The following is a 125,530-nucleotide window of genomic DNA, read 5'->3' as shown; positions in this document are numbered from 1 at the left end:
TAGCATACAGTTGCAAAAAAAAATGATTTAAAAGAAACTATAATAGCAAATTATATATTTGACAGCACAAGTGTTGCCAACTTGAAGTGCTGTACTTTTTGTGTACAGTATATATAAAAATGTAGGTAATTGGTCAGAAGTATACACACATTTACAATTATTGTAATTTTATGTTACAATATTTTGTATTGTATTATATATTCATTTATATATATTAATCCTGTTGTGCATTTTATGATTAATGCATATATGGGAGCGTTTTCATTCTACAACCCTGCATGTTAATTGAGTATATATAGTATGTTGAATCCGTTTTTGAACATTTAACTCATGAAACTTACTGAATATATATTATTATATTTACATTCAAACTTATGGAACCTTATACCCTGTAGTAACCCTTAGTATATTTTTATACGGAAGTAATATAGATTTTGTGCGAAAATTGCACATATTGCTGCATATATGCCGAGTTAAGTAAAGTAGTCTAAACATCATATAAGATCATTAAATATTCATTACTTTTAGCAAAATTAACTTTGATTAATACGTAATATATATATAAAATACAGCAGTCTGATTAGACAAGTATACTTAATTTATTAAATGTGTAATTAATTAGAGTTTGAATTATGCTTATGTCGTTATTTTGATTATTAATATTAAGTTACATTAAATATCTTTGGTCTGTATCTAGATTTAATAATTAAAAAAAGTTGTTTGTTTTCCAAAAGAGTCATAATGCATTAATAATAAATGTATATAAGTGGAAATATATATAGTCCTTCGATTCACATTTTTGCTTCAGTCCCACAAGCACCTCCTATTCCTGCTGACATGGTGATTCGTAACCAATAAATGTTATGGATTCTCACCTGAAATAGTGCCATAAGTTATAGGTAGAATTGCTTCCGAAAATTTTCAATAAAATTGTTTGATTTGTATTGGTTTTTAATGGGCTATGGTTTGTTTTTAAATATAAATAATATCGCACTATACATAACAATGTATTAAATAGACAGATTGATAAATGGAATATTAGTCATTATTTATAAATATCAACATTATCATCGAATATCATATTATATCAGTAGATTTAGACCGTTCCATTTAAGATTTGTTACATTTTCTTTATGTATTTGTATAGTATTGTAGTTATTTCGACTAAAATGCGATTAAAATACCTTGTGAGCAAACTTTTTCTACCATATGGTGTAACCGGGATTTAGCCAAAGGATGAATATACTAGAAAATATATTTCTAGCGATGCTTTTACAGTTCACTCATTTAATTATATGTAGATTAAAAATATTGTCAAATATTATAAGATTAATATTATTTTACTATACCTACTATATCTTGTATTATCAAGAACCCCTAATCGCCACTACATACATCACAATCAGTTCTTATTTACCATATTCTGGTTCGAGCTATTGCAGTCAGAAGCTACATACATAACATGAAATATGATTATGCCTTACTTGACAAGCGTCTTAAAAAGTGGATCCTATAATTTTGGATAGATTTTTCATTTAAATATTTTAAGTAGATCTTCGTTAAAATCTTTCATCGCCTATGTTTTCGTATATATGTCAATTCGTATGTGTTTGTGTATAAATATTTTGTATAATCAATCCTACCATTAAGTGATTGATATGTATAATCTGAAGACAATCAGAAATGATAGTTGATGACTTTCAACTAGAATTGCTTTAATATAATTTCAACAAAAAATGTTTATATTTCAAGAATTTATGGTATATTAAAACTTTTTCCTTTTTGACCATATTAAGTTCATATTAAGAAAACCAAAAAAAATCAAAAGAAAACTTAAACAAAAAAAAATAAAAATTTAACATAATTTTATTGTAAACAAATGTAATGAGATAATTAATTTAGTTAAACGTTATAATTTATATATTTAATTCCGATCTTATCATGACTAATAAAATATATCTTCATAACTTTTGATGCGGCTAACTCAAAGAGCTTAATCTTTACCAACTTCAAATAGTTGTGTTAAATTTTTTAAATAAAACGCTAATATCATCTTATGAGAGTTATTATAATCTTAATGTACTTATATATCGCACTTTTTTGAAGGTTCCTAATAAATTTGAAGTCTTCAAATTTTTTGTTTTGAGATAAATGTGAGAAACCTTTGCATAAAAGTTACTTTAATCGTTTTTTAAGATATAATAGCTGCAATAAATATTATCGAAAAAAATTGCACAGTTAAACAAATTTAGTTAAAGAATTAGTTTAAATTTACTTTTAAAATAATATAACAAAGATACTATTCATCAAAAAAGTGAAAGTGAATTACAGATTATTGTTTGCTTACAAAAATGGATGTAATGTTGAGATAAATCCCATTAAAATATCAATTAGAAGTTAAAATTTGCAGTAATTTACAATGTAATTTATTTATTAATATTTATTCATTTATATTAATATTTATTTAGTTTCTGAATTTTTTGTAATTGAATCTAATGCAAAGCAAACAGGATATTAACATTGGATATATTGCAGTTGCATTCGCAAAGAAAATTAAGCCATAAATTAGTTGAACTTATACCTACTTATACCTCGTATATATTGGCCATAATTTTTTCTTTCAGAGTTGTGAAAAAACAGCATTAAGTCTGGTTGAATCAAATTGGCATCACTTTTAAAATATGTTTAATGTTTTTTTTATATATATATTTTTTATTGTATGATTAGGTTGAGGCAAGTAGAGTCAGTGCACTTGAGCACTTTTACTCCCTATTAACTGCGAGGTTTCTCTCGCGTAGATCCTCTCTCTACGTCTTGACTGGATTATTGTTTATTACTTCATGAGATTAAGCAATAACTGACCTCAGATCTGCATACCTCCTCGAGATCAGTATTTTTTTCTTATATATTTAAACTAATTTATTTATTTATGTGTTTGAATGTATAAGTCAATGAAATGCTCAATTCATTTAAACAGATGACTGGAACTTTGCAATATATTTCCAGTTGACATTCACAATAGACTGATTTTTGATTTATTAGGGAAGGTAGGTGAACGTGTCAGCACATCTTGTATATGATTATCTCCTTGGATACTCACTTGGACACTTAAGAATTAGGACCATTGTTTTAACCAGTTTACATTAGTACATATATATACACATGAACATTGTGACTGTCCAGCTTTAATAACGCACAGAAGAAACCTGTTTCATAAGGAATTTCTGTCACCAGAACAGATTAAGAACTCTTCTCTAGATTTAGTTCTAGACTTTATTCACAAAGCTTTAAGGGGCTTTGTTTAATCAATAGTGAAACTGGTACAATAGGTCTCTTCTGGCCGCAGTACCGGCTGTTGGGCAATTTTCACGAATACCTTTTATTATTATTATTACACATGAACATATATACATATAAATATATAAAATTATATTATTTTATATATTTATATGTATATATGTTCATGTGTATATGTTCATGTGTATAGCACCCTAAACCCTTTACTACATGAACTAGACTTTTCTAGAAACCGCTTTATTACTTTAGTGAAACAGGCAACGTATTTAATACCTACACAAATGTCTCAATGATCCGAAGCCCATTTCTGGTTAACCATTGAATGCTTTGATACCTTCATATATTTCATAAAAGATATATGACATTCTTGTCGGAGCTATCATTGTAAGAAGTTTACTACTATAAAACCTAATATCTCGACAATTAAGCTATATCGACATATAGCTAAATATAAAATAGTGTTTAATTTAAAATTTTAGAAAATCCATTCTTGAATTATAATTGTGGTAAATTTCAGTAAGGGGTGGCATTGACGCAATAAAAAACTATATTATAAAATCGATGTTTAATATAATGGTTTTGCAGACTAATTGATTATCATTATAGTCATAGTTTCATCATGAAATAAAAATAATTGTAAAATTAATTGTTGTTTATAAATATAAATATATAAAGTAATATAAAAGAATATAAATATAACTAAAATTCAAAAAGTTTATAAATTGAATATAAAAAAAATATAAATAGAATATAAATGGAATATAAATAGAATATAAATAGAATATGAATAGAATATGAATAGAGTATGAATAAAATATAAATAAAATAAAAATAGTATATCAGTAGAATATAAATAGAATATAAATAGAATGTAAATAGATCATAAATAAAACGTTTTATCAAATATAATATAAAATAACATAGATAATACCAATATTATTGTATTGCAAACATGTGAGAAAACTATGTCAAAAACTAAAACATTTAAAATTACAATATCGAGAAGAAGTTTTAAGAAGAATTTTTATGTTAAGTTTTTAATTTTGTGTTGAATATATATATATTATTAAATATAAAAATAAATATATATGAATAATATATAAAAAAATTGTAAATAGAATATAAACATAATATAAATGGAATACAATTGAAATAAAAATGGAATATAAATGGAATATAAATTGAATATAAATGGAATATAAACGGAATATAAAAGGAACATAAATAGTATATGAATAGAATATAAATAGAATAAATATAAATAGAATATAAATGGAACACAAAAAGAACATAAATTGTGTATTAATAGAACATAAATAGAATATAATTAGAATATAAATGAAATATAAATAGAATATTAATAGAATATGAATAGAACACAAATATTTATATTATTTATAATTTTTTTTTTATTGCTCTATTTACAGCTTACAATATATTGAAAGTACTAAAGCTAAAACAAGTGTAAGACTAATTATCTTCATAAAACATTTAATAGGAAAACCAAAATTATAGACTGTTGTCAAAATGTTAAAACTCAAAAGAATAAAAATGTGTCACAATGCTCAACAAACTATGAATTATAATGAAAATGAGTGCGAATATAATAAAAACCATAAATCAAATGACATTGAATATAATTTAGTGAAAAGTACATTTGAAAGTGCAAAGAAAACGAGAACATTACCGAATTGGTCAATAGGAACAAATTCCAATAAACTAAATAAGTGCAGAGTTAATACATATAATCGCGGCAGTCGAAACAAACGAGATCAGTTCAGTAAAACAAATAAATCAGCAACGAAATCCCACTTTTCTCCTGCACACAAGATGAGTGAAATGCGAAAATGGCTAACCATACTAGCCATTTTCATGTCAACGACGAATGCGTTTGCTGTTGCATTCGCGAAAACGGATGAAATGCACATAAGCACCATACCATCGAAACCATCGAATATAAAAGCTGATGAACAAATATCTACAACGACAATCAAGTATCTACATGAAAAGTTACCAATAACAAATGCAACAGCAGATATAGATACTGACAGCTTAAAACTTATGTTGCAAAACAGCACTACAAATTATTTCAAGAGCAAACCACTAAAACCACTTAAACCAGTGCACACAGACGGAACTGGTGGTGATTCCATTTTCATGAACATTGCGAAACGCTTTTCCACTGGCAACGAGCTGTGGGATGGCATTATTCGTGACTGCTACCACAAACCAACGTTTTCCTGCTTTCAGAAAAACGTTTATGGTTTTCTGAATGAAGCCCTGGATGTGCAGGACCTGAATGTAACGCAGCGTCTTAAATTCTTCAAAAATAGTGTTGATTACGTGGAGCAGAGTGCCGAGCACAGTGCGGAGCAACAGGCACCAACAGAAGCAGCTGCCGCCAAGGACGCAGTAAATCCAGATGAAATCAACGATGCAAATGAACATTTAAACTATAATGAAATACCACAAACTGGCAGAGCAGGTGAGTGCATTAGATTTCAAAGAAAATATTTGAAATCCACAAAATTATAACTAAAACGAGATAATATAGAAAAATAATGAATTCACTTTCGATTTCGGTTTCGATTTTTATTGTTTTTCACTCTTCTCGTTTCTATTGATTTTCTTAGTTGACCTTACAAATTCACTTTCAGTGATTTTTTATCTGTTAGATAAATTAGCAGACTCGGGCGTTGCATATAAATTCTCGATTATGAAAGTTTTGACTCATTCGTGTTCGATTTGTAGTCTCTTTCGTCTCTCGTTGCCCACATGTGTTGTCGATGTTGAATAACAAATTCTGTTACATTTGGAACTTCTTTCTCCACTGAGCTGTGCGCGCCTCAGTTTCTACTTAAAATTTCAACTTTCACTAATCTTGGCTCACAGACAGACAAAAGTACTAAAACAGTTCGTATCTACACTCATGTGCGTGTAAAAAGTGATAAATTTTTTTCTGCTTAAAAACGCCTTTCAGTGATTTTTATTGTTTTTGCTTTTATTCAGAAAGATTCGACAGATACGAGTATTAATATCTCAAACAAAATTAGCGGCTGCCGCGAAGTCGAGTTTAGGGTTTCCTGACTTGGGCGTGTGTTAGAAGTTATTTCTATGGAAGTCTTGTTTCGAGAAAGCATTTCTTTAGACATTTTCCTTAGTGTTTGTAAATTCAATTAGCCAAACGTGCAAATATTTTTTCTTAATTTATTGTTCAAATAAAAAGTTCGACAAATAAGTAAACATTTTAACGCCGTTCAAGGCAAAATTCATTTTTATGCAAATATTTATTATTAAAACCAATTGCATTCCAGTGAACATAAAATAGAAATTCCGTTAATAGTATAAGTCAAAAAAGAAATTTTACTACTAAATAACTAAATTACTTACTACAATAGACTATTAGAAAATGCAAGAAGAAGTATGTTTGACAACAAATAACCAAAGTAAATATAACATAAAAAATATTTTTTAATGGTTAGTCATAAATTTTTTTCATATATTTGTGGATAATTATCTGTAAATATATATAAATTGAATAAGTATATATATTTGTATTAGTTTTTTTTTAAATATTTATAAATACCAACATCGCTACCTTATAACCATTACTCCTGTTATGGTAGAAAGCATATCTCACACTCCAATAAAGAACAAATTTTAATAAGTTTTTACAAAATTTAAAAATTGTTAACCGATATAAAATAAATAAAGATAAACCGATATAAAAATAGACAATCAATTAATTTAAATACTATTTAAGATAATATCTAAATATCTTTGGAAGATAAATTTGATTTGCTTAAAGAACAAAAATCATCAATCAATTAATTTAAATATTATCCAAGATAATATTCAAATACCATTAGAACACAAATTTAATTCAGTAAATTTATTTTAACAAAAAAACAAAAAACAGACTTAAACCCATTACGGTAGACATTAAGAATACTCATATAAATAAGAATCCAAGAATCATCTGAATGACATATACCTCACTCAAGCTTTAATTCATAAAACACAACATAATATTATTTATAATAAAATAAGTATATATCATTTATAGTTTTTTCTTAATTAATTGAGATGTTTTCGAACAGAAGTGAATCAACAAAAATTTATTTTTTAAATTATTTTAATTAATTGGATTTTTGGCTGACCATACAGCTGTTTCGAGTATTGCCAAATACCCACCATCAGTGGTCTTGGAAATAATTCTTATATTTAATTATTCGTAAATAATTATTTTTGAGACTGCAAGTACCAGGAATCGAACTCGGGTCCTGCCAAATATGAAGCTCAGAATCAGCGCACCTTAACCAACTGATCCAAAGCCGTACTTGACTGTTTATGTTCGCATATTTTTGCTGGAGTTTTGTTACTTTTGCTATGAAAGTTTTTAATTAATTAATTAAAAATATGGAATTTAAAGTAAAATGAAAACAACGGAACATGAATGAAAATATGTCTATTATTCATGGAACTACATTGTTACCCATTCCCATAACAAAGTTCGATTTTAATTGATTACTCCATGCCATACCTCAAGGAACAGAACCACATCCAAATTGTTGCATTGTTGACATTTTCACTTCATTTTTATTAGAAAATAAAAAAAATTAAGACAGACCTATATTATCATTTACTACAATGAGGACCCATTTCAATATTTTTCTTCTTAGACTTTCTAAAACAACGACACATTCTAAGGGTTATAAAGCATTTAGTTAAACTTAAAAAATCTTAACAATCTAACATTTTAACAGTTTTTATAACACACCTATTATTCATCAGCATTTAAACAAAAACTAAGCTGTTCTGGATTCTAGATGAAATCACTTATAAACCTTACTCGATATGCTTACTATAAAAACTATGACTGCAGCATCTTCATGGAAATTTCCAGGTTCAGAACAAATATTTAATACATATCCACATCAATCATTTCTGCCCTCATTCTGTCGACTTCTTTATTTCTTGGACTAAAATATATTTAATTCACATACCAAAAACTATAGCCTGAGTTTCATAAATCACAATATTATGGAAAGGTGCTTTACTATAAATTATTAATTATTTAAATATCATTATTTCTTAAAATTCTTATTGTTGTTTAAAATATTGTTCAGATTTTCCTACTCGTGAGCTTGTAGAGTAGCATTTATATAGCTTCTTTGTAAAATTGCACCCAAGAAAGGCACATATGGTACATATAGTAAGTAAACAATATGCATATCAGATATCTCTACATAAGAATAGCTTTGAAATATAAATAGGCAACCTCAAGAGTTAACTTTCAATTCGTTTAACTTGCGTTTCCAAATAAAGCTGTGGTTTATAAGCTCGTTCTAACTCAAAAGTAAGGCAAGTCCCTTGGTTAGTGTTACTTAAAAAATAAAAAAAACCTGCAACTTGAGCATTGAAAGTTTTTGCAACCTTGGCTACTTTTAGAAAAATATGATTAGTCATCGCTTCTAATTTGACAGGTATGAGTTCTAAGTCTGGCACTTGCAGTCCAACAAATTATATACGGACTATAAACTAATTAAACAAAAATTCGAATGTTTCTTAAGATCACTGATAAGTACATGACAAAACAGCGTTGTTTGGTCAGCCAAATTTCAATAAATTAACTAAAATGTACGTTGTTGTTTCTTTATGACTGTTCGTATTCTTCTAACTTATAAATAGTTTCTTTTCATCATAAGGTGCGTAACACTCGACTAAAAAAAGTTAAGATTAAAAAAAAATCATTACTTTAAACTTTATCACTAAAGGAAATAACTTAACTTTATCTTAAAATCTGAATTGTATTTAAAATCAATCATTTATAATCAAAATTTTAAATATGTTTCGTTCCATACTCAACCAAATACTCAGCAAAATAAATTAGGAATAATGTGAAATCTTAACTGATGCTATTAACCAGAACACTGTAAAAAACTGACTCTTTCCCTTATCATTAAAAATACAGTCAACTTTGTCGTTTTATCTTAAATCTTTAATTAAACCCACAAAGGAAGAAGCTATAAACAAAAAAGTTTATGTTTCCATCCCTCGAAATCTCATAGTAAAAGGTTTTTCTTTTAAGCTTCCTCGCTGGTATTTAAATTAATGAAACCCTTTCGATACCACAAATCTATTTTTTAAATGAAATCGATTTTTAAACTGAAACTTTTAAAAACTTTTGCTAGTAATTTAGTTGCTTTCATTAAGAGAAATACTTTAAAACCGCAAAAGTGAGAAATACAAAACAGCCTCTGGCATAAATTACTTTCGTCTCTCAACCGCAAAGGTCTTACTCGTATTTGTGTTTCTGTATTTTAGGATTATTCATTGGGTCACAATATGGTATTTACAAATAAGTATTAAGTCAATTAAGCAAATAAATAGGCAACGAGCTAAATAGCAATTTATAAATAGATTGTAATTGATATTTGCATAAATAACACTTATTAAAATCTGATTCATGTATCTCATATCCCGCAGCTGCTGAAACTCCAATCGAAGAGGTTACGAATGCCTTATATGGCAAGAGTATCAAGTTCGCATTGACACACAATATGGAGCTAAAACTGCCTGAGACACTTTTCGATGGAGCCACTTTTCGCATTTCCCCACGTTCGTTCGAGGGAAATGGCATGATAGCAAAATTGGAGTTTATACCCAAGCAAGAGGTGGAGGCTCGTTTGGCCGGAAAAATTCTCATGAAAAAAATACGTAAGTAAAAGTTTATTGAGTGAAATATTTAAGTAATTTTAAAATTGTTATTTTATAGTCGGAATGTTATATTAAAAAAAAAAACGAAAAGCCAACACTGAAAGTGTTGCAAAAATAATAACATATGAGTACATAATCGGTACAGTATATATGACTTACATATATGACTGGGTATATGTATAAATTCATATATTTATATGTATTCAATAATATGTATATATTTACATTTATTTGCGCTTTTATCTTTGCAATATTACGGCTATCATAAATTTCATATTTATTTATATATTTGATATATTGTACAAAACATATATTTTGCAGTACTTACATGCTTTCATGACAGATATTTGTGTGTTCAGTATGTGGGTCCTGCTATCGAGCCACAGCGCATCCATTAAAACTTTGCTGAGAAAGCTTGTTTAAATTTAAAATTTTTAAAAATCCTCAACTTTTTTGTCCTTTACTTATTGTGCAACATGTTGACAACTCATGTAAGCAGAAGTCCTTTAGGGCTAATGTGTATAAAATTACTTCCACAACGATTTATAAGTTCAACATTACACAATTTTTATATTAATGCTACATTTATCAACGATATCTTAAAGATACTGTGGACAGTAATAAATTTAATGTATATTTTTTAAATCTCTTTAAATAAAAGCATTAAAAACATTTGAACAAAACAAATAAAGTTTGAATTCCATTGAATGGAATGTTTGCGATAAATATTTATCTTTTCAATATTAAAGTTCTTTTGAAAAAAACGAATTTTTCTATTTGTACAATTTTTATATTTTCCAACGAGACTTAAGAGGAATATAGAACAATGAAATATTGTTGTACTCAAGAGATATCAATGACTCAAAAATACTACGAAACTTATGATTTTAGCTATTGATAATATTTCTTTTAAAAATCTAACAGATAAGAGCTACAACAAGTAACTTACATATTAAATACATATATAATTTCAATAGCTTTAACTATATATATATGGTGGGACGTTGGGACAGCGCACTGTCCAACAAGTGGCCCCACTGAAGTGAAGGATTAGTCGAAGTAGACCACGAAACGACTTGGGTCCTTTTTCGTCCTTCGATTCTCGGATGTTGTTATTGAGTTAAAGCTGGAGTGGCTTCCGTTCGCATAACTACATCTTTTGTTAATGCTAGCATCTCATTTAGCTTGAGGTTTTCTGCCAAGTCGTCACCAACCCAATGGTGTCCCAAGACAGTCTTCCTCCTACTTGCCAGTGCTGGACATTGGCACAATATATGCACCGCTGTCTCCTTTTCTTCTAGATATAGTCTGCAAGTGTCTTCCTCAGCAAGAGTTATCTTTTTGAGGTGATACTTGAATTTGCCATGTCCAGTAATTAGTGAGGTCAGCCAGCTTAGAGTGCTCCGCGAATAGCTAGCTTTAACTATAGTACAGGGTTATCCATTTTGTGATTCCAAATGTTGGATTTAAGAAAACACATTTGCGATTAAAATTTCTTTCAAATTCTTGTATTGTTGGGAACTCACCATAAGGTTTAGAATCCGACAAATGTTTTGAATTCAAATATTCTTCAATGGACATCTTACAGTCTTGGATACTTTTAAAATAAACTCAGCTGACTTATCAGCACATAACTGGCAACAGATTAACCATAACTTGATGTATGATAGAATAGAGATTTTGAACTTTTTTCGTATAAATCACATTAATTCCTCTAGCGACAGATCGTATAATTTTATAGTCCAATTCACAATACCATATGGTGTCAACGAGTTCAAAAGATTCCTCACACAACAAAACGAAGACATTGACCACAACCCTAAATACGCCACTGCCTTCTAAGACATCATTAAGGCTAATTAATTTGTAAGACCCTACATAAATTATTTCGAAGTCCTAGGCTGCCAAAACTTATGAACTCAGCGTGTTTTTTATTTCTGGAGAAACTTTAACAATGTATTCTCTCTGCCAATGAGCGTGACAAATGCTCATAAATCACAAGAAATAAGAGGTCATGGATTTAGTTACTTTAAACCAAAACAACAACATCATCTTTCTTCAATGTTTATTTTAAAGAGTCTTCATTTCTTATTTGTTTTGATTTTTTTATATATTATATTATTAATTTATGAGTGATCTTTAATATAAACAATAATACATATATTGGGTGTGATTAAGTATTGTGTTTTATGGTATTATAAATAAAGTGAATATATATTATATTAAAAACAATGCTACTTATAATGCAGTTACTTAAAGTTTACCTAAACTATTATTATCAAAATGTTTCGTTATAAAACCGTTATGACATCCCGAAGTTCCCGTAAGAAAATAAAGAAATGTTGTTTAATACATCAGCATACTACATCGTTAACCGCCAGCATATTTGCCCCGTTTTCTTTGACTTCCTAATAAAAGAGAAAATTAAGAGAAGCTTAACTTAAAGTGATGCTTACTACATCAATATCCTACGAGTATATTCTTAACCACCAGAACTTTTTAAAGCATTAGCACTTAAATCATATACTGGTGGTTCATATGCTTGTGGAGGTCGTCTTGTTGTATAAGTTCGTAAGGGTGGAGTAGGGCGAGAGGTTGTTGTTGTAGTACTGAAGTGTTGTTGAGTATCCTTTAACTGCTTGTAGATATAGCGAACAAGAAATCCATTTTTATCCGCAGTGTATGTCCAGTTCGCCATTGCATTTGTATCCACAAAATTTATTCTAATAAATCCAGTAACAGATAGATCTTCTTTTGAACCTTCAGATGCTTGTAATTTTGCAATTTCATTTCGAAAGCTTTCATCTGGCAACTTTATACTGAAAGAGGATAATAGCATTTATTATATCAAAAAAAATAAATTCATTACTTACTTCAATTCATATAAATTTTTATCGGTTTTAAGTTGAGCTTCAGATGCCACAGCGTTCTGTGGGTGCTGTCTGCTAAACTTTACTACAACTGCGAAAACTGCAACTCGTAAAATCTTTCAAATAGAAGTAAATAACTATGGATATTAGCTAATAGAAACAAGTTAGCCTTACACAAGCACACCAAGTAAATTTTAGACTCATGATTTTGAAATATCTTCACTACGCGGTAGTTGCAAAGCTACTAGACATTTAAGAAGATCGTTTATTCTTATAAAACAAAAATTTTAAATAAAAATGTTTTAAATATAAACTCATGTAATTACAAAATAAATTTTAATACAAAAGAATTCCCACCTACAAACTGGTACCACTGGTTTGAGTACACGAAACTTATTACTATCTACTATAGTTGTGTTTGCGTTTTGGAAAATTATTTTCCAAATGGCAATCCAAAGAGCGGAAAATACGATTGCCACCATCGAAACTATGATCAAAATATGCACTCCATATCATCAGTCTTAGTGAACATTTCGTAATATTTACATACTTTTATAATCTCAAAGAACCAGCAAATGTTGTATATACTGCGTGATATTGCCCAACACTGGCAATTATAGCATGCATTTATTGTGGCAAACTTTTATTAAATTGACAAGAATTTATAAATAATATGAACGACATTACTTAACACAAGTTCTTGTCATAATCCCTAATTGATAGCTAAAAATATTTCATAAAGTCTGTTAACTATATAAAGATAATTCATAGTCTATTTACATTCTAAGCCTCCTCTGAATCAGATTTATATTTTTTGCAAATAAGAGTCACCATTTAGCTGATTTTAAATACTTGTCGATGACAAGTGGTTCCAAGATGTGGTCTGGCTGATCTTGAAATCAAATCTACATTAAGTTATTTATTTACTAGAATTCATAATAAATTATAATTTACAAAATTATAATTTCACATAAATCATATAATTATAAAAATTATAAATTTATTTATAATTTAATTCCCTATTTTTATTATTTTAATGTTGATCAATTTTAGTAAATTTTATTATGTTAATTTTTTTTGCCGAAAGTGACACATCTTATGACGAAAATAAACTATTTAAAAGTTAGAAGGGTGGGAATAGAGATTAAAAGACAGCAACAGATATTTTAATTAATTTATTGAAATTGAGCAATAATTTTATTTTTTTTTAATTATAAATTTTCAATATTTTCTAAACATATTTAGATTTGTAGACAACTGAATAAAAGTTGTAATTAATGCTATTTTTATTAAGATAACTATTATATATTAATTTTCATTCATATTAAGATATTATATGAATAATAGTACCAAGCTGCTGGAATCATATATTTTTCATATCCAGATTTTCTGTATTTAATAAAAAAATCGATGTTCATATGGATGTAGCGATTAAAATTTATTCATTATGTCAAACCATCATCTTTTTTAGAAATGGCAAGTCTCTCCTACCCCCAGAAAAAACCCTGACTGTTTGTAGATGCACTGGTTTTTTGACAGTTACTTGGAGATGACCAGATGCAACAATTTTGTTTGTTGATGTATCCATATAGCAAAAAATATTCATCATATACATCACTAACTAAAATTCGATTTACTCATCATCATTCAATCCTTTTTATTCAAGTGTCTAATATACATGTGTTTTACACATCGGCTCGTGTTTTTATATTAACTGAATTTTGTAAGAATGGAGATACAAATCTAAATGTAGTATACGTTATAATGGGCTTAAGATACTGTGCTCGGTGTGTAATGGACGAGCACATTACAATAACAACAACAATTTAATCACCCGACTAATAATTTTTTTCGGTGAAGACTAGGCTTGAGCATGTTTACTTCCGATCCATTTATTCACAATTTTATCTATGCAGTAAACGATTATATGGTCACTTTAGTATCAGCAGTATTGTAGTATGCTTTTAAAAATTTAACATATATAAAGGTTATTAAACAATATATTTAGTAATATAGCTAATTTTGAACTATATTCTCAATACCATGAATAATAATTCTGCTGTAATACTGAATAAGTGCTGTCAAATACTATTACTTATGTAAATTCTTGGCGTCTTTGTGGGGCATAAAGCCTTAAGTGCTGTCTTTATTAGTGCTGTCTGATCAAGTCATTATAAATCGGGTAATACTATGTTCAGACACACCTTAATAACGCAAAAATCTTACTTTCCTCTTCGTTTCAGCGAAATTAAGTTAATTTTTCCATACAACATTTAAGAAAATTAAGGAAAATGGAATATAAAAATTTATTGACAGTTGATTTTAATACAACCGGAATATATTTTGAAAGTAGTGCAAATTTTTAGATTTGAATATAGAGAATTGTTATAACTGTTCTTTATAAAAAATATAGTGAAAAATAATACCTGAAACCCACTAAAGCTAATAAAACTACTGAATGAATCTTTTATAGTTACAATAATCTACTTTTAAGATTTCCCAGATATAAATAGTGTTTGGAGCATGTAACCCTAACATTCGATTTATAAACAAAAAACATATGATTTTATTAATTTGGGGCAGTATGAACAGTTTCGAAATTAACTTAATTTCATTTTTACGAAATTAAGGAAATTTGGCTGTCTGAACAGAGTATAACTTAAATTATATTTCTAATTCTTAATGAATTGAATTGATATTACTCAATGAACTACTAATTTATGAATTCATTTAATATTTCATTTAAATAAAACTATGTATTATTATTTTTCAGAGAAATTTTTCAAAAGTAAATTGATGCTATCATTCCTCGCTTTGTTATTAATCGTCAAAATCATAAAAATAAAAATATTCTGGCTGTTACCTTTGGTGATCGGCGTTAGCGCTGCTAAGAAATTGCTACTGAAATTTTTACTATTCCTGTTTCCGGCGCTATCACATCTCTTCAAGCTTTGCTCATATTATCAACAGACATATCATACAACGAAATATCATCACCATCATCATTTAATCAATCATCATCATACGGTGAGTACTACACTACACTGCAATTTATGGTAAATTAAAAGAAAATTGCTTAGTTAATTGAAGTGTTTAAGAGCGAGACATTATAGTTAAGCTACTTAAGTGGCAGATGAAAGAGTTTCATTCGTATGAGTAATTTTCCAAAAGTGAATAAAACCTTAATGACGTCAACGAATAAAATAAAAAATGAAAGTTTTTGAAAAAAATACGAGTACATATCTTGTGATATTAATTTTAAACCAAATTCAAAACACAAAACAAATATGAAAAGAGTCGAAACGTAATGAAAATTAAAATAAATTAAATCAAAATAAAGTTCACTTCCCACGTTATTTACCCATTAAACTTAATTTCTATTAGATGTAAACGACAAAATGTCATATGAAAACAACGGTGTTATAAATTTAGAAACACACTTTTACGTGCTTTCTTAGTTTCAGCAACTTAGATTTCACACATTTTATCAAATTCAAATATATGAGACTAACATAAATAAATATATCTGTAAGTAGCATAATTTTCACACTTTTACTTGTGTATTATTTTATGTGCATCTATAAAAGTGTAAATAATCAAAAATAAACAGAATTCATTACACACTTGTTAAGGCCTGAAGAAATTAATTTACTATGTATTACCATATATGAACAAAAACAGTTCATACTATTCGTGCTATTCAGTCAATAAACTGAGATAGGAAACTAACACTCAATACTCGCATGAATTATTTAATATATATTCAAAGGCTTTCAAAACTATAAATAAATGCTGTATTCGATTAATAAATCTGGTGTAGCTTTTCTAATCGAGATTTATTTTTAGTTCAATTTTTACTCTTGATTGGTAAGTCTCGAGCGAAATATATAACACTCGCGATTAATTAATACCACCATAAATTAATCTCGAGAGTAGCAAGGTTACCCTAAAATTTATTGATAGGTGTTATATCACCTATCAAATAAATTGTGATTTGATTCCATATATGTATTTATCAAAAATATGAATATAAACCAATACTAGTACAAAAATGCTACATTACTCTAAAATTATTTGATTGATAAAGATAATATAATAAATCCAGAGTAAATCTAGATTGGATCCAGATTTACCAATCGAACACACCAAAAGTGTTAAAGTACTAAGACTTATGAAGTCCACTATATTATTCATATAATAGTAGATATTGAAACTGAATGAACTGCTTTATTGTATATCAAAAATACCCTGTTTCATTTTCGCACCAATAAAGAAATACACTTTTTCAATAAGTCAAAACAAAACAATTGATTTCTTACGGCACAACTAATTCATTCTAAAACAAATTCTGTTTCAATAGAAACGAAATGCAATAGCCAAAGCGAAAATATAGGATCAACATTTTTTGTTTTATGTGGAAATGTTGATGAGGTAGACTTTATATATATTTTATATAAAAAAGTGATAACCAGCATCAACATGTGAATAGATTCTTCCATATTTTGTTAGCATAGAGTCACTAGCAGCCATCTGTTAATTCTACCAGAAAGATTATCTAAACTGGTGATACAGAGATGAAACTCTAGCCTTACTAAAGTTCTTGCAAGCGACAAGCAAGTAAATAAACATGATTTCTTTTATAATTCTAAATTTATTTTTAAATCTTGCACCCAGCAATATCCATTCGGATGCAAATATATACTTAAAGAATGTTCTGATTTTTTGCTTTGCTGACTATCATTGCTACAGAAATTAATACTAAGCAAAGCTAAATTGACTATAAATTATTATATCAAAATGGCAAATTGACTGTATAAATCATAGAACATCACACGTTAATATGACTTCTACGTCAGGTTTCTCATATTTCAATTGTCTTAACCTTTAAATATTTCGGAGTAAACCTTAGCAATACACGTAGTCATTTTATTTTTATTATATATTATGATAGATTTTACGCTGCTCACAAGAAGTGTATCTAAAACAAAATTTTCGGTTCTTCCAGACTGACCATTAAATTCCTCGGAGTAAACCTTAACAATACACTAAGTCATTTTATTTTTATTATATTTTATTATAGATTTTACGCTGCTCACAAGATGTGTATCTGAAACAAAATTTTCGGTTCTTCCAGACTGGCCATCAAAAGTAGTGCTTATTTTATGTTGTTCTTTTGCTATATGCTTACAAAAGAAAAGGCCTAATATAATCGGTAGACGTCACTAAAAATTATAGTGATTAAAAATATGCAAAATCTACATATATTTTTTTTAAGTTCGACGCTTTTGTTAAAGCATCTTAATTACAAATTTCGGATATATTTTATACATGAGCTATATAGTTCTCATATTTAACGATATAGATGACTTTTAAAAGATATCATACAGTTTTTTTCAAATTTTCCAAGCTGCGACATTAAATTACAAATGTCGGATATACAGAAACGATGGAAATAACTTTTGAAAGAAACTGATTAAATGTTCTTTTTCTACACTTTCTTTCCAGATGGATTTCCGGAACTGTTCAAATAAATGCACTTACTTTGTTGAGTGTTCTTTAAAGTACTTACTTACTTACTGCTGTCTTTCTCTCCTACTGCAGCATAGGGCCTCATAGATACTTTACAGTACTTTCTGTTTACTGGATCTTCTTTCTTGTTAGTTTCAAATATTTTTTATCATTTTTATCAGTACAATAATAATTTTTTATTATTTTTTAAGCATTAAAATGATTCACTTTCTTTAATAATAAAGTTTATACTCATTGTTCCGTAATAATTCTTTATTTAGTTACATTTTAACTCATTTCTTAAATTTCCTGAATTGAAAATGCTTTAAGTAAATTCTTCCTGTGTATTTTTCCTTTTTTCTCGAGTTAAAAAATATAACATTCCTTTGCATCCTTTACGCATTTCGGAATCTCATCCATGTTTTGTGTTCATACGAGTACAGACAGCGTTGCTGTCAAACATACTCGACACTTGTGAACGTAATTGAAATCCATTTATCTGTGATATTAAAATCTGAATGAAATACACACGCTCATCTCACAGGTCAAGTAATTTAATTTATATCTGAGTGTGGAAAATAAAAATAATAAGAAGTTATTTTCATACTACAGATAAATTTCAGACTGTTGAATATAAATAAACTAATAAGAATAAGGATAATAGTAATTGGATATTTTTCAGAAGAATATTACAAAATTTATGTATTTCTTGAATGCATATAATGGTTGTTATATACTAATAAGCTAAAAAAAATCAATAATAGTTTAAATAAATAGAAATAAAGAAAAAGCTATTTAAATCTTATTTTTAGGACAATTTAAAAGTCATTCAACTTTAAGAAGGTCAACATGCTTTGGCCCATAAATACCACTTAGAATGCACAGCAAGATAAGTAGCAAAAATGTCTCAATACTTTCATCTTAAAATATTTCTTTTGTAAAATATCCAAATCCTATCAATCCAGTTGCTTTGACAAACAATCGAAAGAAGTGTAAAAGTCCCGTCGTGCGTACGTTGAGAGACTGCAAAATTTAAATAAAAGATATTTAAATTCTAAGAAGGACATATACTGCTCATTTTGCAAAAACAGAGTATTTTGTATTTAGAATTTTAATAGTCTGCAAAAGATAAATAGATAAATAAAAGCTCAAGATGAAATTCGCACAACTGAGTTAAAAATACACACTCGGGAACAAAAAACAGAAACCCTTCTGATACTTCTTCCCTGTTCGAGTACAGGGAATAGGGATGTCATGTGTAATCATGTCGATTTGAAACTCAAACAAACCAAAAAACTGCGCAATTCCATATAAAATTGCATTACATTTAGAGAATGAAAATCAGTGAAGGAAAACAATGAAAAGTTTCCCAAAGTAATTGAAGTAAGGAAAATATGTTCAAAACAGTCGAAGGAAAATACAGTTATTATAATACGAGTATAATTTTCTTTTCTCTATTTTAAAATGATAATTTACCTAAAGTAGATATCATAAAAGTGTTTTTAGTGATAAGAACCACAACAATTACGAGATATTGTAGAGGAAAAGTTTTAATTAAATTTTGTTGATACAAAGGATGTTAAACTGAATTCAAGAAAATTATTCTATAATTAAAATAATTATTTTCATTACACTTGTTAATGTGCTTTAAAGATTATTAATTAAAAGATATTAATTGTTTACTTAAAGAATTCTATCATATTTTAAACTTTTCTATTTTACTGCAGGTTGTTCCTTCTTGGCATAATGCAGAAACTAGTCCTATACCAGAAATAATATACAGTCATCCACCTAAAGGGCACATATCAACTTATTTGCATGGCGCACCCATACATGAAACATATGGAGTACCACATTCGCATGAGCACTTTGAAAACTGGGAAAGTTCTGGTCCGGGACTAGGTTCAGAGTAAGTCAAAAACACATTATAATTATACGGAATATGAGAAGTAGACTTGAAGCACTGGTATTAAATTTAATATCTAACAATAATACTACTATTCAATACTACTATACTACTATTAACAATATTAACAATAAACTGATGTCTGCGACAGCTAAAATTATATAAATTTAATATGTAACCATTTAATATTATTAATATTAATATTATTATAATAATATATTATTACTATTAACAATTATATCCCATATTAACAGTGAACAGATGTTTGCGATGGCTAAATTGGTAATAAATTTACTATGTAACAATAGCATTACTATTTAATATAAACAATTATTAACAATTATAAATAATTATTAACAATTATTACCAATAAATTGATGTCTGCAAAAACTAAATTGATAATAAACTGTATATGTAACAATAATATAACTATTCAATATTAACAATTAATTTGACACAACAAATAGAAATGAATAATTTACGACAAATTGTTATTAATCAAACATAAACCTTAGATGTCTCTGAAAATGTTTCAATAATTGCAGATACATAAGTGATATTAATCGAGTAGCACAAGTCGATAGTGATGGCAACTATTTCAAGCCACAGGAAAAAGACGCTAATGAACTATATAATTGGGGTTTAGGTACAACACAACAAACACAACAATTCCAACAACAAATTCAACAACAACAACAACTAGCACAACAACAGCAACAACAGCAATTACAAAGGAAACCACGCCCACCACCAGCAACACAACAACAAAGACCACCAGCACTACAAAAACAACAAAAATATCAGTCACAAGTACAAAATTATCAACCAGTACACGCCACTAGTCACAGTACAAACCCTTTCATTAGTCCAGAACAACAAAGGTAGAACAATAAAAACAACAACAAAAACAATATAACATAACAAAAATATACTAATACAAAACCCATATATCAACATTAATTACTGTAATTTAAATCACAAAACCAATATTAAAGTATCTAGAGATAAATTAGTCCTGTAAGGTCGAAATCATAAATTTTTATGATAATTTCACGAAATGAACAAAATTTCTGCATTGCTTGCAACATTTGTATAAAACATTTTCAACATTAATAATAAAAACTAAAACTTTTTTATTAAATTTCATATTTCAGTATATTTGGTCCGAAATTGAAAACGCCATTAGCGGCACAATCAGCGCCGCGCCCAGTGTATACACCACCTCCACGTAATGGCGGACCATTACCACCACCACCACCTAATGCAGTTGGGAGTAATGGCGCCATTGCAGCGCAAATTGCAGCGAAATACAACCCTGTGCGCAATAATCCTCATCAGCAACAGCAACCGCAGTTGTCGGTAAGTGAAATGTTGTACAGTTACGGATTCATATGATTTCATAAGTGAATTATGGGTTACGTTTATGGGTTTAAGCTCAGAGCTACTTATCACATCGGTAAGTAGCTCTAAAAAAATGGCAATGAAATCTCATAGTGGCATGGAAACAATAGATAAGGCTCTCGCAGTTTCCAATGAATTTCTGTTATATGACCTCAATTTAATGAAAATAAAAAATGGAATATGTGTGTTTGCAACAGACGGTCAGTTTAAAGTCCGTTTAAAATTGGTGTTGGGATATATTTCATTATTTCACATTACTCACTGGAAAATAAAAGTAATAAATTTATAAAGCTTAAACAAATTTGATTTAATCAGATTTTTTTTAAGTTTTCATGTAAAGAATATAGGATTCTCTACTTCGTTCTATTTGGAATTGCACGTAAGTTAACATAATAACATAAATAATGTTCTTAATTCGTTAGTATAGAAAGTATAGATTAATATAATATACTAGTAAAAGATGTTCTAATTATAAACCAAGCTTTCAACCAAAGACTTAACTCACTTCCTTATGCTGAAATTATTTTTATGACTGCGATAATTATCTCCAACTATTTTCTTCACTTATTTACTTAGTTGGCTATAATAGACATTGAGTTGACTTTGGTCACTACCGGTTGTCCCCTCCAGCGAGCCCTATCAGTGGCTTACCCTTTCCATCTTTGAAAATGGAATTGGATTACGCATCCTATCCGACGACCTTCCACGATAAGCCTTAAAGTGGAACCCACAACCCAGCAGACACTTTGGTGCACCGGTTTTAACTTGTAGGACAATTGAAAGATGCGGCATATATGGCACTACACATGGGCCGATATATGCAAAAAAGCATCTAGCAGAGTACGATTTAAGAAAATCGTTGCATGCCTATGCCCCACTAGCAGAAACGGACACTAACAAGAAGAAGTAGAATCATTAATTGTTACGGTAGAGTTCATACAGCATATCGTTCTATCTAATTCGATACTCGTTGACAGGAATATAGGAGCATAGATCTTTGAAAAAAATTCTTCTTGAACGCCTTATCATCATTCTTGGTTATTGACCAAGCTTCTCCACCATACAACAGAACAATCATAATCATTGTCCTGATACTTCTATTAACTTTTAACATTTGTTGGCAAAAATGATTCTTCATTGAATCTCTAAACTGACGTCATTTTTGGAGTTTACACTAGTTTCCAAATAATCAAAATGTTTCGCCTATTTCTTTTATTAAATAATGCCTTTAATCCAAAAAGTTTATACCTACAGTGATGTTAAGAATTTTCTTCATAACGAACGAAAAATTCTGATGAGTGGAATTGTCTGATACATATTATGTAGCTTTGACATTGACTATACAAGTTTGCTATATCTCTGTATTAGAGATACTTACAGTACCCGAAATATGTATATTGTATGTCTTCACCGATTTTTGTAAAATTTTGTATAATAGAATTTAGTAGTTTGATATATACAATGTAACTTGGGCATTACTTCTTACCAGTACTAAGACTTCTTATTAAGACTGTATAGCAAATATTAAACATCAATGAGAGTTGGGTCAAGGTAACCCTTATATTTCCCGTATATTGAACGAGTTGAAATTGATTTGCTTTAATATGAATTTTTCGTAATAATTTTAATATACATGTAAAGATTAGGATTAATTTTTAATATTTTATTAAGTAAAAATAAACAATTATATTAAAAAGTTAATGTGAGAACAAAACTACTGGCACAACGTGATGACTTAACTTGACAACTTTTTCGACGACTTATCTGCTTAACGTCACCAACTTAACTGACTGTTCTTCTATCACCACGGTTGCCATGTGAGTCCTTCTTACATACATATAAAGTTATATTGCAAAATCACTTTATGGAACTGCAGTATTATTGAGAATAACTTAGCGATAGCTGAACGAATAAACGTAACTTATCAGATTTTTTCCATTTTCGTTTGCCCTCCAATTTAACAATCACTCACCGATTAAGCTTACTTACATATATGTAATATATGCATATATACAAAAATTAAGATGCTTCTACTAAAGCTTTACAGATGAATACTACTGCTGTATAATCTATGAATCTTATATCCAACTTTATATCCAACTTTTATTTTCACTTAATGCAGCCATGTCCACATCTCATATAAAATACCATACTAGACCTAGCACGCTTATTGCAAACCGGCTGATAAAAATAGATTTTATAGACAAAGTATTTGATACTTAGCTCCGATGTTGTGAATAAAATCAGTGATTTCTAAATTCGTTAGCTCAAAATGTATTGTGCCAGAAATAGTTTTTGCATTTTCTAGATAACATGGCAATACTGAACAAAAACTTGCTGTGTATTGAGAAGAGGAGCAAAGCAACAATACCTTTACTTAAATTCATCCATTGTTATATTAAATACTCAATGATAATGTAAAAGCAATATTAAAATCTAAATTGCATCTAATCACACTTTTAATTGTATAGAATTGTTGAAATCTTTTTCGTTGAATTATTTAATTAATATGCATTGCAAGTCATATGCAAGTCATATGCAAGTCAAGTCAGTTAGTAGTTGTCCTTTTACTTAATATTCAAAAATAAATTGAATTAAATTCATTCAACAACTGTTCAAAAAATAAAATAAACTTTATTAAAGTATATTTAATAAAATTTTTCTTTCAATTTGATATACTTTGTGACATACTTCATAAACAATTGTTATCATATAAACTTAATAAAGGTAACTTAATCAAATAAACTATACGGAGCAAAATTAAAAATTTTGCTAATAAATAAATAACAGAGACAAATTTAATAAAATTTCAATGACAACTCAAATGGAGAGTCAAAGACTCTTTATTATTTTTCCTAAAAATATTATTAAATTTTAATTTAACGTTGTAAGAACATTTTACTCAACAAAGACGTCAACTAACTTCAACAAGCAATAAATTAAAGTCTCTCATACGCCATGCCTGCCCAATACAATGTAGAACTAATTAAAATAGTGAATTCAACTTTAAAGTCTTACTGGGTCATTGATTCCATGCATAACAGCAAAATAAAATAAAGGCATTTCGAGAAATTTTGAACTGTTAATTAAATAAATAAAAGCAATAAATATTTTGCAGCCACTAAAAACAAACAATTAAGATTGTTGAGGCTTTCAACAAAGTGAAAATATTTACTAACCTTCATTGCTGCTGTTGGTACAAGCCATTAGCAGCCCACAAAATTGGACGAAAAAATTTAAATGAAAAATTACACTGAACAAAATAAAAAGTATGAACTGCAGAACTTAGGCAAATAGACTAGCAGACTTGCCCGATGAGACAGCAATTTTCGTTCTTTTACACTCGTAGCTGGAAAATGAAAAGAAAGTGTCAATAATAATTTGCACTGTAAATGGAAAGTCTCGTAATGTCAGTCAAGTTAGTCGCCGACATATGTCCCCTCAAGCGCAGTACTAAGTGATAATGAGTATCTCAAACCTCTGCGACTAGCCCGAGCTCGAACACTTAATCGTTAATGTAATCTGCGTAATAATGTTTGAAGTACCGAGTAAATAGAAAATTTTCAATAAAAGAAATTATAATGACAAGTAGAAAAAATTTTTACTAAAATGAAATGAAAAATAAGTAATTTTGTTTATTGTAATTGTATTTTTTAGAAAATTAGCACGAAATTTTTCTCACTTTATGGAATTTAATTTAATTATAAACTTAATATCATTCAATGAATTAAATTAAGCCCCAATTAAGCATATAATTAAGTTTCTATTTATTTTTTTATTAGTACTTGAACAGTAAAATATCTTTTTTAATGTAAATTTATATAAATATAAGAAAATGCATTTCACATTAATTGGAAAATGTTGTGATTTTCAACATTATTGCCTAACTTGGGCAGAAGCCTCCACCACATTTTCTTTCACAATTTTTCTAGTACTGTTTTTCATTTTAAATGTTGTACTTTCATTCGTATCGTCTTCAATAAAATTAATTCAACACATTCTCGGACATCATCTGATACACCTACTCAAATTTCTATAGATCAATTTTTAGCGGTGATATATCAACTGCTATACGTAGTACATATCTGCTATCCTAGTCTATAGAAACTATCTCGTGCACATCACAGACTTAAACTCATCGTTATATGGACCCCGACAGCTATCAACAGCTATAGATTTAGCACCTTTTGTTTTGTTGCTTTATGAGTTCAAATTTCTCATGGAATGATTTTTGTTGTAAACATCTCATAAGACATCAATAAGTTCATCTCAACATTATAACGATACCGATAGCTATCATCATATGTATTAGATATTTCAAGTATTTTACGCTTTACCTTTTTTTTGAATAGGTTCTTCTTCTTTGTTCTGTTATTTTAAAAGTTTGAACTTCTTACACTAATATTAGGAATATTAGAAATTCTCCTGATAAAGACAGAAGCGAATTTGCTGAAACTCGTATAGAAATATACATACAATTAACGCTAATATTATTAAAAAAAACAATACCGACTCTTATCCTGAGTTTTTAATTTCATGGTACATCAATGAATAAATCTCAACATTATATTGACACAGATAGCTGTCATCATCTATAGTTTAGGTATCTTCCACATTAATTTTCTGTCTTTCGTTCTATTCCCTAACAAGTTTGAACTTGTCCTGCATAGGCTTTAAAAACCAACTCATGATACAACAATTACTGGATCTAATCTATTTATTAGCACAGATAGTTATCTTCGTCTATACTAAATAATCCAAGCATTTTGCACATTAAATATCTTTTAAATGAGTTCCCCTTTCTTAAAAGTGCTTACTTCTCATACATAGTCTTTGGTAAAAATCTCATGGCACATCTTAATAACACACATCTTTTGTACTTTAAAAAAGAACCATTCATATTTGAATCAATTCCTTTATCCTGTTTGTCTTATTCAAGATATATAGATTTCAGTTTACTTAAATTAACTCCTGAAAATAAGTCTGAAGATAAGTATGCTGATGATATAATCAGTATAGATACATGTTTCAGTAGATCCCGATGAAATAACCCCTTCTAGTTCACTTTTTCTAACTGCGTGACGATACAAGATTGAAAGCAATCAATCAGATTACCAGATGAATGTGCTTTGAATATAAAATCATGATATAGTTTTAAGGTAATTATATTGATAGCCGCAACAGTTAAGGTGATTTAACTTTATCGAACTATAGATGCAATAACGGTTGATTTCTGTGGTTCTCGGCTAAGTGCGGCATAAAATAGCATAAAATATGAAGAAGCGTTTCTTTCCTTGACTCTTGAATCAATAATGAACGATTCTAATATATTGCCTCGAACCATTATGAAACGAAACTGTACTATATACAGCGTATTCCGATCTTACTCATACCACATTAATAAGTTTTAAGGTATTAAAATCCATTAAAATCCATTTAAATTCATTAAATTTCCATTAAAATTAAAAGTTATTAAAATCTTTAAAAATAATTAGTAATTATTAAAATGGGAGAATTATTACTGACGAAATAAAATTTTTTATTTATTAATAATCGATGTCTCTTAAGCGTCATTCTTAAAAATAATTATTAAAAATAAAAGGGCGACAAAAAAAATAAAATTAAATTAAAATTCATATTTAAATTCAAGAAAAAATAAAAATTAAAATAAAATAAGTGCATTTTAAAATAATTAGAAATTTTTAATATGAAAAATGAAATTATATTTTTTTAATTTCATATTTAAAACGGAAGTTTAAAAATTTATTTTTATTCCAAGAAGAAATATTTAAAATAATGAATTTAATGAGTTCATTAAAGAATTATGCAAACAAATGTTTTTATTTTAGTTAAGTATACAAAATTCTAAAATATTTACAAAATTTGTTGTAATTAGTAGCTTTTTTAAGATTTATTACATTTAAGGGCATTCATTTTCGGTTGCTCATTATGCCATCATTGTTCCTTTACAGTCTTCGGCTTAATTGTATTTCCTTAAATTTTGATATTTCAAAGAAAAACCCAAACTTCGCTCTCAGCCCCAGTAGGTTTAAATTCGAATTTAAATATTTTTGTTTCACTGCAGTTCATATGAGTTTTAATTTTCTTATACCAGAATCGAATTTTCTATATATACGTATATATACATATATAGAGTATACATTTCCATCAACCTACAGGCAAATAAGATGTTTACGCTTTCGCGGAACATTTGCAGGATTGAGTGCTTGTATGTATACAAGTTTAAGGAAATTAAAGAAAATATTAAGGAATCAAAATTAATTGATTTAAATTAAATTTTATTTTATTTTTAGAACACATTATTTACTTACTGTGTCAGAGCTAAAGAGCAAATTTTAATTAAAAGCCTTGAAGTGTAATGCTTGACACATTAATATAAAATAAAGTCTATTTACATGTCTTCTTATGGATAAATTAATTTAAAATTGTTTTATAATTTGAAAAGGAATATATTTAAATGAATTTCTTTTAAAGTCATTCGTAAGAGAAAGTTAAATCTGATTTTGACTACTTATACTTTAAAAAAATATCTCAATATTTGAGTTAATCTGTTTAACACGAAAACGTAGCCATTTATTTAACTCCTATTAGCACCATGGTTATGGACTGCTTTCTTTTCTGAGGTAGTTTGATTTAGTGGATAAACACTTGAAGTTATTGTTCGATCTTAAAACAATATAATCTAGCCATCACCTTCAGTTCAGAATTTACCAATCCAATTATTCGGTTCCAGATTTGTTTTAATTACAAATAAAATATCGAGGTTTCGTTTGCTGTCTTGATTCGCATGGCTTAAGTTGTATTAAGTTCATAAGTTGTGGTATTTGACCCGATTCAGGTTCAGAAAAAGATTTATTGTTTGATTTTCATATTTCTGTTGCGCCTTGTTATTCAACTCCAAATTAGTCTTATAATACATATTTTCAAATAATGATCAGTTCATAGATTTACTGGAAAATTTAAGATGCAATATTCCATCAATAGATATAGTGTCACGAATAGTAGTGTTCGTGCTTACCAAATACTTTAACTGGAAAACTAATGCCATACTGCACTATAACACCAGTTGTTATGCGTTAGCAGACTATATAGGAATTGCCGCGATGAGAAGATAGTGAAATCTACAATGCACTTTCTATGTTTCTGCCCTGATATACACAAAAAGTGGCTTTAATGTATATGAGGCCATCTATTTGATGATTACGCAAAAAATAAACATATCGAAATTCTTTAACTTTATCTAAAAATCTAAATTATCAAGAATTCTTCTTCTAATTCAAGAATAAGAATCAGCTGAGAGTTAGTATTTCTCTCAGCAAAAATCTATAATAATATATAATATATAATATATATTTTATTAATACTACAATATTATAATAATATATATTTTTCTATTAATATTATATTATATTATTTCTTTTATTATATTATTTCTTTCTTTGCTATTCGAAAAACCCTCTAAATTTTAAATAAACCTTCTTTGTCACCATATAAAGAACGCGTAGCTTTTTAGCAACACTAGTACTTTATTAATTATTATATTATATACATCAGCTGTTATATAAACGGAGATTTTTGATTACGGGATTTTAATTAATTAGATAATACATTTCAAAATTTTATTTCTAAGCAAAAATCAGGTTTTGGCTGTTACATCCAAGATGTTTATAAACGTAACTAGTCTCTAGTATTTTTTTATGACAAAATTTTTTTTCATATAACTTAAATCTTTCAAATACAAAAGTATTGTTTTTAAAAAAGAAAAGGAGATCTTATAATCATTTAAGAACTAAATATTAGCTTCATATAGTCGACTCAGAAAGTAAAGCTATCTACATACATTGATCTCTTTCTAGAGATCACCTCTCATACAAAATTTTCGTCTCTTAGGAAAAATCGTACCTATCAACATACATATATTTTAAGTCTTTAGGATTATTTAAAAATTTTACTAAATAAAAGCTTACTATAGCTAAAATCTAAACTGTTTTTTTCAAAGCAATGAAAATACTTGAAATATTTGTTAATATTCACAATAACTTTAATTTTCATAAGAAACCTAATTTCTATGTTAAAGACTGTCTGTATATAGAGCGTTATTATATTGACACAACTTGAATATCGCATGTTGTATTCATAAATATAATATATTGTATAAACAATAGTATTAATCACGCAAAATTAAACCATTATAAGATTACAACAATTATAAACTCCACAAAGTACTTTAATCTATTTTACTCATATCAAGTGTGTGAACTTTTCCCACAAACAAATGTAGCTTTTCCTAAACATAATTGACAGAAAAATGAAAAGGAATTCAATACTTAAGCTATATTATCAGAGTCCAAGTAAAATGTAACTGCAAATATAATGCAACGTTGTCTTTTTATTAAACAAGTATAGCATAATACTTTCACCTCTTCTGTCAAGCACATTATCTTGTCTTCAAATTTAGTCGCAGTAATATAATTTAATAATAAATAAATATAGTAATAAATGAACTTACCATAAACGATACATTTTTTTTATAAATGGTCTTGTCACAAATAAGTACCATACAATATTTTTTAATTACTAACAAACAATATACTAAACCTAGTCGTTAGCTACAATTTAAGTCAATCAAACCCACTTGAAGTTAAGCTTTGAATAAAATCAGTTACCCTCAAGCCTGAACAATAATATTATAGCTCAAAGGTGAAGCATTAAAATGTGTTTGCTTTAATTAAATTATCACTTCAACTGCGACATGCAACGAAATTCAAAGCAAACAGCAACAGCATAAATGCAACACTGTTGTCTTAACTCGAACAAGTTGCAGCGAAAGTATGTCAACGACAACAAACTACTAACCGGCAAAAGTCTACAGACATGTGCAGCAGGTTCGAGCAGCGCTGAAAACAGAAAATTATTATACAGCAGCTCAGCGATAATTTCATTACAAGCTGTTAAACGATAAAGTGGAATGCCTTCATACTTGACTGAACACACACACACAAGCTTAGTTGCTGGCTGGGTGTGAATTGCTTCAGCTGTGTTTGCAACGCATACACCTCCCACACCTGAAAATGTTAGTTTGTTTATGTGAAAAGTTTTCTTCCGTTTTTGTTGATAGTTTATGACATGTGTTATGTGCACACTTTCAGGAATTTAATTTACAAAGACAACAATGACTTAAAATGATGTGATATTCTAGCATGTTTCAGAAGGAAGAAGAAAACAGAAGAAGCGCACACATACATAATTAATTTTAACAGAATTCTGTTAAAAAGTTATAAAGAAGTTTTTAATTTGTTTTCAACACACAAGTTTTTTAATTATGTACCTCGTTCACATACAACTTCATTTAATACAAATTTTCCTCAACCTTCATAAATACTACTACAAATATGAATTTTTTTTCTTCTGTACAAAAAATAAATTGTGAAAAAATAAATGAAATCAAATGACATAATTTATTTCAAATGCAGATTCGAAAAAAAATTAAGCCAAATTTGAATGCAACTCTATGAGAGAAAAATTTCTTGAAAAGAAGTTGAAGTTGGTTTTTAAAAATAAAAGAAATTAATGAAACTGGAAAAATATTTAAAAATTACAAGCCAAAGTTCGTTTTTCATTAAAGTTTTTTGAAGCAGAAGCTGCGAAAAAACTTTTCAGAACTTCATTGTTCGACAAAATATGTTCATAATAAACTTATCAGTGATAAGTTATCACACAGTCAGAAAAACGAAGCTTGTTTAACAGTTTACCGCCACAAAACATGGTCGACTTTTTAGGTATATTTGCGGTTGAAATACTGTATGTGTTGTATGTTGTTATACTTTTTTATATAGAATATAAACTAAAAAAAAGATCAAATGCATATGGGATCATGTTATACAGACAATTATTTGACAAATAGTCACAGTAAAGCGATATCACAATTACAAATTTTCTTTTTTTACTATTATTTAAGAAAGTATTAACACGCCTACATTTAAAAAATAACAGGAGCAAATTCTGATTACTGAGCAACACTGTAACGAAGAACATTACTGTAAAACAACAACGAAGAACAATAAGCCTCGTCACCGTAACAAAATTTAAATCAAAATTCTCTCTTTCTCTCATTTTGAATTTCTAAATTTGCATTAGAAACAACAATTTCAAATTTAGCGTGACCATGACTGTCTATAAGACAAGGACCACAGAAATGGATGAATACAACCTATTCCTTGTGAAACTATTCCGTTTTCATTTTAAAGAAAAAGCAAATAAGGAAAAAGCTAATGATTGGCTGTATAAATATCAGTATCAGTATAAATATCAGTTTTCAAATAATATTTATTATTATCGTTTATCTTTTAGTAGATGTTGTTATTCCATCTGATGGGAACAATCTTCATACTGATCTTATTATGATGAGCCACCCAGGATTTTAAGACTAAGACATATTCAATACATAAATATTATATTGAAAATAATGTGAATATATTAGGAATGACATTTATTTAAAAGTTTTTAATATAAAGATTGAAATTATCAACTTTATTTCCACAATTTTATATACACTTTACTTACTACACTTTTTTATTCCTGTGTAAACCTGGCGTGTTAAGTGCTCTCTAAATATAAATTACTATACCACAACTTCCTTAAAGGTTTTTGGTTCGATAACTGGTGTACACACATTCTTCATTGTAGAATAGCATTTTACCTCCACGACAAAACCAAACTGGCGAAAGTTTTGGATGTTAAATCACCAAATATTAACAATACTCGCACCTTAATAAAGTTCATACAGTTTGTACTCTTCAGGTACTTACAGAGGAGCACGTCTCTTATAAAAAACTTTTCTCAATCCCCGAAATGTATCATTATTCTGTTAATATCTATGCTTATACGCCATATAGAAGGATAGAAAGAATAAATGACAATAATAGGTACTTTTTATTGACAAAGAGACAGTACTCCGCATTATAATTTTGTACTTAGCATATATGCAAGGACAGATGGAATAAATGACAATAATGCTTAGGTTTCATTGTCCTAGAGAGAGTACTATGCATATTAATTTTGTACTTAGCATTCTTAGAGCATATAGGTCATGGATTCATTTCAACTATACTTCACGATATAGTCTTTTATTTTACAGATGTTGCTAAAATAAATATTAATATAAAAAAATAATACATTAATAATACACTTTACACATCAAATAAAATATTTTCAAAAGTACAATCATCAATAACCAGTTGATTACTCGAATAATACAAATATCGACCAGTAGGCAATAATTGATTTGCTCTGTCTATATTATTAATATTATTATTAATATTACTAAGTATTAAATGAATTAAATGTTAATATTTTCCAGAAAAATATGCGAAAAAAAAAGTAAAAAGTCAAGTACGGCTTTGGGTCAGTTGGTTAAGGTGCGCTGACTCTGAGCTTCAAATTTGGCAGGACATGAGTTCGATTCCTGCTACTTGCAGTCTCAAAAAATTATTTACGAATAATTAAATACAAGAATTATTTCCAAGACCACTGATGGTGGGTATTTGGCAATACTCGAAACAGCTATATTTTCAGCTATAAATTTAATTAATTAATATAATATAAAATGAATTTTTGTTGTTGTAGTTGTTCACTACTGTTCGAAAAACCTCTTTATTAATATTTTCTAAAAATAAAACTAAATAAAATTAAATTGTTTTTATATTAAATTAGAGATATAAAAATACCAACTAATATTATTATTATGAAATTAAAGGAATCCATGCAAATATGTATTTAACTTAATATAAAAGCTATGTTAACAAATAATTCTATAATATTATTCGATAAGTTATCTAAAGGATTTTAAACAGAAATCAATTATCAATAGTTCAAATGCCAAAACTAATGGAATGAAATTACAAATTCCATGGAAATTGCAGAATTATCTGTTAATATATAAATATCTTTTACACGTTCATAGGCAATGCTTTTAATGGTAATTTGTGTCGGATTTCATATGAAATCAATTTAATTTGTAATTGTATAATGCGAGAATGGCCGTCATATATGATAGGCAACCGAATTATCTGTAAATTGAATTAAACCGAATTTCATAATGAGATACAATTATGTTGGGTAAAAAGCTTCCACAGAACAGCACATACAGAACAGAATTATAATTTTATTACTTCATAAATTTATTAAATAAAATGATATAAAAATTTTTATATACAAATAAAAATCATTCTTCATTTAATATTATTAATTAATATCAATCAATTTACAATTGTGGTTTGCAATTTTAATCCACCTGAAGCCCTAAGGATTAAATGTAATAATTTTATTAATACATTTTTTAATTTAAATAAGAAAGGAAATTATTTAATAACAAAACTTTTTTTTTATTAAAAAACAAAGTGTTAAAGGTTTAAATTTTTAATATCTTTTTAAGGACATGCAGACAAATTTCACAAAATTTTATTGTAGTTTATTTTGCTTATTTAATGTATTTCATCTGCTTCTTTTAATGAAAATTCTTTGTAACATTTGCATTCACTTCAAAAGAGATAGAATTGTATTTATGTTATTTTTCCTCCTGTCATTTTAGCCGGAACTTACTGCACAAGTGAAAGAAGCACTGCGGATACAGGCGGAACAACGTATTATAGCTCAACAACAGAAGATATTGGAGAATCAACCTTTTGTGCAGGACGGTCAGGTTTGTGTTGTAGTCTTATTATAAAAAATTTAATTTTATTTCCCTAAAAAGGCAGTAGCATAGAAATTAATCTAATTTTATTTAATTCTACCCTGCAACTCTAAATAGCCTTTGATGCCGAAGAATTATGACCCCTTTTACAGTCCGATTTTGTTGAAAATCGACAAAATAGTTGAACAGCTTGGAGTGACCGATGACCTGTGCAAGGAACGTTTAGTTTGCAGCATGTACAAGGATCCGGATCGTTACAGTCCGCACAGTAATTTCGTTTCAGCAGAACTGAGTCGGTAAGTAGTCAAAGAAAAAAGCTCATTAAAATCTTTAATGCTATGCATACTGCCATATGTGACCTATGTATGCTCTAACATCATTGCAATATACAAAGGTTTAAGGCAAGGCATGCAATTAGGTTTAGATTACAAGGACTTGTTGAATTATTTTCAATTGCAATTTCGATTGTATGCCCTCAAGTTGAGTTTGTTTGGAAAGTAAGATTACGAAACTAATTATTCACAAAAGTACAATTTCTGCAAATTAATGCCATTACCAATATTAACTCTTTGTATGAAATTTCGTATGAAAATTAATCAATTTGCTGAAATGCGTAGAAAAGTGTTTTATTTATTTTACTGTACATGGTTAATTCGATTATTTAGTTAATTTTTAATATGATATTAAAGACTTACCTTCTATAAGATATTAATCAACCGCAAGGCCTCCATGTATTATATTTACTTTCATTAAAGACTAAAAAATGATTTTAAATGCGATAAGATTGTAACGACAATACAATGGTCTACCATGCCTAAAATAATCTCTAGAATCATGGTGATAATGATTTTTTGAGCAATTTGAAAACTGGTTAATTTAATACAATTTTAAATTCCTCTTATGAGTGTAAATATACATTATTACAAATATAGAATATAAAATTAATTTATATTCGAATAATAATCATATTTTTATTTTTTGAATGGAACAAATCTTGCAACTGATTTATTCCTGATTTAATTCCTGATTGCTTGGTTTTAGTAGTAGCAAAACTTATTCTTCTGTTCAACTAAAGACTAAACGCAACCGGCCTTTTTTCCTTTAATCATCAGTACTAGGCATCTTTCATTCACAGATTTTACAGATTCACAGAATTCGTCCGCGGTTAGGATTGCCAGTCGTAAGAGGCGACTTAAATTCCCTGGTGTCAGTCCGGCACTTGTGTTAGAAATGTACATGGTAGTAAGTAGTCCGCCCCACTTGCGCCAACTGACCAGAGTTGCATGTTATCTGGTACTACGGGAGTCAGTGGCCTACATTTTCGGCTAAACTGACCATTTGGAGTTGGATTCATGGTGGCAGTTTTGTTAATACCCAAACTTACACGGGAAGAATGTTCAGTTTTGGTTCACATTCGGCGTGGAGTTGCGTATTCACCACCGGGTGCTATAGCCCAAAATTGTAACAGAGACAATAGACCTCGCATTTCACCAAAATGGAATATATGACTTACACAAAGTACCGGCGGTATTACTAAGGTAATTCCAATGGGGCGTTTATCGGCGGATTATCTTGATACGTTGTGTTTCGAACACCGTAATGTTAAGCCTCCACGGCGCTTACTTCCTCTTCATCTTTACAATATCTGCAAGTCGATTCAAAATACTCACACTTTGTACTTTGTTCAATCTATCAATGTGTTGATAGAGTTCCTATTCCCTCAAATACGACAACTAGAATATTCGAATAACCAAGTTGTTTTTCGTTAAATTTAAATAATTATTTTATTGATTTTAATTATAGGTCTCTATCCGCTATTTGGTATCAGATAAGGCAAATAGGTTGTCTCAAAACTCATCTTGTTCATTTCAGATTACCACTGGGACAACTAAGTACTTTTCTATTACATTTTCTTCTTTTTTCAATCTAAAAAATAAGATAATATTATGATATTCTCTTTAATTTCTCTGGTATTTTTCGTTGTTAACCGTTGAGACTTGATTGCATTAATAACTATTGGTCCATATTACTCTTTTTCAATCACGAAAATTTCGGCTAAATGGTCGCATTTTCAATTAGAGATTTCAAGTCTGAGTCCAAATTCTTCTATCCCTACCCCATTCTTAACTAATCGAGCTGTTCGTGATTGATATTTTCATATGTTGGTTTATTTCATAAGATAAGGTTATACCTGAACTATAGTATAAAAGTGTACTTATATTTTTTAGGATAGTTATATAAAATATAAGGAAAAATTAAAGAAATTTAAAACCTAATAATAATTAATCGTATTAATTCAAAATATAAAACTATTGTAACTTACCACAATATAAAACTTAATATAAACCGCAAAACTATTGTTTTGTTTTATTGAGATTTTCATGGTGTTCAAACATCATAATTATAAATTTTCGTGAATATTTTAAATTTCATATAAACAAAAGAATTAAAAATCTCTAGTAATTTATTTTTTATTATTTAATATAAATTTTTATGAAACCAAACAATTACGCATTTCATATTTCATATTTCTGTCAACTATTAACCGTTGCATTCTTAGTAATAACAACATTGTATACTTGCTCCAGTAACTTTTTCAGTAAAAAATATTATTTATAAAGTTTTTATGTTTTACTCCATGCTCTCTACAAATTAACATTGGTTCTTCGTAATTACACCTGAAATTCCTAACGCCAGCTGTTTAGAAAACTTTCTTCACAGTCTTGAAGTTTGCGATATTAGCCAAGAAACTTGCTCTAATTATGTCAGCGCATTTTTTTGACAGACCAAAGCATACGACACTTTTTGGAGTACAAATGCACTAACGAAGTGAGTTTTCCTGTTACTCCAGTTGCACTTCTTATTGCACTTGACTAAACGCATTGCACCAAAGCAAAAAATCGTACTGAAGTGCAATTTACTTGCTTTGTGTCATGATGAACTTTTGAAAAAAGGCTTTCAAAATTAATTTCGCAAATTTACGCTTTTTAATTTTTAGTACTGAAAATTATATTAAATATGACATATGCATTAAGCGTAAATGAAAGAATTGCACCTTTACCTTTGCAAAATGCAAAACTGTTTATAAATATTAAAAATTAAATTAATGGAAGTATCAAATAAATTATTATATTCATGCTCCCAGATTTACACAAAGACATGTTAACAACCTGTGAGATTGTGTAGTGATGAAATGCGATAAAAGTAAGACCTTTATGAGCCATGACAATGACAACATTTTCAGTTTTTAACTCTGCAATCGAGACGAAATCGATAAAGCAATTCAGCGAAGCATTACAAATGCCTAACACAATGTTTGCGCTCAACAAAGCATTCGCGGCTTTTGGAAAATGGAAAATGGAAAATTTAATACAATAATGAAATGAGTTTTCTTCATTGAATACCTTCAACTTTACCTTTTATAGTCCCACAATTTGTGCTTGATATGCTTCAATACCTTAAACAATGACGGCTCTCAGCACACTTTGAGACGTCATCAAGCGTAAATGAAATGCTACATGATGTTTAACAAAATATTTTTAATTTCTCTATGATGTCTTACAGCGGGAATGACACCTTTCAGTAAGTCTTATATTGAAAAATATCAAAAAAAAAATCGAATGACTAAGTGAGAAAAATAATAAATAAATGATTATTGCCAATTTGAACAAACAATATTTATTTATTAAATAGAGAAATACAAATACAAGAAACGAAAGTTGAATGATATGCAGATATCTGTAAACAAGTTGACCGCTCTTAAAAGGGCACTCATTGAGATGCCTTGTAGATATGTGTGTCATAAAATTGGTTTACTGACAGGTCATTACCGTAAAAAAACAGGCAAAGGAACTACTTTTGACTCCCCAGTGCAAATGATGGGAAAAACATTGAAACGCTTACAGATGAATACTGAATATGCTGATGACTTACTTTTCACAAGATATTAGTCAAGCACAAGACCTCAGGTTATTATTTTTACTTTCATTGAAGACTAAACAACGATTTTAAATGCGCTAAGATTGTAACGACAATACAATGGTCCACCCTGCCTAAAATAATCTCTAGAATCATGGTGACAATTTAATCAAATCTATCCTGAACTAGACAGATGCCATGTCGATTACGTTTATATACTCAAATGCATTCTTCAACACTCATCGAAAAGATGATGTACAATTATATTTAGCGATAAAGTTCTTTGATATCCACATATTTTTAGATTATATATAAATTAATATGAAAAATATATCTTAATTCCGAAATTATAAATGAAGAGTGGCTACTGGTGTGATACCTGTAGTAATATTTTCTCTTCTACTAAAGAAGAACGTCATTTCTTATTAAAAAAAGTTGACGTACCTGAAATGATCTCTTTTACTAAAAATGGCGTAATTTCTTATTAAAAAGAGTTGACCTCATTTGATGCTTCCTCTTTAACTAAAAATGGCGTCACTTCTTATTAAAAACAAAACTAATGTTATTGGTTTTGTCTTCTCTGTTATCAGCTGATAACATTTCTTATCACATTCTCTTTAAATCATCGACTTTGAACTGTGTCAAAAAAGGATTTCTGTTCCGGGACTTCTATTTTTGTCTAATTTTAAGATTGTCTCAACAACTCACAGTTTTTTTTTAAAGATCAAAGTATCTTGTGTTCAGTTGGGTTCAACAGCGCAAAAAATCTGCAACAGTTGCAGCAATTCGGTCTGTTGAAAGCCAGTACCCCATTCATATTCTATACTAAATCCACCGCTTGCAACAAATTCTTTCGAATTGTATACTCATTCACATTTTTTTCAATATATAAACTTATATGAAGTAACAAGGGTTCAAGTATTTCTGCCCCCAGTAGCGATTATAATTGTAACATCCGTGGTAGATTACATTAATATACCGTTTTCTGTTGATTCTCCTCATTCTGAAGACCTCATTCTGAAGACTTGATGTTATATGAAAAATTCAGTGAATATTGTATTATATTATATGGTTGCACTTACTATTCTTTCTTAAATTTTTTTTTCTATTGTAGTTAAATTTAATGAATAAAATATGTGTAAAATCGATTATAAAAAATTACAACCCATTTTATAAAATTCTTAACATATTTCTGTTTTGTCACCTAATTCTATAATGGCTGTTGTTATATTAGCAATCACAATTTGCTTAATTTCTCTACAATAGAAGAATTACCATTCCCTCTATTTGCATTTACCATTCGTTTAATTTTTCTATGTTTTCATTACTGATACGCGTTTGGACCTCACGTCTTATTTCATTATATACTAACATATACCTTCCTGAACACGTTTGGGCGCTTTGAACTCACGTCATATTTATTGTATTCTCAACTTTCTTGAAAGCATTTGTACCATTCCTAAACTCATATATGTGAAATATTATATTCACATATATGAATGATTATGTGATATATATTTATGTGTTATATTATTTTTTAATATTTTTTTATATTTCAAATGATTCGCTGCACAAACTCTCAAATTCGTCGTTTTCCTTAAATTGCATTGTAATTTGTTAATTACAAAAGAAAATATTTCATCATTTTAACATTTCCTTTACAATTTCTTAACAAAAAAATCCATCCTGTCATCAACATACCCCACATCCACTTAATGTAATTTTCATTTTCATAATATATACAGAATATAATATGCAGTATACTCGTATCAGATATTCGTGTTAATGTTGGTATTGATTTATTATCGAAAACATATGAACTTTAATGAAACACTTAAGGCTATTTTTGGCATTTTGTATTTGCTACAACGAACTTGAATGTACCTGGATGTGTACATAATCCTTGAACGGAACTCAAGAAAAAATTGAACTTGAAAAGCACAGATGAAAAATTAATTAACAAATTAACCAAAACATCTTTAGGTGGCTTTCTACCCTCGAGCATCGCACGCGCGCACAGAACTAATTAAACGCTGCCAAACCAAACCAAACCAAACCAAACCGGAGCAATTTAATCAATTTTGAAATTAATTTAAATGCTTACTTTTATACAAGAATTTCCTCTTAATTAACTTACGAATTCACTAAATGTTATCCTTTTTCTTTCATGTCTCAATTACAACAAACCAGCGATTCTAATGAATTGGAGCCAGTGACTAAGACAAACGAGGCAGTGATCCGCTTCTATCGGCTAATACAAGCTGCACGCGATGGTCAGGATCAAAGAGATTGTCTACGCCTATATCCGCAATGTAACATAAATACGAAGTGAAAAAGGATGTTTCCATTATAAATGAATTAAGCAGTAAAAGCCAAATTAACGAACTGAGCAATCAAATCATCTGCAGAAAGTCAGAAAGTCAAAAAGTTAAGCGAAACAAAATTTTGCTTTAATCTATGAAAATTTCTGGTAAAATCAGTGTAAATTTTTTTTTACCAGAAATCGAAGTCATTTTATTATTTCGACACGAAATATTAAATTATTTAATTATAATATATATATAATGTTTTATGACTGTTAGTATTGTAAATATTTTATTGTTAAGAGATTTACTTTCCTATAAACTAAATTATTTTTAGTCTTAGCTTCTTTGATTACATTGTGGAATCAATTAAATAAATATTTATTTAATAAACAAAAATATTTTAGTAAATTTAAATATTTTTTACAAGCTTTTGGATCAAGAATCTTAAAAAAATTGAGTTATATTTAGTATATTCTTTAAAATTATTTATTTATTTAGTCCAATATTTCAATCATCTTCCATGTTCATTCTCAGAAAACTGAGAAATTCATTAAAAATCTTATTTAGGTAATTCATTTATTTATTTATTATTAATTAATAATTTAAATAATTACAATAAATGTTGGTTTAAAGATATTAAAAAATTTTAAATATCTTTTCAAGAGTTGCTTTTTATTAAAAAAAAAAATACATAAGATAATAGATATAATTGGCAAATTAATCCATGTACAAAACATATAAATATATTCTAAAATATAATTTTTATATTTATTTTTATTTAAATTTTTATTTAAAGTTTATATAATTTGTAAATTTATTATATATATTAATTTTAATCGGCTTGTCACACAATTATTTATTTATTTTTACACAATAAAAATGCTGATTTTGTTAGTTTTTATAAATTTTTTGTTACAAAAAATTATTTTGAAATATATAATGAAATCAATTTTTTTATTAAATGTACGAATTATTTCGATAAGTACTATATACTTATATACCTATGTACTATATATGTATATATATATGTACATACATACATATATACATGTATATATATATATACTTCATATTAAATGTCTTTAAAAATTGTTGTTCAAAAACAAAATAAGTCATAGTAGTTTAAATTTTATTGTTTATAAAAAAAATGTTTTGATGTACTATTAAATATTACAATCTTTATTTATTATAAATGCGTATATATAAAAAAATACTTATATATAAATTATTTAATTAAATATATCCTATTTATTATGAGTTTAATAAATAAAATAAATACATAATTACATATTGCTAAATTCTTATTTCCATAATCTTTTTTCTACAGATTTTATAAATTTTATTTATAACATTTATTTTTAATAATTAATTTATGTTTAATAATGCAATTAAAGGTGTCATTTATATATTGAAGATTCCAGCTACTTTAACTTAAAACATATGTTCAATGTTCAAAACTTCTCTATTAGCCTTCTTCTATTTGAAATAGATATTATTTGTCTTAGGGAGAAAATAGATTTTAACGTTAAAAAAAAACAAAACAAAAAATTTTAAAAGTATATAGAAAGTTATAGTTTTTTCAATCTGACAAGACAAATTTTTTGAATCATTTATAACTTCGTTTTTTTTAAGACTACATATGTTTAACATATTTCTCCATTGAGTCTTTTTTAAAAGATCCCCTCAACATTGACAAATTACATATAATTTATTAAATATGTAATAAAATTTTTTAAATTATAATTTATAAAAAATTGCAATTTATTAAAAATATATAAAAAATTGCAATTAATTAAAAATTAAATTAAATTAAAAATTACAATTTTTTTTTAAAAAATTTAAGTACATAATTTATTCGATTAATATATTCCACTGCAAATAATCAACAATAAATTACAATTAAAGTTATTTGGAACAAAATATTAAGTCTCAAATGTATTACTTTATATATAAATACATACCTATTAATATTTTAAGAAATTTTCAGTAACTAACAAATATTGCTAAGTTGATAAACTACTATTATAGTTAATTACACGTAACTATGGTTTATGCATTTTTCTCATATAAATTGCAAGTAAATTTGTAGCTAAAAAAATAATCTGGTAACACATTAAATTAGAATAAGACAAATCAAGTATGGCGTTGGTTGAGATATCTAAAACTTTATAGATATAAAATAACATTGAAAATATATTTTTAAAAAGTACTGATGATGGGTATTTAGCAACTGAATGATTAGTCCAGAAATTCTTAATTCTTAATTAGCAATTGTTTTTGTCAGACGCAGCACACCTTTGCAGGCATGCCAGCCTCGTAGTCATCGTCTCCAATCTTATAAAAGAAGTACGCGTATTGCTAGATAAGCTTGATCACTCCATCGAAAACATGGTCTACCTTAACGTCTTCTTTAGCCAACTACAGCTTCAAACACCTTTTTCCAGCAAAGCAGGTGAAGTTAAGTCGCTCAATGATTTTGAAAAAAAAATTCTAATACGAGTATATGTATATACGAGTGTAGTATATACATTCACAGAATATAAATAATATAATATAAATAATATAAATAAATAAAAACATAATATAAATATAATTGAATATATTCGTATATTAATATTATGAATATATGCATATAATGTTATTAATTATACATAAACATTATAATACATAATGTTAAAATTAACTAACATAACTGTTAATTACTTAAAATGTTCAATGTTCAAAAAATATACCAGCCAAATATAAAATAAATTTAAAAGACACATTATTACATGCTTTAGGATTTTAGATTTAGGAATAAAACAGTTCTCTGTGGGAAAGGTGCCATAATCGCTGTCTTAAATTAAGCATTTCTACGACAATATTAGGATATTTAACTAATATCTTACGAAAACATGGATTTGGCACTACGCTTCGGAATTCAAAAATATTCTAAATAGTGGAATGATGAATTATCGAAGAAAGCGAAGACTATGTTATCAGTTAAAAGTATCACAGTTACCATATTTTGATAGTTCAATAACTGCATTTCTATATAAAAACCAATAATTCATATTACTTTTAATAACTAAAAATATTCAGTCTCAATCTTAAAATGCAGTATGCGGTTTTGTATTATGAAATAAGTAAATATAGATAATAATAATAATGTTTGATCATTATATTCTTTATAATTATTACTAGAATGATTAGTAGTATTTTTATAATTACTCTCAGTTCTATAAAAATGTATCAAGATCAAGAAGAAGAAATATCATCAAGAAGAAATATTATGAAAATAATAAAAATATTTATGGCAGATATAATAAAAGATAAGTTATAGGATAACTGATAAAACATATATGTAAATTTAGTCACAATTAAGCTCTTTTTTAAAGTTTATTTTTTAACAGATAAAACTTTAAATTAAATAGTTTTCTCTCAGCCGTAATATGTAACATAATTTAAATCAAATATAAATTAAATTATTATAGAAAAATTTAGAGCATACATTTTTATTTCGGACTTATAAATGGAATTCACAACTACATGATTCAGACTATAAAAAGAAAAAGTTAAGTATGTTTAAAGGTTTTTAATAATATCTAAGAGGATGTCTAATATAAAAATAAGTTATAGATTTAAGCAACCTTAAATTAGTTTTAAAGCGTGGAAAAATTCAGCAATCATTAAGCAATTCGACTTAAATTTATTGAAGGAAATTATAATAAATCTGAGCGACTTAATTCAAGGCAAAGATAGTTAAATTATCTGCAACTAGACACAATTGCTTAAATATATACATTTTCTAAATTTTTTTCAAAAAATTGATTAAATATTTTTTATTTATTTTTAAACTATATTTTGTTAAGTAAAAAAATTAAAAATATTTATTAATTTTTATTATTTTATTTTTATTATCTATTCATTTACTAAAAATGAAGTCATTGAAAATCTAAACTAGACATATAGATCCTAACAATTACAATTTAATTTAATGCTGTAATATATGGAAAATCAAAGGTTATAGAAGTAAAAATTATATACTGTATTCATAATCATAATATATGTCTAATAAAAAATATATTGTCATAATTTAAGAAAAAATACTGTAATATTCTAATCAAGTCTTAGATTTTAGTACTTTCCAACGTAGCTTAACACTAGTAGTAGATGCTTTAAATATATAAGGTAGTAAGAATTTTTCAGATAAAATATGAAAATGAAAAGTATTCACTAATTAAGAATTTATATATAATCAAACTAAATGATTTCAAACAGTTATAAATTTGTAATTACCATAGTAACCTAAATAGAGACCAGAAATTCTTATATTAGTCTTTTGTTGTTATTATTATAATAATTCGGCGACCACAATTCGGTGTCCCAGAAAATGAGTGCCCTTTTCGCATGGACTAAACCCTTGCCAATTATTCCTAGAAACATTTTTTTACCCCGGAACTACTTTAGAATTACTTTAAGGTAGGGTCCCTATTAGTAATTTATGATTTCCATAGTGCGTGCACGCCCTGCTGCTGCTTCTGTTGTCAACCCTTGCACTTCGTCTTTGTGTAATATATCTGCTTGCTCCAACTACCTTTTGTTGTGATCTACTTTTTCCAACCTTAGGATGTTTTCATCAACATTCCTATGCAATCCCTGTTTTGTTTCTTTTTTTTCAGCACATTTTCTGTCACCCTCCTTAAATAAAAAACTCTAACTTGCGTTGCTAGCACTTCTCTTAGCCACTTATTACACATAAAGAATCTGTGCTCTGCGGTATTAACTCAGCATTATTTGCAGTTTAGAGAATCAATTTTGCGGATTCGGTAACACATGCACATGCGGTTGGAATATCTAAAACCAAATAGGAAGTGAGTGATCTGTTGTTGTTATAATAAATTGCAAATGTTATAAAATAATATATACAGGCTCCTCGGGGAGGTATGCAGATCTGAGGTCAATTATTGCTTAGTCTGATGAAATGATAAACAATAATCTAGTCAAGGTGTAGGGAGGGGTTTTGAAGAAACCTTGAGTTAAAAAAGCGTATGAGTGCTTAAATGCACTAGCTCGAAAAAGCTTCAACATAATAATAAAAAGTGTGCTGTTCTGGCTATACATTTTTTACTTCATAGCCATACTTACTACCTAAAAACATTTGTTTTTTCTAATTTATTTTTAACTTTCTCCTACAAAACTGTCATTAACTATAAAGTTGGAATAAGCTTTACCCTCACTTCAACATATTTGCATATATCAAATTTATAAATATATTTTCATTTTTCTTCTTATCGTTCTAAAACCACAATATTTTTAAATCACAAAAGTTACTTTCCCTTTTGAAATGTCTTATTAAGTAGTACTAATACAGCAGTGCAAGCGGAAATATAATCTGACATCCTTGACTCTAATGGCATCGGAACAACCGTAAATAAATAGCCAAAAATGATGAAAATGGCTTTAAACCGCAATGTCAACTGCCAACCAAAATTGAAAGTCAATAAAAATAAAAAGAGAAATAAAAATAAAAATACAAATAAAAATAAAAATAAAGAAATGACAAACGACTTAAACGTTTAAATATGTTTATAAATAAAAAAATTAATACCAATCTTCTCCATTTCCACACTTCATCATGACTTCTTCATTAAGCCATTTGTAGGGTTCCTTATAGTCGATAGAAATTTCTACATTGGCTTGTCCATTAACGTTGCCAGGCACGTTCTGCTTTTAACAACCTGATTTCCCTTCTTAGATTCGGATTGGTGCATTGGACGAAAATAAATTTTTATGTGGAGTGTGCCATAAATACCAAATTTAAAAGTGACATTTCAAATAAACAAAATTGGCTCGAATTGCAGAACTTGTTGAAGAGAGGAGTTGAAATTGGTAAAGTAAATAAGTGAGTTGTGCGATTAGCCATTGGCGTTGGCCAACTAAAAAAGTGTCAATTTTTATCAATGAACTTAAATTTTCATTTCATTTTTATGCAAAGCGTCCATTAGATTCACACATTTTTGTTTTGAGAGAATTTTTTGTTAGTTACGATGAAATGTTACCATTTGGAATGGGTACCGGTCACAGGGGATCGAAGTAGTCGATTGGTTAAATTAAAGTGTACATACATTGTTCCATTTTGAGAAGGATTTACGTGACTTCGAAATGCGGGAACTCAATACTTTTACCATAAAATGTTGAATATTTTGGGGTTCATGAATTATTTTTATAATACGAAAAGGGACAAATTTACAAATGTTTCCCCAATAAATCAACTCTTTGGTACAATTGGATTTATTTTTCTGCTATTTTACTACTTTTATTTATTTATTTTTTTTTTTGCTGCTTGGTTTTTTTTTTGTAAAGGAAAAACCAATATTAAAAATAAAACTTATTACGCAAATACGTTTCTTTTTTATACCTTCAATACAGATTTACTCGCCATCAAAATAAAGAATTTATTTATTTTTACTTATATTTTTTACTTTTATAATAATAACAACTTAAGTATTCTACACCTAAGAAATCGAATTTATCTTCTCAACTTTAAGAATATTTTTATTAAGGCTTTTCAGATAAATTTTTCGTGCCACTTCTTATTTATTTTTTTAGCGCAGTTAGCGGGCACTATTTTGTCTTATTTATTAAAACTGTTAGCTGATACTATGACTATTGTTTATCTTACACTTTTTTTCTTCGCTTTTTAATGTCTTTAGTTGACACCATAGCTAGAGCAAACATATATATTTGAGCTAAGTTGAGTACTAAACTTAATAGGTTCACACTGTATTTCATTTAAACATAAAAATATCAAAACTTTGAGATGAATTGTAAAGTCTGACTCTCTAAGTCGTAGTGCAAGCTTCACAAACATTAAAGTACTTGTTACTTTGAGAACGACCTACTTTAAATTAAACCTTCAGGTAAAAGTTTTGTATTAAGATAAGAAAAAATGTTTGATGTTGACTTTACAGAAGTTCAATAAAAACTCTATACACAAAAAAAATGGGACTAAAAAAATTACTACTTACTATTTTGATTGCCACACGAAAAATGCAACAAAACTTTAACCCATCTCACTCAAGTCATATAGTCATTCACTCATTGAATCCACTTAGCAACGTGAATAACATACGTAAAGATATGATAACGAATCCGTATGAGTGTATATGTAACTACCAACTGGAGATAGAGATTCAATTTATGGGATTACTGAAGTTAAAGTATCTACACACTCAGGACAGGTGTCCATACACAAACAGGTGTCTAATTTAAAATCAATGGTTTAATATACAAATGCGTTCTGAAGCTCCTTCTAGCTGTATGTTTAAACCTAAAACACATTATCTGATACATAATCCTTAAGCCAAATACAACAAAATTAAATAATAATAAACATTGACTTTCAAGAAATTTTGTGTAACGAAGTTAAGTATTCGGTAATACAAATCAACATTATATAGTCTTATTTCTTAATGTAACTTACTAAATTATTCTCTATTAATTTAAACTCAAAAATTTGTGGAAGTAATCAAAATTTTTTGAATCCATTCAGTCTAGCTCGATGTGGCCACCTTTTGCTTCGACTATGGCCTTTACACTGTTAAAAAATGAGTTGCATGCTTCACGAAAGCGATCTTCTGGTATTTTGGCCCATTCCTGAAAAATGGCTTTCTTCAGCACATCCATACTGGCATATTTTTTAGTTTTCACATTGCTCTTTAAAATGGCCTAGATGGAGTAGTTTATCGTATTTGTATCTGGCGAATTCGAATTTCATTATATTGACGAAATGAAGTACGGAATATGATTTTTTAAACATTCTTGGTTTATACGAGCTTTATGAGACGGTGCCGAGTATTATTGGAACGTCCATGGTCTACGACTGAAATCTTTGCGTGCCCACGGGTCTAAAGCAACTTCCCTAAACAATTTCCCGACAACAAATGGCATTGACTTTGACACCAGGCTCAATGAAAATAATTGGAGAGCAGCCATCGGCTATTACAGCTGTCCATAACATTACTGCCCATATATAAAACTATATATATATATATATTGTCTTGGCTTGAGAGTTAAGTATATACCGTATAACTTTATATCGTATAACTTTATATAGGGGCATTATCGAAACTAATGTTTGTCACAAAGATCAAACTCAGTTAATTATTTTTGAAAACTTTAAATACTACATATTTTAATGGTTATCGAGTACTAATAATTAAAAAAAAATTCTTAACATGTATGAAGCTCACTTTAAATATTTAAATTTTTTTTCTAGATAATAGGTTACCATTTAATAATAAAAAAAACTGAACTTTTTGAAGTGCGCATGAAAAATGTAAAGAATTTAATAATTTTTGAATTAAGAAAAAAAGTCAAATGGCATTTGTTGTCAGTGAAAACATTTGATATTCCAAAAAACAGTACGCAGCTGACCAACAGCCAAAACAAAACATTGAGCGACCAATGAATTAAAGCTACGAAGAGAACGAAGAAAAACAATCCATCAAGTCGAGCGAACAACAATCGCAATTAAATTAATAAAGTACCGTCATATAAAAACGGCGTACAACTCACCGGGCATTTGCATATCCACTTGGATTGTCTGCGGGCAAGCACGCGCGAGAAATATAAACTAAGACACAATTCGATTGAAGCGAGTAGGAAGACAACCAAGTGAGGACATCACACGCGTTCAGGATGAACAAATTTGGCCTTGTATTTGTGGTAGCACTCGCTGCCTTGAGCAGCACCACTGCGCAATCGCCACGTTCCGCAACTGATTTAGCTTTCGATATGTACAACGGGTGCCTCAAGGATTTCAGCACATCTTGTGTGAAGCCGAAGGCAATGCAGTGGTTTAATCAAGCCATCAATCAAGATGAGATATTTGTCACAGATAAATTATCGATTGTACGCACAGGCCAAATAGAACCAGTTGAGCAACGTGCCATCAACGATGAAGAAACAATGTTCGACGACATTGACAATTTCTTAGCGACGCATGCATTGCGTATCAAAGCACCGGAATACTTCAAAAGTGCAGAGGCACGTTCATACGTGCCCGATTTCTTATTAAATAATGCCTTAACCAAAGGCGCTGTAGTGCCACTAGCTGAAAGGAACTCCAATCAAGGTGAGTTCGGGTATATATTTATGTTTGGATTGCACAGCAAATTAAGATATCTATTTATTTCTTGCTTCTTTAATTAAGGACGTGGTATGGTACGCAAGGTTCTTTTGCCTTTCTTATTGGGTCTTAAACTTAAAACTACTGTACTAGTGCCATTAGCTCTTGCCTTGATCGCATTGAAAACATGGAAGGCCATGACTTTGGGTTTACTTTCCTTGGTGTTATCTGGCGCTTTAGTTATTTTCAAAATAGCCAAACCTAAGGTGAGCTTTTTTACTTTCTTTGAAATATTTATTTTATTAATACTAATATTGTTTATTTTTTTTAAAGATTGTTAACTATGAAGTTGTGCATTATCCACATCATGTCGATCATATTGAACATATTCCTCATCATGTCGAGCATATTGTTCCACATCATATTGAACACATCGTACCACACCATTTGGATCATCATATTGATCATCACCTAGAAGTACCTCATCATATTGAACACGTTGAACATTTGGATCACACTGCACCAGCATGGGATCCTCATGCATGGGCGCGTTCATCACAGGAGCCCAAAGACGCACAGGATATGGCATACGCTGGACAAAACAGACGTTAACTGACGAAATTATGAAATGATATGAATTTGCTGAAATCGATTTGATTGAAAAAAAGAATTATTTATTTTTCCTTAGGTTTAGTAACACAAATTTCCAAAGATTTGTTCACATATTTTTCTATATGAAAATATCTATGCGTACTTGTACAAAATTCTTATTTATTGCGAAATGTATTTTAGTTTTTAAATAAATCTGTAAATATTTATTTAAATTAAAGAATATTATGAAAATAATAAAAATCTTGAATATAATAATTTATTAAGACATTTAACTGAAATCTTAGCAAAGAAGAAGTAAGAAACGAGGTATTAATTTTTATACGGTCAAGAATTTTAAATGTGATTGAAGTCGAATTTGAATAATTTATTTATAATTTAATAAAAAATAAATTGTCGTGTTAAGGCGATCACATGATCTTCCCTCAACGGTTTTGTTGTGGCTTCCAATGGTTCAGATTTTTTAACATATATTGAAAACAAAAACAAATGTAGTGATCACCGATCGTTTGATCACCTGCTAAACAAAGAAATTGCTCCTTATACCATAAATATGTCCAATATCCACGAATAATGAATTAATCAAAAATATTTTGACTGTTCCTTGAATTACTTATTAACTTCAGAAATGTGCAGACAGATATATTACTTTTTTTTCTTAAAGCCGATAAATGATTGACCGCTTTTGCCATTGAAGATTTAGAAATCAGTACCACGTGAAACGATATTGGATGGCAATAGCTTACATTAAAATAGATAATATATTGAATTGAAACAGATTTAAACTCTCAAAGAGTCAAGGTATATCTGAGACAGATACTTTGACAGCTGTTAAACTCTGAATACGAGCATAATTCAACATGTCTCTTCTTTAGGTTTCCGATGGAAACGATATTTAATAAATTAGCCAGAGAGTGTAGTCTAGAACCATATTCAGCACATCTAAAATATCTGAGTGTATGGCTAGCATAATGCAAAAAATTAAACAATTAAATTCAAAAAATGCTAATAATCTATAATATAACATCTGTAACTATATAAATTGATCGTTTTTAAATAGAAAAAACTATAGCAATATCAATGATATAGCTCGTAAAGTAATATATTTTATGATTCAATTGCTGCAGAAAAACCATATTAAGTCATAACTTAATATTCCCTTGAATCACAATTGCTGCAGTTATAAAGCAAACGAAAATGGTACTTTGTCATCATTTAACATAAATTAAACTTTATTTTCTTGAGGACATTAAAGAAATGAAATAATCAATTTTCGGCAATATAATATACACACTGCTGTAATTTAACTAATTTAAATATATTTTACTTAATTTTTCATTTATTTTATTGATATAATTTGAGAATCTAAATCGTTCTATTTACTAATCATCAAGACATCTCATGTAATTTAGGACTTGTGCGAGTTAGGTTAAGTTGCGTTCTAAATAATGGAAATTCTAAGTTGTGCCGATAATGTAGTGATGTGTCAATACGTGTTGATAAATGGTTAAATGTGTGCAGTGCAAAAAATCCCAAAAAATCTCAAATTTGGTTTAGCATCAACTTAGCCTAACTCGCACACGTCCTTACTATTTATTATAATTTCTCTCCCAGCAACACAAGTACTGCTTCACCTATTTAATATTCCTATGAAACCAAAAAATAAAGCATCGGCATTTTTAAGTCAAGATTAAATAAATCTGGTTAAACCCAGAACAGCTTTTAAATGAATTATATAAACTCAGAGAAACAACCGTTGAAGATAAGATGGAATAAGCTTTGTTTTGATTTCTTAGTCTATCATCTTTCAAGCACCACTTATCTCTCAGTACCAGCATGAGTGAAATTAAAACTACAGTTACCTACTTATGATGTATTACCAAATAATTATAACTACATAAGAACTAACTTTTTAAATGTCTATTATGTACTTGTGATTACTTAATAATATTAACAAAATGTACGCAAATACTTTGTGACCATTTTTACAAAACTTAAAATATTACTAAAATTTATCACCCCATGAAAATACCTAACTATAATGAACCATGTTTTGTCTACTGTTTACTTAAATCGAATTAAGATTACAAATAATTTAACAGATATAGAGTAATAAAAATTATCCTTTGAAAACGTTAAATAGTCTGAAATTGATTTTTTAAAGAATTTTGTCTAAAGTTCACAAAATAAACACCCTATTTCTTGTTACGATATTCTGTCTTAATATGTAATTATTATTTAGAATATATTATAAATAAATTCACTACTTCATTGAATTTGTCAAAGCACTGATAACACCATATTCCTACAAAAACATTCTTAAATTCTCAAAACCTTAAATTGCTAACGCGTTTCAGTAAGGTAATGACCCTAACTGGTAAACATAAAATATCATCTATATAAACTTTGATTACCTGTTAAATCGAAATGCTGATTATGCCTCGAAGATGTGGAAGGAACTATGCATATTCTTTGTGATTATCCAGCTTAAACAACGCACAGAAGAAACTTATTCCATATGAAATATCTGTCACCAGAACAGATTAAGAGCTCTTCTACAGATTTAGTTCTGGACTTTATTCACAAAGCTTTAAAGGGTTTTGTGTAATTAAAAGGTTAATTTGGTACAATAGGAGTCTCTTGGTCGCATAACGGCTTGTGGTCAATTTCATGACAGTAATTTAAATAAATAATAATAACTACTGAATGCTGAATATTTTAACTATACCTACATTACTGGTCATATTTGAAGCAGCCCTTATAGCATGTTTCGAGTCCCACTATTGTCTGACCTAATCACACGCTATATTAAAATTTTAGATAAATGTTTCTTGGCCTAAACTTAATAATGGTATGACTTAACTTGTCAAAAATTGCGTTAAGAAAGAATATATAGAGATTTAACTTTATCTGATAGCGCTAGTGACCAATAGGTGTATGTATGGCTTAGGCCAGCCAGATTGAGCTAATCGAACATATAAATCATGACTACAGGTGGGTCTAAAACTATCTACATTAAAAATTGTTCTTTATATCTTTCTATTATCGCGTAGGATTTTTTGTTCTTTTTTATTGAATATTTTTTTTTTTGCTGAATTAATTATATATATTATAAAGTTAAATACTTGACGCATATGTTCCCATTGAGTTTTCATTTTTCAATTAATTATTAGTTACTTATATTACTTCACCATTAATGATTAATATTAATGTATTTATCAACAACAGTAAAAACGTACTTGATATTCGTGATGACAATAATAACTTTAGTGTATTTAATTCTAAAACCAGCTAACATATATATATTTGGACACTGCTTACGAGTACTATATATAATATATAAGGTAATAATTTAGGTGAAAGCTGCTTAAGCACATTTTAGCCAAAACAGAAGCAATTATTTAAATGTAAATACCAATTTGACCCTTATTATTTTATAATGGCTCTTATATACTATTAAATATATATATGTAAATATTATAACGAAAAGTATAAAAATTGCATATAATAATTCAAATGCCTTTTGCATCTTAAACAGGACTCTGCTATTTTCCAGAAAAGAATTTTTAATTTCCATTTTATAAAGAAAATATTTGCATGGGCCCGGGCATGAAAAGTTGCGTTATTTCTATTACGCACCTTTTTACGGTATCTAATAGACATTAAAAAAATAAAAACAATTGTCACCTGAAGTTTTGGGAGGTAGGGAAATGTTACTCAATTGGAACCGTGTAGTTTTGTATCTTAGCACGATTCAAATAGAAATGCGTTCGGAATTCTTAATAAGTTTCGAATTTCTTGAAGCCATGGCATTCGCATTTGGAAAGGTGAAATTTTCATTAAACGCATTCCAATTTGCATTTTATTCAGTTTTATTTCATTTCTGCCAGCGGTAGCTTTAAAATAATTTTATATCAATATTTTTAATGGTTTTATTGGATTAATTTTAATACAAAAAGAGTCACGCTCATTTTATGCAAAACTGTATTGACTTCAACCACAGTTTCACTTTCAGTTTCGACTTCAATTATTTATTTTAGCTTCGAAATTTGGGAATTACTTTCTATTTCATTGACGTGGATAGGACTTCTTTATATCAGCGACATTTGCATAACTTTAATTTTTACTACATATTTACATAAAAATACAACTCAATTTTAATTATTTATATCTGAAAACTACTACGAGTTCGAATTATGTAATAGCAGAGGGAGATGAATTTATAAACACTAAAATAACTAAAGGAATTGGAAGATCAGAAGATTAGGTTAAAATTACAAACCATTTGCATATCAATTATATTTTGCTCAATTTCATTTCATATCTGTTAATTTTCGTTTTCATACTTATATACTTATAATAAGCCGTATATATATACAATCCTTTTAACATGGTCACCAATAGATGAATCTGTCATAGCGATATTTACTATAGTAATCCGCCAGAAAGTTCTTGAAGTTATTTCTTTAACAGGGGAAATAACCTAACCATTCAGAACTTATAGGAGCTTATATGAATATAGTTAATCTTTTCTAAATCAAATTTAAACATTAAAAACAAAGCAGCGTAAACCATTTTTTTTGCTAGCACCCAAGGGTATAGAGCTCTTTCATGAGTTTTGCAAAATAAACTTCTACATTCTATCTTTCCTAATTAATTAGTTTGCAGTCTTCAAAAATACCACTATATTCAAAAAATTAAAGAATGACGATTTAAAAGTTTTTGTAACACATAATAGTTGTAATTATGAACTAAAAAATGTCTAAGCTCATCAACTTGAGAACCTCAATAATGCTTAATGAACTAATAGTCTAATAAAATTGATAAGAATACCATGTTTACCAATATATAAATATTCGCAGATATCTGCGAACCCAAAAAAAACAGAAAGGAAGTTTTATAAATACATCTTTCTTATAAATAAAGTATTATTAACTTAAAGAATTCCATGTTTATCAATATTTGTGACTCTGGGTATTTTATTTGCTATAAAAAAGAACCACTACTAATTCCTTATCCATATCGTAACACCTTTGTTAGATAAGAGTCATCTTGACGAAATAAATTTTTTTGTAAGATCGTCAAATATTGTAAAATATTAATAATATTGCCTATTACTCCACTATTATTTATTTCCTCATTTTAGGTTCATAAAGACATACCTTAATATCCTCGTCATTTAAGTATATTCATATAATATGTTGATTTTTCATATTATCTACACAACATTTTATTTTTATTCAAAGTAAAATGTTGATGTGATAAAGAAGACTTTTTTACAATTTCTACATAGTTTTTAATCGAAGTGTAATGGAGACAGCCAACTACAAGCATAAGGACAAGCAAGACTAGTATATATAAAATTAAATTTTATTTATTACTTCGCAGTATGAGAATGACCCAACAATTTCAGCAAAGAAAGGAAAGTTTCAGTCTACATTTCCTGTGCAACTCCCATAACGATCTCTTTATTACACTGAACCATTAACATTTGTAGTATCTTTCTATCATCCTGTGTCATCCTGAATTTCAAACTCCAACCTACGTTTCACCACTGAGTTGAAAAATCCCAGTCATAGCATCTACTCCTTGCTTTAAACTATATTTTCTCCAAACGTCTATCATTTTTTTTCTTTTTTATACCATTTATCATACTTTGCTCTTTTTCATACCTATTCATCATACTCTTAGGCTTAGAAAGTCAGCAGCTGAATATCCAACCTATCTCGTCAGCCGTGAATTATTAAAAAACATATCGGTCACTAGTACGTAGATTGAAATAACTGGAAAGACGAGTTTTGAGTGGGTCATGTGGGTCATGTGGGTCATGTTAACTTTTGATGGCTTCGACTTACATATTTAAAAAAAATGTTGAAGTCTCTATATTTCATCTATCATCTTTAAACTGAGTTTAATTATAATACAATTATCTATGAGAATACAGGTGCCCTTTATATTTATGTAATTTATCATGCAGAAGTTGTGGTCCAATTAATGTTACAGAATATATCATCAACTATTGATACATAATTATTTTTTATTACTTTTTGGAATATGCTTTATATTATAATTAATATCCCTATATAATTTTTCTTACATATATTTACTATTTAAACAATTTGATATATTTTAATATATAATGTATATATGCTCAACTGTTAGTCAAAATGGTCAGCCAAAAATTCAATTAATTAAAATAATATAAAATGATTTTTTGTTGTTGTAGTTCATTATTTTTCGAAAAAACTTCTTTATACATATAAAGATATATATTATATACAAATATATATATTTATACATATATATTTGTGTCATAAAAGTGATGTATTATTATTATTATTAAAAGTTTAAAATGTGTAATCGCCCAACAGCCGGTACTGGGGCCAGAAGAGTCCTCCTATTGTACCAATTTCAATTTTGATTACACAAAGCCCCTTAAAGCTTTGTGAACAAAATCCAGAACTAACTCTGGAGAAGAGCTCTAAATTTGTTCTGGTGACAGAAATTCCATATGAAGCAAGTTTCTTCTATGATGTATAGTATAAAGCAAAAAAAAATGTCCATTTATGACTTTATAAAAAGTATACAATTTTACTTAAAAAATCTATTTAAAAATTTGAAGATATAAAGAATGATTATATCATAAAAAACTTGATTTTTTTAATGAGATACTTCTATTAAAATAAAAATATCTGTTTTGTATATTTATAATATATTCATTTTAGTATTTTATTTTTTTATTTTTATTTTTTTTGCATTTTTTGTTTTTCTAATTAAAACTTGGCAATGAATTGTAGCTATGGACTTCAAATAAAACATTACTTGCCAGACCCTTCAGTTTTACTTAAATATTTTAATGAACTCATTAAGCATCCTAATTAAGAGAAAACAAAAAATGTTTTGTATGAAGTAGCAAACTGTCAATAACAAATAGAAAAAAAAATATTATCAGCAAATTGTTATCACAGCAAAAACTCTCCTAGCAAATATTCAAACAATTTATGCCGAGAATTTTGACTGACAACTGCAAATTTTTTATTTCAAATGCAACTTCACATGCTAATCATTGATATCGACTGTTGACTGCTGACTACTGATTGCTGAACGTTCAACGTTGAAAATCAATCGCTGCCAAAATAAATTTGTACGCATCTAAACAAACGTGCACGAAATCCCAAGCAAAGGCAAGCCATGAATGAAATTCAAATAAAATCAAAAAATAATGTTACGCATACGCCATGTATATGTGCCTTTGCTGGTTAATAAGCATAAAGCATAAACACATACAGCAGCACCGCGCACTACAAACAAAGTTGCTGACACTCTGCCAAGCAACATAGAAAAACAAAAAACACAAAAAATCAAAAAAACACAGAAATCAGAAACAATACAACCAACACATAATTGCACTCATTAAACACATCAAAGGCAGACAACAGACAACGGACGACATACGACAGACTGCTGCCATGCAATTGAGAGCAGCTCAACGTTTGTTTTTGTTTTGTCAGGCTTTGTACAGGGTTACGTCTGTCTTTTGGTTTTGCTTTTATGTCTTCTTCCGCCATTTTTCTCTTGCTGTGTTTCTTTGAGTTGTGGCTGCTCTTGGCCACTGTTTTGTGGGAAGTGCGTAGTTGAACTTAAAACTCTACTATGCAGTATAAAAATCGTGGACAATAGAAAAACCATTATTATTCGCAACTGTTTCTTCACTGAGGCGAGTGGTCAAGCGAGTGGCAAAGCAGCACAGGAAATCGTTATTTTTTTTCGTAAAGATTTTACGTGAAACTTTATTTACAAGGCGGATAAGATAAAAGTACAAGATGGCAGCAACGAAGTATTGCGTCCTCGTAGCAATTTTGGGTTTTGCAGCAGTTGGCAATGCTGCCACCGCCGTCAAGGCAACCAATATGCAGAGCATGATTAATGAGGAAACTTTAAAATGCGAAAGCGGTGAAGATTCAATGGCGTGCATTAAGGTTCGAGCAATGAGATTTCTGGATACCGTTATCAACAAAGATACATTCAAGGTGAGTTCAGAGATTTTATAAGATTTTTTAAGATTTATTTTTATACGGTGCAAATCCCTACGGATTTAAAAAAGTAAAAAATATTTTTTCTGTGAATGATAAGCACTTTTGTTTTTGTTTGGAATTAAGTTTTTTAAATTTATTTAAAGATTTGAAATTTATCATTGATTTTTTTTTTTATTGTTATACATATGTGTATGGATAAGCTTAATTTTTTGCATAGCAAAAAAATAAAACAATAAACTTCACTTCTTCAAATAAATATTTATAACAATAAAAATTAAAAAACATGTTAATTTTAAATTTTAATATTAGTATTAATATTATTTGTATTATTAAAATTAAAATATTAATTATCACGACACCAAAATATTCTAAAGTATTTTAATTTATTGAAAATAATAATAAGTTAGTTAAAAAATTTTTTTTAAAAATGTAATTTAGATTTTATTTAAAAATAAAATAATAAATTAAAAATTTATTACTTTCAAAGGACAGATCATCAACTCATAACAATTACTAACATATATTAATAATTTATCTTTAACAGTATAATATAGAATTTCATATAATCCCTTATAAATATTTTTAACTATATTTTTAAATTATATATCTATTGCATTAGATTATATATATGTATATATATATTATTATTATTATATTGTGATATTATCTCTGATAAACATTACTATCGATTTTATATTGATAAATAATCTGAGAATGTTTAGTACCTCAAGCACTAATTCAATAAATTTCTAATAATAATTATTTTGTGAAAATGTGCCACATTTGATAATATTTAATAATATTAAATTCAATATTATATCTGTTAAAAAAATATATTGAATATATAAATTTAGATATATATTGCTAATGTGAAAATTTCTTTTTTCATTCTATTTTTATTTTTGAAATAACGCTAAAATCATTGAATTTTATTTTGAACCACAAAATAAACCATACTTTCAGCTTCCCTATTAATATCAAATATAATTACTTCCACTATAGGTTTGAAATACATATACAAACTAATTTTTTTTTTTCAATTTTTCTAAATAAGTTAATAAATGTTTGAAGTTTCTGTTTATTTTATTTGATACATTGAATTACTTCGATATATTTCTAATTTTTTTTTTAAAGTTAGCCTTCATATAACGTTACATTTCTTTAATCTTGCTAAGTGATCCTAGTTAACTACTTCAAGCTGATAGCCTTTTGCATCGTATAAACCACGAAGAATTTAAAATCATTAAAACTGATTTTAAATCCTTTAACAAAACTTAAGATGCTCTTTACTGGGAGCTTCAATAGTTGATCAAAATCTTTAAGAAAATAAAGCTCTAGCATGTTTAACCAATAACAAATTAAATTGCATGAAAGTATTTAATAGATTTCTTCCACAACAATTCTTCTTAATTTTTGTTTAAAGTTCTTTAATTTAACTCAGGACATGTTTTTAAAGTAATGCCAAAAATTATTTCTTAGCAAAAAGCAGAAAATTTTGTTTTTATCCTTTAACTTATCAGCTTAACAGCTTCAAGAGACTTTAAAGGTGTAGTAACTATATTTTCTACTTTAGAAATGAAAGTCACTTTTAATTAGAAAAATTAATCTCTAGACTACCTGTCAACACTTTGCATTTGCTTGTTCTCCAATAAGAGAAAAACTCACTCTATATCTAAATTTACATAGATATAAAGATATACCCGCACTTATATATATATCATTTTCGCACACCTGCAGTTTTTGCACTCATTTGACTTCATTAACATAATTTTCAGGACATTTTAAAATACCTTCACATTTTCTTTGAAATCTACACTTTCATAATTTCCATAAAATTTTTCTTGTTATTAAAATTACAACTTTTATTTACCTTAAAGCAATTTATAATTTTTAAAAAAATAAAAAAGTAAATTAAATTCTAGTGAAAAAATTTACTCACTTCATTTCATTCCATTTCAGTTTTCGGATGTTGAGGTAAAAAGCAATGGTTTCAAGGCCTCCACTGAAAGCAAGGCTCGTTCCAGCAGTGATAACTTTTTCGATGCCATTGAAAATTATATACAAGGTCACGATGTAACCATGGACTTGCCTATTGCTGACGCTAAGGTCACAGTCTCCTCACGCAGTTTGGACAATGATGAGTTAAGCCTGAATGTTAAATTTGCCAATAATGACGTTGTTGAAGGCAAGGGTAAGAAGGGAAACATCTTCAAGAAGGGTGTGTTTTGCATGTTATAAACCATATGCCAGTGGAATACTTAAAAGTTACATGAAAATATTTTTTTATTGTATACTTTCAGGCAAAAAGCATCGTCTACGTAAAATGATTACACCAATTATGGTTCTGATTTTATTGAAGGCAATGACTGTGATTCCAATGGCAATTGGCATATTGAAAATTAAGGCTTTCAATGCGTTAGCCTTAGGCTTCTTCTCATTCATAGTATCGGTTGGTTTGGCCATTTTCCAATTGTGCAAGAAGGTAAGCTAATTATTTTTTTTGTATAATTTTAGGCTGTCGTGGGCTGTTAAATAAATTGGAATACAAAAGAATTTACTTAAAAATGCTTATAAAATAAAGAACAAAATAATGTAAAAACAAAAAAATTTAGAAAACCAAAACTAAAAATGCTAAAAGAATTTTCCTTGTGGGTAAGTTTTTCAATCCCTTAATTAAAATCCAAAGCATAAAGACAAAATCCAAACTACGAAAAAAAAACCAACCCTTCATAATAATTAACATATTTTCTGTTCTAATTTTTTGTCAAATTCCTTTATCCGTACTTAATTTGGGTTATAATATGGTTACGAAATAGAAGGAAAAAAACATTTTTGAATAATTATTTTTATTGCCCACAACCTTTTAAATTTCCTATAAATTTATTTGTCACAAAATAATAAAGCCATAATTATGTAGAAAAATATTATAACTAAAAGGAAATATTTCGGAAATATTCAATATTTCTCAATATATCCTTTTTTTGCATAGGTATTTTAATAAAGTTCAAAGGTGCTGGTTGGCCCTTCCACCAACTGATCAACCCTATTAGCTGAATTCTATGAAATTCTTGACAATTTAACACGCTCGAACAATATAGAAATTACTTATTTGGTGTTTTTTGTATACAAATTACAGCTTGTTTTCCTTACTTCAATTTTTTTTTTATTTTTTATTTAATTTTTACACAATTTTTATTTGTCTTTTATTATTTCCTGTTATTTCCTAGCTTGCCGCCGAACACCATTCCGCCCATATTACCGCTCACGGACCTTGGGATGGACGTTCAGTCAGTTCTGTCATCGAAGCATACCAACCAATTGAAGATGCACAAAATTTAGCCTACAATGCCTATGCCTAAACCATTTCCTACATTTCCTACGTTTCCTAAGTTTAGTACAATAGTCAACGAACCTTAAGTCCCTAAAAATATGCTAAGCACGTGAAGCACATTCCGAGCGGAACGGCGTAACATTTCCAGTTCGCTAGTTATTTTCAATATTATTGCACAGAAACACTTTAAGAGGACCTAAATTATATGTTAATAGTTTAAAATAAAAAAAAAATATTTTTTATTTTACTTCTCTGTGCCATCAGGCAAATATACTACGGAACCGGAAACTTCAGTTACAACTCAAAGGATATTCCAAAGAAATGAAGCAAACAAAAATACCGCATTTTATTTATAAAATGATATTTTCTACTTAAGCTGCTTATATTCTTAGTTTTACTATTTATTGTAAATTATTTATTTTATTTTTTAGTTTTGTGAAATATATGAAAAAATGAAAAATTATTTTTTTCGAAAATTATTTTAATTAAAATTTGGAAAGTAGATCGTACTGTGGTATTATGCATTGTACGATTGTAACAGATTCTCGAGTGGTTTTCCAAGAACGTTACTGGAATTATCTGAAATCAAAATGATTCTTTTGTGTTAATTTAAAATTAAATAATTAAAGAAATAAGTAAATAATTAAGTAATCCACTCAAACTTCAAATCGAAAATATAGAAGAGTTTGGTTGAACTGTAAAGCGATGGGAGGTAAATTCAATCGTGTTCGTAAAATAAAAACTTAAATTCTAACCCGCGATTAAAGAAAAAATTTTTATATTTATATAAAATTTTATATTTATTTCATTTATATTTATAGTATTTTTTTTTGTTACTAAATTTTCTTAAAAATCACCTTTAAGAAAAATAAATAAAAAATTTAAAGAATCACCTTTAAGAAAAAAAAAGAATTTGTTGGTATTGGATAGCAACTTCTTTAAATGACTTTAAAAGTTATTTATTTCAATCACATAAAAGCACTATTTTTATTACTCTAATATTAACATTTATTTTTTTTTATCAAAAATATTTTGGAAACTATATAACGTCTTTAGAAGAATTATTCCTTTATATTCCCTTATACGGCCATGAACGTAGACTATCGGTGAAACTACTGATGAAGTGATAAACAATAATCCAGTCAAGGCGTAAAGAGGGATTTTAAAAATACCTCGTGTTAAGAAGGAGTAAAAGTGCTCAAGTGCACTGGCTCAAATAGCTTCAACATAATATTGACGTATTGGCAACCAATGTTTATTTACTTTTCAACTAGTTAAAGGTAGAACTAACGAGTTGTTTAGCTTTAATGTCATAAGGTTTTTCCTAACAATCAATTATAACTCAATGCTTAATAAAGAAATTTTTTTTAAAATAAGGATATGCGTTTTTTATATATTATTTTAGCAGTAATAATTAATTAATTTCAACGAAATCAGCTTTCTTTTATAACTAAAACTAAATGAATAAAATTCAAATAAAATTATTTTATAAATCATTGCACGTATAACTTTTATGGTGTCCTAATTAACTTACTTAGGTGAATATTTAATTAAGTTAATTGCTTACGTGCATCTATTTCAATTTCTAATTTAATTATAGCTTAATATTATGGTTTTTTGATGTAATTAAAAAGTGAAAACTCTCTTTTATCTTGCTGTGATATTGGAAATTTATATAAGAACTTATAAATAACAAAAACCAAAAACAAATACTCTGAAATCCAATAATTCATCTGAAACGAAACACATCCTATATGATCGATTTTAAATTTATGAAATATTTGAAATATTAAATATATTGTGTTTATTCATCGAGAAAGTATCCCAAGCTAAACTGCATAGAAAAAAAAATAATACAAAGATAATATTAATCTCATTCTGCTTAATGACACCCGGATGTTTAATAATTTCTAATTAATTTTGTAGCGACGGTGCTTCCTCTTTGGTATACACGTAACGATTTTTGTTACAGCATACCTGAAGATTAGGTATTGAAATTTGATTTTTTTTATTTTAAATCAAACTATAGAGTTGAGGAACTATTTCTGTTTCATTATTTTTGAATTATTTTTGCATATTATTTTTCTAAGAACTTCACCTTAAATGAAGGTAGAAAATTTATTTCCCAACTTTCTCACAGGGCCCAGAAAAATAATATTGTTAGATGTTAAACATCTGCGTTTCAACGATTCTGTATACATCAGGAGCCAGTGCAACAACACATTTAGTAAAAAAAATCAGTAATTAATCAGAGTTCATCAGAGTTTGAATTAAAAACAATGTTAGAGTTCTTATTATAATTACTTGCTTCGTTTACCGTAAGTCCAAATCATGAACCCATGATATTGCAAATCCTCAATGAACATATCTGAAAATGAACGTGTAATTCCTAAGTAAAGAATTAATGTATACTACTTTGCAAATTTTATGTCCATTGAATTTTTAGACCTAAATAGAAAGACAAGTATACTAACTTAGACATCAAATTTATGCACCTTCACATACAGGCACTTTTGCTATTATAGGCATATATAGAAAAATCGAAATATCGAAGACTATAAAATTAAAATAAATGGTAGGTATGCATTATACGTTAAGATATTTGATTTGAGAATCCTATACAGACTCACTATCGAGTATAACAAATGCAAAATCAACCAACAAAAATTAGGCATCTCTATAGCAGATTCATTAAGAAACTGCTTTCAAGACGAAGATAGGATCATATACTAGTTAAATGTCTAGTTATATTCTTCGCTCGGTAATTAGTGAATAACAACTAACTGAAACTGATTGTAAATAAATTTAATTCTGGAACATAATCCATTTTCGCAACGAAATAATAAGTCAGTTTCACAGAAGGCACAACAAACATATTATTGATTCCAAGTCACTATGGTCACTTTTGCAATATATCAAAAGATTACAATCAAATAAATTAAGATTAATGGCAGGCTTTTTTATAATACAATATAACCAAATTTCTCGTCACCCCAAAGTTCCAACAATTTTAAAGATATTAAAATATAAGTCACCTTGCATAATTTAGAGCTCCTAAATTCCTAATACATGTCTTAAGAGAAAGTCAACAAAGATCTTTTCCGGTGATGATTGTTTATAAATCGATATATTAACTGGTGCTCTTCAAAAGCACTTAAAAAACTAATAACATATATATTAGTTAGATAATAACAAAATTGGTGTCAAGATATTAAAATAAATAATTAATATTACAATTAGACTTATCGGACCTCTAGCATATTTTCATACGAACCTTGGAATTGTATAACCAATGGCACATGTTGTCAATTGTAGATTGCAATTAAAGTAAGAAAAATAATGACAGATATATGAAATTATAAATCAAGATATGCTTTTAGTCTTATTTTTTTATAGTCTCAGGAGTATAAATCTTGCATCCTTTACTAGATTTTTGTAGAATGTAATCAATTCCTTTATAAACTTCTTATCACGAACTACCAGTAACTATTATAACAATAAAATATAATGCATTATATTTAACGATTTTACTTACTTACTTACTTATGTGGCCATAAAAACCCGCTACCGGGTTTCGTCCTGACGCAACATGTCTCTTCAGGCGCCTTTGCGGCAAGCGCGTCTTCTCCAGTTTCGTACATCAAATCTGGTTAGTGCTTTCTCAACTTGATCACTCCACCGGAGACACGGTCTATCTTTAAACGTTTTTCTTCCAACTATTACGTCGAATACCTTTTTCGCGGGTGCATCTTCATCCATTCTCAAGTCAGGACCAAGCCAGCGAAGCCGCTGGTTGTTAATTCGCTGAATTATATTAATATCGAGATTAAGCTCGTACAGTTCGTAGCTCATTCGTATGCGTTAGTCGTCGCCAACTCGTAGGGGATTAAAAATCTTATGAAGAACTTTTCTCTCAAACACCTCCCAGTGCTGCTTCATCATTCAGTAATACCGTCCATGCTTCTGCATCATACAGAAGCACAGGAAGGATGAGTGCCCTAGAGAGTTTTGTTTGTCGAGAAAGAACTCTACATCCTAATTACCTACTGAGCCTATAGTAGCAACTATTGACAATTGTGATTCTTCATCTGATCTCTAGGCTGACATCTAGGCCAAGTTAAATCAAATCCTTAACAGAATTAAACGGGAATTTAAGTCCTAGCTTTAAAATTTAACGATTTTATTTAACTTTAAAAACCAACAAGAAGTATAGTTCTTCAAGCATCAATTTTAATTAATTTTATCGTTAACTTTTATTAAAATTCTATAGAAATTGTCCAATTAGCTTCCAACAATTTACTTGATATTTACTGAATATATATAATTTATTTCAACTTTTTAATTTTTTTTTTTAATTTTTTTGTTAATGTAATAAATTCTTAAAGTCAATAAAGTGAAAGTGATTGCCATTTTGTATGCTCAGGTATGCGAATATTTTAATTTTAATTATTCAGATGTCAGCAACACATCAAATTGCTGAAGGATTCACAATTTTTCACAAACGCAATTGAAATCGATATCCTTAATAAAAAAAATTTTATCTCCAGAATTATTAAAAAATTTTTTAAATAATATTTAAGCTTAAAGTGAACTATTTTTTGGAAGGATCGATAAGAAAAATAAAATAATTTTTTACATATTTTTACGTTCAACTTTACAATTTGGACGCTGACTTGCATGCAAATTGCTGTCGCCTGAAACATGTTGTTGACACTTTTGCGGCAAACATTATTTATCAAAAAAATAAAAAAAATAATATAAAACATTTCAATTTTGATTCGAATTTAAATGTATTTTATTTTATTTTATTTTATTTCAGCTACTCGTGTTTTCAAAAGTGACTAACTACCTGAGCGGCATAAGGATTTGGTTTTATTCACTGCATTTTATATGTACATTCTGTGGTTGATACCAGAGTATTTTAGGAATAATTTAAATAATTCATATAAACATGCCATGTTTCACTATTTTTTGGTGGTTAGATATTAGATAACTGTGCCGAATTTATTTATGCATCACAATTTCCGCAATAAAAATGTCTCGTCATATAGGTATTACGTATATGTCACTTGCAGTAATAAAACTCATCACGAGCTTCCAGTCAGTGATTTTTTTAATTACTTTGGCTAACGTGAGGTTTTATTGGGCCGCTCTGTGATAGCAGTAAATATAAATATTTTTGTAATTTTTTTTTATATGTTTTTATATATTTTAAATAAAAAAATTTTAGTAAAAATAAATATTGTAGCACAGTCAACTTTAAGCTAATTAAAATTAAGTTTAACTACCTATTTAATTCTGCATTGCAATAAAATCAAAATAATGTGATCCCAAACCAACAAGAAATGCCACTATTGAGCAAATCCATAGAATTGCTAGAGAAATACATACTACCTTTCAACATAAAAAATACTGTTCCGCCGTTTTCTTGGACGTAGCCCAAGCTTTTGATAAGGTTTGGCACAAAGGTCTTATGTATAAAATAAAATATTACCTTCCTCAAAATATGCATAAGCGTTGTATTCATATATATCCTCTAGAAGATTTATATTGAAATACAATACCTTTATTTTAAGAGAAATCGACATAATGGCTGGTGTTCCTCAAGGAAGCGTTCTGGGGCCGTTTCTGTATATAATCTACAAAATTGATCTCCCACTACTCTCTAATCACATACTTTCTACTTTCGCGGATGACACTGCAATTCTCAGTTCTAACAGTGATCATATGAGGGCATCCCAAAGTCTCTTGACTCATTTAAATCTATTGGAGAAGTGACTAGATTTAGATTGAACTACAATACCTTTATTTCAACAGAAATCGACATAATGGCTGGTGTTCCTCAAGGTAGCGTTCTGGGGCCGTTTCTGTATTAATCTACACAGCTGATCTCCCACTACTGATCTCCCACTGCAATTCTCCAATTCTCAGTTCTAACAGTGATCATATGAGGGCATCCCAAAGTGTCTCAACTCATTCAAGTCTATTGGAGAAATGGCTAGCAAAATGGCGCATAAAGGTAAACGAAACGAAAAGTGTACATATCACGTTTACTCTACGAAAAGAAACGTGTTCCCCTATTAAGTTGAATACCATCATTATATCCCAGTCACATGATATAAAATATCTTAGCATTCATCTTGATAAAAGGCTAACTTGCACATTGAAAGCAAAAAAACTCTAATAAAATTGATATCGCAGCAGCTTCATTGGCTTATTAATGAAAACTCTAAGCTAAGTCTGGATAATTAAGACCTGGTATACAATTCATTCTTAAAACCTATCTGGTCCTATGGCATACAACTCTGTACTACAGCTTGTGCTTCTAATATCGAAAAAAATGCAGAGAGTTCAAAACAAATTACTTAGACAAATAACCGGCTCTCCTTGGTATCTCAAAAATGTACATATCCAAAACGATTTTGGAATCCCAACAGTTGCAGACATGATTAGAACATGCGACCAAAAATATAAAGTGAAACTTCACCAGCTTAATAATCCAATGATCCAATATCTGCTTTCTGATACCACAAGATCTGGACTTAAGCGAAAGAGCTTCATATCACCTTAACGTAATGTTGATATATATGTTTTTCCTTTGCTATAAATTTTGATATATATAATCCATTTCATTTTATTATAAAGTTTAAATTCCTTTTTTTCACCTACTAGTTGCATTATACAGAAAGACACAAAAATATAAAAAAAAAAGAAAAAAGAATAAATAAAATCAAACCATTACAATGAGTTATCTTACGTCAAAAAAAATCACTCATACGTCAGGGATGATAATTATTTATTTAAAAGGCATATATTCCTGTTTTTTTATTTAATATTGATTTAATTTATTGTATTGATTTAAATTCATATAAATATAAATCGATTGTATTAGAGATTATTTTTGAAATATATGAATCGATTTTTCTTTAACTAATATTTTGACTATTTTTAATACTAATGGAACTATTTTACTGAAGATAACTTAGCTCCACTTGGAAATTGACTTATCTTGATTTAATTGTCAAGATTGTACGAAAATCAATACATTAAATAATTCTGTAATAAAAAGTAACTTGAGTAAATGCAGCCTTGTGCACTAATAATAGTTCATTGTAGTGACATAGATTAGCCACTTACTGTTCGCCAGTCTTGAAGCACCAACTTAAAATTAATATGTTGAAGCAACTAGTAATTAAATAGCGAGAAGGGGTCAATTAAAAGAAAATAAACCAAACAACGCCATAAATTTGTCTATGTTTTAACATTAATAGATAAAAACTCTGCAAGGTCATAAAAAAAACGCTAAGATTTTTAGTCTTCGTCTAGCCAATCATGGACATTAATACGTGAGGTGAAGCAGAGTTTGCTTCTCATCTTGAGAGCCACAACCCCAACAAAAGTTGTTATAGGGCTTCTTCCATGCCTTCCTTTTTTTAAATTTAATATTTATTTAAATTAATAGAAAATTTTTCCAATTCTGCTCAGGTGATTTGATAAACATCTTAATCTGACTAATCTTTCAATACTAACTCCAGGTATTGGTATTAATTTGACAGTTTAGCTGTTGCGTGAGGGACACCAATATGCAAAAATTGAATACTGAAGAGCATCTTTTCTGCTTTAACTCTAGAATTAATACCTGACATTTATTTAATGAGTTAAAAGTAACCCACAAATCACTACTGAAATTTTCATAATTACTTTTTATTAAAGTATTTTTAAAGGTATTATAGTCGTATTATTTTGACAATTAAGTTATTATTTTGAAGATTAATTTTAATGCTACAGGCAAATTACAGATTGTAATTAATTTTGTCAATATTTACACAAAATTAATTACATTACTTTGCAATATTAAATAAATGGGCATTTATATTAGAAGGAAGTTTCATTGCTTTTAGTCAAACTTTCAATCAATTTTAAGCATCTTTCATAACACAATTTGGGAACTTTGCAAAGAGCAAAATCAACAAATAATATACATATTTTACCATTACACTTTATTTAAAGGTAAATAAGGAGAAACTCTTACTTTAAGTATACAAAATATCAAATTAATTTAAATGAATTACAAAGTGATTAAGTAAATATTTTTAAATAAATTTTCTTAATTGAAATTTAATTTTTCAGTAGTAAACTTGATGATGAGTGAATGTCAAAGTATCTTCACAGAAATTTTACGGTGTACTCGTATATAGATGAACTTTTTAGAGAAACTTCTCGAATAGTGAAAACCATTTGGACAAAGTTTTCACCACACCTCCATCCACACCACCTGTTGTTTTTCCAAAAGATTTTTGGAAAACCTTTCGTTTGATGAATTATAAGGACAAACTGAAATTGATTGAAGAGACATTTTCTATATAAATAAGATTGTTGACCAAATTGAAAACTGAAAACAAAATTTCTAGATTATTTGACTGGAAACGCAGCAAGAGAGCTTTTACTTCGTACATTGCAAAATAAAATACTTCTACAAAAATGTGTGTTTAATAGAGAGTAAAAAACATAAAATTCAATTTATTGAACTTAATTAAAATTACAAATTAAACAAATTAAAAATAGGTTAATAAAAGGTCACAATAAATTACATTGTCATATTTGACAAGCGTCTGGGTGTGATTGATTTGACACTAGAGCCGACCTCGATAAATTGTAAAAACTAAAAAACTAGAAATTCAATAAAAAATATATTTAAACTTTATTTGAGGATTAATAGAAATTAGAAATATCTATTCCACTTTATCCTGAACAAAGTAATTTGTTTGTAGAAAGGAAATAGACAAGCACTCATCTCAGTAATCTTAATTTAATTTATTCTATAAAAAATTTAATTCTTCTTTAATAAAGTACTCTAAAACCATGTAGAGAAACCATATAGTTTGGAAGAAGGTGTGCTTTATATGCCGTATCCTTCAAGGGTTACCTGAATAAGTGACAATATAATTATGTCGACAATAATACAGCTGTAGTTCATAAGCTCGTTCTAATTCAAAACATAGCAAATGCTTTGGTTAATGTCCCTTAAAAAATAAAAAGTGACAAAAAACTTGGAACTTGAGGATTGAAATTTTGTGTAGCCTTGCTTACTTGTGGAAAAACACGATTCATCATCGCTTCTTATTTGACAGGCACAAATTCTAAGCCTGGCACTTGCAATCCAAACATTTTATATACGAAATATAAACTAACTCAACAAAAATTTGAATATTTCCTAAGACCACTGATGATGAATTCTCGGTAATACTCGAAAAAGTGTTGTATGGTCAGCCAAATTTCAATAAATTTAAATTCGTCAAATTTCTGTTCGAAACCTTTTAACGTCTGAAAAATCGTAAAATAACTGATAGTTCTAACACCAAAACCGCCAACGAAAAAAAAGAGAAATATAGAATAATATACAACCGGTTTTTAAAGCAAAAATAACGCCATTGAAAAATGTGGTCAATTTAATCTGTATAACGTATACAAAAGATGGAATGTCGGTACTAACCCTAAATTATTTGAAATAAATATGAGACGAAGTCAGTCTCTATTAAATTGCCAGGCATGCAGAGAACAAGAAAACAAACTTACTTAATAATAACTTTAATAGTTAATAGTTTCTTATTTTTTTAAAGCATAAAATTGAAGATAGCACACTGATTTTTAAAATCAGGACACATCAGTTCTGTAAATAACTTCATGCCTATCAGTAATTCTCACTCTCACACGAAGAGTCTGGCTTCCTCGTTTAATACAGTTTGAAATCTTTCAAATTTTCTTTGTTTACTCATTATTATAGTGACCAAATTTCGTGCTGCTCTTTATTCGTTCTCTGAACTTAATAAATGCCCTATAGGATTATCAACTTTAGAGAACTTTTCAAAAACAGCACTTAAGCTATACTTCTCTATATTGTAACATATCTTCCATTTTACAAAAATACGTGGTGTACATTTTCAGCAATGTCGTTTCTGCAATATGTAAAGCAAAGATTACCCTCGTGTCCTAATTAATGGACCTATATCCTAAAAACAACTGCTTTGAGTAAAAATCTATGTGTTTGCATTTTCTGGGCATCCACTGTTTGATATCTGGTATGACCATCTTATAAGATCTGGTTATTAGTCAATCTACCATAAATGGTTTGCTGAATTATAATTGCTGGCTCGTGGTTTTTTTTTCTATTCGAGCTAAAATCTTTACGCGAAAAGTTTGTTTCTCCACGCAATTTTTTATCATATATGGACAGATAAATGACTAGATTAGATTGTGCAAAAGCCGCATCTTACTCTTAGTGTTCACAGTCTGTATGCTTTCAATCCTTCGCCTCAAGGTTATTTTGTGAAACAAGGTGTGCCAGACGGAGGACATCCATGTGAATATGAGAAACTAAGCCATACTGCAGTACAAGCAAATAAATATGGAAGAAAGTATTAAGGGTCTAATAAGAACATAATGTAAAAACTCTTTGCAAACCTTCACGTTCTTTGGAAAGGATAATCTAAAATGCCATTAGGTAATAATAAAAATATTAGGTAATAAAAAAAATTTAAATTAAAATGTTGACCAGATTATTTTCACAGACCACTTTAGATATCAATCGCATATGAAGATTTCATGATAAAGAAACGGAATCACATACAAAAGAAATATATTGCACACAAAGACAATATCAGTTAAAACCAGAGTTAATACCAAACAAAGAATTAGTGTAGCTAAATCCAGCTGACATTTCAAAATTCTTGGGTCTAGAATAGATTTTATTAGATTAGATTAATCTCTACTAGTGGATGACATTATAAAAATCACCAAAAATGTTTAATCTAGAATATATTTTATTGGATTACTCTCTACTAATGGATGAAAACCACTAAAAATGGTTGGTATTTTATTGATCAAGGATGATCATTGACAAGTAAAAAAACAGTGATTTCTTCTCCTTTTCAGTACCACAATCACAAACGTCATTACAGTGTAGACCAAGTCTCACAGCATGACTTCCTCGTCCACAATGAACTGTCAGAACCGATGCCGTTGTACTGAACAGGTTTGAATTTAGTTGAAGCACCTGACTGTTACGTTTCTAGTTCAATTTTGGCCAAACAGATCTTGAGATCTGACAGGAATTTTTATTTATTCAGTTGTTTTTTTACTATACTCAGATATTTTTGTTTAATTGCCAGCTTAACCTACAACGGTGAGCTACCACAATTAATATTATTACATAATAAATTTCTTAAACAAATTAGGTTATATTTCGAGTTTAATTGTAATTAATTTTGCAATAAAAAAATATAAATATGTTTACAAAAAAAAAAAAAAAATTATTTACATAAAAATAATTGCAAATCGTACATTTAGAAATCAAATTATGTTGACCCATAATTAGTGATTTCAGTGAGTAGGTAACCAGCTCATGAGTGTTTGTTAACACAAATACCTATTTTTTTACCTTTACCTTTAACCAATTATAGTATGTACGCGCCTGCAAATGCGTCTAGAATTATAAATCCATTTGGGCAATGAGACGCACTTGCGTTTTTAAATACTCTTCGCCATGTACGACAAAAATGTTTGAAGAAAGCGTCCAAAAATTATGATTGAAACACTATATTGTATATATATTTTGTATGAAGTTAAGTATATATTTTTAAATAATAGCTATACATACAAACTAATAACGGAAATAACTATATTTATATAAATATAATGAAATGAATTTCATAACCAAATATACTTTGAGAAATTATTAAAAAATCCAAATAATGAAAATGCAAGTTACGCGCATGCGTAACCAAAATCAATCAAAAATAATTTTTCAAGCACTTCTTCTGCTCTCGCCTAGGCTAAAACCTTGCGTAGGGCACACCATCGAACTCAGTTCCGTGCTGTTTTCAGTCTTTCAAGGCATATATGGCACTACAGAGCGAGCATACGTTGAGGCTTATACGTTGAAAAATGTTTTGAGCCAATTTTGAGTAGAGTCTCCGATACTCAAGCAAAAGTAACGTAAGAGGTCTGGACTTGCATACAAATGAGGCGCTTTGATATCGAAAATCGAAATGTAGTGGAGCGCAGCTGGAAAAAGTGTTTGGCTGCCTATGAAGAAATGCAATTGTTCAACAATGCTAATGGTCAATGGTAAATGCCAGAAGTGTACCGCGGGTTTGGGGTTTAATGTCGATTTTTAATTGTTTTGTCAACGAAAACTTGGCCAATACAGAAACTTGGCCCGCAAAGAAAAAATCACTCTACAAAATTTGAATACTCGTAGTACGAAAAATTTTTTGGAAAACGAAATACGGCTGCATAACCAAAATTATTTACTGCATGCGTGCTGTTGCGTTGGTCACTTAAAGTGCCACCTTGTCCATTGGAATTCGCTTCTTCTTCCATTATATTTCATTGCTCTTGTTGGCCATATATGCCACCGTAACTCTCACAAAGTCATAGTTTGTTATAAAACTGTTTTGAGGAGCGGCAGTATAAAATCTTGTGTACTTTTCCAATTGTTCAACATTGTCGCATTAACAATTTAATAGTGAACACCAGCAGCAGAGCAGTTGAAGACGCGTTCACTGCTTTATTTTTTAAATAAAAAAATTAATTAGTTATTAATTATTAATTATATTAATAAATAAAAAAAATGGCTTTCCGTATAAGATCCTTACTCGCGATCGGTTGTGCTCTGCTCGCTGTCTCCGCAACAGTCAGTGCAGCTGCCATTGACAATTCTGTTGGAGAGCCACGCATACAGTCTTCTGATGAATTGATTACGAGCATTGTGGAAAATTGCTTCCATGCCAATGCTATGTATTGTTTAAAGGAGAAAGTTTTGACATATCTGGATAATGTTGCTGGTGTTGAGGAGGAAGTTAGTGGACGCGCTTTCAATGACGATGTCATCGATAAAGTTATTTTGGATCGCGTTGCTCGGATTTTGAACACAAATGAGATACGTGTTCAATTACCTGAAACCGTTTTTGCAAGCTCTGTTGTTAGTTATCGTGCCGATCGTGGATTCGATTTGGAAGTACCTCAAACTGAAGGTAAGTACAATTATATTGAATCATATCAAGTCAAATAAATTTGCGCTAGAAGGTGATTTATTGTCATAAATCTTTAAATTGCAACATAGAACTCTAGTTAAAACACCTTAAAGCAGCTTGATATATTAAAATTATTGCATGTGAGCTAATTATTTTTATAAAAAAAAAATAATTATAATTTTATTACATAATAATAATTATTCATTATTTTTTTAAAAAAAATTATATATTTTTTAACCAATTATTTTTATGAAAGAGAATAAATTATTTTCGAACAATTGTTTTTATAAAAAAAATTAAAAATAAGTTTATTATATATTAAAAATAATTATAATCAAAACAATATATTTTAAAAAAAATTAATTTTATAAAAATGAATAATATAGTTATATGTTTAATAAAATTAGTCATAAGCATTTGACGTGGGTAGAAATCTACCATAAAGTTCTGAGTACCGATAAAATAATATATTGTATGACATATGCTCTATTATTCGAAGTGTGATAGAAATTTATTAAAAGTTCAAGAATGACATTTTACTTTAACTTTTATGTACTTATATGCTAGCACTATCCTACAAAGTTTAATAACACCACTCTAACCTAACCAAATATAGCCTATATAAAGTATAGGCATATACTTTATATATTCCTAACATCAGATTAGGAAAACTTTAATTGTTACCTTAGACACATTTTAATTTTTAAAACAGTGTTGTTTTTTAAAAGAATATACAGTCATATCTATAATTAAATACAATACAGTTTTTTGAGAAATTAAAATATGGAACCTAAATAAATAAAAGATACAATTATCATTGTATCTTCTCATCATTATAACTTCTAAGAGATATAGTTATAATAAAAAAAAGTTTTTTGCTATATTTAAGTCTAGATATTTAGCTGCATTCTAAATGTTATACATAAACACTCTTTAAACCTTTAAATATATAAAAATGGAGTAGGGTTTAGTAGTTTTTTTAATAATTAGCACAATATACTTTATAGATCACAGAATAGCAATGTCTGTTCTAATTAGATATTCAATGTGAAATTGGTAATTTGCCCACTTTTTAACGATAATGTGATTCATAGTGTAATTATATTAGCCACAATAATTACACTGAATTTTCAAGCTAGATATATAGCTATTATGATCTCCTCCAAATGCTTTAATGGAAGTTTTGGTTGAAAAGTTGTTTAAGAACTGGAAACATGCTCCTAATGGGATATCAAAAATTATTTAAAAAAAAAAAAACCTAAATATAAATTTTTTCATATATAGGTAATCTATGCTAGGACTTGCTCAGAACCATTTCCAAACATTTCCTTAAGAATATATACACATTTTATAGTTGAAATAAAAAATTTTTTTGAGTTATAATAACAAAATTATTAACAATTTAATAACAAACTATATAACAAAATTAAGATAAAAATTAAATTATAAATAATTTAAATATAAAAAATAATAAAGTATTAGTATTGCTGTTAAGCTAGACTTACTTTGTATAGGGACAAAGAAGCTTTATTAAATTTTAGAGGAGTTTTCGAATAGCAAAGAAAGAAATAAAGTACAAACACAAAAATTTATTTTTAATTTTATTGAAGTTCGGCTGACCATACAACGCTGTTTCGAGTATTGCCAAGTGCTCTTCATCAGTGGTCTTTGGAAATAATCGAATTTTATTTAATTAGTTTTATAGTCGTATATAATTTGTTTGGACTGCAAGTGCAGCCTTGGCTTCTTGTGGATAAACACGATTAGTCATCGCTTCTAATTTGACAGGCACGAGTTCTAAGCCTGGCACTTGCAGTCCAAACAAATTATATACGGACTATAAACTAATTAAATAAAATTCGATTATTTCTAAAGACCACTGATGAAGAGTACTTGGCAATACTCGAAACAGCGTTGTATGGTCAGCCGAACTTCAATAAAATTAAAAATAAATTTTTGTGTTTGTACTTTATTTCTTTCTTTGCTATTCGAAAACTCCTCTATAAAAAATAATAATATTTATATATAAATTATTAAGCATTAATCACCTTCGTAATATTTCAGAAATAAATTTTTATATTAACGATACCTACCTAGCTTATATGAAGTCATCGAGAGAGTTTCACTTTTCACATATGACATTATTTTCTATTACATACTTTTATTATTTCATTATTATACTATTTGTGTATTCTTATATTCTATTTATATTTTTATTTTATCTTATTGTTATGTATAATAAATAATATTATGTATATAATATTAAATATATATTTATAAAAATAAATTATAAAAATAAATAAATATATATAACTATGTATGTGTAAGGATTTATATATAACTATATAAATAATTATATATATAACTATATATAAAATTAAATAATATATATAATAATACTATACATAATAGTATTATAATATACAATAATATACAATATTATATCTAAACTCAAAAACTTATTAAATACTATTATTATTAATTGTTTTAATTAAAGTCCACTTTATTCAATAACTTCAAAATTAAAAGTTAAAAATTAATACACAAAAAATTAATTTAAATTTAAACACAAAAAAAAAATAAGAATTAAAAAAAAATAATTATAAAAAATAATTTTTCAGCTCGTGCCGAAAAGAAGAATAAGGAGAAACTCTTCCTGCCATTGTTGTTGCTCATGAAATTGAAATTGAAGGTCATAATGCCCATAATTATGTCATTGATTGGACTCAAAGCATTCAAGGCTTTGATTTTGTCGAAAATCGCTATTAAACTTGTACTTGGCTTCCTCATCTATAATTTAATACAAAAATTAGGAGGTATGAAAATGACCATGATGCCAATGCCACCAATGCCTGCCCCCGAATATGGTGTACCAAGCACTACTGCCTCATCATATGACCCAAGCAGTTGGGAACCTCAAAGCGGTGGTCCATACGCACGTTGGGATGCACAAAATTTAGCCTACAGCTCATACCATCCCAGCAGCTCATCATACTCCACCTCCAGCAGCACCGGTTCCAGCTATAGTTCATCTTCTTAAACAACAGATGAACTGAACATAACTTTAATTAGGCAACTTACTGTTGCCTCGACTGCTGATAGAGAATATTGTAAAGAAAAGAAAAAATGAAACTAAATGAAACTTCAAAAATGGACGGAAAAGTGAAAAAGGAAACAGAGAAAAATTCTAAAAACGATAAAGCCACGTAGTACATATTTAATTATAATTTATTTTTATATAGAATTTTAGTCATTCTTAACTCTTTCTTTCACTACTTTTTTCTTTTTCTACTATTTTTAAACTCAGCTATTTTCTGTTATTAACTATCTCTTACTTTGTAAATTTTCTATTCATTTTCTCTAAAATATTTCCTGCTAATTTCCTTTCTCTTTCTCTATTACTTTATTTAATTTTTTATATTTTCTTTTTCTTCTAAATATTAAATTTACTGCGAACTTTGACCAAACCAAAACCCTAAAAATTTAAGTTAAAATATTTATTTAATTTATTGAAAGGCAAATTAAAAATAAACAGAAAATTGTTTGAAAAAATATTGTTACTTTATTTTTTATTAAAAATTTAATTGGCAACCCTGGAGGTATTTTTGCTATCCATTAGACCTTAAATAATAATACTTATGAGATTTCGAAAAATACAAATTTTTCTTAAATAAATCAAAGAAAAACATTTTAAAGGCCACTGAACTTCATGGCCTCAATCACGCGTAAACATTTTTAATAACCCCAAAGCAGAAGAAAACCAATTACGGGGTTTATTTTTTTAATGGAGAAAAAATCGTTAAATGGTACTCAAGATATGATGCGATTTTGGATATTTAAAAAGTGTATAAAGACTTTTATAGACAACTCTTTCAAGTGTGAACGAATTGTCAGATACATTTTACTTGGCATTAAAAATATTTACATGTCTAACAGGGCACAATAAGAGGAAAGTATTTATATATGAAAAGGGTTATGAGAGAATAGAACTCTTTTGTAATTATAACACTTAATTTTTTCTATATTAAAAAATTATGCCAAATAACTTACTTATTTTGCTCTAAGAATATTTCACACTTTCTTAACTCCTCCAGAACTAAGTAATATTAATTATTACATATATAAAAAGTTAAAACAAATTCATCCATAAAATTTAAATTTTAAAATAAATGAGTATTTATGAAGCACATTTACAATTAATTTACTGATACATTTTTTTAAGCCCTAAAAGTATACAATTTTTTATTATTTATTACCAGAGGAGAAGTAAATAATCCTTCCATATGCAAAGAGCTGTACATACATACACAAAGCGAATATTAGCAGACACTCCCATTTTAATTAATTTTGAAAATAAATTTTATTACTATCTAGATTTTTTAACTCGTACTGTACTTATTCTTATTTATGTTAAAATGGTAATCTGTGGTTTCGAATATTTAAAATAATCTTATGCTCAATACTCATGAATGGCATATAGCGGTCACGACCACCTAGTATTCTCTGGTTTTGGGCTTTAAATGCTGACTCTATCAGCTATTTTTAAATGAGTGTGATAAAAGATAAGTAAACAAATTCAACAGAATAATTTTGCAAAATAAATTAACTTTGTCAATAAAAGTGTTTTAAATTTACAAAAATTCTGCTTTTCTCCCTAAAATTGGGCACTAGTTTAATAGTTTTACCTTTAGAGTCACTAGCTTTTTTAATTAAGAACATTAAAGTCACGGAGCGATTTAAATTTGCGCGCACATCTTATGACATGCATCTATATTGTCATGCATGTCTATAGAATAGTTTATCTAATAGAGTGTTTTTAAATTATTATTAACTAGCAATTCAAAGTTGTCATAAGCTATATATTATAAGTTATATTTGTGTCAATTTTAAAATTTTTCAAGCTGATTTTTTCTTAGTAACTGACCACCAGTTGCTGATTATATTCACTGGCAAGTCATTACTTCAGCCGAAACTCAATTTAATTTCAATTTTATTTTTAGAATATGTATTTTTTATTTATATTATATTTCCACGTAATTCCTAATCACTGCATTTAATCTTAGATTTGATCTAAGACCTGTTTTTCTATAAATATAAAAATATTCACTTAGAGTAAATCAGAGTTGTAGTAAATACTAAAACCTCTAAAAGCCCAAAGACTCTAAGCCCTAGGAGAACAAAGTGGATCTAAAGGCCCAAAAATTGAAGAGAAATTTCAGTTCTTCCAACTATAAGATAGAAGTTCTTCCAACTCTAATAGGATAGAAGTTAATTTTAAATTTAGTTATTAACTGTAAATATAAGTTCGGTACTTAGCTTAAGGAATATGTCAAACACATCTTGTTATTAATACATTGTATCTTGGAATCTAACCAGTTACAGTGGCAATCCAAGAATTTAAAAACACACTCAATCTATCATGTTAAAGAAGTATTCATACTGTAAGATTGGAATATTTAATAGGATTAGAGATAGAATGGAAAAATAAAAAGAGATAACTATGAGAACGAGATGAGAACATATCCAATTTTTATCAAATCTCAGAAAGCTTGGCATTGATACCACAAGAAAATTAGACACAGATTAGACACTGATCATAACGTCATATATAATCTGCAAATTTACCACACTTAGTGAGACATACACACGATAAGTATTTGTCCAAATACTTAGCTATACCCTAATTCAGATTGCGCTACAATTATTCTTAGTAGTTCACAAAATTTTATTTGACCTGAGAGGTTTTAGAGATAGAGTACTATTTAAAACTGGATTTCTTTATAGTAGAACTTAAAAAAAGATTGATTGTTGCCTTTTAAAATGATCTCCCTGTAGCATGAGTGATGCATAGATTTAGATCCTCGTATGTGATCCTCTGAGTCTGCGTTGTGGACCTTCCTCTACTTCGTAACAAAGTCTACAGCTATCGTCTCTAGCAATACCTATGTTCGGTAGATGCCATTTTACTCCACAATGCCCTGTGAGAAACCCTATGACAAGACGGATGCCACTTCTGTTCAGCATTAGTAGCTTTAAATAATTTGCTTTAGTTCTGTGCTAGTACTTATTCTCTTTATGTTCAGGAACTGTAGATTTTCCTAGTCCAAATTCGCATTTCAAACTGTTGATTACCAATCGAACAGGTCTTAACAATAACTTAATATTAGGTGAGGCTTTATATACTTAAACTTATCATAAACAATATTTTTCCGGAACATTTCGCATCAAGTTTACCTACTAAATCAACCTTTATTTGTTTGTGTGAACATATTCCAAACTTATCTTTAATCAAATATAATATGCCATAAACATCAAATAAAAAATAGGTAAATTTTAACATAAACTTAATTTTAAAAAAATCTTATAAATTTATTTATCATTTCCAAAAATGCACTAAAAAAACTAATTATATTATTCGCTCCGTCGGTTGTCATCTTAACTAATATTTCGCACTTTAAATATTACCCGACTAAAATGGAGCGTCAGGCATATATGAGTACAGGTCGCCTTTTAGAATTGGCCAGAATCAAATTGGAGACATTAATTGCTGAGGGGAAACTCCACCCATTAAATGAGTAAGAAATTGTCTTGTATTTATTATTTAAACATGCTTCTACCTAACTGTATTTAATAACAGTAACAGCTTAGATGATTCCAATTCCTCACCAACAATTCACACTCCATTAAAAGTAAAGAAAAATAAACGTAAAATGAAAACTAAAAAATCATCCCAAGTACCAAAAGTGGAGAAACTAGATATGACGACAAAGAGCATTGTTGAGAAGAAGGAATTGAAAAAAGGCTCCAAAAAGGCATCGAATCAGCTTCAATGTAAGAACGGAAACTCAGATGTGGAAGTTACTGCTGAAGAAGAAGCTAAATCGAATTTAAATGTCGATACGCAACCTCCTAAGGTTTATAAAGATTTTCTTGAGATTAATGACTTTGAAGGTATTCTTGGCAGTAGGATCATATAAAATATATAACAAAAAACTATTAGTAAATAAACAGAAGCCATCAAAAGAAATGTTTTAAGTACTGGCAAGAGTTTCTTAATCATTTCTGCTCAAACATAAAACATATTTCTGAAAATAGTTAAATGAACCCAATTTTACATGTGATCATAAGTTTGTGTGGCTTTGTAAAATATGGGTTATTTATCTCATCCAATAATTTAATAAATATATAACATTCAGTACTACAAGTTTTATTACGCGGACGGTATTTGATCAATCATATTATATGTTAAGTAAGACAATAGTTATTGACAATTTTTATAAATAGCTGCAGTAAAAATATATACGTAGGTTGGTGTAGCTAAACGAGCAGATCAAATCATGCAAAGACCAGCTAGTTGGCCAATGCCATGTATAGACCTATAAGTCCTTAACGATATTAGGTGAGAGTCCTTTCAAATAAGTAACGAAATTTAGCTTCTTCAAGATTCTAGATTTAAACAATTTTAGTCGAATTCTTGAGAGACCCCGATAATTATATGAAATAATTATGAAAAACCTACGGAAAATATGTGATCTTTAATAAATTTTAAGAAATCATTCACTCTAGTATCATGGACAAAGCTTAGTGTTTCGAATATGCTAGCTTCAAAGAACTTTAGTCAAGTTCTTAGGAGAGCTTGATAGTGAATTTCCGTTACAGAAGATGCCTGTGTCATGAACGAATTTTAAAAAATAGATCACTTCAATTTTAATGAAATTCTTGATTAAAATACTGCTTGTTTTTAGAAGATGCCCAGCATTAAGAAATTGCGGCCGTGTGCGAGTTCGAGTAAATTGATGGTAAATTGAGAGAAATAGTAAATGATGTCGAATGGCAGCGAATGTTTATATTTAAAAGAATTTCGAGTAGGGTAAATTAAATAAAAATTAGGCAAATAAGGTGTTACCATTGTGAAAATTTTATAAAATATTTAATAAATAAATTTAAAAACTTTTAACCAAAAATAATAAATAAATGCAATAAATAAATAAATAAATATTTACATAAGTAAATCACAATTTTACCTCAATTTACTCAATAATGTTATGTGTAGAAGAAAAGACTTCAAAATATATTTTCTAAACATTTACTTATCTAAAATTAATAAATTATATTTAAATTAAAATTACTAAAATTAATATACAAAAAAAATTTATTTGATGTAAACTATTATTACAGTAAATTTTGTAAACCTGAATAAAATTTAATTATATATCTTTCGTGCTATATTTCCAACGGCCTCAAATCACAGTTTCCGTTAAAATATCAAATTTTCCTTGCAAATCTTAATCTCAAATACAATGCATTAGTTATTAGCTTACAGTATTCGCATATCAGATTCTTTAATCTTATTAAAGCTAAAGCACCTACCCACATAGATACAACGCCTGACCTCATGTAGATTTCAATACCAAAACTAGATAAGCAGCGAAACAGCCGGCGAACAGCTGTTTTCTAGGTGAAGCCGTGGTATTCATTTCAAGTCGTTTCAGAAATAAACTGGTCTGTGCAAACCCTAAACAAAAAAGCTGTTTTAGCTTAAAATACACAAATAGATTAAAAAATATAAATAAAATTTAATAAAAAAAGTTTTTTAACATCTGAAGTCCACAAGTTTTGTAGTCGATGATTGTTCGCACCGAAATGCATTTGTGATACAGCAGCGCTTGAGAGCGGTTGTAGCGGAAGACATCAAAAAAAATTATCAAATTGGATTTATATTTATAAATATACATATTATATAAATATATATCTGTATTATTAGTGTAATTAAATTATAGATTAATTATTATTTACGATCTTTGAAAATGTTGCGCTTCAGCGGTTTGTTACTCTTTTGTTTATTTCTGTTGACATCAGCGGATAGCACGCAAGATACTGAAGTGACAAAGTTTATGAAACACTTAGAGGTCATACCAGATGTCATTGATGTGGGTCCAAAGAATTTTTTAAAGGTATGAAAGTTCAATAAATATGCTATACACCTCACCTCTTTTATCTATCAAATAACAGATTAGCTTTGATAGTGGCGTCGGTGCTGATAAGGGTGTAGAGCTAACACCAACACAAGTGAAGAATAAACCCAAAGTGGAATGGACACCAGCGGCTGGCACATATTATACGCTTATCATGACTGATCCTGATGCACCTAGCCGTGCTGAACCAAAATCACGCGAATTTCTACATTGGCTAGTGGTCAATATACCTGGCGATAATTTAAACAAAGGTGAAGTACTCACTGATTATATCGGATCTGGGCCTCCAAAAGATACTGGCTTGCATCGTTATGTATTTTTACTTTTCAAGCAACCGACAAAAATACAATTCCGTGGTGAGAAGCATATTAGTAACAAGAGTGCCAGCGGACGTCCTAAGTTCTCAACTAAAAATTTCATAAGCAAATATGATTTGGGTGCACCTGTAGCTGGTAATTTCTATCAAGCCCAATATGACGATTATGTGCCCACGGTACACAAGCAGTTGGGTCTATAGTGTCGAGCGGAGTTGACTGGTTGTTTGGTTAAAAAAACAAAACTCGTTTGAATTTTTTCATTTAAATGTTAAAAGTTTATAATTAATGTTTTTTTATTGTTATGTGTTTTATTGCATACTATTTTACTTATCGGTAAATTATTGCAAAATCAGTGCATAAATTAATTTTGTATATTTTAACGTCACACAATGAAAGTGAAAATGGAGCGTTTCAAAACCTGATGCTTAAGAGGCGATTGCATAAAATTATAAATTTATTATAAAATAAAGCAATAAATTACATCTTAGTGGAAAATTTTAAATATTCAAATTCATCATTAAAATTTTATGTTTTATTTTGTTTATTGTGGCACTTTATTTGGGTAAGATAAATGAGCAGTAATTTAACCAATTTTAAGGGACTAGGTTAGAATCTTCGTATTTTTTAAATACTCATTTTGGAAATAAAGACATTTAATATACTACTATTGCCCACTTCTCCCAGTGAGGCCTCAATAATTCTTCTAAATCTGACTCTGTTTAGTGCTTCTTTGCTAGCTTCCGCTAGCTTTAATCGTTCTTCTCCATGTTTTCGCTAGCGCACCAGGTCTTCTGCTGCCTTGTGGATGCCATGCCAATGCTTGCCTCGCTATGCCAATATCTCGGTTGTGTAAGCGTATAGCCTATTCACTTCCACTTCCTTATTTTTGTCTCAGTTTGTGCTGCTTTTTGCGTCCTTTGGTTCAGCAGGCGTTCATTTGATATTCGATCTAGCCATCATATTTTGAGAATTTTACGTAGACACTTGTTGAGAAACACTTGCACCTTTCTCTCTATATTTCTGGAGTGCATCCATATTTCACAGCCGTACTACAAGATAAGAGAAAACTTATTGCAGCAATTATGGCTATGGTTAATAAGCCACAATTATAACAAAGTATGTTGATAAGTAACAAATATATACCGACTCTCTGAATAGTGGTGTTCACAATATCGAGTAGAGTACTCGGTAAGAGATTAATGTAGTTAAGTAGAAAAAACAAAATACAATTCGATTAAATTATTATTATAATTATTATTATAATTGTTGCTGCGTGCTGATTTACTGAAGACCAAATAATTTTTTCCGGTTTCGCTAATCCTAGTCTTCGCAGTTAATTTACAAGTCATTTCTAATCGCTAAATTGTTTATTATAGGTTAGGTTTTTTTTGTCATGTCAATGCTGCAAATAACTGCTTCCACTGGCGCTTCTTTTCAATATTTCTATGTGGAAGAGTCTGGCTTTATATGCTTAATCGAAACTTTCGAGGGATTTCAATATCTTTCAAGTTATCATTGCATACTCATTACTATAGTAGCAATATTTGAAACTGCCCCCATCCTTCCCCTCCCATCACACTCTCCCATTTGTTCTCAGAAGAAAACTCAAAGGTTAATTCTTCCACATGTTTAAGCAGAGGTGATCATATTTACGTGCACCTCCGAGTTACCTCTTTTCGTTCAATATCTTAAGTCTCAGAAACCAGCTAAGAGAAACCTTGCACTGTTTATAAGTAAAGGGTGTGATCTCATCACAATTTTTAATTTTACTGTTCTGGAGACAAGTATTGATTTACGTATTACCCATGTTCAACTCTTTAATTCTGATCACATAATATAAGCATAAACATACTAATTATTACTGTAAATTAGAAAAGCTCAGTGCAGGACTTAGTAACTTAGAACTTAGTCTCAGAACTTAGTAACAAATGAAAAACTTTTTAAGAACAAAAAATTATTATACAGATAAAAAAATATATATCTCAGAAAAAAAAATTTCAGCTGTTTTCAATAACCAAGATTTTTGTTTCATAAGCTAACAATAATAAATATTTATCTGTTCGAAATGCCACCAGAATATGAAATACATAACAGCTTTCACAAATTCCAAGTGATTCCCGACGTTTTAAGTTATTCTCCTGACCAATATTTGCAAGTAAGTTTAATTCTAATTAGTGTACGTATAACTAAATAAATATAATTTAATTGAAATGTTTTAGATTTTATATCGTACTGGTGAAGTAGTATGGGGTGGAAATGAAATAGAACCGACATATCTTAAACAAGCGCCCTATGTTAATTGGAATACAGATTCCAATGCTACTTACTCACTAATGATGATCAATCCAGACCAACCAAATCGTGCCAGACCTGTTTACCGTGAATTTCTTCACTGGCTTATTGTAAATATACCTGGTAATAGACTGGATTATGGCAATGAACTTGCTGAATATATTGGACCAGTGCCACCGATGAATACAGGCTTGCACAGAATAGTATTTTTGGTTTTCAAACAACCATGTATACTAAATTTTGAAGAAAATTTTATTTCTGAAAACAATGGTATGGATCGTTTATCCTTTTCTTCAAAGAAGTTTTCTGCAAAATATGAACTTAATCATCCTATTGCTGCCAATTTTTTTCAAACCGAATTTGATAGCTATGTACCAGAACTGGAACAGCAACTATTTGGATAATGGAAGAGTAATATCTTTTTTCTATATGTTTTAGTATTGAAAGAAATTACCTTTTTCTTAAATCATAGTTTTTATATATTTTAATCTCTATTCTTCAAGGTGTTCAATAAATTTAAAAATAAAAAGAATTATTTTTTATTCGTAAATTTTTTATAATGAAGGGTAATTAGGTCGTGTGCGCTTTAGGCTAAGTTGATGCTAAACCAAATGGGAGATTTTTTGGGATTTTTTGCACTGCACACATTTTGCCATTTATCAACACGTATCGACACATCAATACATTATCGACACAACTTAGAATTTCCCTCATTTAGAACGCAACTTAGCCTAACTCGCACACGACCTTAGTATGAAGTCTCGGGTACACACATAACTTCAGATCAAAATCCAAACGAAAGGACTAAAGAAATTAATAGCTTTTCCAAAACAATCTGCTCTAAAATTCTAAAATAAATTAACATGAAAATCAAAATTCTTACGGAGTTCATTAATGACAGTTCAGTACGGATTAGTATACTATCTCAACAAATTGATCTTATAAAAACCAATATCTCCAATAGTTCAAACAATGCTGAAATGTCTGATCTATCTATGTGTATGTCCAAAAGTAAGCAACAGCTGATTTGTCCAACTTTAGGACAGACTCTTTGCATCATAATTTTTTGAAAGAAGAAAAACCATATAATGTAATCAAGTTCATTAAAAACTTAATGATCAATTAAGATAACTAGAGCTTGAATAGTAGACTATCTGAGTCGCGGTTCAAAGTTTTCTCCATATGTAAATAATATTATTAAATATAAATCAAATTATTAATTGAATTATGCAGTGGAAAATTTGTATTATTTAATTTAGGAATATATAATTACTAAGCTTATTTAAAGTGACCATAATAATAGTCGTATATCTATTAATGGCAAATATATATCGCCCATGGGCATAATTTTAGTAATTATGTTCCTAACGATATTTTTATTAAATCTTATATCTACGTTAGGTTAGGTTAGGTTACTAGGGCTGTCCGAAGACTCACTTAGACCATGGGGTCCATTGTGATACCGTTGAGAATTTGCACATGTCACTATACCCATTTAGTATTGGCCACAAAGCCATTGGCACGAGCTATGGAAATAGAATTTAGCTCTCTTAATGAATTGAAAATCTTATATCTATCTTCAGGCACAAATATATTACGGAGGGTTTTAGATCATTTTAGTAACATGAGAAAAGGTTTTTATCTTATTAAACAGTCTTGAAAAATTTATACTAAATGTGAATGTATGTGTAAATATAGTCCTTCGATTCATTTCAAAGGCCTACCCATCTTCAAAGATTTTAATTTAAAACTATTCAGATCTAATTTGTCTATATATGTAGCCCGTGTACCATTATTTTTTATGATATAAAAAGTAAAAAAGTTGAAGCTCTAGATTACTCCCAATCTTATGGACTATTTTAACATACCTCACAGAGTTACTAAAATAATTTTAATATAGTTAGCAACACTGTATTTTTTGACATTTTAAATTGGAAAATAAAAAAAAATTCAAGTAGTTATAAACTTTTTTTTATAAAAGTGTTTGCTCTATTGATTTACAACTGAAATTATTTAAAAATTTATTTAATAATATAAAAAATTATAGAATTGTTACAAAAAATAATCTCTAAAATGGCTCAAGAGAATAAATTAGATAAAATGTTTAAGAAACATAAAGTTCTACCAGATGTAGTTCAACAATTACCCGGACAATCATTGCAAGTATGTGTATTTTTTTTCTCTTAGATTAATAAAAAAAAATATGTGATTTTTATAGATCAACTACAGTGGTGGTCAAAACGTTGATTATGGTAATGTTCTAACCCCTACTCAAGTTAAATCTCCTCCAAAGGTTGTTTGGGATGCAGAAGCTGATACTTTTTACACTCTTATTATGACTGATCCAGATGCTCCAAGTCGTGCAGAACCCAAGTTTCGTGAATGGCATCATTGGTTGGTTACAAATATACCAGGTAGTGCTATTGATCAGGGTGATGTGCTAACTGAGTACGTTGGTTCAGCACCGCCTAAAAATACTGGCTTACATCGGTATGTATTTCTCCTCTACAAGCAACCGGGTAAGGTTCAATTTAATGAACCAAATATATCAAAGACCTCTGGATCGAACCGTGGCAAGTTTAGTGCTAAGAAGTTCTCTGCAAAATACAAACTTGGTGATCCAATTGCTGCTAACTTTTATCAAGCTGAATATGATGATTATGTCCCCACTGTATATAAGCAATTAAAAGGATAATTTTGATTGGCATCTGAATATATTTCTAAAATTTCTTATTTGTGAATTATAAAGTTTTAAATTTGAATAAATTATATGTTATATGAGTTAATAGTTCTGGAATATATAAACACAAATATATATACCATATATATGGTTTATAAAAATGAATCTTAGACGATACGAGTGTAGAATACTTAAAACACAGCAATTTACTTTCTGTAATCACTTATCACTTAACATGTGCCGTTCATCACTCCCATTTGAGTTCTACCATTAAGAAGGATTCTAAAATGATAAACATTATAACATTAATGTATTGATTACTTAAGAGATCGTTAGTTTGTATATTGGGTTATGGAGTCTATAAATACAATATTCATCACCAACAATTTCAAAGTACATAAAACAGTACAACTAATTTAATCCAGATATATATTAAAGAGTAGATCTTAAAAATTAAAAATCTCACCATCAAATTGATATCCAATGGACGTGGAACCTCTCCTAAGTTATCTGTAAAAAAAATGGCTATAATGCGAAACACTCGATTAAACTATGGCCACTGGCTATAGCCATGACTCTCCGTGTAGCTTAATCATGTTTAGACGATTATATAGTTATCGATTACTCAATCGTCCCGGTAGTTTAAATATTCTCTCTAGCCATTGTAGCGACTGTAGATTAATCCTACATTGGTCTCTTTAATCATTTTTTTTCTGACAGATAATGTAAGGTTGGTACCATGCTCATCGGCTATGCTTATGGGTTTTGAGATATTGACTCTCTAATGATTTAAGTAAAATGACATATATTAGAAAAACAAAAATCGTATTTGACACTTCTTAAATATCGAACGGTCCCAGCCAACCTCACTAAAAATAACAAACTGCTCTATAATGCTTACATCGAAGCAGTTATATGGTTTTGATTCTAGATTAATAGGTAGTTCGATTAATGACCAACAAATCTCATTCAACAAATGTATCCACCAATTCATGTACATATATTGACAATACCACGTAAATAATATAAAACTATGGAACGCGATCTAGCACTTAAGAAATATGTAGACCCAAAAAAATGAATCGGATCCAATACTAAAAATATTCCAAAAAAACTATTCGTATGGAATACTTATATTGTGACTGCCGCGATGGAGTACACGGCAGAGGACCGATTAATGGTAAGTTTCAGGCTGCAGACTATTCCTCAAATAACTTTAACCGATAATGTTTAGACTAAGTTCGATATAAGAACTCTGTAAAGGTCCAATTGTCCACTATGAGAAAAGTATAATAAAGGAAAAAGATGAAGTATTAAGAATGCTTTCTAATTTACTTTAATAATACTATCGAATTAATTTTCTTTCATAAATAAATAAAATATATTTACTATTATTACCCACAGATAAACCTACAAATTGATACAAGTATCTTCAATGAATTATAAAAATTTTAATTAAAATTCTATAAAATCTTGCCTTGAAAAATATATCAACTAAAAATTCGAAAAAAATTATTAAAAATAATTATTTTAAATGAATTAGAAGAGGTCGGTATTTGCGTAAAGCATTGTGAAAATGAGAAGATGAAAATATGTTTTCTTCTCTTGCTCTTTGTATACATTTGTCCCGCTGGTTGCCCGGTTTTCGACTTTAAATTGCAGACCGTGCGAGATCCCGACGCTGTTGATAAGAATTTAAAACTAGAAGCAATCGTAAACACGAAACCGCTGGAAGTAAAAGCGATAGCGAAAAAGAATGACGATACGAGGGATAAGGATGAAAGTGATTACAATTACGACGACGAAGATTATGAGGAAGCGAAAACAAAATCGCAGAAAATGCGAAAAGAGCAAAAAGAACAAACAAAAAAAATTTCAAGAAGTGACTGCAGCACAGAAGAAGGCATAGAAGATTTTGTAGGCTCCAATCTTTTTGATGCAAATAGAAGGAAATGTTTCTCTAAGGAACAAGCTGCATTGCTTATAGCACGTAGAGATTTTGAGGTATTTTAAATTCTACAAAACTATATTCAATATTCTAAATTTGTGCACTTCACTTATCTTCCTTATCTTCCAGTTGATTTTGCCAAAAGACTTACCGAACTGCCTATTTAATGACAAGATGATTACTATTATAATGGATTATTTTCTCTGCTGCAATAATATTATCAAGGGTTTAGGTGAAGAAACTAAACCACTAATAGAGAAGGCATTTTATGACGCTCTTGGTGGTTACTTAAAGACTTTCCTCTTACCGATTATTAAACATTCATATTATGCAGGCACCGTTAATCTGAAGACATATATAAGTTTAGAAACACTATTCTTACAGTGTAAGAAATATTTAAATACCAACGGTAATGGCTGGAGTTGTACACCAGCGAAGATTATTAACGAATTGAAGAATGTACCCATCAAACCTTTTGAAATGGAAACTGATGCGGACAAAAACAGAGATTGCTGCGCACATTTAGATTTATCACCTTGTAAAGAGAGTGATGCAGGTGAACAAATGATTGTCACACTGCCGAAACTTGATCCTGTAGATAAGAATGGTTATTTGGCCAATATATATTTGCCCTTTCGTAATAGACGTACCTTTAATCTTCAGGCCCCTACATCTGGTTTCATATTGGCGAAATTTTTCGAAACCGTAACGCATTGTTATAGCTTTCAGCATATATGTCAAGACAACTTTAATCGTAGATTTAAAATATGGCTTGTTAATAATATTCAAGAACATTTATCCGATGAAGAGTTCTATCCCGGACTGGGTGCAGTTTTAAGAATTTTTGAAATTTTAAGAAGAGAAAAGAAGTCTGCAGATTTTGTAAATACAAAAGATGATGAATTAAACGAAATGGATATAACCGATGATGCAGCTGAGTTGGAGGGTGATGGAGCTATATCGAAATTGTCACCTGAAAACAATGATAATGATGATAGCTCACTAGGAGATTGGAATGATTTTATGACGAAAACCGATAGTAAAACTAATACTAACAATGATATTGATTTACTTGGGATGAGTGATGGAAATAGCAAACATAAAGGTGGTTTTATTGGTGATAAAACCAACAACGATGTATACGGACAAAACAACTATATGCAAGATCTTGATACGTTCTCATCTGAGGACAAATGTAAAAAGAAAGCTCGCTGGAAATGGGTGCTATGGTTCTTTATTTATCTAATACTGCTGCTCCTGCTGCTGTTACTATTGATACTACTTATACGTTGGCTGTTAGCCAAAAGAAAGCAAAAACCGACCACACCCAAGAAAGCGCCCCCACGTAAGAAATTGTGTTTCTGTTGTTCGAAAAAACAAGAAACCAAAAATTGATTGTGTAGGTCTATAAAAATAATTATATAATTACTAACAAAATTCAACTAAAATATCTTGTGGTATATTTTGTTACCATAAAAAAAACATCAAGTAATTATATAATTATATAGTAGTAGTTATATAGTAGTAAGCTTACAGCTATATAATTATATATATTCTTGCATTAGTGCCAGAAAAAGAGAGAAGAGAGTAGCATTTAGAACAGTTGTAGCGCTTTCTTTAATTAGAGACCTAAAAATTATATTTTTTATATTATAAAAAAATTTTGAACATTTACAAATTATTATTTACAAGAACTTCCATCCCACAGCAGCAAAAGCCGCAACACCTGTTGCCAGTACAACATCGTCTTCCCTTGCTTGCCAGCCTAAAAAATGTGTTATATACACAAGAAAAAGGAGGCCAGCTACATTCATAGGCGGGTACACAACTTCAGAAACTGAGAAATCGCCTAAAAAATCTAAAAAAGGAGTTTCCTTCAGTAAAAAAACATCGACAGCAAAAACTAGTTCAAAGACCGCACCCCCTTCGAAATCAAAAATATTTGAGTCTTCTGCCAGTTCAAAGCCAAGGTAAGATTATATATACATTATATTTTCTAGTTTTCATTTTAATCATTTAATTTTAATTAATTTTTTTTTTTTTTTTGCTATAGGAAATAAAACTAAAACTTTTTATAATAAGAATCTGTCTAAAAAGAAGTGATCGTTTCAAAAATTTGCTATAAATAATTTATATAAGGCAACCTATTTATTTATTTTTAAACTTATTTATTTACTTATAATTGTTATTTAATATATTTTATATATTCTTATAATGTTGGTTGAGAGTTCAATTAAACCGATGAAATAAAAATTTTCAAATTTTTTACTATAATGTATAGTTTGCTATAAGTCTAATAGTTGTTGGATTGTATAAGCCTAATGCTTAAGAAAGAAACGAAGTAAAATTAGAGAAGAAAATATAGACACAAAAAAAATATATAAAAAAATATAAATACTATAAACACACATATAGAGGGAAATTTCTTATATAAATAAAATAAAGACAAAATAATGGATTTTTCTGCGGCGTTGAAATTACATTTTCTTTAACAATCCGACCTTGATCTATTTTACAAAAATTTGTCGAGATTGGAGCTCATCTCTTGACGAACTATCTTCTGCAGAAGGTGGACTGTCTTCTGAAGAATGGATTGTCTTCTGGAAAAAACAGATTGTCTTTTGGAAAAGACTGATTGTCTTCTTTTCGGTTACAGTTAGTTCTTAGCACAAAAAATCTGTTATAATCACATAAATAGGAGGATCTTAAAATTTTTTTCATATTCTATTCTATTCTAAATATAAAAGGAACGTAAATTTATTTAATAAAGTATGGGTCAATAATATTTATTGAAGTATTGGCAATCATACTTAACCCTGTAATCTAAGTTCTAACATAAATGCATTTTTGAAAATTTCCTTTTTCTATGGTAACGAACATAGCGCTATTAATTACTGAAAATTAATGTTCCGTTTCCCACAACGGGCTTAGATGACACCCATATTCTTAGTTAAAAGATTTTCTGTGTTTATATTAAAAATAGTTATTTGCAAAAACATTTGCGAAAAGTACTGCTATAACGTAAATTAAACATTCACAGAAATATATTAAATACACGGTTTTTCCAGTTCAAAGAAAAATGAGAAACGCATTCCAAAATTACTTGTATGTCCTGCACAACCTATTAATGTGAGGAAATTAGGTCTTCAACATCAAAATAGTTTCTAGCAAAAATTGTACCACTATTAAGTAAATAAACATTTATAAAATTGTATTTAAGACCCGGTTTTAGAAAAAATCAAACAAACATCCAAAAACTATTTGTTCTGCACATCCCATTCAATAGGTTTTCGATTCACTATGAATAAAAACAAGTATTTATCCCAAGTGCCAGTCAAATCAAAGATTTAACATAATTATTAAAAATGAAATTAAATATATATTTATTCTACATATAATTTAAAAGCGATTTTAACAACCATAATAAGACAAATGATACCAAATAAAAACATTCTTATAATAAATATATAATTGTTTAAAATCCGTCAGCGAGGGGTTAAAGTTTAAATCTAAAAGCTTATTTTTAAATTTAGCACCAAAAAAAGCTAACGAAAACCTGTTGTTGAACTTGGGAGGGAAAATTTTAATTAAACGAACATTGAAAAATTTCTATATTAGACACTAAAATATAGTTGAGAGTATAAGCAAGTATATTCATTATTCAAAACTAAGATATAATTGAATTTTAAAATGCATTTAATTAAAATATTTAAAAACGCACTTTGCACCTTTTTTGTGATCACAATTGCATTTGTAAATGCAATGGAAGAAGATGAAGTCGAGAAGGTTTTCAAAGCACACGAAGTGGTACCGGACGTTATACTAACTCCACCGAAACAATTTCTTAAGGTGATTTACATAACACTTTTATTAATTTTTATTATAATAAAAATTTACAGATTACCTATGAAAATGGTTTAACTGTTGATAAAGGTGCCGATTTGACCCCCACTCAAGTGAAATCAGAGCCAAAAGTTGACTGGGTTGCAGAAGAAAATATTTATTACACGCTTATAATGACAGATCCAGATGCACCCACACGCACAGATCCCAAATTACGTGAAGTTCACCATTGGCTCGTAGGCAATATACCCGGTAATGCCATTGAGCAGGGTGAAGTCATAACAGCTTACGTAGGTTCTGGTCCACCAGAAGGTACGGGTCTACATCGTTATGTGTTCTTGCTTTATAAGCAGCCAAGCAAGTTGGAATTTGATGAACCACGTGTTAGCAATCGAAGTCGCAATAATCGTCCCAAATTTAGTGCTAAAAAGTTTACGGAAAAATATAATTTGGGTACACCAATTGCTGGAAATTTCTATCAAGCACAGTGGGATGAATATGTGCCAATTGTGCATAAACAGCTTTCAGGCAATTAAATTGAACATCAGTATATCTTGTTTTTCTAAAAATAAAATATTTAACAATTGTTAATTACGTCTTTTTTTAAAATATTTAGCAAGAAAACATTTCTTTGTTTTTTAATTAATTAAATTTCTTGAACGCTAATGACCAGAGCAAATTATTTGGACCAAGGTTTTGTAATAGGTACAGCTTAAAAATTACATTATATTAATTATTGTTATAATGTGACTAGGTTTCAAAAACGGCCGGGACTAAGTATCGGAAACACTCGAAGCCAGCGACCACTGGGACTTCACAAGCAGGTCCTAACGAGTTACAATAAAATTTTTGTTTAAATAAGATATAAACAAGAAGACTTTATCTTGACATAGTAGCAAAAGCAAATTCTATCAAAGATTACTTTAAAATTTTTTTATTATTAATTTTGTTTAGCAAAAAAGAAAAAAAAACATCAAAATTTATAACAATATTAAAAGCTTTACATATATGAATATTCGTACATCGTTTATTAAACATTTTTAATAAAAAATGTACGAATTACCAAAATAAATAAATGTAAAATATTTTAAAATCTGTCAGTGAAGGGTTAAAGACGAGTGTTGGAAGCTTTTTATGTAAATTAAGCACCAAGAAAAATTAACGAAAACCTGTTGCTGAGCTAAAGAGGGAAAATTGTAATTCAACAAATATTTTTCTAAAGCAGACACTGAAATATATTATAGTTGAGTTCATAAGAAACATTTTTAATTAAAATTTGTATAATTTACTTGAAGATGTTCTCAATTAAAACATTTAAAAATGTACTCTGCATTTTTCTTGTAATCGCAATTGCATCTGTAAATGCTTTGGAAGATGATGAAGTGCAGAAGGTATTCAAAGGGAATGAAGTGGTACCTGACGTTATACCAACGTCACCAAAACAGTTTCTTAAGGTGCTTTACATAACACTTTTATATATTTTTATTATAATTCAAATTTACAGGTAACTTATGAAAATGGTTTAACTGTTGATAAAGGTGCCGAATTGACCCCCACTCAAGTGAAATCAGAGCCAAAAGTTGACTGGGTTGCAGAAGAAAATACTTACTATACGCTTATAATGACAGATCCAGATGCACCAAGTCGCACAAACCCTAAATCACGTGAATTTCATCATTGGCTCGTAGCTAATATACCCGGTAATGCTGTTAGCCAAGGTGAAGTCATAACAGCTTACGTAGGTTCTGGTCCACCAGAAGGTACGGGTCTACATCGTTACGTGTTCTTGCTTTATAAGCAGCCAAGCAAGTTGGAATTTGATGAACCACGTGTTAGCAATCGAAGTCGCAATAATCGTCCTAATTTCAGTGCCAAAAAGTTTGCGGAAAAATATAATTTGGGTACACCAATTGCTGGAAATTTCTATCAAGCACAGTGGGATGAATATGTGCCAACTGTGCATAAACAACTCTCAGGCAATTAAATTAAATTCCAGCGTATATTTTTTTATATTGTGTTTATTAAAATAATAGTATTATAAATTATTAATGAGTTCGATTATTAAAAGGTTTTAAAAAATATTTTGTTGTTTTTTCTTCGCCATTGTGAAATCAGTGGGACTGCAATTAAGACTGATTGGGTATTCGTTAAAAATCAATAAAGTTCTTATAATAAAAATATATTATATTGCATCATATATGATATTTTATATAAATTTAAAACAATATATGAATGACTCTATTTCACTTTGTCTAAGCAACACAAGAAAATTTAAACCTCAAAACGTTTTCAAAATTAATTCAAAAAAAAAGTAACAAGTAAATCAAAATTATTTCAAACACAAATAAAAAATTTTTACTTCATGTATTGTTCGTATATATTAGCTTTCTTACGTCTTTTATAAACCGCTTAAGAGCTAATATATACAATCATACAATATATGTAAAAATTTTTAAGAACTTTTTTTGAAGAATTAAAGTTAAAACTTCAAAATAATTTTATTTAAATATTGCAAATTTTAACTTAAAAATGCTCCAAATTAAAACCTTTAAAAATGCACTTTGCATTTTTGTTGTAATCGTAATTACACTCGTAATTGCATTGGAAGAAGATGAAGTGCAGAAGGTTTTCAAAGAGCATGAAGTGGTTCCTGACGTTATACCAAATTCCCCAAACAAGTTTCTTAACGTTAGTATTACTTAATTTCATTATAGTCTTATTAATTTAATTTATAACTAAAATACGCAGGTAACTTACGAAGATGGTGTAGTAGTTAACAAAGGCGCCGAATTGTCAATTGATCAACTAACAAAGGAACCGAAAGTGGACTGGGAAGCTGATGAAAAAGCCTACTACACTCTATTAATGACGGATCCTGATATATTAAATCGTCTAAGGGGCAAATCTCGTGAATTTCCACATTGGGTCGTAGGCAACATACCCGGCAATGCCGTTGATGAAGGTGATGTCCTTAGAGCTTACGTAGGTACTGGTCAGCCAAGAGGTACTGGCTTACATCGTTATGTGTTCTTGGTTTATAAACAGCCTAGTAAGTTGGAATTTGATGATCGACGTATAGGCAGGCGTAACCGTAAGAATCGTAACCATTTCAGTGTACAACAATTTGCAGAAAAGTACAATTTGGGCATACCACTTGCCGGCAATTTCATGCAAGCAAAATGTGGAAATTGCAGAAGCTGCGTCACACGTTTGTTCGGCAATTATGCATTTTTTAAATTACAATATTTCGTTCTATATGTTACGTTTTTTGCAGTTATAAATTTAAATTTATAACTTATTGAATTTAATTGCTGAATTATTCAAATAAGAAAAACATGAATTAGAAAAATTTTTTTGTTTATTTAATTAAGATTAATACTACGCTTTTAATTGTAAATTTTGTTATGCCTAGTGAGTAGCCAGTCGATTTACTTGCCCGCGGCTGTTGCCAATGGGTTGCGTAGTACCAATATAACAGAATCTCCACGTAAGAACATTTTTGATATAAAACGATCCTTATTGACAGGTTTTACTTTTTTCTTGCCCTTGCCAGTGCGTGGTAATTCCGTCCACATTTCCTTGACATTCTCCAAAACCATGTTGCAGTGACGATCAAATGCTTTAACACGTCCCAGCAACTTTTTGTTATTGCGGCAATTAATAAGTACTTGTGTATTGTTTTTAACTGATTGTGTCAGCACAGATAACGGACCAGTATTAAACTCTTCCTCCTCTTGACGTGCCAATTCTTCTGGTGTCAATTCTGACTTTGGTTTAACAAGCGCCCTGCAATATATAGAAAATGCATATGTTATTTCTACAATTTATGGAAAAGCTTTTTATTCACAATAAAATACACACATTTTAAAATAATATGCTACTTATGGTACAATAGAAATTTTATTTATAGAAAGCAACTAATTTCACAAATTGTCTCTGCACACAATTCGCAAAACGCCAGTTTTTGACAGCACAATGCCGCTATAGAACTGTCAAAGTCAAAGATGTGTTCGTTTGTTAAATCCGCGGCTGTGTTTATTATTCATTACTCAAATACTGTGGCTTCGGAACAAGATATTTTTTATTTTATAATTTCGCTTTATTAGTGAAAAAAATTTTTGTTGTTATAAGGTTTTTTTAAAGCTAAAGATTACATTGGTGAATATTAAGTACAGCAAGTTCTTAGCATACATGTGCGTATTTTTCTAAGAGTATCTTACTTTATAATAGACACTTAATATAACACAATGTATGAATAAGTAAATTACATTGATAATAGAGTTTTCCAAAAAAGTTCAAAAAAAAAAAAAATTACATCATTTAGGGTGAATATTTTTACTTAGGACGTGTGCGAGTTAGGCTAAGTTGATGCTAAACCAAATGGGAAATTTTTTGGGATTTTTTGCACTGCACAGATTTAGTCATTTATCAACACGTATCGACACATCACTACATTACCGGCACAACTTAGAATTTCCCTCATTTAGAACGCAACTTAGCCTAACTCGCACACGACCTTAGTACTAACTAACAACTACATTAGAACTAGCTTAACCTAGACTAGCTTAATCTACTATATACAAAATATACAAGCGATTTACAAAATATGTACAGAATTATTCAATTTTCTATGTGATTAAATTATAATACAAATTGCGATGTGGAGTACACTGGACCGGCTAGATCATTTCTGATGTGGCTTCTATGGTAATATAAAAGCTTTCGATTATCTTACAGTAAATAAGATAAGATAATATTGACGTTGAACATGTTCAGATGCAGTAGCAAGAGATACCTATCCATTAGAGAGGCAACTATGTCTGATGCCTTGGCTAGGTAGTTATGGAGTAGGGTATTTTCGATAAATGGCATATTATCGCAACAAGATAACGCACAAAAACTATAATGAAAATTATAATTGAACTTTAGCTGCTATTTACTAAACAAAATAAAGATATATATAAAACTTATTAATTGCATTTAATGCATATATAAATAATTGTTTATATAACTGGATTGTTGTCTTGAAAAATTCTTTTTGTTCTAATATATTACAAATGTATAAATAAGAACACTTTAGTCAAGATAGTTGTTTGCATTTATATGTAGCTATGTATTATTCTTCATACAAAACATACATAGAATAAAATTTTTTGATTTAATTATTTGCATATGTAATTTACATATAAAATGCATATAAATGATTTAATATATGAAGTATATATATAATTTTTTGTGTGTGATATTATTAAGTGAACTTTATAATAGTTCTATTAGCTTCATGAATTAGATGATTATAATGTGAACGTTCACTCATTAATATATATGAACAAATGCCTAAATTAAAGAATGTGAATATATTATTACTTTTACTACAGTGTGGCGATAAAATTATATGCAAACATTAAAAACTAAGAACAGATCTGTTGTTAAAGTACGAAATTCAATGCTGATATCGTAATTCAATCAATTCATATTTATATTTTCAAATTTTCATATTTTGAACAGAAATATTCAACATATGTATATATCATATATACACAACTGCTTTATTTTTACTTAACGTATAATCTTACTTTATTCAAGGGCTTATATAGCCAGTACAGTGTAATTTATTTTTGGTAAATATTAAGGAATAAATACATAAAACATAAATAATTGTTTGTTTCGTTTTCTTTTCGTTCCACAACTCTGAGCTATGTTTATGAGCAGATATTTAAATGTCACTCGTTTCGTATTTTTTTGACAGCACCAATTTTTTTTGGAATTATGAAAATAATTAATCTCGTTTTAATTTATTTTAGTAAATAATATGAGTGAAGTAGAAATAGTTGCTAAAAAACCAAAAATGATGAATTCTACTGAAATAACTAACTCAACAAATGAGGCGGAACAAAGATGTGCACATTGGGTGCAGCGCAAGAAGCGCTTTTGCAAGATGACTTTAGCACATGGCAAGAAATATTGTGGTGAACATGAGCCTGCAACAAACGAGGAAACGACAACGTTAACAGGTAATAGAATACCTTGTCCGCTAGACAGTAAACACACGATTTATAGTAAAAATCTATATAAACATTTAAAAATTTGTAATGCTCGCCAGAAAAATGACGAACCTGCTTACATACAAAAGGCTCTAAACGCAGGTGATGAGACACCTGAAGCGCTTGATTACCGACATTTGAAACTAAGTGAACTGCCAGAAGAGGAACTACAAGCTGTTATAGACAAAATAAAGTCATTATACAAAATGTATGTTGTTAATCAAATTCAAACATTGCAGACGCAGCACAAAATATTGAATGCAGAATTGGCAAATCAAACTTATGGTAAAGAGACGAGAAAACATTTAGAGCAAACTGCAGCACTACTTGGCATACTGGATATGAAAGAGCAATTACAAAATTCTACCAGTTTTGTTGAATTTGGTGCTGGCAAAGGGCAGCTGGCTTATTACTTAGCACAATTGTTGGGAGATTACGAAAATTCGCAAGTGATTTTGTTGGATCGTATGTCATTGCGTCATAAAAAAGATAATAAAATAGAAGATCGTTCCTTAGTAAAACGTATACGTGTCGATATTGCCGATTTCTATATGGACCGATTGGATTTATTGACGAAAACGGCGCGTACCGTTGCTGTGTCTAAGCATCTGTGTGGTGCGGCGACAGATTTAACTTTACGTTGTATATTGCAACCTACAAATTCTGTTAAGGCTACAGAGTTTATTATGATAGCACTTTGTTGTCATCATCGTTGTGAATGGCGTTCATTTGTTGGTAAAGAATTCTGTCAGAGGCACAATATCATACCAAGAGAATTTGCAATTATTACTAAAATGGTTGGTTGGGCTATTTGTGGTACTGGCATGAGTCGAGAGCGAAGGCGTGAATTAGAACAACGAGTGGAGCGTCCTCTTGATACAGCCGAAGAAGGAACTACCGAGAATAATGATAAGATTGATACAATATTATCAGAAACTACGGGCGAAGAAGATGGTAGTGTTACAGAAGAAGTTATTAGTAAAACAAAAGAAACTATCAAAGAACCAGTGGTTGCTACAGCAACACAACTCCTTACTGATAAGGAAACTTCTATTGTTACGAAGGAAGCAGATACCAGTATTGATGTATCCGAACCAAACAAATTACGTCTAACACTTGCTGAGCGTGAGGAAATTGGTTTTATGTGTAAACGCGTGCTGGACCATGCGCGTTTAGAATATTTGCGAAAAAATGGTTATGAGGCTTCTCTTAATTACTATGTGCCAAAAGATGTTACATTGGAAAATGTTTGCTTACTGGCTAAGAAAATCGTCTAAGAACTGCCAACAATCAAAACAGTTGGTTTTATCTAAATAGTTTTTTTTAAAGACATGCAATTATAAGCATTTATTATTCCAAGAACGGTTGGGTCTACATCCCGAAGGCGCTCATCAAGTAAATACCGGTTAGCAAATTGTGTTGCTGTTCATATTAAACGATTTCACAGGACTACTTTTTTAAAGTATATTTTAGCATTTCATTATTTTTAAGGGTATGCATTTATAATTTGTAATATAATTACTAATTCAATGCCTTTTCATTAACGGTTTTAATAAACAGAATATGTACATTCTGTCAACTCTATCTTTTGATAAACAATTTTAGAATCTAAATTTATATTTAATATAGAAATTCAAGTTATTTGTTGATTATTTAAGGAAATGATTTTTATAGTCGATGTACTACTTACTGTTTGTATAGTTTTATAATATATTTTTTTTGTTAACGTTACAAATATTCTTTTATTCTTTTATTGTTTATTTAACCTTATGTCTAAGGAAGAGATTGTGATCATTGAAATCTTAACTATAATAAAAAGACTTCATCTCTATTAAATGGAAAAAATCTGCTTTAGAGAATGACCGCAAGGGAATGGTGCAATTCCTTTAAAATAAAGTTGGGAGCATAATTAGGTATTATGAGAATGAGAATGTTGCGACCCCACAAACAGTTTGAATCGCTTATAATATGTAAAAATATGTTAAGAATCCTACTTAAGTTTTATTAGATTAAAAATTGGTATTTACTTAAACTATGTGTGCAATATGAAGAGTCGTTTGACTGTAGGTTTTTTCCAATAACATTTTCTTTAATTCCTCTATATCGGAAAATGTAACCATTCCCTTTGAAATCATTCTTCGTATTTCATTTTTTCGATAAAGTTATCTTCATTTATGGCATTTAGAATACATTGTCTCTAATACTCTTATAATATACAAATTACAAGTGTCGTCCATCAGAGTATTACAGTCATAGAGGACATTAAGTGCTTTACTTAATGTCAAATATTTAAAAAGTTATAGACATAGATATATACGGCCTATTTATAAACTTTCAATTTTGACCGCTCTAGTATTCACTCTACTTTTTTAAAATATTGATGCCAAAGAAACTGAGAAATTATAATTATTATAAATTATAATATCAAATCTCAGAATGGTTACAGGCTCCTCGGGAAGGTATGCAGATCTGAGGTCGATTAGTGCTTACTCTGATGAAATGATAAACAATAATTCAGTCAAGGCGTAAAGTGGGATTTTGAAGATACCTCGAGTTAGTAAAGAGTAAAAGTGCTCAAGTGCACTGACTCAAATAGCTTCCACATAATATACATTATACTATAATATAAAAATTATTTCGCATGTTTCAATAATTTTTACACTAATTAAAAATTCATTAAAAGCCTTAGGATCGGTTATGAAAACTAGGGTTAGCAGAATAGATCACCTGAGCCGAGTTGCAAAATATTTCTCACATAATAATAAATATAATGGCGTACGCATTAAAGTAATTTTAATTAAATTTAATATACTATTAGCCGCCATTGCAGGCGAATAGAACCGCTTAAAATAATATTTGAAAGAAAGAAGACCAGTGTTGACTTCGGTATGAGGTATATAAGATCAAAGACCAAATTTAATAATAACCAGTTCTTAAAGAGATAACCTGTTATTAAAACTTACAATAATTTAAATACAAGGAAATATTCCCTCCGAAATGAATATTTTGTCTTCGGGACTGTCTGATAATGGTATAATATGATTCAATCAAAGCACAGAGTTCCAGAGTTCGCAGTCTATAAGCCCAATTCTTACATACGGGTGCGAAGTATGTTACTCAAAGTATGTAGCAAATGCTTTTTATATATTGTTCCAAAACCAGCTACCAATGTTAGGGAGAAGAACTTCGTTAATTCTAGTGCTTAGTGCTATTAAATAATAGTTTATATGGAATTCGGCGAAGTAGTCATTGGATATATATATAAGGCTATATATGTACACCGGATGTTGAATAAGAAAATGTCATAACCTGCAAGGTCATCAATAACTATCCGGCGAACCTACATAAGGAGTATGCTGGACTAGAGAGTGGTCGCAGTATCAATATATCACAATAGTGTACTGAGTATATATATATATGTAGTATACATGTAGTCCAAGCTAAAAATGACATTATAATTATAGTGAGACCATTTATTGATAATTATATCTTCTGTACAAATCCTTGGAAGTTAAGCGAATAGAAGTGAAGTTATTGTGTCTTAAGGAAAAGCCCTTCAAATATCCTTTTTTACTCTGGAATGTAGTTACACATACATAATATTGTCTAGAAATTAATAGGATATTGACTATAATTATTCTATGTATTATATATTCAAATTGGTAAATCAAGTACTTCTCCATCTGTATTCAAATTGTAGTATGGAATATTGGTGTTCGGTTAAATGAGATGTATGGAATTTTTGGTGTCCACTTTGTCGTTACTGGTAGTTTACTTTGAATGCTTGCATTATTTTTATCAAGCCGGTCAAGGTATATAGCGCAGTATACGATCTCATCTATATTATTAACCTTCGATTTTGGTGTTTGTATTTAGTGGTAAATATTCTGCATTTGTTCTTAACGTGTTCATTTTAAATGTGTCTGAATTTGTTGATCTATATTGAGGTCTGTAGAAACTTTCAAAGCATATGTTGTACAAAACATATGATGACACATTATCTTTAAGATTTTGCAGATTAATTGCTTATCAAAAATATAAGAAAGCGATTGCTTATGTTATTCAATCGTTCTTATTTATCAATTCTATGGGCTTCAAGAATAGAAGCAGAATAAAATACAATATAACGAATTTTTAGGTCCTCTGCGATGCGAAGTACAATGATCATATTCTATAGGCTTCAATTTCTTATGCCAGCAACTGATCTGAATCGAGGTCAGAATAAGTCTCATGAAGCCCTTTTTTCTAGCTCCGATCAAAATAGAAGCGTCATAAAGAAGTTCTTATGCCTTATATATCAGGTTGAGGTCATATTCTAACACTTCAGACAGAACGTTCATATTAAGATGGCAGTATAGGTAAAGGTAAGTTATCAGTTCTCTTGTATGTAAACAACATAGATCTTATTCTATTCAAGACGAAAATCTTGTTTTGAGAATATACCAATACTTCAGTCTACCGATAATGTGTTGTATCACACTATAGTAGTAATAGCGGCTTTTGATATATAGTCAGTTATTAATCAGAGACAAATTTTGGTCATATTATGTAGAGTGTCACGGACTCGCCACAATCAAAATTGTTGTTTTTAATACAAATTATAAAATCGAGAACGAGAGAAAAAATAATATGTCGGTTCAAATTTGATCGTGAGAGCCAAGGTTGAGAGCCAAGCTCGGCATTTAGGCAATATAGTCTTGTTCAGTAATAAATGTCAACATTTGTGTCTTATAGTAGCAAATTATTACTATTTTTGTGACACTCTGCCCAAAAGAGCCAATTTTGACGAGCCCATGACCCTTTATAGACTAACTAATTCTACAATAAGGCATCGGTACACAGATTTGTATGAGGATTATCCGTGGGTGCATAACCCTCAAATATAATACTCCCTATAATAATGTATATATATATATTCTTTTATCTGTAAAACGTTTATTTGAAAAATAACAGCATTGTACCTATTGAACCTCAATCTCTAGTCTGTCTACAAAAGAGATTAAACATTTCTTTTATTACTATATTTAAATGTTTCTTATTGTAGTGTTAAGTTCGTTAAAAAAAGCAATTAATCGATTTTAAATTCTAATCTTTATTAATGACTTGCTGAATCAATAAGTTCGCATTAAATATTCAGTTAGACGTATATAATTTTTATATAACAGTAAATTCTGATTCATATTAAATCTATCAGAACAAATCGATTGATATTTTAATAAATAATTTAATTAATTAGGTCTTAAGTATGTTATTTAAATAAATAATTAAAATGAGATATTTTTTTAACATTTCTTAAACAGAATTTCCTCCTCCAATCCTGTTGTGGTGCAGAGCTTAATACAGTTAATTAATCAAATCCTTTTTAATTCATTTAACTGACAATTGGCAGCCGCTCAGCACACCCACATACGCCGCCACTACTTCAATTGACTTAATTAACCAGAAGTGCAGATTAGGTTGGATGATCTGTCCTCCAAGCAAAGTCAGAGCATAACAACAGTGACCAATTAATTCAAAAGCACACTACCACTTAAGAACGGCCGACGCGTGTGTCAAACTGCAAGTGCAACTGATCGGGTACTTAAGTACTTCTATAATTCAAATATTAAATACAATATATTTGTATACAAATTTATAAATAAATGATTTGCAATTAATAATTAATAATTTGTTTCAGCACATTAATTTATAAACTCACAACAATGAGCTGAGCTTGTTGCATGGGAGAGGAAATAATTAGTTGTCTTATCAGTTAGTCCATAACGGACATAACTACTGTAGGAACGGCCAGTGGTGACAAGTTGCTTATGTGGGCGTCAGAAACACCATCAGATCGCCTCATTATACAATGGTCAGTACCATTTAAAAATAACTACACATACATAAATGTAGTTATTTGTGTAGATTGGAATTGTCATACGAGCGAACGGAGTGCGACGTGTTGATTAGTACTTTGCCTTCTCTACCCATAAACTTGAACCTATTAAGAATGCTAAAACGACTAAAGAAACGGTGTTGGCAACTATTGGACATTGTGGTCAAAACAATATTAATCGTTGTGTTGTCTGTTATTTAAATTAAATTAAAATATTGTGAATAAATAATTAATTGGCAACCGAGTGCAAGTTAATTTTATTAATTGAGATATTTGAGCAGAACTGAGTAAACAGCAAATAAATTAAGTAACATAAAAGTGAAACTTTTGAAAACTTTAGTGCCATTGCTTAGCTCTTGGCTAGCATTTGATATATTTAAATATGTTGGCGATATTTATAACTAGTGGTCTAGTAAGCATGACAGTTTGAAAAAAATAGCAAATACCACAATGGAATTTAAGTCTTCCGACTTACTTTAATTATAGTTATAACGACAATATTAAAAAAAATATATATTTAAATTGTTTTAAATAAATGCATAATAAATAATATATATGGTATATATTATATAATTATTATATATATTATATGTATGATATATACGTATATATATATATATTAATAATTAATAATTAAATAATACAGAATATTAAGTTAGTTTGATTACTTGAACATGCGCATTTTCAACTAAAATACCGTTTAATATAGGATTATTATTAATAATTATATAATAAAAAAATAATTTAGAATAATTATGAAATAAAATATGAATATAAATCAATTTATTGAACTTTCCAATTTAAGCTAAGCGAATCATGGAATAACATTAGCATGACTCTCTCCGTCTTACGTACCTAGATTAAGTTCTATACTCATGAAAGAGTAATAAAAATAATAGTATTGAAATTTAACAATTAAAAAATAAAAAAAAATTAATTAATTAAATTATTCTATGTACAATTGGTTTATGAATTCGTACTAATATAACACAGCAAGTGAATTTGTTAATGAACTTTTACAGAAAATTAATATAACTCCAAGTTCGAACATATAAGTCAAGACAGTAAAAAAAAAATGACATACAAGTCAAGTAGTTGGCTAATGAACACTGACTCCGAGCTTCAAATTTGACAGGGCAGGAGTTCAACCGTTGGTACTTGCACTCAAAAAAAAAAAAAAAAGAAATAAATAAATACAAAAATTAATTACAAAAGACCATTGTTGATTGATATTTAGTAACAACCGAAACACATGTATGGTCAGCCAAAAATTCAAATAAATAAAAAAAATAAAATAATAAAATTTTTTGTTGTTACAATTCACGACTCTTCCGTAAGCACCTATGTACTGAAAACAATAGTTTATATTAAGAACTTAGTTTTTTTTCGTCAAAACGAAAGTTAAAAATCAATTTAATCTAAAATACTGTTTAAATTTCAGAAAACTCCAATCGGAAAAATTATTCTTTAATAATATACATGGATAAAGTGAATTACATAGAAAAGTGAATAGTCTTCAAGCATAATTAGATTGAGTTCCCCCAGTAGAGACTTCTGTAAAAACAGTAAGTATGGAAAAAATTATTGGACATTTATTGTATCATTATTCAGATCTCACCACGCAAAAGGTTAAATTCGTAAAAAGATTAATTGAGTACAGTTGACATAATAAAACTAATAATGTTTGCTAATAAAATTATTTACATACTAATATGGGATGGTTAAAGAAGTGTGGTAAATTTCTTAATAGTATTAAAACGAACCCTGCTTCACAAGATTGTCGAACTTCTTTCTATTGAGCCAGCTATTCATAGAACACCATAGAATTATAAAAAATTATCCGCTCTCATCTTCAGGCAGATGATTATTATGTCTGTTATGCATATCTTCTTATTAAATAGACTAGAAATACTCAAAATTCTATTTTATGCTGAAATGAAAGATTCGAAATTCCAAACGCAGGGTGTAGGTACTCTCAATTATAGTTAACTTATCTGTATTCTCACAACTAGTTTGGTTTATTATTATTAATTTTTAAGTCTACCAACCTCTTCCATTGTTCTTACTTACCAAACTGAGATTTCGGTCACTGAACAGAACCGTCACATTACACTTATCCATATTTATAAAATTTATAAAACCACCACTTTGAAGATGTACTTACTAATTGTTAGATTTATTTTTATACTAATTTTGCCCAAATACATGCATAGATGTTTATTTTAATAACTTCATGTATTCTTATTAAGAGATAGAATATAATTTTTTTAAATTCTTAAAAGACACTTTTATGTGATAAAAATTGATGCTTATAACACTCGTATTTCATCGAATGACTTGGACTTCAAACTCGCATAACTTGTCAAGTATTAACTTATGCAATTCCAGTTCTATTGTTAGCATAGATAATTATTCCCTTCATTGCAGATAATGCAATGCAATGCACAGACTCAACTTTCGATTTCATTCAATAAGTCACGTCTTTAATTATTGGCATATGTAATCGCTGCGATTGGTGTTTAAGTCGTTTGGATTCTTTTAATAACCTTCGTTTATTTTTGTTTTAATAAAAGTAATTAATTTATTTACATAAGTAATTTATTGACACAAACCCGTAATAAAGTGTAACGAGTATAATTTATATAGTTTAAATTCGTATTAATATTTTTTTTTAGTTTAAGAATAAATTTTTAAACTCGTACTAAGGCGTCAGTTGCAGATAGCGGAAATAATTCAGTCTCTTGCACATTAAAGACCGATGTAACAGATTCTCTATAAAGTTAGCATACGATTTTGTTACCGCTTGATTTGAAAATGCTTGTACAAAGGTTTTCTTTGAAAATTCTTCACTAGAATTTTTACTTACCTTAGTAAATAATTTTAGTGCAGTTACGTAGCACTTTTTTTACATATATATTTTATTATTTCGCATTTTTAGAGCGATTTATTTTTAAAATTGTATTTTAATGTTGAGCCTTTTCCGAGTTAGTGCATCTGGGCACTTTAACTCTATGATGGCTGCGGGATTTCTGCAGAGTCCCACCCATCTCACAGACTAATTTGAGTATTCGTCATAAACTTCGTTATTATTCAGTGGTTGATCTAAGATCTGCGTACCGCCCCGTGCGTATTTTATTCCTACCTTTAAGTAATGAATAATAAATAATAAATATAATATAATATTAGTTATAAATATTAATTAAAAATAATAAATAATTAAAAAATATTCCTGCCTTTTTATAATAAGAATATTTTCAATTATTTGCTTTAGTCTTATAAGTATATGTATTTATATATATATTTCTAATATAATAATTTATTACCGGGCATATTGGTCAAATTTTAATATAAATAAAAAGACACTAATTTATTATTTATATTAAAAATCGTTTATATTTTATTTCCGATATTTCGACTATCTTCGATAGTCATCTTCAGGGAAAACATCTTCGGTAGTTGCAATATGGTTGCGAACCATATCTTTTATGAAAATAAAGCTCTTCACTTAGATTATAGGTTATCTAGCTGCTTTCTGCTTTCTTTGTAAGTGTTGTCCTTTTATATACCTATATTGAACATTTTTAATACCCTCATATGTGTATATATCCAAGTGACTACCTCTCCCATATCAAATGGCTGCACACATTTGGTTATCATTTTAGTCCAATAATGTTTTTCGATCTAATAGGAATTTTACAACTTTAAATTATAGTCTTTTTTAGAGAATTTTGTTAGTATGGCTATTTCAAGTATTGCTAAATACCCATCAACATTGGTCTTGGAATTATTTCTTATACCTATTTACGAGTAATTAATCGTAAATATATTTTTGAGTTTGAAAGTACCAAGGGTTGAATTCGTTCCCTGCCAAATTTGAAGTTCAGAGTCAGTGTTCATTAGTTAACTGAGCTAAAGCCGTACTTGACTTGTGTGTTCGAACTTGGAGTTTTGTTAATTGGCTCTGAAAGTTAAAGTTATTAAATTAATTAAATATATTTTTATTTTTAATTGTTAAAGTTTATTACTATTCTTTTGAAGAGTAAACAAATTTTTAAAATCAAATTAAAAATAGTAGAGTAAACTATATAAGATTAACTGTATTGTGATTTGCACTACTTAAAGGCGTAAATTTTAAATCCAATTTTAATGTAGTTTAAAGCATTGTGACAACTTAATATATACTTTTATATATGGAATGGAGTATAATGAACTATTTTATACGCTGATGACTAATATTCATGCAATTTCCAAGAAAATCATACATGCCTCGCATAACTTCAGACATGCCACTACGGAGCGTTGCGTTAAAATTGCAACTTAATTATCCGCTGCAAAAAAGAGATACGGATAAGATGTAGCCTACCTACCGCAGTAACGAATATCATATAAACATATATACTCCTAAATGATATATGTATATATCTAAATTTTTTGAATTTAATTTTCTTTAATTGCATACACGAAAAAATTCAGTTAGTCTTTCTTAAAATTTATTTTTTGTAGATACATTCAGACAAGATAGTTTCACATTCCCATAATGATCAAGTAGTCTTAAAATGGTAATTTTTTATTGTTATTTAAATATAATATAAAATTGAAAATAATATTAAGAATCTATTATAATGATAATAATAAGAATAAATAAATTAAATAATTATGTATAAAATATTATTTGGAAAAATTTTTCATGGACTTAAAATATTAAAGCAAAAAGTAAACCATCGGGAAATATACTCGTATATAAGAAGTTTTGATTATTTGTTAGAGACAAAGAATGGGCTATACATTAAACCTTAACCTTTGAGTAGGCTTGGACATGTCCAAAAAAATGCACTCGAAATAAGTAGCAACCCAAGTAGCAACATAAAAAGGTACCAATTGATGGGAATAGTAAGGGTAGGCTAAAGAAGAAATGAATCGTGGACATAGCAGGCGATATTAACAAAGTGCATGTGCATGATTAAAAAGTCATATCATTAGATTGGGAAAAATTTATCTTACTGATTATGGAAATAGTGCTCTCTCAATAAAGGAACTGAAATGCTTACAAAGAAGAATAATTAAAGCTTAATAATTTAAACTAATTAAAAGCAAGAACCAAAAATAGAAAAATAAAAGAAGAATCTATAAATTAGGACCTAATAAAAGTTAATTTTTTTTAATAATAAATTTGAACCACAAAAGATTAAAAATTTAATGAATTTTTTAAAATATTAAACTGTAAACATATAATTTTTTCAGAAACTGCCAAATATGTATAATCAGTGGTCTTTGAGAACATCTATTGCTTTAATTGTCTATATATAATTTTTGGAAAAGCTAAAAATTGTTTACTTGTGGTCTAAAATTTTATTGATAGTTGCAATCCAAAAATTATATACAATTATATACAATAAATGTTTCTAAAGATTACTTATGATGGATATTTGGTAGTACTTCAAAGTGTAAAAAGTTATTTGGTGTTATCCATTATTTATGATATACCTATATACATATTATTATTTTGTTTGATAAATCGGGATTCAATCTAGATTTACTCTCGATCTCTCAAACTTTTTTAGTCCAGTAGAACTATTCGATACTTTTTTTTATTTTAAAGATTTACGTTCATTAAATATATAAGTGCATTACGAATCAAATATATATATCGTCAAATATGTATGGATCGGTTTTTATTTACGTGTATATATGAAGGCTAAGAAAATTTAAGTAAACAGTTCGAATTACATTACTCTTGCTAATAAGGTTTTATATAGCATTGCATTGCTACCTATGAGTGTTATAGAACAGTTTATTGACTTTATTATTTTTTTAATAATAAAAATTATCGTAAGAAGCAAACATGGTAGAAAGACTACAGTCAAGATCGTTCAATACTATTAAATTCGTAGTCTCATAGTGAACCCTGATATGATAGCCAAACTGCGTAGATAGGTACAAACTACAAGCGGAACTTCAATGAAGCCACTTCATTATAATTTATTTGAGGAGTCAATGTAGTTGTAGAATCTGTACAATAAACCAGAGGGTTAATTGGTTAATTTGGAATAAGCGGCATGCTACAGAAAAATATCTACCTAATGTATATAGATATATATATATATATAAAGACATATAGAACTTAGCATTTAAGGTAAAGAAGTCTAACTTACGTTGTGACGATGGAAAATATTACTGAGAGAAAGAAGACTACAGGTCATTTTAAACTGTATGACTAACTGATCATGATGATCATTCTAATTACATACTGTGATTGTACATATTACTATATATATTACAATACGATACATATTGCTAGTATTCTATGAAGAGAATATTTTCTTCTAAGGTTTAATAGGTTGCTCTTAATCTGAATAGTTTCCTTTTTGATTGTATCTATAATTTCCCTCTTTAAAGTTGAATTGTCTCTCCTTAGGTTGTATATTTAAATTCTTCCTTTAAATTAACATTGTTTCTTTTTGTATAGTATTTTCAAATTCAACCTTTAAATTTGAATTATTTCTCTTTCGATTGTATGTTTACATTCGCCCTTCGAGACATGGGTTAAAACATTCCTGAGGCAAGGCATGGTTTTAGTAAAAAACGACTACAATCCATTAAGTTCCTGTACTCTTTTGGAGTATAACTGGAAGCAAGTTGGTTTCATTTGCAACACCCTACCAATTGAGTTGTACTATACCAGAGGGTTTCAGGTAATACAACTTCGGATAACTTTGGCTCAGTGTGGGAGTGTCGTGATGGGAATGGTTAACACCTAAAATTACACAGGAAACGTGTTGACATTTATGCAGAGGTTTAAATGGACCTCGCTCGTCAACACCTTAACACCTAACGTTACGCAGGAAACATGTTGACTGATGTGCTTGTGTGATGTGGAGCTGCATTTTTTCAATCGGTTCTGTAACCTAAAGAACAGTAAAGTTTTAAATGGGCCTCGCTCGCTCCTCAATAAGGAAAAAGTAGCCTTTTTTCTTGGGTAACCTTTATTCTTGGGAGTTTATCGATGCATTATCTTGATATACGTGTGTAAAACAGTGCTGTTAAATGAATAGGGCAGATCACCACGTAAAACAACTAGGACTCATATATCTTTGAGTCCATGTCCATATCCGAAACGTTTTCTATTTGTGATAATCCAATGTGTTTATAAGACACTTGTTTCCAACAGATTGTACCTGTGGAAATTGTAGCAAAATTTTATTTGAGAAACTCGGAAAAACAACAACTTTAAATGGAGAAAACACCAATTGCAACGAATTCGCTGCAAATTACGTATGTGCCGATTGTTGTGAGTTTGTTTGATTGTTGTTTGGTTGTTGTTTCGTTGTTTTGATACCAAATGCTATAACTAACATTGTTAATGTGGTTGAGTGTTTTACAGATACAAAAAAAAAATAAAATAAAAAATAAAAACAAATTACTAATTTATATATTTTATTGCATGGAAAATACAAGAGTAAATTTGCTGCACAAGAAAAGCAAAATAGAAAAAAATCGAAGGAAAATCCAAGAAAATCTTCCGCGTTTGTGTAATTTTATTTGATTGAATTTCAAAATATCGACTTCTTTGACATGACGAAGTTGTTTTCGCATAAATTATAGTATTATTATAATTTTTTTTGTTTGTTTTAATAAAAATATGCAAAACTGAGAAATATTAACATTGTTAATATATTTCAATTTTTTATACGAAAATATAAAATTTTTCTCAGAAAAATAAAGTTGAACAAAAGCAGTTTTGCTTTATTTATAACTAAATTTTGGTTAAAAATAATATTCTAGTTTGGGAATCCCTTTAAGATGTCAATTAAAAAGAAACGCCACAAACTGCTTATAGAGTTTATTTAATAATTATTATAAATTTTTAAATGATTTTATTAAAGATTTCTTTTTAATATATACTATAGTTAATGGTTTTGTCATGGGAACTAAAATAAAAATTAGAATTAAAACGATTTAATGTTAAAGTACTGGATAACCGCAGACTGAGCTTTTCTACTTTTAAAAATAATACAAGTATGATAATATATAAGTATATATGTTATTGTTGTTGTTGCCAGAGAGGATCTGCTTGTAAGATCCCTTTGGTGGGAGATGAATAGCACACTTGAATGGCAAATGATCGAGATTTACAAGTGGCTTCGGTCGTTCTTGAAATCCGTAAGTATATATTGTATATGAATATTCTTTTAAATGTGATAATATTCCAAATTTACTTTTTTTTTTAAATATATAAATATATTTCAAAATCAAAATTTGATGATATATTATTTTTATGCGACCGAAAACCCAGGGACTTGTATATAATTAATACTAAAAATAATATAATAAAAAGTGAAAAATAATAATAAAAAATAAAACTGGAACCTGGACAGACGCTCTTTCTATAATCAATAGTGCCACTGATACTTTTATTCAATCTAAAATTTAATTGAACTTCAGACAATGCTACAAAATTTCACCTATTGAACAAAAAAAAAAGCATCCAATTTTAACCGTGCGTTGATTTTGACAGGGGACAAGTCCAATCTTTAGTATTTGCAGTACTTTAGTACTTGCGGAGAGTGATTTCAATAAATAATTCAATAAAAGCATTTCTTTTTTTTATAGAGGTGACACACGAAAGAGTGCCTCCGTTTAAATATATAGTTTTATACACCAACGTAAAAAACGTCGAATAATACACATCTGATCGTCACATAGTACATCCAGTACTATTCTAAAAAATTTGTACAAACCAAATTAGTGCTACGAAAAATTATAAAAACTTAATTGAGGCTAGATGAGACGTATTCTTAGAAGAACAAATAATAACATAATAAGAACCTTAATGCTTATGAGCATCACGCATAAACTTGAGGCTAAAGTAATTAATCTGGTAGCAATACCAGATTTGAGTCCTTAATAGCAGTTAATGACAATAACTACCATATTTAATAAACGTACATATTGGTTAAGATATCTGTGCCATTTGCAAAATTTACAACTTAAAACATCGATATGTTGATAAATAAGCTATATTGGTAATAGAGAAAATTACTCACAATATTTAAAATCCGTTGTCAATTATGTATGTTTGAGACATATATAAAGGAAAACATAATTCACGTATTTATTTATAAGTAAAGGGTTCTAATTCACGTAATGCTTTACGGCTTTTACGTAAGCCATTTTTCGAGCGAACAGTGTTTCTTTAAACAAAATTAAATATAAATATATTGTCTATTGATGTCTTTATAAAAAGTAATAAAAATATCGAATGTAATATGAATCCTTCTTAGAAGCTTTCCAAAAGAGGGGCGTTGAATGGGTATGGGTTTTAATACGCTTTAAAATATTTTACACTATTTAAAATTAAATTTTTATAACTAAATATTTTTATAAAAACTTTAAATAAGTTATCGTAATCCCCCTGCCCACCGTAAATATATCTCTGTTTACGTCAGTGTATACGTAGTAAGTTAAAAACCAGTAAACTATGTCGTATATCTGTGATACAATTGTAGTGATTACTTTTAATGTAAAATTCCAAATTACTTGATGTGATGACTAATATTTGCAATATTTTAAGTTTCAAGTTTCGAGAAAAACCAAGATGATATCAGTTAAAAACGCTATCTATAGACGCTCCCTATTAAATGAATGTTTATCAAAATCTCAGTATTACTTTAATTGCCTAATATCAAATTTGTGCACTATATAAATAGTAGTATATGTAGTATATATATATGTATATGTACATATACATACGAATAACCATACCATCATTTGTATAATATATTATAAACAAAAGTATACACTATATGCATACAGATATAATGTAAATAATAAAACATAAACATAAAAGTCAAGTATGGCTTTAGATCAGTTGGTTGTGGTGCGCTGACTCTGAACTTCAAATTTGACAGGACACGACTTCGATTCCTGGTACTTGCAGTCTCAAAAAATTATTGACGAATAATTAAATATAAGAATTATTTCTAATACCACTGATGATGGATATTTGGCAATACTCGCAACAACTGTATGGTCAGCCAAAAATTTTATTAATAACAATAATATAAAAGAATTTTATAAATAATAATATAAATAATAATATAAATGTAAATATAATAATAATTAATATAAATAAATACATATAAATAAATATACATAAATAAATAAATATATATATATATATATATATATATATATATATTATATATTGTGATAGTATACAAATACATTACATATGCATAATTTACATATACTCATATATATATATAGTAATAATCTCATTGTATGAAACAGATTTTTAAATATAGTGAACACAGCAGTGAACCAAATAATTATATATATATATATATATATCTTCACTGCTTGTTCACTATATTTATAAATCTGCTCATACAATGAGATTACAAATATATATATGAACAAATATATGTATCTGAACAAATATATATATTTCTTCACTGCTTGTTCACTATATTTATAAATCTGTTCGTACAATGAGATTATAACTATACATATATATATATATATATATATCTTCAGTGCGTGTTCTCTTCATACAATGAGATTATTACTATATATATACGAGTATATGTAAATTATACGTATGTAATGTATTTGTATACTATCATATAGATGTATATATATACTACATATATATAAATATATATATATATATATTTATATATATATGTATGCTTTTCTATGTAATATATAAAATATAATGTATAGAATAATAATATATAGAAAAAAAATTCTATTTCGTAAGTGTATATATTATTTTATATATATATATATATATATATATATATTTATATGTATATATATATAAATGTACTGAATATTCTATGTAAATATTTGTATATTATCATATAAATGCGTATATATATTTTATGTATACTTTTCTATGTAATATATAAAATATAATAGTTATATACGTATATACAAAATATATTATATACTCATGTATGTTCTGTTTATTCCATGTAAATATTTGTGTACTATATATGTAGATAATCTATATATATAGAGTATATAGATAATCTATATATATATATGTATATATATAATATATGTATATACTAACTGAACGTCGATTGGGATGACTAATGAGATTTTTTTTCTATATTATTTATAAAATCGGTGTTTGCGTCTTAAGCATATGAATGCAAAAAAAAAAATAAATAATTATAGACTAAAGTTAAACTAAATCAGAATAATTAATGCAAAAACTAAGAATTCAATGTTTAATAAAAATACATGAAAATTCCATGAAATTCTCAATCGATTTGGCAATTGACGTACATATTAAAAATCCAAATTGCATTTTTGCATGCAACAAGGTTTGGAATTCATCATTCGGTTTGCTAATATTTGCCACAATAAATCAAATAAAATATTTGCAAAAACCACGAAAATAAATTAAATTAAATACATTTCAAATCAGAACTAATAATTTAAATACAAAAAATGAAAAAAAATAAAAATAAAAAAGGAAAAAACGGAAAATAAATTGCAGTGGATGCAATGCGATCCATGCCGGGCCATTTAATTAGCAGAAATTGATGTTTTGGCTGTGAAGCGAAAAATAAGCGTTTAGAGATAAACTATTTCGGTTCGGTTCGAGAAGGACGGAAGAGGCTACTGAGCCGAAATAAAAGTATAGCAAAAATATCGGAATTATATGTTATTTAATAAAATTATTCCATTCCATTCCATTTAGGGTTTTTTTTTGGTTTCTGCGATATGATTAAAAAGCGTACGATTGATGCCCACGAACATGTTTGGAATTAAATGGTCTCCTACGATTGATTGTATATCGCTTTACTTTTCCTTCTTGCATAGGAACGCCAACTGAAGATGTGCCGTGGAAAAGCAAAACCTCTTCTTGCTGTTGATGGTATTGCAAAGACATCTCGTATCTTTTTGTATCTGCAGTTTTTTCTTATGATTTTGTGGCAATGGATTTGAGGTTTTTATATGAATTTCGTTTTGTGCTGGTCAATAATTTTGTGAGGGTGCCGCCAAACGATTCCTAATATATTTTTTTGTTTTTATTTTAATTTTTTTTGGTAAATTTTTTTAAAAACTTTTTTTTATATTAAACATATTATTTGTTATTCGTTTAGTTTTTATGGTATTTTGGACACATTTTCAGGACAAAAAGCATTTGACGTTCCTTGATGTTTGCTTTTTTGTTGGTTAAAATTTTTAAATGGTTTTAAATGGTATTTTTCAAATAGATTATTGAAAATATATTTCTTAAAGTAAATTTTTTCCTCTTACATTGGCGTACAAAAGTTCAAGGATATGCTATATATTTTAATAGGTAGACAAAGCCATTGGGTTATTGAACCGCTGTCTACATTCTGGCAAAAGGAAGCTGCCGGAAATATCAAATAATATAAAATGTGTTCGTACTAATTATCGGAAATTTATTAAAAAATATTTCAAAAAACGTCTGCCACTATACAATATCTGAAACAATTTCTTTTTTGTTACCTTTTTGCTATTTTTTAATAGAAATTTTATGTATTTTTTATAATTGTATATAGTTATATATTTTTTTTTTTTTGCCTTTTTTGTGATAGAAGCACTTATCATCGTGGCTTGTGCCAAATGTCTCATAAATGTCACGGAAAACAGCAGCCAACAGCTGTCAAAAAAATCATCTGAAGAAAGTCCAGTAGACAAAAGAAATCATAATTCTTAGTTTCTTTTGAAACCAAAGAAAGGTTGCCAATTTCATTCGATAAGCAGTGAATTCGACGCTTAAGGGTTAAAGAATTTTTGGGCAAGACTGCAATTTTGTTTTATACCGCGTTGAGAGGGCGTAACTTACGATATGCAAGGTGTTTACTTTCTATCAGTTTCACGCAATATGCACGCGCCTTACTTTCCTTATAAATGCGAATATTTCCTTTTAAAAAAGAGTTCATCTAAGACTACCCTTTTCTACACAAGTCGCTACAAGAAAAAAGAAAAGTAAAAGGTAAGGGATACAATCCTTCACTTATCTTTAACGTGAATTACAATAATGGAATTGTTGTAATTTGAGATCGATACATTTCCTAAGGTAAACACATTCAGATGTGTTTACAATTGATAGTTTATCTTGTTTAATTTTTAACATTTTTTACATAAGATATATTAGTCGCATAGACCGTTCGTTAGATTAGGTTAGTTTGAAGTTAGAGCCTTTAGAACAAATAATAGTCCGTTGTGTTACCATAGCATAGATGTCTGGGCCATTAGCAATACCAATTAGAGACGTGTTAGCTTAGTTCCTTTGGATGACTACGATCGATTTCATTATTTGTGTATGTTCTTACGTTAGAACGAATACTGGTAAGGTTAAGTTGGAATAGCAGCCTTGTGCTTCAATGCTCACCTTACCACAAATAATGGTCCGTTATGATTCAACAGCACAGACACAGCAGTACTAATTCGAACAATGGTGGGTTGGTCTGTCTTATAGATTATTATCCTACTTATCATTTGTGGATGTTATTAGGCACTCAAGACCGAATTCATAAAAGTTACTTAAGTCTAAAAACTGACTTAAGTTTGAATTATGTTAGCTAAGCAAACTAAGCAATATAATGACTGGCGCATTATACTGATACAAAAGCTATCGACACAGTTCTTCTTTTTGTTGGTTTTCCAACAAATTTTCCAAGAGTTATGGTAAGCTGGAGTCAGTAAATCATTTAGTAGTAATCAACAGTCTTGTATTTAGAGGAATAACAGCTTGGCTTGGCTTTAACAGTTTGCTTGACTTTAACATATGGACTAGCACCTTATGGACTCCATAGTATCTATCTATTGTCTAGCACCTGTTACAATTTTAGTGAAAGTCCGGAAGGATTCTGCTTTATTTTCAAATTTCAATGAAAGTATTAAGTAAACCGCATATGTGCCTTTTTTTGAGCTTAAGGTAAAATTCCAGGAACCCGCCGCCATGATCGCACCTTTTAAGGAGCTGCAATTAATATTCGAGGAACGTGTCGCGATGACCTCTTCTATCTTGATTGCTTGATATTCGTTACACGCCTATGGGATTCAAAATATTCAAGGTATGGTATTCAGCAATCTTTTGCTGTGTCAGCCCCGAATCATCGCTAATTTTTGATTTCACTAAAGCAGTACTTACAAAATCGTTCGAAAATTTTGGATAACCTTTCGAGACTTGTGCTCAATTGAAAAATGTTCGATCTAGAATCTTCTAAACTAAATCTTCTTCAATTAACATTTGGCGCGTATTAACATTTTCATTAACCGTTTTAAGACTACGCAGAAGTTCATAAAGAATGGCAAAACGAATCTCTTAGTCTGATGGCATTGGAACTTACACCGACTATTCGTCAAAAGGTTTGTGTTTTCATGTTTCTATTTTGACTTCCTGATGTAAAACTAATGAAATATAGCAATACTACGTCAAATCAAGTGGTTTATTCTTTTTACTTGTCGAAAGCTTATTCAGTGTTACTAACCAAGGGAAATTTTCTAAGTCCCTCTCTAGCCAATAAATACATTTAAACAAGTCATTCGTTTTTAACTTCTTAATTTAAATTTAAATAAAATCGCCAGTTATTAATAACAATTATAGTAATTTATTTCTATTTTACAATTTTATTTAAACGCTTAATGTTGTGCCAATGTATGTAAATTCGATTTTTTCACTTTTTCATATTTATAGAATATTATATAAATATACATCAAGCAGTTGAATTCAATTATAATGGATATTCCAAAAATTCCTGAATATTTCCCGTGGTCATTTCAAAATATCCACTTTATTACGACACTTTAAACGACGGTCTTATCGAAGAGTGCAAAAATAATTACTCGAACTAGTGTCTTTATCAGAAATTTACATAACATATTATATGCGGGGAGTACATATGTCATTAGGAACTGTGATTTACGTATCATAGCCCAAAGATTGTATGCGATAAGAACTAAGTTCAATGCAAATAGCCAATAATAAAAATGGTTATTAATTATATTATTACAGTAGCTGTATTCATATAATTTCAGCTTTACATATTTATTAATATATTTTTTCTGTTTTTTTTCTTAAATTGCAAGATATGGCAATTGAAAAAGTTGTGGGTGTTTAAAAAGTATTTATGCAAAGTAATTTAATGTATAATTACTTAATAATCACATTTCAAGCAATAAGTGGCTTTTTAAAATTATTAATAAATTTAATAATAATTCATTTTGTGGCCCTAATTTATCAATTCTTTTTCAGTGGCATAAGTTATGACTGCTATCCAAAACATCATATGTTCAGTTCAAGGTTTCCCATTTCACCATTTGCATCGTTTAACAACCACTGAAAGTGTTAACAATGTGAAAAGTTAACACCAAAACGATGATACTGTAGTACACATATTCCTATGATACTAAGATTTCTAAGAAAAGATTGTGGTTGATATAATCATTTTTTTGATCGCAGTATAGGTAGAACTAGTTCTTTAACAAATGTGCTACGGCTTAGACATTATCGAAATGGACAATCGGTTAAAGATATTATTGCTGTTAGTAAAAGTGTCGAAGTGAATCTAAATTTAGCCATTTAGCATTTAGCCATCTAACATTCTTACGACTCATTATTACATACTTTACATTATTTACAAATTGATTCCCGTCTTTATCCTTATAGAATTTAGCCAACATAATATTAAATGTTATCAGAGTAGGTACTCCAACCCAATAATAATTTTGGATAATAATTTTTTTATTTAAATATACTTCAGTGATAAGGTCATTCTTTATTGAGAGAATATGTTAACAGAATTGTCACATCTATGACCATAAAAATTAATAAATAATTGTTAAAGGACTATAGCATTCATCAAAAGTCACTATACTCTGTGTCATTTGGCCTGAATTAACGAAGTTGTAACACAAACCTGATCAACTCTGATCAGAATCAACGATATATAGACATCTGTATACAAATTGGACACGTTTCACTAAAAACAAATACAATACTCTCATTAAGATGCTCCGTAGATATCAGTCCTGTGGTACTGAGAGATTTACTTACAAGTATTATACCTTTTTAATTATATCTGTCTCAGTTATGGAGAGGACGATGAAAGTGCACCTCATCTTCTTTGTTTTTTCTCAGTACATAAGCGGCGTCTCTTCAGTAGTCTAATGACCTCCTTTTTTGAGAATACTGGCCAGAACTTCCCATGTAGGTGCCAAAGATATCACGTGGTTTTAAACCTCTGAGTTTACTGAGGCCTAGGTAGATCCCTTTGGATAGGCGGTACAACCTGACCTGACTTATTTCCAGTTATATGAAGTTAAGTCGTCGAAGATAAGCTTATTGGTATGTAGAATTGTTCAGAACTATAACATGTCTTATTGAATATATATAAATGATGTATTGTATTGACATTCAAAACTCAACTAAAATACTACAAACTAAATTTTTTATAATAAAATAATTGTTCAATCAATGAATGGTTTGATGTGCCCTTAAAGTATTGCAATCCATAATGCACTAGATATATCTGCTTTTTTTAAATAAATGTCAAATCAATAAATGGTTTAAACAAATGGTTCTAAAATATTTAGTTTTTGTTTAATTATATCTTTTTATATGAACTTTGAATTAATTTTCAAAACGTTCTCTTCAAATAAGAACTCTCCTAAATATGTTGAAGAAGAAACTTAATCGTAAGTGTATTTTTTAAATTTAATTAAAGTGACAATTTTACTTAATAAAGAGTAGTATATTTGGTAGAGAGGTTTCGTACAGTGGTGAACTATATTACAACAACAACTTCTAATTTGACAGGTACGAGTTCTAAGCCTGACACTTGCAGTCCCAACAAATTATATACGGACTATAAACTATTATAATTAAAAAAAAATTTGAATATTTTCTAAAGACCACTGATGATGAGTACTTGACAATACTCGAAACAGTGTTGTATAGTTAGCCAAATTTCAATAATATTAACTAAATTGTGGTTCTTGTCTTTTCTTTGCTATTGGAATTCTTCTAACAAAAATTTATTTTTATGCTATTTTTTAAATAATTGAATTAATTTTTGAATTAATCTAATGTTTTGGGTATTGCCAAATACCCATTATCAGTGGTTTTGGAATTATTCTTATATTTAATTATTCGTAAATAATTTTTTGAGACTGCAAGTACTAAGGGTTGAACTCATACCCCGCCAAATTTGAAGCTCAGAGTCAGTGTTCATTAACCAAGTGACCCAAAGCCGTACTTGACATGTATGTTTGCACTTTTTGCTGAAGTTTTGTTAATTTGCTGTGAAAGTTTATTGAAAAATTCACTTGTTGTGTTATATTATAATGAAATCATAATAATTCAACTTAATAATTATAGTTTTATTTTTAATAGATAAATTTTTATACAAAGTTTTGTTTTTTTCATATATTGCAAACAATTAATAAACTATTGTATATGTTCTAAATATGTAATTAATACTACATAAAATATATTTTTATTAAACTTAAATAGTTAACAAAAATATAATTCTTAAAAATTTTCCATGGGTTCAAAAAGTAAATTTAAAAAGAGATTAAATAATATGCGATTCCGCTGATGTAAGTGACCTCTTTCAATGTAATGCACTGCTAGTATTTACAAACCACAATAATTTTCAGTCTTGAAGACATGAGATAATGAAAACTTTATTTACAAGATTTATACAATAAAATTTATTAAATAAAATGCATAAATGTGGTGCTATCGTACAACTTAATAAACTGAAGATACAATACAGAGTAGTACTACTCTGTATTGCGCCAACTTCACAGTACGTTGAACCCGAGCGCAGATAAAAAATTAAAATATAAGTAAACAGAGTCGAAATATATTTTTATTAATAATAAAAATAATAATAAAAAAGTAAATAATAGGTATTTAGTAAATTACAAGATAACAATATAATTAAACGTTTCTTCATATATGTATTAATTTGTTTTAACCTTTTTTTTTGCTTAATTTTTTCAATTAATTAAATTCAATTTAAATGCTGACAAATTTCAATGTCGAGGTGTTTTCGAGATAAAAACACCAGCAGCGAAGAACAAAGATACACCAGTGACTAGCATGAATTAAAGATTAAACAAAAAAAAAAAAAATATATAATCGCTGCTCAGATTTTATTTTCATTAGATTAACTTAGCTTAGCTTAGCTTAACTACAGAGCAGCAAAAAAAAAAAATGCTTTAAATTGCAATAAAATTCTGTGATGACACCCCTATTGTCACCCCTCCGTTAGTGTCTAATTTATGTGGTTAACCTTGTGATTTCGCTAAAGTTTGTTGTCCTTTTAGATTTTGAGTTTTGTATTTCATGCACTAATTAAACCTAAAATTGTGAATTTATTTCATAAAAATTTTGACTAAGAAGCGCTCGCCGCGAAACTAGTTCGCACATATCATGAATGCTTCAAAAAACAATCTCAACTAATCCAAAGTAAAATATTGCATTTTTTTTCTTCTCATCCACTAAGTTTATGTTAATAATTTAGCGATTTTTATTGAAATTATTCAAATGCATTTTTATTTATTGTATTGTCGCGTGTGTTGCGCATTCAACATTTTATGCAAATCGTTCAAGTTTTACAGACCATTTTTTTCAGCTTCAGCTTCAGCTTCAGCTTCACCATCAGCTTCAACTTTAGCTTGGGCTGAAGTCTTCTTCTGCTGTTCGAGTATCTACTCTGTGTCTATGTGCACCTATTTCTGTATCTACGTACCTATACCCGTACAACTGAAACTGAGCCCGAAATGGTGCTTG

The 125,530-nt window shown here is 28.7% G+C and overlaps 14 protein-coding genes and 1 long non-coding RNA gene across 18 annotated transcripts; 14 read left to right on the top strand and 1 right to left on the bottom strand.

The window, feature by feature from the left end:
- The first annotated feature begins 4,848 nt into the window (after positions 1–4,848).
- LOC119676247 lies at positions 4,849–40,851 on the top strand. The gene is made up of 9 exons (XM_038087484.1): positions 4,849–5,782; positions 9,787–10,017; positions 15,661–15,914; positions 20,123–20,304; positions 20,847–21,182; positions 21,456–21,660; positions 34,313–34,423; positions 34,532–34,710; positions 40,523–40,851. Exons 1-9 carry the CDS (start codon positions 4,849–4,851, stop codon positions 40,662–40,664), a joined length of 2,574 nt encoding a protein of 857 aa, XP_037943412.1. The 3' UTR covers positions 40,665–40,851.
- An 8,469-nt stretch (positions 40,852–49,320) lies between these two features.
- LOC119676246 lies at positions 49,321–50,362 on the top strand. The gene is made up of 3 exons (XM_038087483.1): positions 49,321–49,756; positions 49,835–50,016; positions 50,084–50,362. Exons 1-3 carry the CDS (start codon positions 49,321–49,323, stop codon positions 50,360–50,362), a joined length of 897 nt encoding a protein of 298 aa, XP_037943411.1.
- A 7,806-nt stretch (positions 50,363–58,168) lies between these two features.
- LOC119673812 lies at positions 58,169–61,856 on the top strand. The gene is made up of 4 exons (XM_038084875.1): positions 58,169–58,389; positions 60,355–60,613; positions 60,696–60,877; positions 61,623–61,856. The coding sequence occupies exons 1-4, from the start codon at positions 58,183–58,185 to the stop codon at positions 61,752–61,754; spliced, it is 780 nt and encodes a 259-aa protein (XP_037940803.1). The 5' UTR covers positions 58,169–58,182; the 3' UTR covers positions 61,755–61,856.
- A 12,501-nt stretch (positions 61,857–74,357) lies between these two features.
- Positions 74,358–77,800, top strand: LOC119679831. Its single transcript, XM_038092400.1, has 2 exons — positions 74,358–74,760; positions 77,382–77,800. Exons 1-2 carry the CDS (start codon positions 74,358–74,360, stop codon positions 77,798–77,800), a joined length of 822 nt encoding a protein of 273 aa, XP_037948328.1.
- A 3,334-nt stretch (positions 77,801–81,134) lies between these two features.
- LOC119679830 lies at positions 81,135–81,958 on the top strand. Its single transcript, XM_038092399.1, has 2 exons — positions 81,135–81,335; positions 81,398–81,958. The coding sequence occupies exons 1-2, from the start codon at positions 81,235–81,237 to the stop codon at positions 81,735–81,737; spliced, it is 441 nt and encodes a 146-aa protein (XP_037948327.1). The 5' UTR covers positions 81,135–81,234; the 3' UTR covers positions 81,738–81,958.
- A 1,436-nt stretch (positions 81,959–83,394) lies between these two features.
- Positions 83,395–84,562, top strand: LOC119679829 (protein D3-like). Its single transcript, XM_038092398.1, has 2 exons — positions 83,395–83,714; positions 83,773–84,562. Exons 1-2 carry the CDS (start codon positions 83,568–83,570, stop codon positions 84,250–84,252), a joined length of 627 nt encoding a protein of 208 aa, XP_037948326.1. The 5' UTR covers positions 83,395–83,567; the 3' UTR covers positions 84,253–84,562.
- A 1,465-nt stretch (positions 84,563–86,027) lies between these two features.
- Positions 86,028–86,862, top strand: LOC119679828 (protein D2-like). Its single transcript, XM_038092396.1, has 2 exons — positions 86,028–86,207; positions 86,272–86,862. Exons 1-2 carry the CDS (start codon positions 86,118–86,120, stop codon positions 86,746–86,748), a joined length of 567 nt encoding a protein of 188 aa, XP_037948324.1. The 5' UTR covers positions 86,028–86,117; the 3' UTR covers positions 86,749–86,862.
- A 1,511-nt stretch (positions 86,863–88,373) lies between these two features.
- On the top strand, positions 88,374–89,132 carry LOC119679827 (protein D2-like). Its single transcript, XM_038092395.1, has 2 exons — positions 88,374–88,507; positions 88,563–89,132. Exons 1-2 carry the CDS (start codon positions 88,418–88,420, stop codon positions 89,037–89,039), a joined length of 567 nt encoding a protein of 188 aa, XP_037948323.1. The 5' UTR covers positions 88,374–88,417; the 3' UTR covers positions 89,040–89,132.
- Positions 89,133–90,557: 1,425 nt separating this feature from the next.
- On the top strand, positions 90,558–93,111 carry LOC119685246. 4 transcript variants are annotated; one of them, XM_038099482.1, is made up of 4 exons: positions 90,558–91,028; positions 91,102–92,317; positions 92,684–92,942; positions 93,026–93,111. In XM_038099482.1, exons 1-4 carry the CDS (start codon positions 90,609–90,611, stop codon positions 93,030–93,032), a joined length of 1,902 nt encoding a protein of 633 aa, XP_037955410.1. In that variant the 5' UTR covers positions 90,558–90,608; the 3' UTR covers positions 93,033–93,111. The 4 variants fall into 4 exon arrangements, with proteins under 4 accessions (XP_037955410.1, XP_037955409.1, XP_037955412.1 ...); XM_038099481.1 differs by having other exon boundaries at positions 92,681–92,942; XM_038099484.1 differs by lacking the exon at positions 93,026–93,111 and having other exon boundaries at positions 91,102–92,371; positions 92,681–92,771.
- Positions 93,112–94,593: 1,482 nt separating this feature from the next.
- Positions 94,594–95,406, top strand: LOC119681545 (protein D3-like). Its single transcript, XM_038094775.1, has 2 exons — positions 94,594–94,821; positions 94,872–95,406. The coding sequence occupies exons 1-2, from the start codon at positions 94,663–94,665 to the stop codon at positions 95,349–95,351; spliced, it is 639 nt and encodes a 212-aa protein (XP_037950703.1). The 5' UTR covers positions 94,594–94,662; the 3' UTR covers positions 95,352–95,406.
- A 434-nt stretch (positions 95,407–95,840) lies between these two features.
- Positions 95,841–96,866, top strand: LOC119681544 (protein D3-like). The gene is made up of 3 exons (XM_038094774.1): positions 95,841–96,011; positions 96,111–96,269; positions 96,320–96,866. Exons 2-3 carry the CDS (start codon positions 96,111–96,113, stop codon positions 96,797–96,799), a joined length of 639 nt encoding a protein of 212 aa, XP_037950702.1. The 5' UTR covers positions 95,841–96,011; the 3' UTR covers positions 96,800–96,866.
- Positions 96,867–97,317: 451 nt separating this feature from the next.
- On the top strand, positions 97,318–98,124 carry LOC119684904 (protein D3-like). The gene is made up of 2 exons (XM_038099040.1): positions 97,318–97,503; positions 97,564–98,124. Exons 1-2 carry the CDS (start codon positions 97,345–97,347, stop codon positions 98,107–98,109), a joined length of 705 nt encoding a protein of 234 aa, XP_037954968.1. The 5' UTR covers positions 97,318–97,344; the 3' UTR covers positions 98,110–98,124.
- Positions 98,125–98,155: 31 nt separating this feature from the next.
- LOC119684905 (probable small nuclear ribonucleoprotein Sm D2) lies at positions 98,156–98,814 on the bottom strand. Its single transcript, XM_038099041.1, has 2 exons — positions 98,677–98,814; positions 98,156–98,601 (listed from the first exon to the last, which is right to left on the bottom strand). Coding segments are annotated over exons 1-2 (360 nt in total). The 5' UTR covers positions 98,679–98,814; the 3' UTR covers positions 98,156–98,243.
- Positions 98,815–100,360: 1,546 nt separating this feature from the next.
- Positions 100,361–102,468, top strand: LOC119680539 (tRNA:m(4)X modification enzyme TRM13-like). The gene is made up of 2 exons (XM_038093391.1): positions 100,361–100,436; positions 100,620–102,468. The coding sequence occupies exon 2, from the start codon at positions 100,628–100,630 to the stop codon at positions 102,134–102,136; it is 1,509 nt and encodes a 502-aa protein (XP_037949319.1). The 5' UTR covers positions 100,361–100,436; positions 100,620–100,627; the 3' UTR covers positions 102,137–102,468.
- A 2,687-nt stretch (positions 102,469–105,155) lies between these two features.
- Positions 105,156–107,256, top strand: LOC119680540. The gene is made up of 3 exons (XR_005252472.1): positions 105,156–105,223; positions 106,160–106,436; positions 106,537–107,256. It is a non-coding gene; the product is annotated as an uncharacterized LOC119680540 (long non-coding RNA).
- Positions 107,257–125,530: the final 18,274 nt, after the last annotated feature.

This window comes from Teleopsis dalmanni, chromosome 2 (assembly GCF_002237135.1).
Source record: "Teleopsis dalmanni isolate 2A chromosome 2, ASM223713v2, whole genome shotgun sequence".
Lineage (NCBI taxonomy): Eukaryota > Metazoa > Arthropoda > Insecta > Diptera > Diopsidae > Teleopsis > Teleopsis dalmanni.
Note: the sequence above shows the minus strand (reverse complement) of the source record. Positions and strands in the feature narration are given on the sequence as shown.

Bases quoted from the DNA above. Each gene is read 5' to 3' on its own strand.
- LOC119679827 (XM_038092395.1), top strand. From the start codon at position 88,418: ATGGCTCAAGAGAATAAATTAGATAAAATGTTTAAGAAACATAAAGTT. The intron at 88,508-88,562 runs GTATGTGTATTT...TGATTTTTATAG, and splicing joins TACCCGGACAATCATTGCAA to ATCAACTACAGTGGTGGTCA.
- LOC119676247 (XM_038087484.1), top strand. From the start codon at position 4,849: ATGTGTCACAATGCTCAACAAACTATGAATTATAATGAAAATGAGTGC. The intron at 21,661-34,312 runs GTAAGTGAAATG...CTGTCATTTTAG, and splicing joins AACAGCAACCGCAGTTGTCG to CCGGAACTTACTGCACAAGT. The intron at 34,424-34,531 runs GTTTGTGTTGTA...AACTCTAAATAG, and splicing joins CTTTTGTGCAGGACGGTCAG to CCTTTGATGCCGAAGAATTA.
- LOC119684904 (XM_038099040.1), top strand. From the start codon at position 97,345: ATGCTCCAAATTAAAACCTTTAAAAATGCACTTTGCATTTTTGTTGTA. The intron at 97,504-97,563 runs GTTAGTATTACT...TAAAATACGCAG, and splicing joins CCCCAAACAAGTTTCTTAAC to GTAACTTACGAAGATGGTGT.
- LOC119679831 (XM_038092400.1), top strand. From the start codon at position 74,358: ATGGCTTTCCGTATAAGATCCTTACTCGCGATCGGTTGTGCTCTGCTC. The intron at 74,761-77,381 runs GTAAGTACAATT...ATAATTTTTCAG, and splicing joins GGAAGTACCTCAAACTGAAG to CTCGTGCCGAAAAGAAGAAT.
- LOC119681545 (XM_038094775.1), top strand. From the start codon at position 94,663: ATGCATTTAATTAAAATATTTAAAAACGCACTTTGCACCTTTTTTGTG. The intron at 94,822-94,871 runs GTGATTTACATA...AAAAATTTACAG, and splicing joins CACCGAAACAATTTCTTAAG to ATTACCTATGAAAATGGTTT.
- LOC119685246 (XM_038099481.1), top strand. From the start codon at position 90,609: ATGAAAATATGTTTTCTTCTCTTGCTCTTTGTATACATTTGTCCCGCT. The intron at 91,029-91,101 runs GTATTTTAAATT...CTTATCTTCCAG, and splicing joins TAGCACGTAGAGATTTTGAG to TTGATTTTGCCAAAAGACTT. The intron at 92,318-92,680 runs GTAAGAAATTGT...TCCATCCCACAG, and splicing joins ACCCAAGAAAGCGCCCCCAC to CAGCAAAAGCCGCAACACCT.
- LOC119679830 (XM_038092399.1), top strand. From the start codon at position 81,235: ATGGAGCGTCAGGCATATATGAGTACAGGTCGCCTTTTAGAATTGGCC. The intron at 81,336-81,397 runs GTAAGAAATTGT...ATTTAATAACAG, and splicing joins AAACTCCACCCATTAAATGA to TAACAGCTTAGATGATTCCA.
- LOC119673812 (XM_038084875.1), top strand. From the start codon at position 58,183: ATGGCAGCAACGAAGTATTGCGTCCTCGTAGCAATTTTGGGTTTTGCA. The intron at 58,390-60,354 runs GTGAGTTCAGAG...ATTCCATTTCAG, and splicing joins TCAACAAAGATACATTCAAG to TTTTCGGATGTTGAGGTAAA. The intron at 60,878-61,622 runs GTAAGCTAATTA...GTTATTTCCTAG, and splicing joins TTTTCCAATTGTGCAAGAAG to CTTGCCGCCGAACACCATTC.
- LOC119680539 (XM_038093391.1), top strand. From the start codon at position 100,628: ATGAGTGAAGTAGAAATAGTTGCTAAAAAACCAAAAATGATGAATTCT.
- LOC119676246 (XM_038087483.1), top strand. From the start codon at position 49,321: ATGAACAAATTTGGCCTTGTATTTGTGGTAGCACTCGCTGCCTTGAGC. The intron at 49,757-49,834 runs GTGAGTTCGGGT...TCTTTAATTAAG, and splicing joins TGAAAGGAACTCCAATCAAG to GACGTGGTATGGTACGCAAG. The intron at 50,017-50,083 runs GTGAGCTTTTTT...TTTTTTTTAAAG, and splicing joins TCAAAATAGCCAAACCTAAG to ATTGTTAACTATGAAGTTGT.
- LOC119679828 (XM_038092396.1), top strand. From the start codon at position 86,118: ATGCCACCAGAATATGAAATACATAACAGCTTTCACAAATTCCAAGTG. The intron at 86,208-86,271 runs GTAAGTTTAATT...GAAATGTTTTAG, and splicing joins CTCCTGACCAATATTTGCAA to ATTTTATATCGTACTGGTGA.
- LOC119679829 (XM_038092398.1), top strand. From the start codon at position 83,568: ATGTTGCGCTTCAGCGGTTTGTTACTCTTTTGTTTATTTCTGTTGACA. The intron at 83,715-83,772 runs GTATGAAAGTTC...ATCAAATAACAG, and splicing joins GTCCAAAGAATTTTTTAAAG to ATTAGCTTTGATAGTGGCGT.
- LOC119681544 (XM_038094774.1), top strand. From the start codon at position 96,111: ATGTTCTCAATTAAAACATTTAAAAATGTACTCTGCATTTTTCTTGTA. The intron at 96,270-96,319 runs GTGCTTTACATA...TCAAATTTACAG, and splicing joins CACCAAAACAGTTTCTTAAG to GTAACTTATGAAAATGGTTT.